Consider the following 120,688-nt stretch of genomic DNA (forward strand, 5'->3'; position numbering starts at 1 on the left):
AAGAAAGACCAGAAGTTGGTGCGTATTCAAAATCAGTGGTTTCTGAAAGTCCTTTTGATGCCTCCTGAGTTAAGATACCAGATATGATCTACCCTCAGGATCTCCTAATACTGTTTCAGCAGTATTAGGAGATACTGTTTTTTTGTCATTGCATAACATATGCTATAGCCACACACCTGAAGTAATCCCACAAATAATTTTATTGCCCCAGTAACATCTACATTATCTTCCTTTTTTATATTTAGAAATCAGTGGAATGAGGTTCCTGACCACAGTTGTAGAAGGCTCCCTTACAATATAGACTTCTGTGCATCTACCCAAGATATCCATTACCTGCTTCAAATAAACAGATGTGCATGTAACTTTGCACTTTGACTTGATCATAGTCAACCCTAAGTAGGAGCTGTAAGAAATAAAAATAAACCTGGGCATCTGTGAACAGATGTAGTGGGTACGGCAGCAATTCCCAAAGCGTGGGTTATGCCCTGCTCAGGAAGAAAAAGGGATTCCCAGGGGAATGGGAACAGACACCTCATTTGTTCTCCAGGGTTTCGGCTGTCATGTTTTACATAAATTAACATAGTTAAATAGGAAAAATACAGCAAAAGCATCTCCAAAAGGCTGTAACAATACCTACGGACAGGAGCTGCTCCGTTCTTCTCTCTGCCATAGCAATCCATGACACAGTCGGGGGGGGGGGGGGGATCTGCACTGTAGCGTGTGTGCTGGGGGCGAAGCTGCTGTGCGCGACTAAGGGCGGGGAGGGAAGGGGATCTGCTCCAGGGAGAGCGGCGAGGGGAAGGACGGAGCACGGCTGGCGGATGCCCGAGGAGGCAGCCAGCAACCGCGGCCGAGCGCTACCGCGCGCAGCCCCGCAGGCCGCGGCCCCGCGTCACCCGGCGGCCCGAGCTGCGCGCGCGGCGGCCTTGGGAAGCCCCGGCGCCTCGCCGGGCCTCGCCGCGCAGCCGCCCCCCGAGGCAGCTCGGAGCCGCGCCGGCGGCGGCCGCAGGTCGGGGAGGGGCAGGGGCGGAGGCCGAGGTCCGGCCCGCGGTACCAGAGCGCCGCGGCCGCCGCAGCGGAGGCGGCGCCAGGTCGCGGCGCTAGGGGGCGCCGTCGCGCCGCGGGGGCCCGCAGCGGGCGGGCGCCGCCCTTGCCCCTGCCCGCGAGCCGCGGCGGCCCGGGGCCCCGGCGCGGTGTGGTGCGGCGCGGCGCGGCGCGGCCGGGGGGCGCCGGCGGCGGGGTGGGGGATGGTGGGGGATGGCGGAGGCCCGAGACCCGGGGCCGCCCCGGTGCCCCCGCGGCTCGGGGCCAGCAGGCCTTCAGCAGAGGGCGGGGACGGCCGCAGAGGCTCTGCCGGCTCCGCGCTGTGGCTGTGGGCAGCTCTGGCTGCTCAGCCGGCAGCAGACGAGCCTCCTCCTTCCCCGAGGTGGAAAAACATGTTTACAGTGGGCCGCCTCGCTGTTCCTCAGGCCCCGAAGCAAGGCTCGTTTTGTTTCTAAAACCGGATTATTCTATTCCCGAAGAGCCCCCACTGGATCCTAGGGCAGGTCTTGATATTCGCAGCCCCTCGACACTGGGGCCCAAGTTTGAAAACTTAAGCGAGGAGCCTCGTCTCAGAGCAGTGCAGGGAAATGCAGCCGCTTCCGAATCCGTGCGCCTGTCCCTGACAGCCCTCTGAGACAGTTGGCTCTATCACTGTGGTTCTCTTTGCCAGGCTCACATTTATCTTTACCTTCCTTTAGGTTTCTCCTGTCTTCCCTTATGCTGTGGGTTTTGTGCTCTTGCCTCCAAATACCTTTCAGATATCCCATGTTTCTCTATCCTCTGCAGTTACCAGGATCCGCATGTTAGGATGGGATATTCTGCACCTGCGTTGTCCAGCACAGGTCTTTATTGAGCTGCTCATCGTTTTCCATATACAGAGACTGAGTGAAAAAAAGACATCATTTCTCAAAAGCAAAAATGTGCAGGAGCCAATTTACAGCTTTGGATTTTTCATTTTAAAATGTCTTGATGTTCGCTCTAAATAGGAGCCAGATTTTGCCAGGTGGTCATGATCAGCTGGGTGATGATGTCTCAGTGACTGTCAGTGGTTCTGATCATTGTTGGCTGTTTCTTTTTGGTCTTCAGAAACTAGTGCTGCTGTCACCATGCATCAGCTGGTCTCCACTGTCATGTTTCCTGCCTTCTCTCATTTAGATTCAGTACTTAGCAGCCTGCTGTTCTCTTCTCCTTTATGGCTTCTTCCTTCCATGTCTTTCCTTTCTTTTGTGTATTCATCAGTGGCAATTGTTTTGATTTCTTTCATCCTTCTGCTGTGTTTTATACCCTATCATCACTGTTGGCTGTAGCCCATTTACCTCCTGACTGGTCATTCTTCCAGTTGCCTTCAGGATCCTTTGTGCCAGTCATAGCTCTCTGATGTGTTGTCTACTAATGCCTCATCAGATGACCATCTGTGATCACTGCCTGTCAGACTGACCAAAATGATCTTATTGTTTCCTTTCCCCTGTTCCATGGCTACCTGCCATCATTGGCTTTAGCTTCTAAGTTTGTCAGTGTGGGATTTTCCATTGTTGGACGTAGATATGGACAGCCCAGTCACAAACACAACAGTCTGTGACTTGGACTGTCATCATGTCCAACCCCCCCTCAACTGACTGGTCCTGCCTACACTCCCACATGACATGATACTGTTGTCATTGCACAGCTGTGTGCATTAGAACCACGTCTGCCCCAGTCAGCTGTGATAAGCACAATGCTGGCAGACAAATCAGTAGATTAGCAGGGTTTGTCCTTTTGTTAAGTACGAACCTGTATTCATACTTCATGTTTGTATATGAAGGGAAAAAAAGGGAAAGAGAAAGAGAAACAGATTCTGTGCAAGAGTTTTGTTCTGCAGGATTGATTTTCAAGGCTAGTTTTTCTTTAAGCAGGATGAGGGCTGCAAACTCATTTATAAAGCTGAAAGAAAAGTCTGTCTGAAAATTTCTTTGCACTTCCAGAGGCTTCTAGATGTAGTTTATAGTTTGTCATGAGATCTGTAGAGCATCATGAGTCCTCCCAATATACGAGGAAGAGAGAGTTAATGGAATGAGCAGACATGGGTATTACCTATGAGCCAGCACTGGCTTATTCTTGGCATGCCAACTGTAAGTAAGTAGGATCATTTTGTGTGTTCAGCTGTCTCTATGCAGCTCTCAGTATTTCAGCAAAACAGCCAGTTAGGTGTTTATGCTATATATTAGCATCAGCAATCAGAAGAGCTTCACTGGTTTCTTTTTGCAGCCACTGAATATGTCACCTTGCTCACCCCAGACAGCTTTCAGAGAGAGGCAGAAGGGACAGGATGAAGTTGGCTAAAGAATTGGTCGAAATCTCTACTACTTGTCACCTCTGAACAGAGGCAGAGTGCACTGTTCAAGCTGATGGTTTGGACAATGCTCAGGACAAGGGCTTGAAATGCTCTTAGACTGAGGAAAAAACCTAGGTCACACCTTTAACTTAGCTAGAAATGCAAAAAATAATAGAAAACACACAAGCCACTTCTTCTTCCAAAGTTGCTCACTGTTCAGCTAAGTACCTCCACAAAGAGAGAGACTGAGAAAAGGCAGAGGCACTGAGCCCCGAGAGACTGGCAAGAATTTGAACACGGGTCTGTGCCTAGCGATTTCAGTGAGCAACTCTAAGCTATTCCCAGCTCAGAGTTTTCTGCATTTCTGTGTCTCTGTGCCTAGCTGTTGCTACTAAATTTATAAATGTGGGTTTATATTAGCATTCTGAATAGACGCAGACAGTTTCTGGAAAACAGGAGAGAGAGTAAGGGGGACAAAACCCAGAAAGCTAGAGGGAAATTGAAAATTGTTACTAGGTTTCCAAAATAAACTTTATTCACTTCTTTAAGAACAAGAAACATACTACTGTCATTTAGTTGAACCAGACATAGTGGGAGATAGGAAGTAAATAAGGACAGACTGTTTTAGAATAGCAACAGATATGCATAGTAAGACAATTCGAGCTTTGGCATAACTCAGGATATACTAACTATAATTCTTACTTGTTTGTATATCTGTAAAGTAAGGGAGGGAGGATTAAAATTTAAAAACACCCCATGCACTCAAAAAAACCACACCATGCACTCAAAAAGCCCATCCCTTCTAGGCATGGTGCCTGCTCCTCGTTTGAGGTCCTGGGGGAATTGATGGAAGCGGGATTTGCTCCAGTGGCCTACAAGATTCTCTTTCAAGGCCCTGCAGGCTGGGCCTTTTGCTAGTTAAAAGGTAAATCATCCTAAGAACTACACCTCCTTGTTTGTGTCTGTGACCCACAACAGACCTTATACAGCTCTAAAAACGTATTGCAGAAAACTGGGATTTCTCACATGTATTAGTCGACTGACTTAGCACAAGAGGACCGAGGGACTGACCTCTCACCTGATACATTTGTTACCTTTGTTTGATGAAGTCGAGTATTCCTTTTAGACATTAATTTTGTGCAGTTTTACCATCTTATGCCTGCAGGTGATCCTTTTCTCCCTTCCCCAGCTCTACTTCTGGGGCTCCCTAAAGAAATCTTTAAGGGAATTCAGTTTATGACCAAGTTGCATGCTTCTGTGGCTATAAGTTTGAGAGGTGTTTGTAACAAGCCTGAGATTTTAGGCTGACAGACTGCTTCTCCTCAGGAAGGAGGCGTACCTCATACATTTGTACTAATTCTCTGAAATAATAAATCTTCTTACAAAATCTGTCTGGGACATAACAACTCCTTGCACCACTTCAGGCAGGAGACTGACTGGCTAGGGAGTAGCTCTGCAGAAAAGACATGGGAGTCCTGGTAGAAAACAAGCCAGACATGGGTCAGCTTTGCACCCCTGCAATAATAAAGGCTAACCACTCATTGGATTGCATTAGTAAATAGCCAGTGAATAGCCAGCAGGTTGAGGGGTTGCCCTCTACTTGGCACTGGTGAGGCTGCATCTCGAATAGTGTGTTCAATATTGCGCTCCCTCCCCCATTGCAAGAGAGATGTTGACGTAATGGCGAGAATTCAGGAAAAACCACTAGGATGATCAAGGGGCTGGAAGCATATGAGGAGATGCTAAGGGAATTAGGCTTGTTTATCTGGAGAAGAGAAGTCTTGAGGGGATCTAATTGAAGTCTAACACTGCTGAAAAGGGGGTTGCAAATTAGATGAATCCAAGGTCTTCCTGCAAGGGCACAGTGAAAGGACAAGAGGCAATGGTCTCAGATTGCAACCAAGGGAAATTCTTTTTGGACAGAAGGAAAAATTCTTCACCATGAGAGTGGTGCAGTCCTGGGACAGGTTGCCCAGAGAGGTGGTGGAATCTCCATCCTTGGAGATTCTCAGAATTTGTGTGGACAAGACCCCAAGCAATTTTATCTAGCTTTGAAGTTAGCTCTGCTTTCAGTGGGAGGTTGGATGAAAGACCTTCTGATATCCCTTCCAATCTATGTTTTCTACATTTTCTACATTCAGTGAACTCACTAACCCAGCAGGAAGAGGACAGCTTTCTGCTGTTTGAAGACTGATGAATTCAGTGAAAAGGCAGAGGAACACAGGACTGGTACCAATCAGAGGAGGGTCAGGACCATACAGCTAGGAGGAAGGATGGTGGAGTATTTGGAGAAGGACAGCATGAAAATGAGGCCTCTCTTTCAGCCACAATGAGCAATCAAATCACCTTCTTCAGCATGTGACTCCCCAAAGTGATGATTCCATGTATAAAGTGCAAATCTCTTTTTCCCACACTTCCTATAGGGTAGATTTTATCTATTGATTTTAACACCCAGTCTAGCTCCAGACACCAAACTTCACTCAGCCACAAGAGCACGTTTCCTTTCATGTATTAGCACCTCTGACCCTTGCTTATCACATAACATCCTAGAGATAATTTTAAAATCTGAGATTTAAATTTTTAATTAAAATTCTAGTCCAGTTGAAAATTTGAATTTATCATATGCGTGTTTCTTGGGTATGGTCTGCATTTCTGGTGTGCTGTCACGATTACATTATTAAGATATGTCACCATTTGCTTTAAACCTTATCATCTTAATCTGGAGACCATGAGAATCCTGTAGCCTTTTCTCTTCACAGTGTCTGATGAGGTGCCACAAAGCAGAATCTTCACCCCTTGCCAGAGAAGCTCACTCAACTTTCAAAAACTCTTCTGTCCTCACTCATTCTAGGCACAGGAGACTTTCTAAGAAAATTTTCTGGATATTTCCTTTCTTTCAGTTATTTCCTAAGTCCCAAAACTTTGCTAGATATGTGAAATGAAGACTTACATGATTTATTGATACCAGTAGGGATCACTGCCCCAGACAGTCTGTATGACCAACTTCCCAATCTTCTGGCCAGTGCCAGGTCCAGATGTAGCTTGCAGGGCACAGGAAACAGGGACCCTGCTTTTCATCACCCCTTCACTACTGATGACAGAGATGGAGATGATCCTGGAGAGAATATAGGGGAAAGGGCTGGCATGATTCATTCACAGGAGCTGAAAAAAATGAAGGGCATGGAAGAGTTACTAGGTGGATCCTCACTGGCAAATGGAGTGAGGAGAAGGCTGGGCACAGTTAGCAGTGCTGCACTGTGTCTTTGTCAGAAGGTTGCATTAGGAGGGTAAGGGATGGACTTGCAGGGGCAATTTGCAGTTTACTTTTTATTTGCAGTTTAAGAGGCAATTTACTGCCAACCTGCTGTTTGTAAATGTGTGTCAGCAACAGCAGATTTTAAAGATTAAAGTTGTCAAGGGAAAACTAATGCTGAGTTTCCAAGAGTTTATGAGATTGAAGCCTCATCTTCAATATTACTCAGGATGAACATAGTTTTTGCCTAGTTCTTAGAGACTTTCCTGTATGAGTCATTGTTCGTGAGAGAATAGCAGCTTTATACACAGATGGTTGCAGAACAGAGACACCATTGAGAGGAAAACACTGAGACTTCTATGTCCTGCAGATACAGGCACACACATATACACAGATCAACAACTTTATCCACAAAAAGCAGACAGACAGTCCTGCTTAGTGTGTTTAAGCAGAATCTCTGCTCCTTCATGACATAAGAAATCCCTTATGGAATTCAAGTAATGAGCAATTCATGCCGAAAAGGGAAGCTTAGTGTCAGTGAAATATGAATGTCTGATCTAGCACACCCAGGGGGAGTTTGGCTGGAGGACTACCTAGCTGGATTGCTCTTCTTAGCTGGCCAGAAGCCCAGTTCTCTGTAGGATCAAAACAAAAGATCAGATGATCCGAGACCCGGCAGGTTGTTGTAGGTGATATGGCAAGTCCAGATCACTCTACTAAGGCTGATATTAAACCAGAAAGAAGGTGGGTTGAAAGAAAGTTTAGATGCTGTCTTTGATTAGAGACTTTTGGGTGTGGGTTTGTGCTTTTCCAGTGCTTCACCATGTGGTTGTGGACAAGTCTCTTAAGACCCTTAAAGGAGGTGACTGCAGCTCTTGTCCACAGCTCATGTATGCCAAAAGTTTTCGTGTGCTCAAAGAAGAACTGCCCAAAATAATGGAAATAAGCTGTTAAATACAGGATACCACCTCTAACTGGGGAAGACCTGAGCTGTCATTTGCTGGAAACCAAGAGGATATTCTGCAGAAGTATCTCTCTGCACCTACCCTATTTTTATACTCTTTCCGTATTTTTATACTCTTTCCTAGATATCTGCTATTAGGCATTACTGAAAACAGGATACTAAGCCAGACCCACCTTTGGTCAGACCCAGATCTTCTCATCTTATGTTCTCATATAACGCTTGCAAGCTGAGACCCAAATGGCCACAGCTTGCCTGTTGCTGACACTGAAGCAATACAGTTTATAGATAATGCCTGTCTCCCTTTCAATGGGCTTTCCATTTTACATGGACTAGTTAAACATTCAATAAATAAATGCTTAGTTTTTTGATCTGGTGGTTAGAGAACTCAACTGGAAGAAGGGAAGACAAGGTTATAGTATCTACTTTAATGAATATAAATGCTTAGGAATTACTGAGGTGGTCTAGACTCAGGTCTGTCCTCTTCTTTATGAGTATCTTGACCACCATCTTGCCCAAATGATTAGTTTGCACCAAAAGGGACAGCAGCAAGATGAAGGACTGGTAGAAGCTCTCTCCTGAAACTGCATAGCCAGCTGATTAGAGTGCTTTTTTGTGACTTAAGCTTTCCAGCGCCCCAGGAAGAGAGAGATGAACTTGGATTGCTGGACAGAAAGCACAACATCACCATTTCAAGCAAAGGGTTTTGAGACAACAGGCTGCTGTTGACATCTAAATCTAAGGCAAAGAGTCAGGGTTATGAGTCACATTCATATGATCAAATATGTGCCTACCATGTAACAGGGTGGGACCTGCCCTGCGTCTCCACAGGCAGTATGTTGACTGGAAGCAGGCTGATGTTATCGGAACAGTTTGTTATTCTCAGCTTGCTTCCAAGAAAGGAAGTGAATGGAAGCAGTCAGCTCTCCAGGTAAATTATCCTGGCAAGCAAGCCCAGCTTAGTGTCAGGTGAATCACCACAAGCTGTTCATTCATGTAATATCACTGTCCCTTTATAGACAGTGACTATGTTTGTTTATGTCTGACTCTAACATAGTAGATACAGCTCTGCACGCTGTAAAGTCAAAATGACTAAACCTGCCCTGGAACACCACTAAGCTTTACAATGGCCAGAACCAGGCAGGGCCCTGAAGGACCCTCAACTTCTGATCTTATTTTCAGATTTGACCTTGCACAAGGGGAGTTGCAAGTCAGCAGAACTACATGAAGAAGGGCTAAAGACAGAAATGCAAGGATTAATCCATTCTGTATCATTAAATGCAAAATTTTTATTGTGTTTACATCACATATTTGGTCATATGAACGTGACTCATAACTCTGAGTTCTCTCCTTGGAATGTCTGAATTCCTGGATGCCTAAATTTCCAAGTGTAATACTCCAGAATATCTGGTTTAGGAAGTCCAAAAACTGCAATTTGGTAGATGATGGGAGAATTGTATTCGAGGGAAGAACTGCAATATGTTATCCTGCTCTTTAACCTATGCATATATACATGCCTTGCTGTCAGAAAGAAGACTGTACACTAGACAGCTTTTTGTTCTGAGCTCATGTATTTGTTCATATGCCTTGGCTATTCCAGGCATTGAGAATGGTTCCTTCCGATCAAAAACTATAGCATTTAAGTATTTTAACAACTAGCAGTATTTTTTATGAGCAGACTCAAAACATTTCCTCTACAACAACAGAGGTGAATAATTTCTGCTAATCATTTAGACTTAGAAGTCTAAGGTCTTTAAAAGGTCCAGTGCTATATGTGGCTTCTTTTGTAGTCTCTTTCTTTGCTGATTCTTGGCCTCAGGAGATCTCCTGGTGTTACTGCGTCTTGCAAACGGGTAAGGCCAGTCAATTGCTCATGTAAATCCACAGTCCATCCTGACTAAAAAGGTCTCCCATGCACCTATGCAGCCCTTTGTCATTTTTGAGCTTTGCAAGATCTTTTCAGTGAGGACAGCAGGGATAATTTAGCTCTTTTCTATGGGTTAGACAGATTGTCAGATTTTGCTTTAAACAAACAAAATATTGACCATGCTGCTTCTACAACTGTCAAATGTGAACTTGCTTTCCCTTACACCCAAGATTTTCTTAGGTCCCCCTTCACGGGATCTGCCCATTTGTGTAGAGCTTTTTTTAGTGGTGTCATTTTAAGCTAGTCTTCCATATGATATTCTCCAGGTACAATCTGTAAAGTCATCCCAATAAGGATTCAGTTCTGTCTGACTGGATAACCATGGCTGAGGCTGTCTGCAGTGTTATACAAAGATGTCTTTCTCATTCACAGATACTGCCAATTCAGTAATAGCAAAGTTTGTTAAGAAGTTAGGTATCAGAGGTCTTTGCTCTAGACTCTCTGATAGTTGGTGGGGAGGAGCAGGTTCTTCCAAGGTGAGATTCATCTCATCCTAAGACAGAATGTCTTCATGTGACGCTAATTTTAAAATGGGCTTCTCAGTGCTAAGCGGGATACCCTCACAGATGACATGACAGAGCGAGTGTGACAGTTGTGATGGCTCAGGAAAGAAATTCAGAGACCTCTTACAGCCAGAGAGTTTGTTTTGATCATTTAGTCAGACCTGCTGAGCATTGGCCAGCACACACCTGCATCCAGCCAAGATGCTTTAGCATCTGAGCATTAGGTGCAGCTAAACTGGAACAAATGTTAGAAAACAAGCTTGAAATTAAAAGCTAACTGATTTGTTCCAATGCTTTGCTGCCCTTGCTGTTACAAATCTGCAAGTTTCTGGGCTGGCTCCTTCCATCCAGTGACTCAATCTCTGATAACTTATGCTAGGTGAAAATGCTTTCTATGCTCAGAAATCATTTTCCTTATAGACAGTGGTAAGGAAACATTTAACATCCTCCTTTAACATCCTCCCTGGTAAAGACAGCACATGATGCAGAAGCAAACAGAGACCTAAGCCTATGATCAGAACTGCTGTCTGTGCAAGAAGAGCCATTTTGTAAGCTGTGGAGAAGGACCAGACATATCTAAAGAGAAAATAACTACAGAATTATCTACACAATGAAAAGAGAATTACCTCTGGGACCTGTTCAAGAGACATGTACCTCCAGTGATTGAAATGACGCCTCTGACATGAATGGAGCCCTTCTGTTTATAAACTGGACATTTTGTACACTAGTCAAAGTGCTATCTGAAGTTGTAGTAACAGGTTTAGTGAGAAAATGTAAAAGAAGTATGAAGTTAGCATTTACATTTGGGCTTGTCTGCTACTAGATGTAAAGTCCTGAAAAGTTGAAATCTGAGACTGTTTCAGGAAATGGACAGCCATTTCTAGGACTAAAAACCTACTAGGGGCTTTCTCACTGAGAAATTTTACTTGGAGAAGAACAGGAGCCCCTAAAAATATCAGGGAGATAAAGCAGAACAAGCACAGGAATAGCAAAGGAAGAAAAGAAAACCCAGAGATTAAACAAAAGAAAAAATATTTGAGTATTCTGGCAGCATTAAACATGAGAAAGAAAAGTAGAATTAAACATGAAAAGAAAAATCCATTGTGCATGAAAGCTCTAAACTATTTGGATCTGTGTTGCAAGGTGGGCAAAGGTTGGTTTGTATATGCTGAAGAACAATGTTTTCAGTTCTTGTCATCCAGAAATGGCATTGTTAGAGAATACCACTGATAGATGTAAATGCCCACAGCAAATTCCAGAAATTCCAAAAAAACTACCATGACTCACAGAAACACCTGTGTCCATTCTGCTGGAGCAGAAGTTGATGCATGCATCTTAAACATTTACAGTGGGCTATTTCACTGGAATGAATGATGCATACACAGAGAGCTCAGTCTTACACATGTACTTGAGTGTGTATTCTGGAGTCAGTCACACACACCTCATACTGCAGTAAACCTCTCTGATGGGCTAAAGAGGTTCACAAACACATACACACACTGAGTTCAACACTCACACTTACACATACCTAAGAATCTCACAAATGCTCTGGAAGTAGTCACGTGTTTTGCTGTTCTCACACAGGCACACAGTGCCTGGGAGGTGAACAACAGAGTGAGCAGCTAAGGAGACAAGGATATGTGAGCTAGACACCTCTGGCTCCCGTTAGTGGAGAGAAGGACCCCAGGGCTCCCAGCATCTCATCTCACTGGTGTCCAAATACAGGAGAAGGATTGTGCCCTCCTTTCTTCTCTCCACTAACTACAAAAAGATGACGGGTGGCAGGCTTGGATATGGCTGTGTGAAGTTTGTGAAGCGGATCCTACTCTTTCCTTTGCTTCCCACCTTCACATGCTAGAATGAATCTTGCCCATACAGAAGTGAGACTCTCCTTCTCATCCACATGTCACACATGCTAGCTGGATATCACACACACATGACAATGCAGGGAGTTGTACAAACACAGATGAGATAGTCTTGTACACTGAACTGTGCAGAAACACAGGGAGTTGCAGGTGCACACTGCAGCAAGTCTTGCATGCAGATATCTGAGTGAGTCTCTCACCCACACTCCTACACACCTGTGGTGCAGTAAGTCACACCAGTCATTGATGCTTACAGGCACTCTGGAGTGAGTCTCTCTCATGCACAGATGTACACAGTTACACACATAGGCAACTCACACACAAACACACAGTCACACATCTGCAGCTGAGTCTCACGCTGTTGTCTCATAAACACAGAGATCAGTCTCATACACGAGTGAGTCTCACACTCTTGAGTCATACACACAAACACACAGATGAGACTCAGCACATACAGCTTAGCCTGAGATACATGCTCACGTACACACATAAGTGAGTCACACTCACAAGTGAGTCTCTCACATGCACACAGGTGTCTCCTACACAAGCATACATACATGCACCTTCATACAAGGTTGAGTTTCTCATACATAGTTGCGGGACAGTTTCATATACAATCACATGCATACGGGTGTCTCATAAACACACACACAAGACATATTGTACAGTCACTCAGCCACGCATACCCTGAAATTTTGGATAGACGCATATACACATGGGACATCTCATACACATATGCGGTGCGTTCCCTACCTGTGCGTGCACATACAGACACACATACACACACACACACACACACACACACACACACACACACACAGTGGGTCAGGCAACATACCCTGGGACAAGTTGTACATATGTGTACACATGGGTTTCATACACATACATCCACACAAATGTTCAAACACATACAGACGGTTATGTATTACACTTGTGAGTCGTATGTATTGCCAAGTGAGTCAGGTGTGCGTACCTGGAAAGAGCTGCACACACAAATGTTTGTACACAGATGGGGGGTGCTTACACAGGCACATTTGGGTGTCTCATACACACACACACAGCATTTAGGCACACACAGATGTCACACATGGTGTTTCACACATGGGTCTCATGACACACGGCATCTCTCAGACACGGTGTTTCACACACGGGTCCCTCATGACACACGGTGTCTCACGGTGCCTCTCGGACACACGATGTCTCTCACACACGGTGTTTCACACACGGGTCCCTCATGACACATGGTGTCTCACGGCACCTCTCGGACACAACCTCTCTCACACACACGGTGTTTCACACACGGGTCCCTCATGACACACGGTGTCTCACGGCACCTCTCGGACACAACCTCTCTCACACACGGTGTTTCACACACGGGTCCCTCATGACACACGGCGTCTCATGGCACCTCTCGGACACAACCTTTCTCACACACGGTGTTTCACACACGGGTCCCTCATGACGCACGGTGTCTTGCAGCGTCTCTTGGACACACGACGTCTCTCACACAGAGTGTTTCACACACGGATCTCTCACGACACATGGTGTCTCGCAGCGCCTCTCGGACACAACCTCACACACACGGTGTTTCACACACGGGTCCCTCATGACACACCGTGTCTCACGGCACCTCTCGGACACACGACGTCTCTCTCACACATGGTGTTTCACACACGGGTCCCTCATGACACACAGTGTCTCACGGCATCTCTTGGACACACGATGTCTCTCTCACACGCGGTGTTTCACACACGGGTCCCTCATGACACACGGTGTTTCACAGTGCCTCTCAGACACATGACGTCTCACACACACGGTGTTTCACACACGGGTGCCTCATGACACACGGTGTCTCTCGGCGCCTCTCGGACACGCACCCGCGGCGCCTCACGCGAGGTGCCTCACACACCCGCCGCGGCGCGCGCAGGCGGAGCGGGTCGCGCCGCGCCCCCGGAGCGGAGTGGAGCGGAGCGGAGCGGGGCGGGCGAGGGGCGCGGCCAGCGCGGGCCCTCCCGCAGCCCGGCGCGCCGCGGGGCGGGCAGCGGCGCCCCGGGCGGGCGCTGAGCGGCTCCCGAGGCCGGGGCTCACGGCGGGCTGCGGGCGGCCGGGCCGGAGGCGCCCGCGTCCCTTCGCAGCATGTCGGGCGCGCGCTGCCAGACGCTGTACCCCTTCTCCGGGGAGCGGCACCGCCAGGGGCTCCGCTTCGCCGCGGGGGAGCTGATCACGGTGCTGCAGGTGCCGGACGGCGGCTGGTGGGAAGGGCAGAAGGAGGACGGGCTGCGCGGCTGGTTCCCGGCGAGCTACGTGCAGCTGCTGGAGGTAGGAGCGGGGCGGCGCGGCGCGGGGGGGCGGCGGGCCGGGGCTGGAGGCCGCGCCGGGGAAGGCGCCCCGCGCTGTCCGCCGGGCCGGGGCGGTTGGTCCCGCTGCCGCGCGCCCTGCTCACCTGGCTCTGCCCGGCGCTGACCCGCCGGCCGGGAGCGGAGGGCTGAGCCCAAGCGCCAGCTCTGCTCGGCGGTGAGCGCCGGCCCTGCTCGGCGCCAGTTCGCGCAGCTGCACGCCGCGACGGCGGCGTTGCTGGCCGGGGCTCACCTGGGCATTAGCGTAGCCTGTACCCGGGGCAGGACGAGTGCCATCGCCACACCGGGGAGACGTGCACTTGGGGCTCGTAAAGAGCGTGCAGCACTCAGAGAAGGAGCAGCCCATCAGGCTCTGCTCCGGCAGCAGAGCCTTTGGGACCCGCAGTTGTAGCCCCGGAGTGGCTGAGTTCAGGCTGCACGTCCAGCTGTGGACACTTGTGTTTGTTCGCAGTTGCTAAATAGCAGCAGAAGTCAGTGCTTGATGTGATACAGCTCCTGTCATTTGTATGTGTGGGCCAGATGATGGGCAAATTCTCCTCTCCTCTCCTCTCCTCTCCTCTCCTCTCCTCTCCTCTCCTCTCCTCTCCTCTCCTCTCCTCTCCTCTCTCCTCCCCGAGACTCTGAACACCTCTTGGATTTATGGTGTGGAAGAAGTGAATCAGATACATTTATTCTGTTGCAACTGTTCCCCAGCTGGCTGGAGATACCCTGCTGTCCGTATGCATTACCCCAGAGAGCCCCAGCAGAGTTAGAGTGGGTTGCCCAGACCCCCAGGTTGCAGTCTTTCCACCAGGATGCAGAGAGGCTCTCTGCTAGCCTCAGTTGTCTTTACGGCCCTGACAGCTAGAGCAACAGCTGTATTCCCACATAAGGAGTGCTTGCACATGAGCCTGTTTATTACTTTCTTTCTGATACAAACAAGACCCTGTGTGAGTGTAAAATATATCATGAAGAGCACCTTTCACAATCTTTGTACTTCTAAAGCTGAAACCTGAAACTTCTTGCACCAGAGCAAGAATCTGCCATGAGCCCCTAGGCCCTTCCCTCGCTGACCATACCCTGTTGTCATTTCTTCATCTTGGATGTAGGTAAGGAAATGATCTCCTAAAACATAGTGTCCCTGTAGTAACTGAGCTGAAGTGGTTAGCAATCACAAGGCTTATCAGGTCGGCTTCTGTTTGTCCTCCAAGTTTCTACAGGGAATCAGACAGCCTGCTTTCATCCAAGGAAAGCACTATTCCCCAGGCTTTTAGTTCACACCCTCTGGGAAATCCAGAGTAGCAGGAAGCATTGTGTGCCACCCTGAGTGGAACCAGGTCTGCCCAATGAATGCAGGTCATTGTGAGCAAAAGGCTTTGAGCAGATGGGGGATGTTTTGCCTATAGACCTGGCATTGCCTTTTGGTTTCTCCCATCTCAATGAATAAAAAATTCTGGGGACTTTACGTGGAGTTTCTGCTGTTCATTCTTACCTGGAAAAACAGGAAGGTAGAGGCAGCATTTCCCTGCTCAGTGCTACAACAGTGAGGCCAGGGGCTTTTCTGTGCCCCTGAAGCACTTGGGATTTTTTTGCAGTTCAAGAGTGTGGGAGTCCTTGTGTCTGTCAGTTTTACCACCTACAAGATCATTTAGTGAGATATGTGCATGTTTGTGGTTTTACATATTGCTAAATAATTACACATTTGACCAGGGCTTTAGGAATTGTTTGAGGCAAAATGTATCACGAGATGAGACAAACTCTGTTTAGCTGTGGGAAACCACTTCTGCATACACGATAACTTTGTTTTTATATCATCTCCACCTTGCAAACTACTCTCTTCCTGTTTAAGTCAGAGCATACCTGTGCTGTGCTCAGAATGACGACTGCAGCCCCTGTGGATGTACCCTTCTGACTCTTAAGCTAGCAGGCTCATGTACCACTGAAAACATTACTGCAGACCAGTGGTCCAAAAAGCCCAGCATCCTGTCTCTTGAGTGAACCTTAAGAAGGAGGTTGAGAAAGAAGAGAAGTATGGAGTGTGTTCACCAGAAGTGTTTTCTTTTTGTTCAGAGGTGGTCCTCTGATGTCAAATGAGTCGTATAAGTCGTTAAATATGTCAAATAAGAGCTAATTAAATGAATTTGTGGGACTGTAGGTAGCTAGCACACATTAAGTAGAGTGGATGTGAGAGAATGAGAAAGATTTGTTTGTGTGCATGCATGTAACCTCTCCCTTGTGCATGTGGGTATAGCAGTGAAGTTAGTGTGCTCAGGGACCTGTTCTAGCTGAAAGACACCATGACAGAAATATACTCCTTTTCCATTCCCTGATCCAAGTCCTTGTGCAACCGCATAGACACTGAAGCTGGCATCAGGGAGGTGCTGAAAATATATAACCAGATGGGGCCAAGAACGCAATCTGCCTTTCAGTACCAACCTGTACTCGTTTTGGTTTAAAGCAGCCCTGGCCCTGCAGCTTTAGGTAAGGTTCAGTGAGACGTTGTGAGCTGAATGTAACCACTCACTGTCACTGAAAGAGGAAGTTCATATTCCCCCTCTCCCCTTACTTCCCCATTCCCAGTTGTTCACTCCAACAGTCACCTGTGCTCATGCTTTTCACATGTCTCTGTAGCTGCTTAACTCATTATTCTAGAAGACAGCTGGCTACATTTTCTGCCACAGCAGTGAATTAAAGTGACCCAGGGAATTGTCCAAGGCTGGCGCATGTCAGCGCTGGCAGGGTTTGCTCTGCGCAGCACGCACCCTTTCGCCTCACAGCAAAGTCCGTCAGGTGGTTGGGTGCTATCAAAAGCAGAGGTGCTGCTTCTGAGGCATTTGTAACTTTGAGCCTGCCTTTCTGTATAGACAGTCAGGTTGGATTTTCTCACTTACAGTACTTCATGTTTACCAACACTGAATTTCACTGCCAGTGCTGCTGTAAAGTCTGCTGAGTTTTGTTCCTGCGGTGAGAGAGGAAAGTGAGCAAGGTGTGATGAACAGCAGTTGAGAGGAGGGAATCTCTTCTATCCTTGACTGATAGTCTACACTGTGCACTGTGTCTACACAGTCTACACTGTGCAGGTTCCTTTTGCACAAAAGAGGAGCAATGATCGTTCCAGATATTATCTCCAACTGTGCTGCGCAAGCAATATGTGCAGTTCCTCGTGGGCAGCTGTGTTGTGGAGCTGCCAATGCAGCTCCCACTCCCCTGCAGCTCCCCAGGAGCATCTGCATGATCCTGTTTAGCTCTAGCTGTCTTAGCCAGGATCTGAGGAAAGGGTATGCACTTCCTCCTCATACGTTTACTGGAACTGACTGGTAGCTCTGACTACTGCAAAGAAAAATAGGTATCCTTGGCTGTTGGTTAGGCAGGGCTGGTTTTAATGGTAGATCTGGAGTTTAACATCTCTGAGAAAACCATGAAGGTGGCCTGTGGAAAATGAATTTCAGTGCTGGAGATGGATGTTTCTGAGGGATTGTTGCCTTTCCCCCCTGAGTTCTCTTGCCAGCAAAAATGTGTTTTCAATGTATTCATCACAGATCAAGGAAAGGACCAAAGCTGTAGCAAATGTGGGGCAAGAGAGACACATGGAGGTAAATACGTCTGACGTTCTTTGGTTACTGCTCCCATGGTTGCTGCAAGCCTGCAGTGGTGGGTTAGAGGGAAACAGTGATGGCTAGAAAGAGCTGGAGGATGATGGGACAAGTATCGGGGGGAACCTGGAAACAAGATGTCTCTGTGAGTTCTAGAGAGGATACAGTTGTCAGGAGCAAATGGGATCACACAAACCAAGACTATCAGAAGGAGCAAGCACAGTGAGCAAGGGAAAGTACCAGCTGCATGATGGGACTCCAGGTGAACTCCCCTAGGGCCAGGCTGGATGGCAGCAGTCAGGGAAGCTGCTCTAGTCCTGTTCACAGAGTCTTTGAAGTTGAAAGGGACCTCTGGAGAGGTCTGGTCCAACCTCCCTCACCACATCCAGTTGTGTTTTAAATAGCTCCACGAATGGAGACTCCACAGTTTCTCTGAGCAACCTGTTCCCGTGTTTGACCATCCTCACAGTGAAAAAGCTTTTTCTTATGTTTGAAAGGTATTTCCTGTATTTCAGTCTGTGCCCATTGCCTCTTGTCCTTTCACTGGATACCACTGAGAAGAGTCTGTCTCTGTCTTCTTTACTCCCATCCACAGGTATTATACACATTGATAAGATCCGCCCAGAGCCTTCTCTTGAGGCTAAAATGTCTCAGCTCCCTCCTTTCCTCATATGTCAGATGCTCTAGTCCCTTAGTCATCTTCATGGCCCTTTGTTGGATGTGGTGCGGTATGCCCATGCCTTTCTTGTACTGGAGAGTCCAGTACTATTTCTTGTACTGTCAGGGTCTTGGAGATAACTGGTTAATGGAGAAACAGGGCCCAACTGTATTGCCTGAGAATTAGAATTCATTGACACCAGAAGAGCCTGACAAGGTGCTGCCAAATTCATATGTAGTTGCTTTGACTGAGTTTTGATCTGTGAGCAGGCAACACCCTTCTTCTCACAGCTGCAAACTCAGGGGCTTGGGGAAGTAGGGATGTTGTCCCTGATCCATATCCTGTGGAGTAGAGTAAATTACACCATCTGCTTCAATCTTCATCTTTCCTGTGGTGACTTACAGCTATGTCAGCCATGAGACCTGACAGTTGAGGGACTAACAGCTGCATCTTCTAACCGTTCCCTCCTCATGGATACGTTTTTTTTGGTCTGACTTGACCATTTGAGCAGAGCTATGTTGGGACCCTCTATACCAGACACTCTGCAGTCACAGAACGATTATGCTTCCCAGCCCGGTGGAAAGAGAAATCTGGGCAGCTACGAGTGAAGAGCAGTGCTTTAAGCCAGCACCGTCACAGTGAACACAAGTTTGGGGCACTGAAATGTGGTATGTAATATGGTGAGTGAGAATTCTGGTGATTTCTTAACAGCTGAAGGCAACAAAAAGTTTCCTACTCAGAGGCTGACTGCCTCCTCATCCCATCTGCATCAGAGATGTTTGGGATGATGTGTGTAGACAGGCTTCTGAACAGCCCTAGAACTGAAAGTAAACAAGGACAAGTCTCAGACGTGTCCTGGTTTATGTCATGGCCCATATTGGGGCAGGACAGCGTAAATGTCAGAGGGTGAAGGTGATGTTAGATCTCCGGGGCGTGTATTCCAGGAGGTGCTTTGCATGATGGTCCTTTCGGGAGACACTGGCTGTTGCACCTGCCTTTTCTAGAGATGAGGCATCCAGAGAGGTGGAAAGATGTGTCATTCAGTCACATTTGTACAGTGGCAAGCAGCTTGTTTTAAAATCTATTTCAGGCATTGCTTTTTGTATTTGCAGTTAGCTAGAAATCACTTATATACGCAGCAGCAGCAGCAGCAGCAGCAGCAGCAGCAGCAGCAGCAGCAGCAGCAACATATGCAAATTTGCTGAAAATTGTCAGCACTTTTTTTAGCTTCAGTCATCCCACAGATGCAAGTCTTTGTATGAAGTACAGTGTGTGCTTCCAGCATGGATGGAGGTGGCTCTGGAATCTGACTGACTGACTGACTCTGAGTTGGTGAGCACCACACAGGACTGAGAGCTGCATTCTCCCTGCTGCATGGTGCCCGTGCAGGCCTCACACAATATTGTACATTACTTCCTTGCTATGTAATCATGGGAGGTGGGGAGAAGGGGCTCATATCTCACCTAACCTGTGACATCTGCCATAGAGACATTGAAAAATGCAAACAGTTGAGCCTGGAAGCTGTGACACCCCCAGCTGCAGGAGGAATGGCATGGTAGAAAATGGCTTGTCCTTTGCACCCAAATGATCATAGAGAAAAAGGATGAAGGGAATTTATAGAAATGGTAATGCCTCTAATTTATTTCATAAAGGCAAAGAATATGCAGAGGATTTCTGTGCCAAGCTGTATCTTTGTTGTAAGCTGATATGATCCAAGGAGACAGTGTGCTTAAGGAGGAACTAGAATCTGCAAGCTGGTTAGCAAGGAGAATTCTGTTTCATAACAAAATTCAAGATTTTTGCCCTGGAAGAGAAATCAAGATTTCCAAATATTTCCATGAAACAGAATTCTGATGCAATGTTTATTTTCAGAGAGAAAAGGTTAAGTTTTTGATTTCTTCATCTCTCTTTCTTCACTTTGATGATAGAGCATATTTTGACCAATAAATTCCCAAAACATTTTGTCAGAAAATATCCAGCCAGTTCTAGAAATGAGCATTACAGCAGTCAGTGTTACAGCACGAAGGCTCTGTCATGTGTTGCAACAGTGAAGGCTGGCTTTAGCAGCTGCTGGAGCTGCTCTCTGCTGTAATGGAAGTTATATAATTTTTGTGTTGTTACATTTAGAAGAAAGGCGATGTTGACACCTATTGCAAAGGAGTTTCCTTGATGACTGTAGAAACAAGAATAAGGTTGTATATGGAAGGTACTTGGCTGGCTCTGAGTATCTGAAACCTGCCTCTATTACATATGGTGTTTGTATCTCCTGCCTGCAGCAGTGGTGCTTTTCTCTTTTAACAGATCCTTCTAAATTCTGGGAGTTAGTTACTTCACACTCTCTCATTCTTCCATCCCCCCACTCAAAAATCAAGTCAACTTATAAAGTCATGGCGATCAACAAAGACAGCGGGGGTTGTGTGACGATCTCAGTTACATTGGACAAATATGGCTCCTACCACTATTTTTCTCTAAGGATACGCCATGAAACAAGTGACGCTTCCATATGTGCAGTCTTGTGCGATCAGAGAGGAAGAGTGGTCTGTGCTGTAGCAAGATGAGGGTGTAAAACTGCTGAGTCTTACAGTGGTTATTAAGTAGCTAGAGGGTATAGCTCTCAGGAAATCCCCACAGTGTTTATCTTCTGATGCTGAAAGCTTAACAGTTAAGTGGTTGAGCAGTGGTCAGATACTCCTCCATGCTTATATGCGTAGAAGCAGTCTACTGATTCCTTCTCCCTATTCTGAGAACACAGAAGGACGATTTTGGTTCTTCTGGGGAAGGAATGACTCTGGGGATGACTGAGGGGAGAAAGGGAAAGGGGAGATTCATAAGGTTGTAGATCAAGGCTCCTGCAGGTGTTGTGGGAGGGTTTTGAAAATTCATATCCCACAGCTGTTGAGGCTGGTTTGCTGTGTGTGACTCAACAGCAAAACTTCGTCTGAAGTGGGGTCTTAAAAATATTTGTAAGATAGCAGTGATAATGTGTATCATGTGATAACGCTTCAAATTCTGAGAAGGCGGTTGTAACAGGCAGATATAGAGCACCCAAACTCCTCTGAAATGCACAGCAATTTAGACAGTATGTTTCTGTAGTCAGTGGTGCCTACAGCTATGATTGCACAGGCTGTTTAGTTTCAAAATGTCATTTTTGATATCTGTGACTTTCTGCAACTGCAACTTTTCAAACTTGAAACTTCTGGCCATCTGACCATTGGCATATCAGAAAAATGTGAACAAAACTAAATCATCTATTTTCTCATGTAAAAAGAGAGAGGAAATTATGTTTTTCTACCAGAAGAATGCTTTTTGATCAAGGTTTTTGAGGGATTTTAAAGCCCCATGAAAATGTGAAGAAGATGTGACATTACAGGGTCACATAGGATTGTCTACCATGTGTCTGGTGAAAATAGTCTTGGATTTTGGAAGTTATATGCAGAATTTTAAAAATGATTAGTACCATAAATATCTAACAGTATGTGAAAGAAGTCTTCATGATGGGAGTGGGTTTTTTTGTGAGCTCTTCTGCCCTTTTCACAAGGTAGGGTGTTGCAGAAGCTAGATTCATGCATGTTGTGTCTGTTAGCAGGTAAGAACAGTCAAATTTATTGCCTTGCAGTAATCTCACAGGACAATTTTATTATTATTATTATTTTTCCATATCCTAAGCTAGAAGATGAAAGCGGGTCATAGGAGGCTTATTCTGGAAGGACCTCTTTCTGTCTGTGGACTACAAAGGGAGTCTAAAAACTATTTCACTGCAGATGTCTACCTTGTAGATGGCTAAGATTAAATGAGTTGCCGTTCAACTGTACTTTAGGGGGTGGATATATGGTAAAGATGAAAAATGTAGACACTTATTTAAAGACTGCTTAATTCCCTAAAGAATTCCCAGTTCATTCTGTACTCTGAATGGGGCACAGGCCCTAGAGAAAAATACACAAGTCATTTCTATAGTGATAGGCACAGGGTTGCCAAGGTACTCTGAATATTCTCATTTTCTAATTTGGGTGCAATTGCACTTTCAATATCTGAGTGTTGCACTGCAAGTAACATTCGCTGAATGTGTTGCATGTAATTTTATACTGACTGTAGTTTAAAAAGGCCCGTTAAGAGTGATGAGAAGATGCTGGATACTCAGTATTTTCTAAAAACTGCTTTATTGTGGTGTCCAAAATGGAAAATTTGGCCCTGAAACCAGGACTGGAAGATTCTGGCAGATTTGGTGAGGTTTGGTTTTCTCTACTCATTTCAGTTTTACCTGTGTGATAATAAATGACCGGGTAGAATTAACTGGGCATTTAAATAACAGATTAAATCTTTGTTTTATATTCCATGGTTGCTTATCTCATGGAACACATTATTATCATTATTTCATCCTGTCCTGTGTTACCAGTCTTAAATGCCTAGGTACGCACTCAGGACTTTTTCATTATTTCACTGACTGCTGGTACTAAGTGTAACCACAAAGATACAGTGATCTTTTATTTGAGAGAAGTCCCATAATAGTGGCAGCAAGTAGGTGTTACTGCAGCACGACAGATAATATCTGTCTTTGGAAATATTTGGGACTATTGCAGTTGTTCTCACTGTGGCCACACTATAATTCAGGGCAGCAAGAATGGTAACACTCAAGTTAAACAAGTTCATCCTGTTTGCTGCCATCAGTGGAACATGGAGAGCCAGACTGCTGAGCGTGGCAGTCAGTCAGCATTGCTAATTTGTGTCTTAGAATATTTGACATAAGGCAGCGATATTTCTATCCTCAAATTCTGGCACTTCCAGGAAGCACTTGTTCTGTACAGCTTTTTCACAATCCAGCACTTTTGGGATGTGTCACACTTACTGTGCATACATGGTACGTTTACTGGAAGCCTCCCAAAAGCCTGAGCCTTGTTGCCTTGGCTGCTCCCTACCACGCACATTTGCAATAATGATGCGGGGCTCAGTATACATCTGGACAGAATTTACAGACAGGAAAAGACGATCTGTTGCAAAAATCTGAAAAGTAGCATAATGACCTTGATGGTCCTCATTCTCTGCTCTGCACAGTCATCAGTTTACATCAGTTAAAGTGTCTTGGGCCATATTTGGTTACATGTTGCACTCCCTTTTATTGGTATGATCCACTTAGAGTGCAGAGCAATGTAAAATTAGAGCCAATGACCTGTTCACTTGCTGCTGTTTGAAGGCAGGGTGCTTCAACAACAAGTGTTTGTCTTGAAAAATATATGAATGATTTAATGAAGCTGGAATTTTTATGTCATGCCACTGTGTAAAATATTACCGATTAAGAGGACCTCATGTAAAGAGTTGGTATGTGGCAGGAGACCTGGGATATTAGCTGCTAGGCTGTACGGATGTGTATTGTATCTGCAGTGCAGGCAGATATGCCGCATGCCACTGCAGGCAGAGCATGGTGGTTAGGCATGAAGAAGGCCTGTCCCAGCAAGAGCCCCTCACATATCTGCAGTGACACCAGCAAAAGTGCGTTTTTGGCTGGTAAAGTCAAATTAGGGGGACAGGACAGGCTATACTCCATGGGATGCAGGCTTGCTAGTGATACTGTATCTGCAGTAGGAGAATTTGTCTCTGTATTTACTGAAGTAACTATCCTGGTGAAGTATTCCTTGTATAGGTGTAGATGACAGAAGGGAAAGTTTTTGCTCGTGCTAGTGAGCCAGGTTTCCAAGTTATGTTTGGAAAGCTATCGAAATAGCTTTTATATTCATCTGGTACATTTGTAGTTAGCCTTTTTGCTGGCAAATTATGTGCGTCTTGAATGAGGATGCCATGGATTACTCAGGAACTACTGCTCTGTATCTTGTAGAAAAGCACGTTTAGCATTGGCATTTAGCATGCCAGTGAATTTTAACATGTCTTCTTTAACTTCTGTGAACAGTCCCTCTAATTCTCACTTGCTAGTATGGACCACTTTTGAGTGAATTTAGACTGACTGCCAGGTGACTTTAACAGACCCTTGATCACTCGTCTTTGGACTGCAAGTCAGGTACAGACCCAAAAGCTGAAAATCTTTCTTTGACATAGTGTGGGAAGCTTTCTAGCGCTTCTTCCTAGCTTCATAGTTGGTAAGGGTAGATTCTGTGTAGACTGTTCTTGAGCCACAGATATTTGCTGGCAACAAAAGCAGATTGGTTTTTGAGCATTGGTCTGAGCACGAATTTGTTTACTGCACAGATCTCTCAGGGCTTTCTCAGTTCCCTGGCCTTTGCAAGACCTTATTGCAATAGCAGAGGCAAAAGCAATAGGTTATTGACTTTGCTATTGAAATACCCAGGGTATATGTTAGAAATGAAAAAAACTTCAACATGAACTGGTTTTGTCTTGTATCATTTTGTGTACCCCTGCTGATCAGTTCTGTGCTTCTCTCTTCTGCCCTGTCACGTGGTCTTCCATGAAGGAAAATAATCACAGAATCACAGAACAGTGGGGTTGGAAGGGATCTGGTCCAACTCCCCTGCTTAAGCAGGATCACTTAGAGCAGGTTGCCCAGGATGATGAAAGAAAGAAAACTCAGTAAGAGGTAACTAAAACTAAAAAGTCTTGTGGAGACCTGGGTTGATTATATCACAAGATGGATCAGGTCAAAATTGTGTGTAAGGAAGACGTGTGTGAGCTTTCAGCAGCTGTGCCACAGAATGCTCCAATGCAAGGAAAACACATAGCTGACATGATAGCCTCAGGGGACTTCAGTCTAGATGCAACTTCACTTGCAACTGTGACTTCAATTACAGAGCTGGGCAGCACGGCTGATAGAGCGATGCCAGAACACAGGTAACGCTGGACAGTGTTGAGATATTGACTGGAGAGAAAGCAGAAGCTGTCTCTTGGGCTGAATACATAGCATGCCATTGTCAGGAAAGTTGTTCCATTAGCACTGCACCTTAGTCTTTGAAATGTTCTCTCACACTCAGCAAGTCCAGGAATGGATAAAAGGGAGGATGGATTAAGAGTGAGGAGAGAGCAGAAGCACATTATGACATAATTAAGAGTCCCAAGCCGCTCATATTATCTTCCCATTTTTGCCCCTATCCTTTATTTGAAACCCTTGTAAAACTTCATGCATTACCTTTCAGAGACAGATCTGTTAGCTCAGAGTTAAATCTGATCTGTAACTGAACCGATACTGTGCTTTCTGGCATTATATATATATATATGTTTTTTTCTGACTGCAGCCACAGTCAGCAGAAGTCTTCAGGATGCCCTATACCAATTTGTATCAAAGGGAAGGAGTGAGAAAGGGAAAGAAATGAGACTGATTGGCTCAGAGACATAGTTAAGCAGCCCTATAACTCCTGAGGAAAAAAAAGTAATCAAATATGAAGCAAGAAAAAGGACAAAATGAGGCTTTTCCTCTCACCTAAGAGTTCTCTGGGCTGCCAAAGGACCAGAATTTGTGGAAGAGAGAGGGAAAGAGCAAGGATCTTTAAGATGATGGACATTTTCTGGGACATGAAAGATGATAGGTGTAAGATTCCAATTATCCCCCCACCCCCACACCATAGTATTTACTACTTTGCATTTATCACTAGTGTAATTTGTTTGCTGTGATGTTACCTGTTCATTGAAGACTTACTGAAGTTCTTGGTATCAACTGGATTTGCCTCATGTAAATAGTTACATACATCAGTCGCAAATATTTACAAACATTTCTCACCCTCTTTTTGAATTACTTGAGAAACGAGCTGCACCATCAGGCTTTTGTGGTTGCATTGCTATCCTTTTGACTTGATAAAGGCTAACTTTTTCTGTTTGTGCTCCTCAGTTTTGATTCTGCACAGTACTTTTCTCACTCCTCGACTGTTTCATTTCTTCCAAAAGTCTTTACAAAAAGAAGGAGTTTATATTCTCAAAATCACACTTGTGGTTGTTGGTCTAACACAGGGTATCAGCTCCCCCAAGAGTACCTCACTTAGATCCTTATCCCATCAGAGCTATAACACTACTGCTGAATATATTCCGTCATTCTGCTCTTTTTCTTCTGGTAATGTATAGATATTTTCAGAATGTTCTTTCAAATTGGCTAGTTGGAGCTGCTTTGTCTCCCCGATACTTTATAATTCACTTTTTTAGCAATTTATTCAGGTTGCCAAAACAAAACCGTGTAGTTTCTATGTGCCCACATTTGTTCCTCTTTGAGCCATGTGTCACAGAGCCAGATGATCGACAATGACAAGCTGGTGCATAACAAGAACAGTTTCAAAGGGAACTTCCTTCAGTTTCTACAGAGGTGAGGCTTGGCTGTAGAGGAGGCAGCATCAAGATCTGGCAAGATTCTGGTAGTGGGGGATAAGGAGTGGGGGAGTTTGCGGGGGAAATGGATATTTAGGGTAATAGAAGTTGCAAGGAGTGGTGGAGAATGAAGGAATAAACTGATATAAATTTAATAGTGATTTTTCAAAGTGCTATGCAGTGCAATTTGCACAGAAGAGGAATTACATTTCTAAGGGGTGAGCAAATGCTTAACTCAGAATGGAATGGCCAGAAACTGGATTGATGCATGTAGTGTATTTTGCAGTCCCAGAGAAATCTACGTAGTGTCTCCAGAATGCAGTTTAAAAATCCTGCTGAAGGCTGTGTGTGTAGCACATGGCTGAGTGGTTCCATCCCTGCCCTTGCAATGTGCTGCCTGAGCAGCAGATTTGCTTCCCCTGTGCCAGCTGCTGTATAATAGGACTAATTCAGTACCCAAGGCCAAGCAATCACTCTCAATAGCAAGATTTAGAGGACAGCCTATGACTTGTTTCACTGCACTGTGATCTGCTGATAATCACAGTGATGACTAGCACCAAGTGAAGATTGGAATTCAACCTCAGTGTGTTACGGGATGAAGAATGGAACTTTGGGTATTTCCGGAGAGAAATGATGTTTAAATTATCTATAGGTCTTTGGTGGGTTGCCTTGCTCCTACGGCCTCTTCTGCTCTTGGCCAGCACAATTTACCAAGTCTGAAAGTGAATGTATGGTGAGGGACAAAGCCCTCCCTCAGTGCTGGCCGCAGACATGATCATGGGCTCTAATTCAGTGCAGGGATGGGGCTATGGCAAACTGGATTCTTCTGAAGTACATCTTGCTGACTGTGTTAGAAGTGGAGAGGAGCAGGGCTGGTGCAAGTCACCATTCCCACTTCTGCTTTGATCACTGAGGCCTGTACTCTGTGCTGTCCAATGTGCACCAAGCAGGATGCTGCATGCTTTGTCACTGTAGGATGTAGGAGGGAACATGGCCTCTTCTGACATATCTCCAATTTCTGCTCTCCAGTTCTGTCATCTTGCCAGCTCTGAGGTGGAAACAGCCACATCTCCTAGGTGGGGATCTCTGCTGGAGCAGGACAGGAAGTCTTCTGGCCGTATCTGAGCCCAGCAGACAGGGAACCCACAGCAAAATACCACCCTCCAGCCCCAAGCAGCCCATGAAAGGGGAAAGCAGAAGCTGAGACCCAACAGGCAGCTTCAGGCTGCCCTCACTATTGATCAGCGAAAAATATGTAAAATGGGTACCAAATCGAATGCTGCAACTGTTAGCTGCACTGCTTCCTCTAGTAGACTAGAGAACTTGATCCACTTTGTGAATGCCCAGCAAGTTCTTTATATGACGGGTCTTATGGGCTTCTACCTGTGTGTGTGTCCTTCTGGGTGTCCAAGGGAGGACCCTTCCAATCTGATTTGGGGAGCCTGGAGACCACCACCTCCCCCATGACTGTGACCCATTGGCACAGTGTTCCCCAGTCTCTCTTCTACAGGACAAGAACTGCTCCACACACATCTTCTGGGCTGAGAGGTTGGGAGTTTGTAACCAAGTGTAGATCATTTCAGATATGCAGATCACCTCACCAAATCATTTGCATGGATGTCACACAGGAAGCTGCCCACATCCTGGCATTCCTGGGCAGGCAGGCTGCTGGTTTGCCTGGAGACTAGGGCTGTGTGGTGAGCTGGGCTGGCCAAGGCAAGCAGCACAGGATGCTGCCACGGACTGAATCCCACAGGGCTCGTCTTGAGGAAGGCTCTTCTGCTTCACCCTTTTTCTTTCTCTAGGTTGACCTCAGTGGACTTTGCATTAGGCTTAGAGTCTCTGAAGCCAATGGGTCTTATTCCTGCCTCCAAGCTGGCTATGAATAGGCTTGTTCTTACCCTCTTTCAGTCTCAAAGGACATTGTTCAGGCAGGAGTGGGGGAGGGTGCCTGTGCTGACAAGCAGGGCTCATTAGTGGGGGCTAAGCTAAGTGCCATACACTGTGTCCTGTGCAAAGCAGCAGCTCTGTGGACCCCGCTCTTACAGCTGAAAGGCAATGATTTTTGTAACACAGGGAATGAAGCTGGCCGCGCTGAATGAAGTGGCTTTTTGCTGGACAAGACGCGGAGCTCTGAAAATGGCTCTTTTGTGACTCTAGGATCAGAAATAGGCAAACAGGAATGCCTGCAGTCCCCTGTGTTAGCGCTGATTAGTGCAGTGTGTGTGTGTGTGTGTGTGTGTGTGTGAGAGAGATTTATGCAATGCCGTTACAGCCACATGGCTGAGCCTCCTCCTCCCTTCCCCCTTCTGCTGCCTTCTGGGGGCACGGCTGCTTCTGAGTTCTGCAGCCCCGATGTTACTGCTGGATGCAAGGTATGCGTCCTGGCAGCCTGTTGAAAAACCAGTTCCAGGAACTCCAGTCTGTTTCAGCCCCCAGTGTCAGCCCACGGAGGGAATGAAGCTCAGACATCTCTGCCATGGTAGAGAAATTGCTTTGCTTTCAGTGGTGCAGGATACAATGTTTATGACTAGAGGGAAGGGGGCCTGAAAGCCCCTTTTCCGCTCCCCATGGGAGAGAAGTGCTGTGGGGCAGCTGATTTTAATTGCTAGGCTCAGGCCCTTCCCTGTCTTGTGTGCTGGGATAGGCTTCCTCCTCACCACCGGGGTGAGACTCATTTCTTTTCCTGCTATTTTTTCTCCTCTTGGAGACCACATGCCTTCTATGCACCTTCATCCTCCAGTGTTGGAAAAGATTCAGGAGAAGTGGTTCCCAGAGTGTAAAGCCCTCAGCCCCAAAGATGGCTATGTGTAGCTCCTGATGTGAGCCCTCTGAAGCCAGTTTCCCTGGCCACTTGCTAGTACTCACAGCAGCTACAAAGTGCTGCTTCTTCTGGCAATGTTTTCAAGGCCTGCACCTTCTTTGCTGTTTAGGTGAGCCAGCTGGCTCTGAAGCAGGTGGTATTGGCAGAAAACTGTCTTCAGTCAAGTAGAGGCCGGTGAGTAGTGGAGGACATGTAGCTGAGGCCACTGCATCCCAAGAGCAGATTTCTGCATAGAAAGTTAAATTGGCTAATCTTGCCCCATCCCCATACATCAATACAGAGTTACGTGCGCTGCATCTGCTTTGCTGCCTGCCGTGATCTGGCAGGGTTTTTGTTAGCTGCTTTTGGTTGTTTGAAAGTAAACAAATTGCGAGTCCTGAGTCAGTGCAAATGTTCCAGCAGCAGCACTACATCTGTCCCCTAGTCCTTTTAGACCTCTGATAATCCAGACCATTGTATCTCTTGTGTGTTATCTGAATAGGAGAGTGATCATCCCATTGTCCTCAGCTGCCTATTGAATATGGGGCTGTTCCCAGCCACAGCCTTATTATGCGGCACACAGAGCTACTGGTGGAAAAATTTAACTCAGGAGAGATTTCCAGTCCAAACAGGTTTCTTCTCTTTCATTCTGCAGGGACAAATGTATAATTTTATTTTTGTGATAGCATGCCATTGTCCTAAGCTGTAACGTTCTGTCTGGAGAGCCTGATCCCACCCTGTACTTGGAATAACCATGCATTTCATTCCCACAACAGATCACATTTGCAAAATCAGTTCAAGTCATTAGTCCTTTTTTGGAGATAGAGATGATGCTGGCTAATAACCTTTGCCTTGTTCTGTGTGATGGATGCCTACTGGGTTCTTGCATTACTATAGTAGTGCTGTTCCCTCCACCTCTTGGTGATAACCCTCCGGGGTACACAGTACCCTCCATGGAGAGATGGAGCGTAAGTACCATCAGGACTGTTTGGCTTGTATGTGACAGACAAAAATGCTCATTAGCAGCTCTGCCTGCCAGGTAGGGCACCTAAACAATGTATTTTAGGACATGGTTTGTCATTGTCATCTCCTCTTCGTTCAAATGGCATACAATTTGAAGGGCAGACTTCTTCCAGCTTCTTATAGCTTGAAATGCTGTGCAGCAAAAATCCTTAAAATATTTCCTTATTTTATTTTAATAAATATGATTACAGCGTAAGCAATGGGGGACTCCGACAGATCCTGGATATCCAAGCTGTGTTACTCTGCTTCTTTAGAACCAGCCGTTTTCTCTCTATGTCATGTAACTTATAGCGGTCTCGATTGCCTTGATCAAGTTGTTTCCAAGGAGTAGAATTAAATCACTGATCATTACAAGGTATCCTTAGGGCATAATTTTCCTTCTGCTGTAAGCTTTTTCCTTTATTTATGACTTCCTCTTATTTTGGCAGCTTCCACAATTTAGTCGTAAGGTGAGAAATTTATTTATCAATGTGCAAGTCCCCTTTCTTCTGTAGTGTTTGCTTATTTTCTCTGCTGTCTGCTAACCTCCAGCTCCAGCAGTAGGAAGGCAACTCCTTTAATGGAAGGAGTTAAATATATCACCCCAGAAAAGAGCAAGCCAGATCTGAGAGCTGTTCTTGTAAAAGTAATTTTGGTCTCAGCCTTGTTTCCTGTCTAAAGACTTTTCTCTTTCAGTGGAGATCATGAAATGTCACATTCATTATTTTTGCTCAGAGCATGCTGAGAAAACGGCTTTCAGTTTTAGAGATTCCCTCTTTACGGAACACAGTTTGAGGAATGAGAATCACAAGTTACAGGGAAGTTGCAGTTCTCTATATTTTTAAACAATATTATTTTGGAGAACAATAATATTAAATGTGTTGCTATGCTGTTAGAAGGGTGTGATTAATTAGACACAGATTAAGTATGTTTAAGTGTGCAAGACAACTGCTAGAGTCAGGCCAAAAACAGGATAACCTCCCAGATTTCCCTCATATAATGCATTTTTTGTTTTTCTTCACACAGTGAGATCCTGCAGCTGTGCAGGATTCACCAGGGGAAACCTTTCTATAATCAGGCTAACTTTTCTCCCTTAGTTCAGTCAGTTACCTGAAACTTGGGACAGATAACACAGGCCGCCTGTGCTAAGAGCACCACTGCACTACTTACTCTCTCTGAAACATTGGTGAAGGTGGGGAGAGAGAGAGGCTTATTTATGGGGGCTGCACAGGAAGGTGGCATGTACAGAAATGTGCACAAGGAACACAGATGCTGCTGAACCTGCATTGTCCATAAGCTTTTACTGTTTCAATTCAACAACAGGCCCTGGAATATCTGGGTCAGTCCAATATGAAGGATGGTTAGGTTAAGATATTCACTCTTCTGTTGACCCCTGGTTTCCTAGTTCGCAGGAGTGGTGAAGGTGTGAAGAGGTGACCTAGTCTGGCCTTCCCTTCATTCTTTTTCTGCTTCTTTAACTCTAGTCTTGCAGTTCTGCACCACCCCTTATACAACTCTGGATAGACCCCCCCCTCCATGAACTAATCCAATTCTCTCAGCAGAATGTGATTCGCTTTTTTCCCAGGGATACTTTTCTGCTGGGTTAGCTCATGGGAACACTGAGCATCAGAGCCAGTTCAAAGCAAATGCTGAGAGTGGGTATGGGGAGCAGAGCAAGACACTGCTGTGAGGTAGCTCAAGGCCTCCCCCGGCATTTTATCCTGTGATTGCAGCAGCCTGGTTTCCAAGGATGCTGAGCAACTCCATTGCCCCCTTAGAATGGGGAGGGTCAGGGATGAATCCGTTTGAGCACATAACTTGCATAGTGTTGTAGATAGCACCAGAGTCAGACCATCTGCTTCAGTCCCCTCCCTAATCACGTAAAACATAGGTGTCCTGCCCAAGCAGGATAATCTAGATTGTCCAAGGAGGCATCTAGCCTTTCTGTGTAGATGATACAAAAAGACTTCCGTTCCTCCAAAGGGGATTGAGCATTGATTCATGCTTAGCAGGAAACTGTCTAAAATTGACCAGTGGGAATGCCAGGTCCCGGGATGGTCTGAAGTAATGCCCCTCCTTGAAACTGTAGTGCCTGATGGATGGCTCCAAAGGAGGGCTATATTCATTTGATGTCCACTGCTGAGGAGGCCCCACTGTTTGTTAACCACTGCAGGGAGAGGAGGTTGTTACCACCACCACCTGCAGAACACTTGCAGTTAGAATACAGGAAGTGGGAGATGTGGCCTCAGTTTCCTCTTGTTCTGAGCAGATTCAAGCTCACACTTCTCAGTTCCTAGAGGAGTATTTTAGCTGCCAGGCTGTACAATAAAGAAGCCTTCTGACTTTCTGGGTAAGGGTGGGCCTTTGTGCAGCTAGCAGGGCAAGAGCTGGGGAGCCACAAGGAGACCAAGCAAGGGGAATCAAGAGGGAAAGCAGATTTCTTATCTGCTGCAAGAATTGCTTCTGCTGTGATGTTCAGATGTGGATGCATGCACAGTCTTGGAGCAGAGACTTTGCAGTCCAAAGTGAAGACAGTGAAGAAGAAATTCGTCTTACTTTACTTTAGACTGACACGACAGACAGAGTCACCCAAACGCCTTTATAACCAACTGAGAAAAAGATGTACTTTCGAGGCCGAACTCTCCTGATGTTTTTCCAGACATCCAGTCTGGAAGGAGCTGAATGTTCTGCTTCCCTCTGTTGATTAAAGGGCACCAGCCTGGCTGGCTCAGCTGTAGGCACCTGCGTTCACTCATATGAACTCTGCACTGCTAAACTGAGGCAGGGGTTTTGAATGGCTCTGAATACTGATGTGCCTGCACTCAAAAGAGGCTCTCTGACTCTCTCCACTAGGGGCTACATTAAAATGTAGTTTTTTCAGTGTCTTGCCAAACTCTTCTTCCTATTGCTAACGCAGAGAGCAGGAGCCTGGGGGAGTTGCTATCCATCTGTAGTTTGAATTTAGCATCTGTTCTGTGTCTTCCTGCTTCTTTCCTTGGCAGGGGGCCAAAATTGGTGCTTGGTGTCCAGGAAGAAGTGGAACCTGCCTTTAAATGCATGGCTATATTAGTGCTCCTGATTCCTTTCTCCATATACAAGGCTGTTGCAGCAGAACACAAAGGGGAGTGTTGAGGAGAGAAGTGGTGGAGACCCCAAGGTACCCAAGCAGGACGTTCTGCTGATAGAGGTGACCTGTTAGGAGTTTGTTTTTCAGATGTTTTCAAGAGGGTATTTCCTTGACTCTTGGATTAGCTGTACTTATGCTGGAAGACTCCTCTGTATTTTGTTTTTCACAGGGTACTTACTTGTTACCAGCAAACATCTGACCCTCTATTTTACATCAGTTGTAGATTTTAATTCAAAATATGATTTTATCTGTTTCACCAAAACACATGAATTCAGGCCTAAACAAGCCCCTCTAAAGCAGTGGGATATAATTGCCAAACTCAACTGCAAATACTACTACAGTACATGTGCGAAAGATCTTAGGGGTTCTTGTGTAAAGGGTGTATAGTCTTAGAATTATTTCTGTGTCTCTTTGAGGTAATGATGTCCAGATAATTATACGTGAGAGCAGAAATAGTGCCGTATGCTGAGAGGAGAATAAGGTGAGGTGAAAGAGCAGGGCTGGAGGGTTGGTGTCCTTTGCAGGGGTGTTGAGCCGGGAGAGGAGTCAGCCCTGTATTTCAGCCTCTTGCAGAAACCCTCAGATGTTGCAAGCATGCGTGTGCTGCAGTGCCTATGGGCTTTGGCAGAGACCACTCTGCCCAATGTACTTTTTGCAAATCCAAGGTCATTGATCTGCCAAATCCTTTGAATAATATAGCACAGGCTTGGATCTGGGGCCTTATCAACCTCACTTTGAGTTTTAACCAGGTCTCTTTGAGAACAAGGACCCTGTATCTATGTCATTTAAGTGCAGTCATTTTTTACTGAAGTTTTTTAAAGCCTTTACTTAAGTGGGCTGGTGGAAGGTCCCCTTGGTCACTCCAGAAGCTTGGCTGCCTCATGACTCAGAGTGGGTTGAAAAAGTCCTCTTGCATTTGGCTTATAGATGGAGCATTTTCTGAATGCAAGTGAAACATGACTGATCTCAGAAGTGACTGATTAATAAACATGAACCTAGGCCTTCTACATCTGTCTGTTTGGGGTCTGAACAGGGAGATACTACTGGTTTGGCTGGTGGTAGTTAATTGACTCATATTTATTCTTAAATATCGGACCAAGGAGAGGTAAAACCCATGTCACTGTGGTCTCCAGAGTCTTATTCCCAATTCCTGGCAGTCTAAATGGTTGCTCTTACAGCTGAGTTCATTACCCTCCTAATAAATTAACACCCAGAGGATGGAAATGTGGTACAGTTAAGCAGTTTCTTAGTAATCACGTAACTCAAGCATCAGAAGCCTGTGGAAGAAAATTATTCTGGGATAATGTTATTAAAGATTGCACTATGCACATGGTAAAAAAAGATTGCATAGCCCCCACATCATTCTTTCTTAACTTTCAGCTCCAAGTGTTGGCCTTTTCTAAGTAGCATTTTCTTACCTTAGATTTTGTTTTCTTTTTAATACAGCTTTTTAAGGATGTCATACTTTAAGTATTTCCATTTTCATAGCAAGTCCATCTATTACAAGCTGCTTCAGTGAACATCAGCATAGTCTGGACTTTGCAAAGAACTGCTCAGGGTACATAGGATTAGCTCATATTATACTTGTAGGCCATCTCCTCTGCTCCAAGGAAGGCTCAATAATACCTACATTATTTCTGATAAACAGTTGTCTAGTCTTTTCTTAAGGAAGCCCAAGCTTCTGGAGTGACTGTCCTGTCCAGTATCTGAAGACACACCCCTCTCACTGCTTTCTTCTCTGTATTAAACAATCTTTGGTCTTTCCTTTCATGTCATTTTTTCCAGATCTCTGATCCTTACTCTCCTCTGGACTCTCCAGTTTGCTCTTGTCCTAAAGCATGAAGCTCAAAACTTGACACACAGCTCCAACTGAGGCTTTAGCAGTTCTATTGTTTTCTCTCCCAGTAAGGTTTTTGTCTCTCTAGCAGAGTGTACTGTTGCTGACACCTCTAAGACCTCTCTTCTACCTTGGTGCTAGTGTTCTGTCACAGCCAGAAAATGACTGGTTTAAAAGTCTTAGGATGAATTTATCAGTTGCAGTATTCTCTAACTCCTTCCTTCCCCACTGTAGGCCGAGAGCTTACCCCTTTGTTGCTAGTATTAATTTTGACAGCCCCTTGATCACAGATAACTGTTTTATTAACAGATGACTTTTTCCTGAAAAGACTGAACATGATCATCAATGGGTAACTCCTCTCTGCTGAGCAGCAAATGGTTCCTTTACTTGGTCTTCCTCTTAATGCTAATATATTTATAGAACATTTCCTGTTACTGTTAATGCTTTTTGCTGATTGTATCTAGTTTTGCGCCTACACTTTTGTACTTGTCATAAGACTAACTGGTGGCTTTTTTTTTTCACTTAAATGCTGTGAAAAAGGTTCCTCTCCTTACGTGCACAGCACCAGGCACAAAAAGTTCCTAATCTCAGTGGCTTCTGATGCTATCATATAATAATTATTAAAATTCACTGCAGTAGTAAGAAGCAATTATATCCTGTGGTCCACCTAACAAAGAGGAAGATGTATGTTGAAATACTGAATTCCTTAAACAAGACTAACTTGCTGGATGTAGCACAACCAATAGTTTGATGTATCTGTTCTGAGAGACAGTTTGGCTCGGTGATGGGTCTTGAGTAAGCAGCAAGTCGTAGTGTCTGGACTCTGTTGGAAATGTATCCTTCCTGCAGGATAGTCCCAGGGGTAAGAGGCCAGTCTTCCTCCAAAGGAGGACATTCAGTTCTCAGCCCTTCAATGAGCTTTATGTATAATGGCAAGTCAGTCATATAGGCTTGGTGCCTTGGGCTCTCTCTGTACAGTTCGAATAACACAAAGCTCAAAATACATTTAAGCTTTGATATTGCGGTAATAATGGGCAATTTCTGTGCTTGCTTATTCTGTACGTAAGATGGTGGGCTGAAGCTTACTTCTCTCGGAATAGCCAAAGCTGTTATTTGCACAGAATTAATCATATTAGGAGGTGAATTCAGACCCAAACTCCTGTACTGCTCTGTCTCCTCCCCCCACGTAGTAGGGGTGGTCACATATTTCATCAATGGTGCTTGTCACTGACTAGCAGTCCAAGTTCACCCACAGAATAGTTGGACTTAAGAAAGAAAGGGAACCTCTAATGATGTGTGCAACATTGCAGTTTATAACCTAGCTAGACCTGGCCAGCTGCTCGCAGGGTCCATGAAAGTCTTGCCAGCAGCAAGCATCATTTCCTAGCAAAATTTCCTTTTTGTTTCCTGCACACTCCGCTCAGATACTGGTTGACTTCAGCAAAACCATGTTGTAACACCAGCCTTTTTTTCTAAGAAGTTCCTGCATCATTTTTGCTGCATAAAGGAACTTGAGATGAAGCCAAAATGCAGTCTCACAGGCTTCAGATTTGAGGCTTAAAGTCTGGTAATATCTAGAAGAGAAAGGAGAGCCTAGAAGGCAAATATATCAGTTTTAAAATGGCAAGGGGGGATTACTAATTTTCTCTAAATCAGTCTTAGTGGGACAGGGAGTAACAGGAGAGTGAGGGAGTGACTGGGCATAAAGAGAGGGAGAGGAAGTGGGCTGAGATGAACCTGGTTGCCCAGTAACGTACAATCTCTAAGGAGGAAAATGGTTGACTGGGGCCAGTCAGTAATCAGGGAGTGGCAAAGCTAAAGGATGCAGCAGGTCCTGAAAGGCCTACCCCTGTCCCTATCCCTATCCTATCCCCTTTAAACACAGAAAATGCATTGAGGTCTGGACCAGAGAGAGGTGAGACCCAGAGACACACATACATCTTTCCTGGAAAGGTTCCCAGTCAAACTCTTTAGAGGGTGAAGTTAGCACTGATATGCTAGATGTCTTTCTTCTGTCCACCAGTCATAAATGTGATTCAGTCCTCAAGTGGTGAATCAGCTCCTACAGCCTGACCCAGTGCCCACAGAAGCCAAAGTGAGGGAAGGCTCCAGACTTGGGGCAGCGTCACTCCTGTCTTAGTGGTGAATAAGATGATGCTCTCTCCACTCAAGCTAAAGCAATTAGGAGCAATCAGACAGACAATGTCTGAAAACCCAAGGTGTGGCGTAACAGGAGCAGAGGGCTCCCAAGAACTGTGGTGAAACACAGCCAGTCCCTTACATTTCAGGGGCAAAGGCAGGAACACGGTAGTGCAGGTCTGTAGGGTCCTATGAGCACCCAAAGACAGCAAAGAGCTTTGTGCCTGTGGTGCCAGGGAATGTTGTGGGATTGAATGGGGCTCAAAAGAGAAGAGAAATGACAGGCTTGCACTGGTACCCTCTGTCACTAGCCAGATGTGCTTTCCTCCTTTTCCACCCATAAGATAACCACTCAGGAGTGGAGTCTAGAAAACAGGATTTATCAATGGCAGCTCAGGCCATCGAGGTTTGCTGAGCACATGACTGTGGGAGCTCTTAGGAGAGCATGTGGTGCCTGATCACTTTAGCTGTGAGACCAGGCTTATCACTCTGATCTACGTCTGCTGGTCTTCGTCTGCCTCAGCTCAGCAGGGCCATGGTGCAGAGCTTGCCTGTTGCTCTGGATGTGCTCCTGTCTGCTGGTGTCCCTGGTGTGGATCCAGTGACACTCATTGTTTTCTTCTGAGGATGCTGTCAGTTGCAGGGTGGGGCTGAATTAAAATTCATCAATGATTATTTCAAGGGATTTCCCTCCTATCGGCTGTTTTTTGGGCTGTTTTCTCATACTTGCATTTTTCTAAGCTGAATCTTGCCTTGTTGTTTCCTGTCCGATTTTCTGCTGCTTCACTTTGCTGCATGGAATGTCTGTCCTGGCTGGAGCTAATGATCCTCAGACTGAATGGTGTCCCAATTCTGAATCTTTGCTGTGTACTTTCCTTTAGGTCTGCCTTTATCATCCCTTCTATGTGCAGTCTTTCAGGCAGTTTGCAGTGTGCTGGGTTAAATGTTATTCTCGTATATGGGCCATGGCAGGACTAAATGAGTTTGTCTGTACAAGCATGGTGACCTGGATGTTCTTCTTCTCAGATGAAATGCTTGTACTGCTGAATTTCATTAAAAAGAAATAAACTCTGCAAATGAGATCTGAGCTCCCTTTAGTGAGCAGAGAGCCTGGAGCAGTAGCTCTGAGGACAAAAAGCTTCCAGGTTTCTCATATGCTCAAGGGGATGCTGATTAGAAAGTAAACATGAACAAACTCTTTCATGTCAGTAGTGGTATGTCAGAGATGAGAAGCATCCACATTACTAGGAACTGCCCAGTCTACTGAAATGATGGCTCATTTTACAGCCCTGAGTAGGTGACATGTAAAAGAGAGACCCTAGTGTCCTTTTCCAAATCAGAAAGGCCAAAGAGATGCGTGGAGCCTGTGTGCATGGGAAGCAGAGAAGGAGAAGCCAGCTACAGAGAACAATTCAAGCTGCCAAGATCTCTGTGTATCAGCTCAGTCTTTCCTGGGAACAGTGAAAGCTGAGTCTGCTCTCCAAAGGGTGGGAGGCCACATGGCTCTTGTCCGACTGCTAAGATTCCTGCGTTGCTCTTTGCACAAAAGAAGCAGTCTTCAGAATCGGCTGATGTTGCTGCATTACTTGCACATGATATTTTTACTTTTCCATGACTGTGATGGGAAGAAACTTTTAAATGAACAAAGCATATTTTGCTGCCGGCAGGTGACTCTGAGAGCCCACCACATGTTAAAGAGCTGAGCCCTGACTGAGGTCTATCTAGACCTCTCTGTGGGAGCTGTGTCAGGGCAGCCAAGCAGAGTGTTTGTGATCGTGCTCAGCACATCTTGCTGTGAGAGACCTCTGAAGTTGTCAGTCTGGCAGAGAAGGAGGGCTTTGTTTTAATGATGTCTCTGTCCTTTGTTTGGATAGATAGACAGTCCCAAACTTTCCATTTTTAGAGAAGGGACTCCTGGAAAAATATTGCAAGCACTGGCAGCTCTCATGTCAGCAGGGTGTCCCTGCAGGAAGCGCCCTCTCAGATTCTGACCAGATACCTATGATCCAACTGCAAGAGAGAGCCAAGCGTTTACCACTTCACCACAAAACCCCAGAAGCCCCCAGTCCTCTCTCCTGCCCTTGCCTTCCCCCACCAGATAGGGATGGGCACTTGTAGGGGCTTCTGACTGTTGAAATTGTGAACTCCCCTTCAGATGGAGACTGTTGCAGATGCTGCAAACAGAGCCTTTCGAAGGCCTGTCACACCGGCACTGATCTGTGACCAGCTCCCCATTGAGAACAGCACAGCTTTGCTGAGGTTTTCACTGCTGACTGGTTACTGCCTGTCCATCTGCCTTATTGCAGCTTCTCAGGTGGCATAGACAGGGTTAACGGAGAGCCACGGCTCTCTCACTCGGCTGTTTGAACAGGGTGTTCGGATTTAGAGCTGCTGCAGCCTCACTCTGCCATTGGCAAGTTCTGGAAATGGCCTTCTCCTCATGTTTGTTGTTTGCTTGCTTATTTTTAAGAATTGTATCTCTTGATAGCAGCAAAAATAAAAACTAAATATCCTGTTTCTGTTCGAATGAGCTTTGCTTGTAGTGTTACAGGCAACAACAGTTACATTCCCTGTGCCTGAGAGAGATTATGAGGGAGTGAGCAGGAATGTGCATCTGGCAGCACTTTGTATCTTGGCCATTACATTGTTTTCTCTACATCAGAGGTTCCCGAAGTTTTGGTCATGGAGGGCCATTTTAATACGAGGAATAACAGGTCGGGGCTGCATAACAGATTTCCTCTGCAGGAAAGCACCATTCAGGAAAAGTTGAGGATGATTGTAAATAAAACCTCCCTATCCAAGCTGCCTGCAAAGATAACTAGAGACTGTATGTGGGAATCCTGAATTACCACAGCAACAGAGGAAAGCAAATTTCATTTTAAAGTGCAGGAAAATGTAGTTGCAATATGCCAAAATGTTAGTAGCCTTGCTGAAGGCTTAGGGCCAGAAATGGAGAACCTGAATTAACTATTCCCATTTTATTTTAATTGCATTGATTTCAAGATAATATTTATAATAAAAGGTATCTTATTAAACATGCAAATCATCAACATATGGTCCTCTGGGGCCACTTCTCAACATTCTTTCTAAAAGGGAGAGGGTATTTAAAGTCTTTAAAAAACTAATTAAAGAAAAATATAGACAACTGACTCGCATTATCCTTTGGACAATCTCAGAATATCCTTTCATTAACTACTTTTGAGAAAGAGAACACACCAGCTCTCGAGCTGACGCTAGAAACTGTTTTTGTAAATAGCCATTTTTGACAGGCGACTGCAGCAGAAATGGACCGTGCAATGCCTTTAGTTTGGTGTGCATTCTGTGTGTGCACACGGGAGAGAGAGATGTATGTATAATTTTAGGGAGAATCCATTCCTTCATAAAAGAATAGATACTAATTAGTAGTAGTTGTGAAATAATTTTATTGTGTGTAGGAATCTGCAAAGCATAGCAGTAGCATGATGCTTGTTAAAAAATATAGTGATGTATGAGAAATGAAGCAGGTAAAGCATGCCCTTGACACAGCCCCCTTGTAAGTGGTGTGTGGTTATGTAGGTACATCCTGCCCTTCAGAGAACGATTTTCCTGTATAGTGATTTGTAGCTTTTTCAGATTGGCTCATTATTATTTTATTTTTACTCATAAGTGCTTCGCCAAGTGCATTGCTGGAGTGGAACAGTAGAGTGTCCCAGCTTTGTGCAAACAATGAAAGCAAATGATTCCTTGTCACTAGTAGCTCCTTCGGTGGCACCACTTTAATTTCTAAGTCCAATGAAATACTGAATGACTGTAATCGGAATGGCATGTGTGACTTGGAACATGAATATTTTGTTGCTAGGAGAAATTCTTTTCTTGCATTAGCATGAGGGTTGATACCTGTTTTTGTGTACCTGGCTGCTGTGCTCTGGGTCAGGTAGAGCTCTGGAGGAAGGGTCGATTGTTCTAATTCTTGGGAGCTGCAGAGCACACTTGAGGAAGGCGAGCTTCCTGGCTGCTGGTGCGGCAGAGCTGATAGAGAAAGAGGTCAGCAAACAGCCAGCCACCTAGCTAGGAGCCTGCCGAAAGGAAAAGGGGAAGACTTCCAGCTAGACTTCTGGTGAAAAAAGAGAGACTTTTTCTAAGAGCCCAATAGGATAGTACAAGTTTGGTGCAATGCAGAAAGTCACTATACTAGATTAAGAGCAAACCTGAAAGACCAGCACAGGGGCAAGGCAGAGATTTGTTTATAACTTCTTCCGTTTAAGTTTTCTTATATTTAAAAAGTTACTTCTTCTCATTTATGTTCAGGTAAAACCAGGCCTCTGTTTTCAAAAGCCCCGTGGGATTGTTTGGGGATGGTCATTGCAAGGAGAAGGTATGGGCACACCTCTATCAAGGCCTGCATGGTTTGGGGTCCCCTTCCAGTTTTCATGCCCATATTTTGCAGCTCACCACAAAGTCTTGTGAAATAGCCAACCCTGAAACTGAATATAATCCCATGAAGCATGTCAGTGCTTCTTGGCATTGGCTGGGACAGACTGGGGCACATTCCTGTGCTCAGGTGAGCATGTGTAGGCTTGGAGTTCCAGCCTGACGTCTGTTACAGGGTCGTTAAGAGGGTGTTATGCTAATGCATATAGAGGATAGAGATTCTTAGTCAGGCTGAACTTTCCTGTAACATAAGGACTGGAGGCCCTGCATAAAAATATTTGGCATTATTCCCAGATGTTTCATTTCTTCAAACCCAGCTGTACTCATAAAACTGTAGGAGCACAGAAAATGGTCATGCTGCCCAGCTCTTTGCCTTTCGTCCAGCCTCCTGCTGATTACTCCTCTGCCCACTTTTCCATGCTGTAGCTGTAAGTATTGTTGATGCTAGAACTTTTCAGTTCTATGATAGTCACTGCTGGTGGCACAGCTACCTGCATCCTGGCACACTAAGTTAAACAGCAGAGGGAGAGGGGATAGACCTTGAATGTAGATGGTTGGGGGAAGTTTCAATTTTTATCTGCATTCAGTTACTCCCCCAAAGCAGAGCACTGGGAGCAAGCAGTGTGGAGCAGTTCCCTGGCTGCCTGTTTGACATCTGAATATCTTCCTGTGCCATGTACTACAAACGTCGCTCAGAGGGGGATCTGTCCCTGGCAGCATGTCACTTCAAACCAGAGACAAGCAGTAACTCTGCAGCTGGCCTGACCAGGCCTTGTGACTCTCTAGGCATATGAAGCTTGACTCTTACAGTACAAGGTTTGCTCAACAGTAGGCCTATTATCCTTGGCTGCTCAGGACAACAAAGCCCCTCAGAGAGCTGTGGCTGTAGTGCTCTGCCTTGTACCAAGTGATGATGTCAGAGATGGAGCTGGAACATCTTTCTTGAGTTGAGTGAGTGGTGGAGGGCCAAGCCATGCTGGGTTCCTGGCTCCTCCCAGGCAGTCCTAGCCCAAGTCACATCCAGCCCAGGGCTCATGAAGTGGTGGCGATGCCGTATCCCCAGGCTTTTACCTTTTCCTACCCATTCTCACCCTGTCAAGCTGTGGTCTGATAACTCCTTCCCAAGGAGGTCCCAGGGAGGTCTTAGGATCTGGCTGAGCCAGCGCATACAACTGTCCAAGGACAAGACTATGGTAGATCTCAGTAGGTCTAAACTCCTATTGAAGATCTGGCACATCTTAGCTCTCTCCCTAACTAGAGGAGATGGGGCTGTGTCTCAGTTAGCTGATGTCAAACCTTGTCATATCACAGCAAGCCAACGGTATGAGGTAGCGTGCAGAGCTTGGGCACAGAAACGTGAAACTATGCTACTGTCAGCTCAGAATCTCTTGGTCAATCAGCTTTGTCCCAGCAGGCTACATCCTGTTATTTTGAAGCAGCACAGTGGGAAGACACTATGGCTTCACTTCCTAATAACAGGAAGGTAACAGTGCAATGCACTCAGTGCGCTTCTTGTTGCTGACCTGAGCTGGCTGTATACCAACAGATGAACTGTTCACAGACCTCTGCAGTCTGCATCAGCTCTGCTAGTGTACAAGTTAGGTGCCAAATATTGACCTTCTGAACAGCAAGAAACAATGGTGCTGAAAGGAAGACATGAGGAATGGGAGAATATTAGCATTTTTGTTTCTCTTTGGGAAGAAAAAAAAGGACTACAGATATTTCAGAGAAACTCCTTCACTACTACAGGAAAAATGGATTGCTAGGAGGGATTTCTCCAAGTCTGAGAGAGGAAGTTAGACACTGTTGTGTTTTGGAAGGAATGAGTTATAGATCAGCTTTGTCTTCCTGGCATCCTTGCACTTGCCGATACAGTGCCTTTTGTCTTCTGTGTGGTATGCATGTGTGCTATCTTCCCATGAGTGTCTCCAAGGCTGCATGGAGATGCTGAGATCCATCTGCTTTCTCTTCAGTACCTGGTGCCCTCCAGTTCAGCTGATCAATAATGTGTGAAGGCTTTTTTAAAACTGATGCTTCAGAGCTGAGCTTCTGCACAATGGAATGAATACAGGGTGATGTTGCCATGCTCTCCCATTTCCCCTGGCGATATAATACTGGGCACGCACATATGCGAGCTATCTCTTGTCTTCATTGCTCAGCTGTTTTTTAGACTGGCATTATTCTACCTTAACTAACTGTCCTTTACAACAGCAGCTGGAAAGATGAATGCTATGGGCTGGAAAGCACAAGTGATCTATATTAGGGATTGCCAAATCCAGTAGCCCAATAGAGGCAGGGCTTCTACAGCTCTGTGTCACCAGGTCCAGCCAATAGTGAGGCCGAGCATGTATTTCCAGTAGGCACATGCACAAACACACATATACAGTGCGTATATACATATACATATACATATACACACGGCCAACCACACACATCAACGCAGACAGCACTCACACAAACAGCACCCACAGCCTCGTTCTGTTCCAGTTTCTGGCTGAACATATGTAAGGTCCATTAGTGGGAAATAGAAACATACATACGAAGTGGAGCCCTCCAGTAACCAACTTTAGACGTTCAGTTTATCCAGGATCTGGCCCTGGATCCTGGGTTTCTCCAGTTGCTGATACCTGGACATATGAGCCCCTGAGGCCCAGAGTCCCACTCCAGTTGTTTGTACACCAGCCTCCTCGAACATACCAATGCACACACAGACACACACTGTGGATCCCTCCAGTAATTGGCCTTAGACAGTCTACCCAGTAGCTGGCCCTTGGATCCTCTCATCTTCGGTTGCCTCACACAGAGACACACACATGAAAAATGGGTCTCACAGTCAACCTTCAGACCTTACTGCCTCTCCAGTAGTTGGCTCAGATCTCCTGGCCCCTCCAGTAGCCAAATCGCAGACCCTCTGGTCCCTCCAGTACCTGGCCCAGACTTATGCCCACTTTGATACCTGGCTCTCAGGCCTCTTATCCTACTTATTGGCTAGTCCAGATTGATACTCACTAGTGACCACACACTGACATATGCACCCACACGGTATGCATGCTTTCTGGTCTCTTCAGTTACTGGCACCACAGACACATGGGCAGTTATAACCCATGGCTGATTCCAGTTGCTGGCACTTAGATCTCCATATACACACGTGCTCAGAATAGAGAGCCCCTCACTCAGGAAATAATTAGAAATGGAGTTTATTAAGAAAACAGGACAGACTGCACTGATCAGGCACAGGGCATGACTGGACAATCCTACTGACTAGCTGCCTGTTTACATGGGACTGGTCCTTTTTATGCCCTTATCCCTCTGTTTTCCCATGATGTTCCTCTCCAAACTACCTTGATCCCTCCCTTCCCCCACCTTTGTTTCCTCCCTTAAACATCCTGCGTCCCATAATAAATTGCATACTCCCTCCCAAACCCTGTTTGCAGTAAGCCCCCTCAGTCTGTAAGATGATCCAGAGAGCCTTTCCATTGACTCATCCTCATGGGTTTCAGCCCAGACAATGGGGCTGATGGCTCTCCTGAGACAGCCCTGGGAGGAGCTGGGGCAGGGTGCCTTGTTTCTCTGATTAGGTCTTGGGGCTCCCGCCTGCCATTGTTCCTCTGTGCTGCTGTCATTGTTCCTCTGTGCCCCTTTGTGTGGGGGGCGGAGCCTTTTATCACACAACCTAACAATCTGCTTGTGTTGACCGTCCTTGGCGTCTGTGTGCGTGTGGAGCGCTGCCTTTGTCCTCCCAGGTCCCACTCAAGAAGCTCCACGTAGCAGTGCCAGCTCCCTGCTGCTACCTGGTATGACCACCCTGAAGCTCTTTCCCATTCTGTATTTATGTTTCACAGTAGCCATCGTCTTTCCATGCATAGCTCAGCTCGATAACACTAGCCTGGAGGGAGGAAGACTTATTCCAAAGCTGTTCGAAAGAAACAGGGGGACAGATTTGTCCATAAAATGAGTTTCTGTTTGTTAGCACAGGAAGGAAAAACAAAAGGCCATGTATTATCCTAGAGGGTGATTCTTGAGCTCTCAGTGGATATATTCATTATACTTACAGGAATACATTGTATCCATAGCTACCATATTCTAGACAGCCTTTCTTCAGAGCAGATAGCACTCCCATCTGCCAGTTCCGGGTCTTTGGTGCCTGCTAGGAGAATGATACTTTTTTTTTCTCTTTCTTGGTTGCTAATTCAGTGCCAGAACTCTACACCCTTGTCACATAGTGCTAAATACTGTCACAGGATAGAACATTGGTTGTGAGCAAACTGAAAAGGGAGCATAGGAAAGTGATAAATGTGCTTGGGAGCATGCTGAGAGCTCAGGCAGAACAAAAAATAAGGGAGCTAGCAGCCAAGCTTCTTCCTTTGTGCACTGCACTTGCCCTTCTGCCACAGTGGCTGCTCCCCAGATCAGCAGCCAGCCACAAGCCTGTTATCCTCTTCCTAACCATTCTCCCCAAATCAGGGCCCCATTCCCATGCTCTTCCCAAAACTGAATCTCCCCAACACCCCATCTTTCTTATCTGCCCTACTTCTTACACCTGCCAGCTTCCCCATCCTCAGCCAAGAAGATCTATAGCCACTGCCAAGTACATCCTTGAACTGCTGCTTTGCCTGGAGAGAGGATGCGGTGCCTCTCCAGAGCCACTTCCTGCCTGATTGCATGGGTCCCCTGAGACCTACTGCAGGGCGCAGGCGTCAGGTGCAGGCACTGCCGTAGCGTCTCCCTCCGTATGCTCAATTTGGCCCCCTCATGTGGCCTCGTGCACCAGACATGTTGGGAAGGAAGAGAGAGGATGAAGCAGCACTTGAGTTACTTGGATTTGTCAACTCTGGCTTGACAGCGCCTATTTTGAAGAGGTTTAGGAGGAATTAATGGAGCAAAGAGTTTCTCCTCTCATCCAATCTGTTCTCCCAAATGGCATTGAGCCAGAAAACATCACCCAGCCCATATTTCTGGATTGAGCTAGTGCGTATCTTTCAGAAACAATTTACTTTTCCCAAGTTCGGGGTTCTGGCAGATGCAAGCATACCAATCCCAGAAGGCTAATTCTCTGCAAACACAGGGCTATTCAGTGGATATTACCTTGAAACAAAGTCCTGGGCACATGTCTGCACCACACCTGGGACTTGGGTGGGAGATGAGTGAGGATTTTGTCAACTGTGAGTCTGGCTGGGGGAGCAGGCCTACACTGGGGGTGGGAATATGGAGCAGGCAGCTTGGAAGGGGAGCATGAATGTGAATGCTGCATTTCAGACCAAAACAGAAAATACGGGTGTGCAGAGCTGCAGGAGAGTTCGCCCCAGGGTAGAGATCTGTGGACAGGGGGCTACTTGGTCCTCCAGTAGAGTGTCACAACTGTGGTTGTGCAGTGACAGACTGGTAGGAAGGTGGCAGATGTAGCATCAAAGGGAAGAAGTGTTTGGGGTGGCAAGGAGTAGAGTTATCAGGGCAGGGGCATTTCTGAGGCTGGGAAAAATGACAACTGTCCTCTTAGGCTGGCTTTGGAGGGGGGTGCAGCAGGGAGTCCTGTGCTGGGCATACGTCAGCCCATGGCTCCAGCCTGCTGGTGCAAGCAGGACTTGGAGACACCCAAACATTTGGCACGGGTGTGAGGACTGTTTCCAGTACCCATAGGGCCACCCAGGGAGGGCAACTTAGCCCGAACCGCCATGTGCCATCACATTCAGCTGAACCAGGAGTTGTGTTGGTTGCCATAACAACTGGGAGAGGTCATATGACTCGCTCCACTTTCTAAATATAAATCTGTTTCACACAGTGTATGTGACACCATGGAAACCAAATGTTGAGCAAGAAAGATTGCATAAAAACGGAGAAAATACAGAATGACTCAAAGTACTAGAGAGAGGGACTGCTGGTAATGCTGGAGGGGTTCAGAGACTGCTGGGCATTCCCCTTTGCCAGGGTCTGGATATTGGGCTCCCGGGTAGGTAAGGGCATGAGATAATACTGGGATGCCAGTGTCCAGGTTGGGGAGGGTGTGTGGGGTGCTGCTCAGTGCTGGGATCTTCATGGCAAGCTCAGGATGGATGCAGGAGTCAGTGCTGGCATCCCGTCTCCTAGGGTTTTCTGTAGACTTCTGTTGCTAGCAAATCCAGTTTCCAGCATCTGCTGCATTCAGACACAGACCCTGGTTTTCTGACTGCATCATTTCTGTCCTATTTCTGTTTCACACTCCTGAGTAACCACATACCCAGTTCCACAGACTCTGGGTAGCCTTTGCCAAGTTAAGTATTTATTTATGAAAACTCCAGATAGGGGGAAAACATCAACCCACTAATGTCAGTACAGAGCAGACTTTTCCCTTCAGGACAGGGTTGTTCTAGTGCTTCACTTCACGACATTTTTTCCCTTCTGTGTCCTCACATTGCCCCTTGCAGGGAGTTTCCCTGTGCTTTTGTCTATTTTTCACTGTTACTAGTGATCCTCTTGTGCTGGGTAGGATACTGCAGGGGAGCCACTTAGCTGGACTTCGCAACCTTTCTTTGTGCTATTAGATCTGGCAGTGGTAGTCCACATGTGACTGAGCAAGTGGCAACAGCGGGTAAGTGTGTATGGAGACTGTGTTTAAATCAGATCTTTCTCACAGCTAGACACATCCTATTAATTTGCCCCACGCAGGGTGCTTTGTTGAAATAGGATCATAAAATCATAGAACAATTTAAAGTGGAAGCGGTTTTTGGAAGTCTCTGATCCAACCTCCTGCTCAAGGTTAGATTAGGTTGCTCATGGCCTGTATTTGTGGTTTGGGGATTGTTTTGCTTTACCTTGGGCTGTGTATCTGGGACAGCTCCTGGGCTGCACACTGCCAGAGTGCGATGTGAGCTAACACATCTTCAGGGAGCTCAGGCTTTTAAGTGCACAGATGTTTCCTCCCCAGAATCTCTCTTTGAAGGGGAAGGGGGATTTCCTGCAGTTTGAAAATGGGAAGTGATTTTTCTCTATTGAGCAAGGCTGAACTCATCTAACCAGGTCAGCAAGCATGGGATGGAGTGATGTCTGCGGGCTCTTCACTCTTGTCACCCTTTGCTGCATAAAACCTCTTTTGCCTTTATTTTTTTCTCATGTTGGGAGGAGATCAAATTGCAAGGTGGTCTGCAAAGAAACAGTGAGCTGGGCTGCTGCTAACCTGATCAAGAAGAGAGAGAGAAAGAGAAAAACAATATAGACAGAAAGTCATAAGAGCTAGGGTGGGAGAGAAAGCCCCAGTGCCAGTGTGCTAGTGTCTTGACATGCATGCCCTGCTCTGAGGTGGCTCAGCCTAACAGCAAGTGGCCAGGACTGTGGCATGCAGGCCATCACTTTTTTGCACGGAGTGGGGTGTCTGGCCCAGTTGTCATTCTCTTTAGAAATGTTTCTAGATAATCTGTGTGAAACAGCTGAGAACATCACGAGAGGCTGATCTCTGGTCAGGAGTGTGGCCTCTGGATAGGTTATGATGCTGGGGTGCAGCTGCCCTGACAACAATGATTGTCTTCCCGTTCCTGACATCCTTAATCCAATGACTCTGGATGCGGAGGTAACGGGTCACGAACAGTAGTCAGGTTCGTGTGCACTGCCCTAAACAGCACATCCTTCTGCTTCTGTCAGTGCTGGAGCCCTGGGCTAGGTGGGTTGACCCCATAGATCTGCTTTTTTTTTTTTTTCTTGTCTTTGCTAGCTCTCTCGTGCATGGTTGGGTGTTCAAGAACTCCAGTGTCCACTCCTCCTTGAGATTCCTTATGCATTTGCTGCTTGTTTGTAGCTCCTTTCTGCTGTGCATATATGGGGAGACTCCTGCCTATATCTCTCTACAGACAGCAAAGTAAAACCATTGCTTGACATGGAGAAGGAGACCCGTCGGGCTGTTGGCTCTTGTGTATCCCTTTAGGTATTCTTGCTATGTGGACTTTTGATCTCAAGAAATCTCATAGAAAGGAGGTGCTTGTGTTCTTGATTTTGGAAGTTTTGAGAGATATTTTGGTCCCTTTTCCAGGCAGCAAATACAGATGTAGGCACCAGGGTTTCACATTCTCTTCTCTGCTTACATTGTTCAAATTTCCTGTTTCCTCAACAGCGAGTTGCAGATGTCCTTTTCAGGTCCACATTTTGTCTGCCTAGCACTCTGCAGAGCCTGGTGACACTCCCAGAAATGACAGCAAGGGGAGTGGCGTGTTTCTCCCAGCTCAAAGGCACTACCAGTGTTTCAAAGTTTGAAAAACAGAAAGGATTACTAGCCCACCCACTCTGAGCTTCTGTGCAGTGCAGGTCAAAGAATTTCAAGGTCCCATCTTTTTCTCTGTTTGGAATATAGCAGATCTTTTAGAAAGAAGCACTTAATCTCGATGGAGACACTCCAAGAAGTGAAGAGCCCCTCGGTAAGCCATTCCAGTCATTAATTATCCTCATGATTAACAGATGAGACTTTCTTTTCAGTCTGAGTCTCTCTGTTTTCAACTTCCAGTCATTGTCTGCTGTTCTGTCTTTGTCTACTGGTTTGTAAGACTCTCTGCTAATGAAACCTCCTTTCCATGTAGACAGTCCTCAGTTGTGATTTACAGTTCTCATAAACTGTCCTGTCAATTATTCTTCTAAAAATAGGAACAACAGATGAAAGTAATAACACAGTCTTTTCAAGCCATCTCAGGAAGATGTGAGTAAGCAGAAGTGCCTCTCTCTTCTTGTGACATGCAGCAGGGGAACAGGGTATAAGAGCTGGGTTTGGGGAGAGGATTTGAAGCCTGTCTGAACTGTGCAGTGCCAGCTTTGGAGCTGTGCTCTTACACACCATCTGCCAGTTGCTTCCTATCTCTGTGCTGTCTCCTGGCCTCCTTCTCTGTCTTGTCTTTCTGGACTGTGAGCAAGATTGCCTCTCACTGAATGCCAGGTTAGCCTGAATTCTTCCCATATGAGTGTCCAGATATGGTTCAAGTTTAACTTTGCTGATGCTAGAAGAAGTGACTGCAGAGTGTCTGGCTGGGACAGGATTGTATCTGCCTAGCAAAACAGAGCGAGAAACTGTCTCCAGACCCCTGTGCTTCAGAATCTCTTGTTTTGGCAGAGTAGAGATGATATGCTGCTCCCCATGGCCTCCATGGCAGTCATACTTCTGAAAGGATGTGCTACTGAATGTGCCAGAACTATAAGGCACTTAATCTGTGATGTGTTATAGCCCAGCCTCATATGCCACTGCCCACATCATCTCCTACCCCAGTGTCTCATGGTATCTCTGCTTCAGTTTGTGTGGGGAAGATGAGTAGAGAATGAAGCCAAGCTTTGTTTCCTCCTTGATTCCTCCCCTGGGCCATTCCTAGTTCCTCTTTCTCCCCACCGAGTGCCAGACTGGAGCAGAGCTGCTATGAAAGTCGGAGTACAAGTGCATATAGAAATGGATTGCATTGGGAACAATGAGAGTCCGTATCCCACAGGAGTAGTCCCAGCATCCAGAGGATCTTTCTGTGCAGTCCTCATGGTAGGGTAAAGTCCTGCCCAATAGGGAGCTGCTGTTTAGGATCAGATTCCTCTCTAAAGCAAAAGAGAGAGATCCACATGTTCCCAGCCCATGGAGATCCAAGCAAACCCTTGTCCCACTGTTTACTAGAACTGTTGCATTTGGCGGTGGTGTGGTTTTCTTTATGAACAGTCTTCTTGACCATCATTCATAGGGACTGTTGTGCTCTCTGCACTTCATTACTGGCAGAATTAGAAGCAAAAACAGAAATATTATTAACTCCAAAATAAAATCCTTGTGTGCTTTTCTGAAGTGATATATGTCTTGACAGGGGCGTTAGCTAAACACTGACTTAAATTTGGCCTCTATGCCATTTCCACCACTCTTGCTGGTGTGCACAGTAATGTCTACTCTATACTATCTACATCCTTCTCTTGGCATAGCTTTGTGTAAGTGTACCTCTCCAGAACCTGTCTGTAACAGACCTCTGCTTTTCTTGTGGTCCATCAGCGAAACCTGAAGCAACTCTGAAAAGATGACTCAAAGGATGTTTGGGCAATTGCAGAGCTTCTCTTAAGCAAACCAGCTGATATCTGTCCTTGCAGGGTATTGATGCTGATAGTGTGAAATGAAGTCATCTGGGTCCCCAAAATCAGCTAAACTTAGTCTTGACTGAAATGCATTATATATTTGCTACATGGGATCACTATAGGACCATATTAAAAATGATGGTGAGCAGGGACAGGGGTGATTCCAGCTCTGGAAGGAAAGAAGGTGTTAAAGACAGAACGGGTGAGTGTGTAGTAAGCATGTGAAATTCTGTAACTTCTAGATTCTGGAACAGAACCCAAGATTTGAAAATGCAGATTCCCCTTTATGGGGTCATTTTGCACAGAATATATAGTCTGCTGTAACTATCAGTTACTTTGTTACCTTCAAGACCAGAGATGTATGCAATGGATCTAAAGGTCCCAACCTACTGCTAAATGCTTTAGGAGTTGGTATACCCCTGCATGGTGGAATTTTTATTTTCTTCAGTATGCGTTTGCAAACAATAATGGGTGCCATTAACTGCGATAGAAGTGGCATTACACAGTGAAACAAGACACTTCTGTAAACACCATCATGTTGGGGAAGAACTCAAATAATCCAGGGAGAAAACTGGGATAACTTAATTTTCCTGTCATATTCTATGAGTTTTAGGTTTTCGTTAGTAGGAATTAGATTTTTCAGGGAAAGGTGTACTAGCCAGAGAGGTGTTTCAATGGCATGTATGGGGGGATCCTGCTCCTGTGATCACAGAAGAATAGGTGAGGCTGTGCCAGCTTCAGTAAGAAAAGAATTTGATTTAGTACATTTCTAAGCAGTAGCAATGATGGAAGAATTTGCCTTGAAGCAGACTAATTTGTAAGAAAAGTTTTACCTAGTATCCTAACCCAAGATCAGCAAAAATTAAATGTTGAGTAGCAACATAAACTGTGAAAGCTTCTGAGGTCTCACGTGTATAGCAGAGTGACTGTGACTATAAACTAATTTGATTAAACCTTAGAGAGCAGAAACACAGGGGAAATGAATAGATTGGGAAGATCCTACTGATTAGTTGTGCATACCACGCTGCTAGCCATCGGCACACAAAATACAGATTTGACTCATACACACTACAGTATTCCATATACAGTACCTGATTTTCTCCCTAACTTGTCAAATTTATGTTGGCCCAGCTGAGTCTCCCAGGCTGTGTGTCTCTGCTCAAGGAGAGGAGCTAAAATCTGAATTGGAACAGGCTCTATCTGTTCTGCACTAGCGAGGTAATATTCATCTCCCACTGGCCTTGGGTACGTATGACTGCCTTGCAGAGAACCTGTAAGCTGCCTGTGCAAGCACGCCGGATGAGGCACTAATGTAGGATTATTGTTGAGTTCACTGCCTCGTAAGAGTCACTATGATCAAAGTTTTCTCAAGCCAGAGAAATATAAAATAGACTTGTGGTTCCAAAACCATTAAATGACCCTTTTATTCAGGGAACACAAGGAACAAAGATTTGGAATCTGACTTGGACAAGGATACATCAAAGGCAGCTATCTGACAGTACTGTTCATATGTCTGTCAATGTTTGAAGATTATATGCAGCCAGATACTGAAACTCTGCCTGTCAACTGGATGTGGCTGTTTATGAATTCAGTACGGTCACTTGAAACCTGTCCCCTGCAGTGTCTGAAGGCATTTCCTGGATAGAGATTTGCTTCCATGGAATAAATAATTCCATTTCACACATTTTTCCTTGTTCTTTTGTACTACCTCCTTTGAAGGCAATGCTAATAAACAAACAAACAAACAAAAAAATCAGTAAAATGCATACCCAGCCCTCCAAGGGAAGGATGCTAGGAGGTAAATCATGTTCTGCATGAAGGCAGAACACTCCTTGTAGCGGGAAGATAGGGGGAGAAAAGAACTGAAAGTCTTTGGTTGTGTTACAGTCTCCAGAATGCCAAACCACACGGTCCTTTTCCAGATATGAGACTGGCTAGACTTTACGTTATCTGGATGCTGATCTAATAGGTCTCTGTTATTTTTTCCCCCACAGAAACCCAGAAAGGCAACTCCTCAGCCAGGAGAAGATGCTTTGAACTGCCATCTTCCCCCTGGCTGGCAGAGCTATATGTCTCCCCAAGGCCGCAGGTACTATGTGAACACCTTCACGAATGGTAAGTGTGAGTGGGGGTCCAGTAAATGCATCTTCCTAGCAGTCCAAATATGCTGCAATAAATTGTGTCTCAAGTTAATTTTGATGGTAAGAGGGCCCAAAGAGTCAAAGGAATTAACATGATACTGCCATCGCATAAAAGAAGATAATTTAACAAGATTTAATCTTCAGATCCTCTGCTCTCTTCATCCTGACCATTAAAAGATATTTGTTGCTTTTATAAAAGATAAAGAATAAAAAGAGGAAACAACCCCCCGATAAAGCATTTCCAGTATAAAACACTATAAGGATTTGATTTTAACCACATTCTTTATTTCTTTTTCCTTTAGCTGGAGATACTTATGTTTATATATGTACCCATATGTAAAGTTGTTTGATAGACTGTCAGGTATTACTAATGCACCTTTATGGGAAAACAAAAATAGTTAATTGTAAAGAATCAAATTTGTTGATCAAGTCAAAGTCACCTTGCTCCTGGAGAAAAATATAAGAAAAGCTTGTGTAATAGGACATCAAAGATAGACAGTGTATATTTGTCTTTTATTCACTGTCTTGCTAATAGAGAAGCAGGCCTAACTCACAGCCTTATCAGCTGCTCAAGACCTGCCAAACTTGTATCACTTTCGTCTTACTTAAGACATTGTGTCTACCTGTTTTCCTGGTCATGAGATTACAACAATGTTGCAAAACAGACCTGTGACCTGCAAAACCAGATTTCTTAAGCAGAAAGAATGACAGAAATGGGGACAAGGGAGGAAAGGACTGCAAGAACTTCACTGTATTCACAATGTAGTCAAAGCTGTCAGAAATTACCACTAGCATTGCCCTTTCTGACTCGCTGTGAGGGCAAGGAGAGCCATGGAATGTCACTACAGACCTCACGGAATACTCAGGGACTATTTTTCTTCAGGATCCTTTGGCCAAGAATCTCTCCCCATGAATTCTGGCAAGTCATTATTTACCTAGGTGTTATGCACTGAGGTCTTGTAGGACCCTGCAGAAGGCACAGTGTCGTTAAACACAGCCTTCATTTTGAAGCACAGTGTACCTTGGCTCATTGGCAGCATCCCCTGTGCTGGCTGAGAAGATCGGTAGGAGCTGGATACCTTATCCCCAATGCAATTCAGAGATGGATGAAGAGGTGGTTAAACTCAGTCCTGGGCCAGCATGGTGATGGGTCCTTATTTACAGGTATTGGCTTGAGATCAGTTAAAAACACTAAGAGTTAGAGCCTGTTTTTTGTGTGACAAAAGCTCTAGTTAATGAAGTCCTAATCCAGAAAAGGAGATGACCTGCACACAGTTTCTCCATAATCTCAGGCAGTTTATTACCATCCTCACAATAGTAGCAGACAATATAACAAGGAACAATAGCCACATATTGCAGCTTGGGAGGTTCTGGTCAGACAACAGGGAAACAATTTTCACTAGGAAGGAAGAGCAGCATTAGAACAAATTGCCCACGGAGGTTGTGGGATCTCCATCCTTGGAGGTTTTCAGGACTTGGCTAAACAAAGTTTTGCCCAGCGACAGGACGCGAGGCAACGGGCACAAACTGAAACACAGACACTTCCATCTGAACATGAGGAAAAACTTTTTCACTGTGAGGGTGACATAGCACTGGAACAGGTTGCCCCGAGAGGTTGTGGAGTCTCCTTCTCTGGAGATATTCAAAACGCGCCTGGATGCAATCCTGTGCAATGTGCTCTAGGTGACCCTGCTTGAGCAGGGGGGTTGGACTAGATGATCTCCAGAGGTCCCTTCCAGCCTCAGCGATTCTGTGATTCTGTGATACAGGCTTCTCTTACAGCCTCTGTAGGGGCACTCTGGCCCCTCCATGCCCCCAGTTCATCTTTTGTTCCCAGACAGCTCAGTTTTTCTCAGTCTGCTCTGTTAGAATACCCTGCTGCTTGGAAGTTTTCTAGCTGTGTGGTTATTGCTTATTGCTAGTCTATTGGCTTGATGATTTTGCTTAGGAGTTTTGCTGCTGTATTGCACTGTCAGATTCACATCCCAAATGCCTCTGCTTCCTCAAAGTGAGTTATGTGCAAAGGAAGTGTCACCTATGGGTGTCATTTAGACCTCAGACAAAGCAGAAGCTGTATGCAACCTCTAGAGCTTTCTGTTGAAGTGTGTGATAAAGCCTCTTTCAGCCCTGGAGTGAGCAGCTATCTGGACACTGCTTTGATTAAATCTGACTAATTGGCTCTGACCTTTGTCCCTACAAAAACTGCTAGTGCAGAACTATCCATAGGCAGGTTGTCCAGTTTCTTGTTGGATATGCACTTTCTTCCCTGACTGTGCTGCAAGATTGGGCCTTCTGGGCCATGCAGTCACCACAAAGTCACATTTGGCATGTGGGCTTTCACCTTGACACTTGGCAAGTATTCTTTGGCTCCAAGCCATAGGATAAGAAGTCAAAGACAATATGCTGTAAATCTGCAGTCCCCATCTTTCCTCTGGTACAGCTGCACTGGCATGAGTAATGTTTAGCATGTCTCATAGACTGGACAGCTCGCTGACTGCACTTGCTGACTTGTCTTAACTGCTTATTTGTCCTGTCATTGCTGCAGCTGCTGCTGGGAGTATCAAGATAAGCACTGACAGGGTTTGTCACCAGGACATGGTACCAGCATAAATCTCTATCACAGGGTTTCATGTGCCTCCTTCCCGCTTTGCCTCCTCAGCACCATTGTTTCAGCAGCAGGAGCTGAGATCTCCTTTCCATCAAGGTCTTTCCCACGTAGGTGCACTCCTAGGTAGCTCTCTTTTTATCCAAGCTATCATCAGATGATGAATGTGCACTGAAGTGTTTGAGAGAGACATCACTGTTCAGGTGTTGATGCATAAGCACTATAACTCAGAGGTCAGTGGAGGCTAGAGGTGTTCCTGGTTGGCCCTCAGTTTGATCCCTGTAGTTAAAGGTCTTTTGCTCACCATTACCCATCAACAGCAGTTAATGCAAAACTCTTGCCTTGTAAGGTCATAACCATTTCTCAGATCTCCCAGGAGTCAGTCAACTCTGTACTAAAAAGGATGACCAGGAAGTGTTTCAAGACCTCTTTCACACCCTTCACAAATTCTCTCAGGTTTTCCTCTCTACCACAGGGAAGTCCAGGTGTTCAGCAGCTTCCACAAACAGTGACTCACAAAGTGGCTGGCTGGGTGCATGTGGACTTGCTGTAAAAACACGGTAAGGAGGACAGCCATTGCTAGAATGTACATCTGGACTCAGTTGAAAGAGAAGGAGCATTACTAATCCAACCAGGACATAATGTTGTCCATGTGCAGATTGGTTTCCCCTGGTCTTTCCCCTCTGATTCCAGAGCTGAGAGGGTCTGAAATGTTGCTTTGTTTCATCCACCACACGTGGAGCAGAAGACTGGGAGGGGTCAGGGAATACTGCTTTGGTTGTGCATGGTTGGAATAATGGGAATAATGTCTCCCAGGAAGGGAATGAGTTCTCCTCTTGATAGAATGTGCATGTATGCTGCACATCCTGACAAACACTCGGTACTGGTAACTTTTCTTTTCTGTGCTGCACAGAGGTTCACCTTCAGTAGGAGAGATGAAATGTGAGGTCATTTCAGGATATAGAATGGCATGGAAGGTAACAGCTTTGGGTTCTACCCATGCAGCCCAGCAGAGTCTGAGTGTTGTGTGCCTACAGGAGAAAAATGTAAGAGATTATTCACCCAATTACTGTTGTGTCTGGTCTCAGCCAAATGCCAGCAGTGGTCTATGCATATGGATCCCATTAAAATGGGTGCAACAAGTATATTTGTTAATGTAAAAACTGTTACAAAATATAAGGTTCTGTGTAAGATATATTTCGTAGTTAAACGTGCCAGTGAGTCACCGGAGGGAAGAATGGGGAACTTCCTGAGAAAACATAGTGTCAACCAGTCAGTCAAATAGAGGAGTTCCCACCCATATAAGGAAGAAATATTTGCATCTCCTAGGGAGCAAACCAGTCCTTACTTTAATGAAAACAAATGGCCAGACTATCTCCTGGACAAGGAAGGAATACAGTGAGATTCAGGGTGAAAGATTAAATCTGTCTGAACCCCCTTCAAAGGCCTTGGAAAGAGACATGCTGGAGCCAAAAAGCTTGCCAAAGCCAAGAAGTGCATATTCTGCTAGAAGCCTTCTATAGGAAGCTCTTGAATGGATGTGCTTTGTGATGTAGGCTTTCTCATGGAGAGCTCTCATTACTAGATGCGACAAGGTATAAGGTATGCTTAGAGACTAAGAAGTTCTGACTACCACCTTGCCAGGAGAGGATAGCATTTCAGAGCAATGAGGGAGCTAGACAGAACTTTCTGGTTTATTTTTGGCCTAAGTGGTTTAACTGCCCTTTTTTTTTTTTTTTTTTCCCCACCTCTGTATTTTATAAGCATCTGTAACAGCTTTGCTGAAACTGGATGTTGTCAGTAAAGTATTTTATTTGAATTGTACATTAACATAGCTGCACTGGGAGGTGAATTTAAGGCACCTAGATAACAACAAGGCATTCTTCACTGAAGGTTATAGTAGATATTTCAGCTGGGGGACCTCAAATAATAGTACACTGACTCCTCAGCCATCCCAGGGTTAGCAGTGTGCCTCACGTTCTGCTGCATGGAATAGGTGGAGAGCTGGCACCGGAAGGGTAGATCAGAAAACCCTCTGGAATGCAGCTACTGGGACTCATGCTTGGACTGTAAGGGTTTCCAGGGACCTTGTCACACTGGGCTGTACTGCAAAATGAGTTTGTCTTCTCATCCATTTGGAGCCTTCTGTCAGAGAGGATTTTGGTTTTCAGTCACAAAGTAGATGGAGGCTCTGACTTCAGAGCAGTTTAGGTGTATCCCTGTGTATGTCTCACGTTTACTATTATCAGGCTCTACACAGCTTCCTGTTCAGCAGGCAGAAACATAAAATTGCCCTAGAAAGGCCTCTGCAATTTCTATCTGTGATCGAAGAAAAGTAGGTTCACTTTCTAGCTTCTCTGAAATGCCCTGTGGAGTTTCCTTCAGTGTCCAAATGCAGAATCTGGATCTGTGGGATCAGAATCACCTTGCCAAACCAAGGGAATCTTCTTCAGGTGCTGAAGCACCAAGATTGTCTAAAGGGGCTGCACACTTTGGGTTTATTGTGGTGGCTTGCATTTTATGTTGTCTTTCAGATAACAGTTTAATCAGATGGGAAGGTCAGAGCTTTTTGGTTTTGTTTTCCGGAAATCTGCGAATTTCTGAAGGGATTTCTGTATGTCAACCCTGGTCTGAGCCCCACTTGTTGAGAGAGTGAATGGTTTCAGAGAGAATACATATGACAGTCAGGTTATTCTCCTACCTTACAGCAGGTCTCTCTGTGACTGCTGAGGAGACTATTTATTCAGTTTTTCTTTTACTTTAAATAACTCAGATATCTATCTTATCAAAGCCTTTCAATATTAGTTGTTCTGTGCCTCTCCTACTCACTGAGGCTGAACCAGGCAGAGTGGCTGAAGTAGAGGGAAGAAGTTATCTACTTCTATCCAAATATGCAGAAATTTGAGAGGAGAAACTAACAATAATTAGAAAAAGCAAAGAGCTGTCCTGATATTTTGAATTCTACTATCCACTAGACAGTGTAGTGTTCTTCTTTCACGGGTAGTGATCAGGGGGAAGAAGCAGCCAGAAAGTGAGTGGAAGAAAGGAAGGGCTTCTACACAGAGCTATCCAGGTATCTTCCCTAGCTCTCCTCAGCCTGAGCTGTTCCTTCTAGGTATGCCATGTCCATTGGCCATAAGGACTGCTAGGAGCCTATCCCACTTTTTTCCATCCTGGGATGCAGCTGCTTACCCTCTGGCTACAGCTGGCTACTGCAGAGCTGTCCCTAATCCCATCTTGTCCAGAGTCCAGAGGTACCCAGCCTTGCTCTGCCACTAAACTCAGCTAAATGCTAGAATGTCACACAGGTTTTTTTCTTCAGGGCTGGATGTTAGGTAGCAAATGTAATGCTGCATTTTCAGTTGAACAGCGCTCTGCAGGGTTTCCTGTAGGCTGAAGCCCACAAATCCATGCTATCACTTCATTTTTACACCTGTAACACATCTCTTATGCATTGCTATCAGGCATTCTCCCTTTGGTTGTCCCATTCTATCATGTCTTTCTCGTGCATGAGGTAGAAGATAGTTACTTATTTTAGCTGTACACTAGGCATATGTGCAAGCTTCAGGCATTGCGTTCGTTGTCTATTCCTTTAAAAGCTGTATTTGGACATCCCCTGAGTGGCAGCCCTTCCCTTGCAGTATTCTAGCCATCCTATGTGGACCTTCATTAGTTCTTTGATGTGGGATATTGTTCTTGTTAGGCTGTTAGCTGCAGGACAGTCATGCTCTCAAGCTCCCAGTCGTTGTGTTGAAAAGCTTCTGTAATTAGGCTTTAATTAGGCTTTGTATTTTTCAGGCTTTTCTAGCATTGTTTAGTTTACAGAAATGAAATGATTACTCTCTCAGCAGTGCTTTTCTCCTCACACCAGAGAAAGGCACAGAGCTGTTCTGGTCTCTCATTATTTCTGAGCTGCTGTTATCCATTGTCTGCCACAGCTTCCAAGGCCATGGCGTGGGGTCTGCCAGAGGGTCTTTTCCGCCTAGGACATGTTTCTCACTGTGTCCCATCAATTATCCTGTCTGTCAGTGGAAGGTACATATTAATGTCCCAGAATGGGGACTTTAAGCTCAGGACTGTAACTAAGCCCTGGAGTGGGTGAGAACCCAACAAAGCTTCCTCTCCCCAGTGACAGGAGGATGTAGGGGGAAGCACTAGTTCATTGAAGGTGGGCACTGGTGAGAGCTGGCTTCCTTGGGAAGGTTATGGCAGTTTTAGTACTTCCATCATTGACAAGCAATGGTCTGATGAGGTGTGGTCCCTCCCAGATGGCAGGATTGTGACTAAACATTTATGTAGCCTCCAGTCAGACCAGGGCAGTGGACAAAGACCTCATGTGAAGGAAGGCAGCTCTTTTACAGGAAGGCAGGTCTGAGAAGCAGCAAAGGTGATCTGAGAGCTGGCTAGCAGGAAAGCAAACTAGAGGGAAAGGGGCCATAGTTAAATTACTGTAAAGATGATGCAAAACTGTTTGGCAGACCATATTCAGAGTAGTTATCAATGGTCCATTGTCAAATGGAAATTTGCACTGAAGGAAATTCTGCAGGGATCTGCCCTAGGCTTGGTTCTGTTCAGTATTTCCAGTAATGAATGGCATGCTGAAATTGAGAGTACTTATTTAAATGTTAACTTTAAATGAAACTGGAAGAGAACGTAATGTACTTCATAGGACAAGCTTAGAATTCAAAGTCATCTCAAAACTGAAGAAATATCCTGAAGAAGTAGGATGCTGTTCAGTAAAGATGTGCTTAAGATTGGAGATTTCATCAGAAATAATTAAGGGACAAAGACAGGCAATGGAGCAGTTTACAGAAAAAGATGTAGGGGCTCTAGAGCATCTGAAATTGAGTGTGAGCCAGCAGCGTCGCGCTGTTACGAAAACAGACAGCATTTTCCGTTGTATAAATAGGAGTGTTGTCTGTGAGGCATGAAGTAATCCTTCAACTTTACAAGGAAATTATAAAGCCTCAGCTGGAATATTTTATCTTGTTTGGGCTCCGCACTTCGGGAAAGATGTGAGGCAGTTGGAGGCAGTCCAGAAGAGAGTAGCAAGAATGATGGGAGATGTGGAAAACATGGCCTGTGGGGAAAGGTTAGGAGATTGGGGCTGTCTGCCCTAAGAAAGGGAAGACTTGAGTGGGGATGTAGGCTTCAAGTGCATAAAATGCTGTTGCAGAGAAGACTGTTTGCAATGCCAGTCCTGAACAGAAGACACAGTAACATACTTCAGTTGCACTGACGAGAATTCTAATTCTTTCTAACTTTCTAAGATAAAGGTAGTGAAGTGCAGGAATAGATTGCCAGGGACTTTTTATCACTGGAGGTCCATAAGAGCAGGTTACACAAATCTATGTGAAGAATCATGTTGGGCTTGTTTTGGGGTACAGCACGGACCAAATGACTTCCTGGAGTCCCTGTCAGGCCTGTTTTTTCAGTCTGTGGAATCTAACCTATATGAAAAATGTTTTTCAACTCAGAGGATGATAAATGCCAGGGACTCACATGGGAGTTGTTCTTTATTCAATATTTTTGGGTTTCCCAATTTTTACCTACACTATGTCACATCTAATTAGACTGTCATTAGTCAACTGCTCTTTTGCTTTTCCTGCTCCTCTAAGTCAAAAAGAACATGAAGTAATCTTAATATGATTTCAGAAGAGCATTTACCATGCTTCATTTCACATGCATGCACATGCATCTGTGTAGAATATTCTCACTTGTGCACACACATGTATGCACACACATGCATTTTGAGGCAAGTACATACCATGAACAAACCCTAGATGCTGAAAGAAATCAATGACTTATGACAGATTCTGTTCTTTCATGGGCATTCCTGCCTTCCTGCTCTGTCTTCCCCAGACTGTGAGGAAGGTAGGAGGCTGGGAGCAAAAGGATCAGCCAGCAGTGCCCTCCAGTGTGTGGGACAGAAGCAGCTGGTTGGTTACAACTCAAGAGGCTCCGCACAGTCCAGTAGATGTGCATGCTGGAAGCGGGTGCACAGGCAGGAGCATGAAGGGGACACAACCATAGAAGGCCAGCAAATCCACACGAGCGTTCATCTAATGGCGTTCCGTGCTGCTTTTCAGCCTTAACTCTTTGGGTAGTTCTTCTTCTTCCACCTGAAAAGAGGAGGCGTTTGGTGGCCAGTCCAGTTTGGCAAATTGCCTCTGTGAACATGACTGGCACGGCATCATTTTTGCTGTTAGTGGTCTGCTGCACTAAGCAGCGTTCATCAATTGCTTGTCTCCTCACACAGTACAGAGACTTTTTTTTAGATTAAATGGGCTCTTTGCTCTTGGTGTTTGAGCTTGTCAGAAATGGGAACTCAGAGTATGTTTTCACATTCATGGGGAGGGAAACTGTGATTTTAGGGGCAAATAACAGTGTGATCCTTCTAAGCCTTCAAAACACAGGAAAACCTGCCACTTGTGAGACATCAGTTTTATTCTGGCAGCTGTTTCCCATGCTTGGTGTCCTGCCCACATTGTGATTGTCTACCTGTGCTATCCATATGTCTTATCAGACTATACTAGTATTTCCACTGTGCATTTTGCTGTGTGATCTAATTTTCATTGTCTTTACATGATAAACACAAGGAGATTGGTGCTGAACTGGAAATAAATACAATTTATGAGACAATGTTCACAGTTGGAAAAAGCTGTTAGAAAAATCTCTAATTATATGAAAGAATTGCGGTGACTCTATGAAATAAACAGACCTGCACAGGTAAATGAGCCAGCCAACAAAGCACATTCTTGTCTATCTCTACTTGATGACCAAATCAGATAAACACTCCACATTTACAATCATTTGAAACTGGTTGGGCTTAATCCTATAGCTATGTTTAAGGCTTCTGACCTGTAAAAAGTCTAGAAAAATAGGCCCAAGAGAATTTCAGTATACCTAAAATTTTTGATGGTATGATCTGCTCTAGAAAGGTTGAGTCTACACTAATTATATTACACTCAGGACACTTGCATCTATCTTGTACAACATTTAGACACATCAGGGTTTGTTATGTCGAAACATAAGGAAGGGGAGAGAGATGGCTAGCTACTCTAAAGCTCCTGTAAGGCCTTTTCTGTGGCAAACATGGCCTTTCTTTTGCATCATTGACTCTGCAAGGAGTCCCGTGCTTTCTGGAAGGATGCTCAGGGATTTGGAAGGTTAGGTCCATATTCCAGCTCTACATTTATAACCAGGACACAGGTGAGCAAGAATGATAAACTGAACAGAACTATATGCAAAGGTGTGTGTGTCTGGCAGGCTGCTGAACTTCAAAGTCCACAGAATTGACTGGGCTCAAAGAGTGCTCACTTCTGTTGTCCTAGATAGGCTTCACCATCCCCTGAGCAGGTCAGAGGTTTGATTTGCTTAACCAAATACACCATCTGCAGTGTGGACATCTCCTTTTGAACCAGATGCTCCAGTGTCCCCATTTATCAATGGAAAGAAACAACTACCTTCACCTCACAATTCTCTTCCTGATATAGGTGTCTAAAATAGATAACATGAGCTGCACCCTAAAAGGCTAGTCTCTCCTCATTGATTCTAAGGACAGCCCCGAACAATTAGCTTGGATGACAATACCTTCTCTACAGACATCTAAAGTTGGCTATAATGAATCCCACCTAAAAGCTGAGTTGAGAGCCTGGAAGTGAAGAGGAATTTAAAAAATGCCCTCAGTTTCCCTGCATGGGATTACTACCCCTTATCATTTCCAGAGCAGAACACAGTGAGAGCAGGAACAGAGCGGGCTGCCCAGTGATGAAGTCTCATCCAGTCAAGTCATATGGTATGCACACCTTTCTCCACACCCAAAATATTTTCCTCACAGTGCGTAGGATGCATAGGACATATGGAAAATGCCACGCCTCATTTCTACACTGGGATACTACAGCTGTTGTAAATACTCAGTCTTGTTCACACATGCACACACACACATCTACATGTGTACTCACATTTCAGTGGAAAAGCACTTTGGGAAGATTCAGCAATTGAAAAGCAGCAGTATTCCTGGGGGTTAATTGAATAATATGAGCTGGAAGGACAGACAAACAGGTCTGCAAATCAGACTAGAACAAAAATATTTATCTGGGGGCAGTAAGCCTTGACAAGTTTAGGGGATTAAAGTAGCTAAGTGTGACCAGTTGGTATAAGCAGTTGTTCAGGAAAGAACTCTCTCGGTGGATATTTTCATTGTGTAAGTACTAAGAAGAACCTAGGAGGCCACATAGAGACTAGAAGGAAGGCAGTGGAAAGAAAATGCAGGCTGGTAACTACGGGTTCAGGGACATCACAAGGAAAAGAACACCTTTCCCATAGCACACTATGCCTTCCTTCAAGGTAATGGCAGCATATGATGAGATGGTAGGTATAGAACAGAACTAGCTAGAAAACAAGGAAACATAGACTGATAGGTAGAGGCCTGGGGTTTTGAGGACTGTTCAATGCAAATGACTCAGAGCAGTCCAGAGCAGCAGCACAGCGTTCCTCTAAAGAGCTGTGAGTCCCGCAGAGACTCTTACCACTTTCTACATGCTAGAAACCACTAGGACCGAGTTGGAAAAAAAAAAAAAAGTATTTATGTGTGTAGGACTCATAGGTTTGATTCAGTAGGAGATGTAGGAGAAGTAGTTTTCTCTTCTGCTGTAGGAGCAGTGAATGGGAAAGCAGTAATTACTCTGAGGAGTAACTCACTCTAAGGGTGAGAAGGTCCTTCCCAGATCTAATGCAGTGACTGTTCCTTACCTCTCTGTCCTTGTGCCCTTGAACAATGCTACTCAGCCTTGGATTTTTACCCATCAAGCTTTTTCCTTTTAAATCTCCTTCTTGCCAGTGTTTGGCTATCCCCATGCTCACAGTTCTCCAGTTTTTCCAGCCTTAGACTTACTAGCCACAGCCACACAGCCAGCTCTCTCCCTTTGCCCCCATTGTAAGCCCTCTGTGACTTGTTCAGTCAGTGTTGTCCCACACTCACTTTGCCTGTGCCAAGGTAAGAGGAACTGGATGTTTGAATTGTGTAAGCAGGCCAAACATCTCATCCCTGTCTCTAGAAGTTACTGCAGTCTTGAAGGGAAAGTCTGGGCTGTGTCAATGGTGCTTGTGACTCTGAATGGGGAGGGCAGGGGATGCAACCCATCCCTCAACATCAGCTGGCTTAGTCCTTCCCAGCAGTCTACTAGGGTTTGTAGGCACTGCTTCTTGGGCAAGAGGGAGGGGGTGGCAGCTGGGAGGGGGGTTGGTGGCAGCTGATGTGCTGAGGGAGAAGGGGGTCTGTACATCCCAGAAGGGTGGTTTTAGGGGTCCTGTTTGCAGTCAAGGGGAGAATAAAAGGTAGGAAGACTAGGAGACAGAAGAAAAAGGCCCTTTTGCACAGCTCCCAAACTCTTCTTGAACCAGTCTGCCTTCCCCCATCCAGTTCCCTTATTGGCTTTAAGAAAAAAATTGGAAAGCAGGTTTGTCATTTCTTCCTCATCAGAACGGAAAACATAAGTGCTGCCCTTTGCATTGGTTTTAATTTACCAAACAGTGGTGAGCTTTGTCCCTGGGAGCCCAACTCTCCATCTATACTTCCCTTGAGCTTAAAGCTCAGTTCCAGAGTTGACCTGCTTGGACATACATGAAATAAGGCCTCCATAAACTACCAGTTATCTTGTGAGCTTCATATATTAAATGAGCTGACTCAACTTGCAGCTTGATAAAGATCCCAGTGCCTTATGCACACTGTTTTATCCCTGTTTGTCACTCAGGTGGTGAGGCATTGTGTGTGGTCCTACTGAAGAAATCCCAGTAGATGTTTAACTGATGTGTTGCAGGAACCTGCTGGCTCCTCAGTGCATGTGTCCATTTTACTATTTAGCTGAGATCACTAATTGCTCCTGTGTCCCATCTGTTCTCTTCCTAAGTCAACCAGAAGCTCTCTTGTTCTGCTGGAATTTCAGGAAATAAACATCCCCAGACTAGTCTGGGTTGCAAAATCACTATGTTGTGATGCTTTCAAAACCTTTCATGTATATGAGCTGATGGGAGGACTGTGCATAGGAAGAACTCCTCTGTCTGGGACAGAGGGCAAATAGACAGGGTGCTGACATTTACGTTCAACCCTGGGTACATCTCAGCATCCCGTGGGTCATTTGGAGGCAGGTGCAGGTAAAGTGAAATCATTTATGCCCTGGGTATCTCTTACTTGACAGCCACTGGGAAATAACAAGCTTTATTTACTTGCTGTTCTCTCTGGGGAGCTGGCAGCAGCCTTCTAGCTGGCAGTTTTAGAGCGCAAAGCAAGGAAATAGCGCTGCTCTCCACTGGCTGCATTTATTTACAATGCTCAGAATTTTGCCCTTGTTTCGGGCAATGTCAAGACTATTGGCACCTCCACTCAGCTTACTAGGGCTGAGTTTCCCCCCTACATCGACATCATCTGAAATGAACAGGTACTTCTGAAGTAATTCCTTGCTATCACTTGCTATGAATATTTGCTATAGCTGTGTGTTGTGATTGCAAATGAGAGGAGATAAGGGTCCAGGCACAGGGAGACAAGCAATGATTTCCTTAAATAGGTAAATGAAGGAGCAGGGAAGGTAAGTAGCAGTCAGGGTGGAAAGGTGATGTTATCCAGTCTCTGAACAGCGTAAGGAATTGTGTGCTTTACATAGCCTCTTAAAACCATCTTATTTGCATAGACAATATATATCTGTTTTTCAGAAAACTGGAGTGAGCAGCTCCTCTGCTTTGACATCAGATTAATTTTCTTTTTGTATATGAGGCTGTTGTAAGCCAGTGACTGAATGGTGCTGTCAGAGCAGAAGATGAGACTGCACATAACATGAACAGTAAGAGAAAGTGGAAAAGTTTCCTATCTGCATGGCAGTGGTGGCCTTGGTGTTTTCATGAATGGGGAGCCCTGGGACTGTACTGCCATGCCAAGTTCAAATGTACCCTGTGCCCGGAATGCACAGCTACTATGAGGTTAATCATGTGGCTGCTCAGTGTCTTTGGGAGTGGTTTACAACTGTGTGGGTGGTAGATTCAGCTGGAAAATATTTGGTCGTGTTAAAAGACTTCTCTGATGTGCCGCAGCTGTCATACTTCTTGCATTAGTCAAACAATAGCACTCCAGCTACCCTGTCTATCACATAAAAGATGACTTATATTCTTATGACACAAGTGCGAGTGTGGCTTGCTACCACCTTGTATTCTGGACTGAGGTCAAGCTTACATGGTGTGTCCTTGTTTCCAGGCTTTTCTTGTCTGTGGCATTATGTCCTTCCCATTTACTAAACAGCTTTCTCTGGAAAAGGAATTCTGCTTTCACATTGTCTTAATCCTAATTAAGGTCCATATAGTCTCAGCGTTACAAACATCACTGCTAAAAATGCCACCTACAACAACCAAGATCTGGGGAATGGACTTTTAGGCAGTCCTGAAATGTGTAGTTACAAATGTCCATTTCCTTGAAAAGAATTTCCAGAAGTCCAGCACTTTAGAGTTTTAAGAAAATTGTCTTGATCTGCCTGAAAAAATATATATTACTTAGTATCACCCTGGTACCACCAGCCAGCTTTCCTGCCTCTGTCTTCCTGGGCACCCTTTCTTTCCTGTTCATCTTGATTTACCATTGACCTTCCTTTCACTCAGGTCCCTATTCCCAGCAAGTCTCTGATTCAGCTGTGCAGCCACTGCAACCTGTAGCCTGCCTGCTCACCCCAGGAAGAGCAGAAACCATAGATTTTGTCTTGTCAGCTCCGAAAAATGATATAAAAAATCAGTGCTGTAAAGGTATCACATTTCCTTTGTGAATCTACTGCTTAGGGACTTTAAACATCCTATGGCAAGTGAACAGTTCTGTGTGTGTGTGTGTGTGTGTGTGTGTGTTCAAGGTTTTAATTTTGGGCAATATTGCATAAATATCACTGGACTGTATCCTCAGGTGCTAGAATCCAAAAGTTAAGTACTCCAAAAGTCAAGTACATCCAACATGGTGGTGTGTTTGTTTTGCAAGTCAGTTTTCCAGAGCACCAGACCTGTACCTGTATAAAACATCTCAGTCTGAGTGGTTAAGCGCTGCCATTTCTAAGCCCCTCTGGAATCCACAGCTGGAAACTATACTGCTCTGCTTTCTTCTTGGACCCTATCCGTAGGTTGTCGTTATGAATAGTTCCTTGGCATAATACCCCCAGATAAGAGATAATAACAGTGGTTGTGGTCATCCATCCTTTCATCCTTTGCCATAAGGAAACTCGCCCAGGTTAGAGAATACCCATGGAAACAAAAAAGAAACTTTTGTTTGCTTTGAGCTCCTCCATTCTAAAATATATCATTCATTACATTTATGGGTCATGCTTATTTTCTATGCAATGTCAGAGATGAGAGCGCTGTAACATTAGTATGTCACAAGCAGAACTATTCTTTCCTAAGATACATAATTTTAAAGTATTGTAAGTATGTAAAAAGGATTAAATTAAGAAGCACTAGGTGTGAAGAAAACTTCTCTACTGCACCATCATAAGGTAGACCTTAATCAAAAACACGAAAGCAATTTTAATAGTTCTACATTTCACTGGGTAATTGGAGGATGACAATTAAGTAGAATTTTCCACCCTGCAATCACAAAGTGGTATTTGCATTTTCATTGATGCTGTTGTGAGAGGGCAAGAGAGCTGAGTAAATCCAGGAAGTGGTCAGTTCTCCAAAGGGAATGCATACTAGATCTATCCTGACGGCCCAAGCACAGCTTGGAGAGAATCTGACTGTGGGTAGCACTAACGCTGTTACTAATACAGTTTGTCATTTTGTAATTTTACCTCTAACCTTTACCAATCTTAAATTCTGTATTTTGAGAGAATAAACAAGACTTACTTTATCCTTGTTTTGGTTACAAAGCAACCTCAAAGTAAGCTGAAAGCACAGAGTGCACCATTCCTCTGGAAGAGATGACCTGGTAATTTAACTGGACTGGGATGTTCTTGGAGTTCCTGCCCAACATACTTTGTAGTGTCCCTGAGAGCCAGGGTGTGCGCATCAGACTGGAATCCAATGAGGACAGATGCCATGTATCAGAGAGCGATCTTTCTTGGAAGATAATTAGTCATACAACTTTGGAAAGCAGTGAGCTGAAAAGGGATGTTTTATACATGAGGATGTTCACCACTTACAGAGAGTGCTTATTCCTTCTGAAGTACCAGTTGCTAAATCCAAAGTAAGAAATTAGTGGGTGGAAGGAACCTAACCATGACCTACTATAGTACTTCCTTTGCCTAATATTTTTGCATCTCTTTGAGTCAGTTAGGGAAAGACAGGTAGGTTTGTTAGGGAGTTTGGAAGGATTTAGTCTGTGGGTTGAGGTTTTTCTTTCATATCTCACCAACTACAGTCAACACCTACTCCAACTAAACCTACAAACTGCAGATGAGACAGTAAGTTATCTACACAGAAACCTAAGAGTTGTCAAGGCATTTTTATTTCATGTCTTCTTCCTTATAGGTAAAACTTTTAGTGACAGTTTCCCTCTGATATTAGAAAGCCTTAGCAAAGGCAGAGCACTATAGTAACCTGCCCTGGTAAAGTGACCCAAAACCTAGAAAAATAAAGTGCATGTGTCAGAAAGTGCTGGAAATAGTGTTACTGTCAGCACCAAGCCTGCAGTGAAGGCCCACTTTTGTCTGGCATGATGTTTGCAAAAAGAGGTGCATGATACAGGTCCCAGTGGTCATTTTGAAAGATAAACTGAAAGGTAAAATAAGAACTATTGTCAGCAGTAGTTTTCCCCATGTTGTTGAGGCAGTGACAGGCATGTTTGCCCTCAAGACATGGAGAGAGAATCCCAAGAGCTCTTGGATGGTACCTGTGTTCATGTCAGTGTTTAGGGCCTGAGAATAAAAGCTTTATTCTAGCCTCAGTTTCTTCTTTTATTGAACTGCCTCTGGGATAGAGCTGGATTTTAGTTCTGACACTGCAGCTCCTGCTGATCTAGTTCATACACTACACGGTGTTCTGCTTTCAGCGCTCATGAGACTGAATCGCATGTTTCCTGCAGGAGCAGAGAGATTTGCATCTGTCACTTCTGCCTGCTTTTCCTATCTCTTTTAATTAGGTCTGAAAGGTCAGGACCTTGGGTGGTCCACGGCAGAGAGTTACCTCGCAGCCCAGTGAGAGGAGACTGTGTAGGACAGTGCTGCAGCTGGAATCTTACACTTCAGATGCTCGTGCACAGGCTGGTTGCTGGGCCTCTTGGGCTGATGTTACCAGAACCATATAGAGTTTTGTAGTGCAAGGCTCACCAGGCCAATACATTGGAGCACAAAGAAGAAACCGCTGCTGTGCTGAGTCAGGCAACTCCTTATACTCTGTGGTCTTCAAAAGGTCACAAATGGAGAGCCAGAATGGCTCTTGCTGACCTGGAGTCAGTTCTGTGAACTGACTCATAGGTTAGACCTCCTCAATCATACTAAGCAAGATTTCCCCATGCTATATTTCCTCTATGGAATAGGAAGGAAATATTTTAATTTTACTCTCATTCACCCACTTCTTCTGTTTCTACAGTTTTGAATGTTTTAATCTAATCTTAGGGCATTGCAAGTGATTTCTCTTGTAATTTCCCCTCCTTACATACATATACCCACACACTCCTCCTGCCTTTCCTTAGGGCTGTTTTCTCCCACCCACAATCTCAAGGTATGAAGTGCCATGAAGCCATTTCTGGTTCATCACAAATGCGGGGCATATCTCAGCAAGAAAGGGGAGTGAAGGTGAGGGAGAACACTGACAGCACTTTATTTCTGGTTGGTTAGATGAGGTGTGTTTAAAACAAAGCCGACTGGAGTGTGGCAGCTTTGGCAGCCTGGAGATTTGGACTGAGGAGTGCATTGTTGTACAGTTAAAAGAAAATCTTTTTTAGCAGAAGTAGGTCTGTTTGCGCTCCCTTTGACTCAGAGGTCCAACCAGACTTTGCTGTTTGGGGAGGCCATGGACAGGCAGCATGCTTTGCTACAAGTCCAGGAAGATGCAATGGAGCAGTGAAAGGAGGGTAAAGAAGTTTGCAAACTGTGTCTGTACATATGAGCAATTCCCACATGCCACTGGCGAGAGCATAGTGAATCTAAAACAGACGAGTGGGGCTGTGGGGCATGCTCTACCTTACTGCAAATATCACTTCTAATTCTGCATGTTATCAGGTGCAGTTCAGAGGACCTTGCAGGATCTCTTCCTGTGGCATTCAGAAGGGACAGGAGAGAATTTCAGTTCCTGTTCTTCATTCGTGTCAGAGTGACCTGTGCAGCCTGCATAGCTTCTCATTATCCAGAAACTGGATTTGGAGCTGCTTGCTCAGCATGACACATTTATTGCTGTAAAAAACAAAAGAAATTCAAAACCTATTTATAAAAGTGTGAGCTAGCACTGGAAGCTGGGTCACACCTTGTAGCTGCAACAGATCCTTAAGACTGGGAGAAAGGGAAAGGTTTCTGCACAGCAAACAAACCTGGAGCGCTTCTGGCTTGCCCTTCCATTCTCATAGTTTGGCCAATAAAATAATGGAGCGTGTAGCTCATAACATAACACTAAACATGACACTATGCAGACGTACTAACTCCATTCCAGAAAGCAATATAAATATACTCAGGAGGGATTATGCTAGACCTTAAATCCCTGATATTCGGCTGATGTTATATTGTCAAACTGTAAAGCAGCTGTTTTGGAACCTCAGAACAGTGCTACTGGATTCACGCAGTGGTGACACAAAATTCCTTCTTCAAGTGCTACACTTTGATCACTAAAATAATCTACACTGGGACCTCTTCAGAAGCTGTCTTTCTCGAGTAACATGAAGTCCCAGAAAGTGTAGCTCTGTGAAGGCCTGACACATCATTTCTTTTCCTATTTTGCCAAACAGATGCACAGTGAACTTTCTCCCCCTAAACACCACAGGTTTCCGCTTTCCTTTGGGAGGAAATGTTTAACCACATCTGTGAAAACCCCCTTTCGTTTTGTTGGCATGTATACCTTGGCTCTTGAGGCTATTTTGCTTTGCATTGCATTGTTTCAAACTGAACAAGCGCCTTTCTACTGCCTCGCTGTTTAGTAACTAATTTCCAAACATCTCCCATGCTTGATTCTTACAGCTCTAGTTCTTTCTGTTCACAGCTCTTCCCTTCATAGTCCAGAGGATGACAAGGAAAGTACTAATTATTTCTTCCACTCATTGGCTAAATAGAATAATTAATACGTGACCAGTGAAGGAGGACAGAACTTTGTCGGAGTTGGTCTGCTAGTACTAAATTACAGTTTGTGGCAGAGTAAGAGTTTTTAGCTTGTAGCTAACATCCTGTTTGTAAAATTGGATGGGATGTAAAATCTTTTCTGATATTTAATCTGTTCCTGATAGCAATGATCATTGTTTTATCACAGTGGTATAGCTAGTCTAAAGATTTTCCAAGCATCAGTATCAAAAGCTGCATTTCGTACTCAAAGATGAGTGGCTGCCTTGGCTATATCAAACATGATGTTATCTCTCACCAAACCTTTTTGTACAGTTGTAGTAAAAAAATCATTTTTCCCCCAAACATTCATTCCTAATCATGACTAAACTGCAGAGAAATTTGTAATGTTATGGTATTATCTTGTTAAATTCAGTTGCTTCCAGTAGATGGCCTTATAACAGTACAGTCTTGCTTAAGATTAGTTTCCTCTTTGCTTAGGCTGCCTGAATAATTAGTCTATTACTCTGTGGACAAAGTGATTTTTTTTTTTCTCCCAGAATTCAAAACAAATGAGGTTTAAGACATTCTTCTTGTTATTTTCATTTCCTAGCCAATAAAAGATGTCATTTCTTTCCATTTTATGTATTTTTGTAGCTTTTTCCTTTTCCTTATCTATTACTCCACAATCACTTTATTTCTGTATTTTTGAAAATCTGTCAAGATACAGACTGTTTGGGGCTGTACTCACAAATAAGCTAACCACTGGCCACTGCTCTTGTATACATGAGATTTCTACACCCAATTTATATATCTAGACTTTTCGTGGGGCAGAGGGGAAGAATCAGGCACTTCAGACTAGCTCCACAGGGGCCAGCAGGCAAAGTAGAGAACCAGTTACAGGAAGAAGCTGAGAATTTTAACTGTTCAGTTACATTTCAGATGTATTTGTTAGTTTTGTTAGGCCCATCCCTCTGAACAGTCTCAAAAATGCAAAAACACTGTAGAGAGCTATGCTTGTATTAAAAAGAAACAACAAAAAAAAAATGAAGGTAGGTGTTTTTACAGCTAATGTCATGTTGTCCCACTGACTGCGCTTGGGTATAGCAGAAATGGACATCGCAACCTCTTCTCACAGAAGAACTCCAAAAGCCATTCCTTAAAGCACATATCTTCAAGACAACTAATTTACATATTCATTAATCACCTATCTACATTATAAACAAAGCCACTGTAAACTTGGACAGCATATTCTTTTGCTTCAGTTTGCATCACAATAGCATTAAATCAGAATTTATCTTTATTTAATCATGCACACATGTATTTTAAGCCAAGACAAGCTGACTCATAGAAGACAACTCTTATCAGTTGTTTCTTTCTCTGTTTATTTAGAACACATTCCAATCCTGCTTCATTAACAAGGCATGGAATTTATTAACTTACTACCCAATTCACAAAAAGCTGTCTGTAAAATTTAAATGTCTCCTCATGATTCATCAAAGCTTCTAGTCCACCAGACTTTACCCTTTCAAAAAAAAAAAAATAATAATAATATTTTTCTTTGCAACCAACAGAGGGCTGAAGTTTGGGAAGAAGGGGGAGGGAGGGAGAAGCAGGAATCGGGGAGCATGTCTTAGACCCAGCTACCTTCAAGGATTTAGGCATCACAGTGTTGTGGCATGGCACCTTACCCTATTTGCGATCCCCAGTTTGGTGCCCTTTCCTGAAATGAGGAACCTAAGGCAACCCTTGTGTATCCAAATGTAATGCAGAGATAAACCAGCACCTCCTTCTTTATTCAATAGCCCTATTAGAGATCTTGAAATGTAATATTACCATCATTTTTGTTACTCAGACAGGGTAGGGAGGCCTTATGTGTCCCACATGGGCATTCTGACTACCAGCCCCTAAGCTATTATTCATGGGGGCTCTCTTAGTCTCTCCTGCTTCATTTCAGCTAGCCCCTTTTCATCTAGAATATTTAGACAGATGTAGGTTTTCAGGTTTTGACAGGGCTAGATGTCTGCTGGTTGGGGGTTTTGAGAAACACAGTTTTGAAAAGAAGTGGTCCTTTGACTTGATTACACCAATTTGCTTATTTTCTTATTTGATACTGAAAAGTAGTCAGTATTATTTACTTGGCTTGCTACTAATACATTTATTCTAAAGGAATGCTGGCTTGGCTTTCTAGCTGGACTTTTACAGAAATTATGGTTTTAATCGCACTGTTTCTGCCATTTGTAATTTTTAGGAAGTTTAGCAATTAAATCTTCTCTGTTTACCGTGTGGTCAAAGATAGCTTCTTATTTGCTGAGAAAATGAGCAGAATGATTAACTACAGGTAAAAATGAAGGGAAAAAGGAAGAAGCAGCAGCAGCACTTTTTTGAGTATCAAAAGTAGTGTGACATACATTTGCACATCCCAGTGGCTAGAGGATCCCAGTGGAAAAAAGGAGGAAATTTGCCAGGGAAATAGCCTTTCCTGAGGAAAAAAGTGCTATGTTCCATGCATATGTCACTAAAACCATGCCCTTGAGTCATTTGCAGCTGCATTTCATTGCAGTATGGAGAAGCCTCCAAATTTCACAGTGCATAGCCTCTTTGCGCTGTTTAGCAAAGTAGGAAAAGCCCTCTTCCAGGCTAGAGTCTCTGCTGTCCCATTCCAATGTCCCGCTTCACACAAATTCAACATCCAGAATTTCCGGAATTTATTGAACTTACTCAGTTTACAGAATTTACTGAATCACTAAGTCATTTGTCTGGATGGAGGGCAGGGGCAAAAGTACTACCAAAATCCACGATCCTTGTGCCCACAACAAAAACGGTGGCTGACCGTGCTGTGGCTGCTATGGCAGGACATTTCTCCGTGTGAGCAGTGGTCCGCCAGGCTGAGGCTGATTTAACTACACCTGGAAATGCTGTCTGCACAGATCATGGCAGCAGCTCACAGACAGTCATTTCTGCATACAGCTGTACCACTCGTTTTTTCACCAAGCAAGGCCTTGGGGCAGACCTGAACTGGAAGAACCAGTGATGCAACTCTGAATCTATTGTATTCTCAGGCAGCGCAGAGACAGATGACTGATCCCATGCTGGCTGGGAAGGGAGTGGGGGCGGGTATGGGATGAGCTCCTGATGGCTCGGAAGCAGAGGCAGGAAGATGTGGGTGGATATGGGGAACACAAGGAGGTGCAGGCGCCTGCCTCACCGGGTGAGAACCTGGAGTCGGAAAACATTCAGGATCACAACCTGAGTGTCACAGGCGTGTAACTCTGATGTGTGCACAAGGCCTTGATTACACTTAATTGCTGTTTTCCTTGAACAGAGACAACCTGGGAGCGGCCGAGCAGCGTGCCTGGGACTCCAAAGAGCCCTGGGACACAGAAGAGCCCTGCAGGTATCGTTTGCTTGCTGTGTCTGATCACTGCATTGGGTAAATCTATTTTTCTGCCAGTCAGCAGAGCAAAGGAAAATGCTCTGATTTTGTGGGATTTATAGTTAATGTACACGGTCCTGTGAGTGCAGCAACATAAATGTGGTAGGACTTTCCTTCCTGATACATCTTGCCTATTGTTTGCCTACTGATACATCTTCTGGGCTGTTGTCTGGTCTGCTTAGAGCTGAGGTAGCGCATCTTTGGAGTGCATAGGCAGACTGTGGCCCAGTGAGTCAGCTGGCCAACCAGCTAAGGGAGGAAAAGATGAGGTTGTCTTTCCCCATCTGGCTTTCTGCTGAGGCAGGGGAAACAGCAAGGGCAAAGGAATGTGGGCTGGCTCTATGTCTTCTATATAGCTTATACATACAAAAGAAAGTGCTTTAGCATGTGGTAGTTACAGGGTTGGCCACTTCAACTCTGACCTGACCTGAAGTTGCTGGGAATCAAATAACAGAGAATTAGCAGCATAGTCATACTGAAAATTTTCAGGTATTACAGGAAGACAAAGCAAAGCAGAAATTATTGTGCAATAACAGGTGCTTAACTTAAAGGCCATTGCTGTAAATAATGAAGCCTAGATGAATTTTTTTGTAGAAATTTTTAGCACTGATGCCTGTCTTTACTGACAGAGCTGAGTGGGAAGTATGCTTGGAGGTTGTGCATTTTGATGTGGCCAAAGGATTTGTAACATAGTACAGTATCTTTTTCTAACCCAAGTTTGAGCATTATTCTTTACTCAGTATATTCCAAAAAGAAAGTACCTTATAGCTGTGTACATGATTGTTCTCTTTCTGAACCATAAACTTCTAACAAGGCCTGTTTTCTTGACATAAGGAGCCAATCTCCATTAAACTAGTGCTTTTTTTTATACGGAGAGACACTTTATTTCTTCAAACACTTCCTTTTACCAAACAGGGCTATGGGAACTATTTTGAGTTTTTGGGCCTCTTTTTCTTGGCTCTTCTAGCTGTATAATTCCTGTCATAACTCCTGATAACAGTCTGCTTCAGGATGCAGAGGGGAGAATGGGCCTGTGGGCTAAGTTTCAGCAACATACGTTTCTGGGTTCTTTCTGGGTTGGCACTAACACATCAAATTGGAGATTCAACTACAAATCTGTTGGGATTGGGAGAAGCATTCATATGTTTCTTAGATTGGAAGCAAGGAACAGTGGGAACTCAAAAAAGGTACCCTGATTTATACCTTTCTATTCAATTATGTGATCAGTTTTTAGAAGGTATATTTATGTATTTGCTACCTACAGTAAGCCTGCTAACTCTCCATGTGTTCTTACAGTGAATGGCTACCACATCTCTGGAACCCCAGTACATCAGCTGGACTCCAGTCATATGAGCCTCCGAAAAACCAGTGGGGACCCCCAGGTAAGTTCTGGGGAACAATCCAAACAATAGCATACAAGAAGAAATATGTGTCCTTTTAAATAGTTTAGGAGTCTTCCCAGAGCAGGAGGTCAAGATGCATTTTGTTTTAGAAACTGTCAGAGCCAACAGATTCATTGCATCTAGAAAAGTTAGTCTTTGTGTCCAACTGGTAAACTAGTACAAAATTCCAAGATGTTTTTGAGATTTTTGTCATATCACTCCTTTGTGAAAAATCCACTAGGCCAAAAAAAAACCCTCAGAAACAAACCAAGGGGAAAAGGCTTCACAACTGTTTTGTAGTCATTCAATTACCCCGTGTTGAACCCGGACATCACTGCAAAGATGATCATACACTAAACTCCCAAATGTTCAGTACCATTTCCTGTGATACAGAGCTAGGATTTCATCCACATGATCTCTGTAGAGAATAAATATTCTCTAGAAAGCTAGAGAAGATAAAGAGAGAGAGAAGAGAAGAGAGAGGAGAGAGAGAAGAAATACTGAGACTACATGGCCTCAATATTTTGAAATGCGGAATGGTCCAGTGGCATCATGCAGTATGTATATAACTGGCCTATGTGGAACCAGTCCCCTTCCCCTTCAGTCGCTGTGAATAACCCTGCAAATTTTCCTGCCACTCAAGCCTGTCTCCAGGTCAGTCCTGCCCACCTGAACCTGTCTCCAGGTCAGTCCCCTCTCTAGACCTGAACATCTGCTCATGTCTACATCTCATTTATATTTTCTTGCAGCTCCAGCCTTCTCTCCCAAAGACAGTATTCACAAAAAACTTTTCTGAAGCTTTTTATCAATTACTTCATCCATTTCTGTGTGTCCTTTTACTGGCCTCTCTCTGTGCCTTACACAGCCTGTGCCTCACCCACTTCATCATCCCTGGCCATTTTTCAAATCACTGACTCCTACTTCACTTGACAGCTGATTTCCCCAGGCTGTTTGTCCAACTTTTCAGTAAATATCCAAATATCCCTGCACTTCTTGCCCCACCTCATGTCCCTGAGAAACTCTTCCATACAGGTCTCCAAATGCAACACAGCGCCCTCTTCCAGCTCCTCCCTTAAAATTCTTTGCTGCCCTGATGCCTGCCAAAACAGCAATAGTTGAATAGCTGATGGGGCTAGTTTTCCACTGAGTTGTGTTTCCTTGCCTGCTGACTGTTGGGTTTTTTTTTCCCCCTCAGGTGTTAAATGACCTGAGTTCTCTATTTTATTTCTGTGCATTAACTCGTAGGTTCTTCTGCACTGCAACTCCTAAAATAAATATTTGATTTGTGTGCAGTTACCATGCTGAACTGTGTTGCCTGGCATTCCTTACTTCTTGGTCTAAATCATTTTGTGTTGTCTGCAAACTTTCCCTTCTTTGCTTTGACCCTCTTTCTCACCGACTGCCTCCTATCTACTTGCTTTCAGCCTTGCCTTACCACACCATGTGTGCTGTTTCAGCTTAGCCAATATTTCTGGTGTTGCTTCACCAGTTGATTCATAGCATTTCTCTTGATACAGTTCACTGCTTCAGCCTCCCTGCTCCTTCAGCATCCTTGTCAAACATCAGGCACTTAACTCTTCTATACTAGTTCTTCTTTGAGTATTTTACACGGTATTCTGTAGACAGAACATGTGGGAAGCTAAACTAGGTCAAAAAGCTTTTTAGAAACTGAAGTATAGTGCATTACCAGATCACCCCTATCTACACGTTTGTTGTGACTCTCTTGAATAAATTTGCAAGTTGTGACTTCCTTTAAAAAAGCAGTGTTAACCTTTGTGCAAAATAGCTTGTTTCTTAATATATCTGCTTTATAATGTTTTAGCAGTTAGCTTGGCATACCAGTCGATTTACTGAATCCCCCAGAACTATTTTGATAACAACATTTGCCACTTTCCATTTTTGTGGCATTGAGTCTAATTCAAGTTTACAACTGCAGTTTTGGTCAAATTCACATAAGAGATACAGTAGGAGTCCATTTTCCTGCACTGCTTTGCTTTGTTCACTCAACCACATCAGACTGACAAAAATCCCTTTCATAATTTCTCTCCTTCGAGGTACTACCACTGTCTACTTGGCACTTTCTTTTCATTACTCCTGCCATATGGGGTTTTCCAAATTAAAGTCCTGGTTTCATTCCTGCTTTCAACTATAACTAGGTCTATTACTAGTTGCTGGTGCCATTACTTCAAGCAGTGGTTTGTGTTCACACCCATTTGGGAGCCTCCTTTTCCTGGGAGCTGTGGATGCTTTTGCAGAAGAGTCCTTAGGAAGGAAAACACTTGACCATATACTGTTGATTTAAAGTCGGTGTTTTGCTGGAGCTCTCTGTATGGCCTCCTACAGTTTGCCAGTCCCTCTCCTAACTCTGCCACGGGCCATCCCAAGCTGTTTTGCCTTGACTGCCTAATTATCTCTTCGTGGCACAGACTTTCTGCTGCCAGAGAGCAGCTTCCAGGTACTCTCCAGGATGCATTCTTAGACCTGGGTAGCAGCCACCATGCAAACAAACACTGGCTAGATACTTTGGGCAAGCACAGCCACATTTCTTGGAAGCAGGTCAAGGGGGAAAAAGCCACGACTGTGAGCAAAACAGAGTTGCACTGTGCTGGGCACAGGGCCAGGCCTTGTTTACTGCTTCCTAGAGAGCAGCTCAATGCCGCCTGTTCAAGTTGTCACAACTGCCGCGAATGGAGCAGCAGAACAGCCATGCCGGCACGCCGCAGGCCAGCAACGTACCAGCGTGAAACCTGACTATCTTTAACCCTGGTCACTTTGCTGTCGATGTGACTTTAACCGGACATTCGGGTTGTAACTCACGAGGAAATCCCACTGCGCTGGATCTCAGCAGTTCCAGCTGAGGCTCAGCGCAGGCCGGTGCTGGGCAAATTCCCCTCCACTCCCACACAGTTTGGCCAGGCGCATCAGCACACTTCCCGGTGTGGGGGCTGATCCCGTGAGCACAGGGACAAGGGCAGGGGGGCCAGAGCAGCACGGCAGGCGGCAGAGCAGGTTAGTGACTCTTGGGAACGACGCTGGCAGTCCCCCGTGCACCCAAACGGACGGCCTGCAACAGCTTCTGCTGCCGGTGAGCGCCCAGCCCGGCGCCCAGCCCGGCGCGTGCCCTCCCTCTTCGCTGCCTCCCCTTCGGGGCCAGCACCAGCCCGGGGAGCGGAGCGGGGCGAGGGGCAGGCGCGTCCCTCGGGCCGGCCGCGGCGCTCGCTCGCCCCCGCCTGCCCCTGGCCGCGGCGCGGCGGAGCCGAGGGGCGAGGGGCGAGAGGCGAGGGGCGGAGCGGGGCGTCGGCGGCGCCGCCCCGAGGGCTGGGCCGGGGGCGGGGGGCGCGGCGAGCCGCCGGCTGCAGGCTCCGCCGCCCGGCTCGGCCCGGCCCGGCTCGGCGCGGCGCGGCGCGGCCCGGTTCGCCATTGGCCGCGCGGTCTGGCGGCGGCGCGGGGAGGCGGCCGCGGGACGACACCGCCGCCGCCCCCAGCCGCCGTCGAGCGGCGCCGGGCTATGGGGGCCGCGTAGCGGCGGGTCCGCACGGCTCGCTGCCGCCATGCTGGGCTCCGAGAGCGCCCTTGACGATGCGCCGCGCCTGTCTCCACAGAGCCCGGGCTCCCCGGCGGCGCCGCGGAGGCAGAGCAAGGAGAGCAGCCTGACGGTGAGTCCCCGCGGGGCGGCGCGGGGCGGGCGGGGGCGGCCCGAGCGCCTGGGCGAGCCGTCGGGGAGTGCGGGGGGCCTCGCCGGGCTGCGCCGCCGCCCCTGGCAGCGGGACGGGGCAGGCCGAGCCTCGGGGAGCGCGGCGAGGGGGCTCCGCCGGGAGCGCAGCCGTTGTCGGGGGGCCGCGGAACTGGTGCTCGGTGCTGGGGGCCGTGAGCCGGCGACACCCACCCAGCCCTGCGCCGGGGCCGGAGCGCCGGGGCTGGCAGGGGGGCGGCACGCCGGGTGGGAGGCAGGAGCTGGGCCCCGACGGCTCCCGAGGCTGCATCAGCAGGATCAGAGACTGCCCGTCGAGGGAGCGGTGCCTCTCCACTTGGCGCCTGTGAAGCTGCATCTGGAGGGCTGCAACCAGTTTGGCGTTCCCCAGCACACAAGAGACGTTGATGCAAAGGAGAGAGGCTGGTGGAGGCCGGCCAAGACGAGTAGGAGCTGGTGCGAGGGATGCGTGAGGGGAGGCTTGGGAGCTGGGTGTGTTCAGCCCGCAGAGGACAGGCTGAGGGAGGGTCTCGTTGCAGCCTTTTGGGCACGTCGAAGGGGCTCGCGGAGAAGGTAGAACCAGGCTCTTGTCAGAGGTGCGCAGTAAGAAGACAGGAGCGACGGTCGTGTTGTAACAAGGGAAGTTCCAGCTAGACGTAACGAACAAATTCTTCACCATGAGTAATTTTCTTGTGGTTAAGCACTAAGAGTCCCGGAGAGGCTTTGGGATCTCCATCCTTAGAGATTTTCAAAACATAACTCCAATATGATTTTTCTTATGATTCTGAGATGAATAGGAGGTAAGGAAGTAACTGAAAGTGGCAATGTACATTCTCCAAAGCTGCTGGCTCTGGATCAGGTGTCCTGAACACCTACTGAGCTGTTAGCCAATTTCTCTTTGCCCTTGCCCCAGAATGTCCTGAATACTTGCAGGGGTATTGAAAAGTTGAAAAAACAAAAGTTAAGGAGACCAGTCATTCCCTTCCAGACTGGAATTTTTCTCTTTTCTTCAAAGAGGTGTCAAAAGGTATTTTTCTGTGCCAAAGTGTCCAACTGGAGATTTGTGATAGAAAGTGTAGGCAAAGATTTTAGGTGTCAGTATGCAGTTAATCTTGCATTTGCTTTTAATCTTAATAATTAAATATAGCTGATTCAATTAAGGTGTTCTCAATATCGCATTTACAGACATTAATATCTTCTGTATGACTGGGGACCTCATCTGGAACATAGTTTGCAATTCTGGACTCCTCAGTACAGGAAAGATGTTTAAGAACTGGACGGAAATCAAAAGAGATTAACAAAAGTGACTGGAAATAGAATGGTTTATTTAAAAGAGAGTAATAAAGAAGATAAATGAGTAAACAATGATAAAGGAAAGGGAACAAACATGATTACAGCCTGCCAGCATTGGAAGGGTGTAAAATCCAAGGCAACAGAAGGAATAATTTAATGTTATACATTATTGCTTAACTGGATGACTGTTATTACAAGAAGGACTTTGTCTCATCTACATTATCAAGTATAGCTTGTTGCTTTAACCATCAGTGTGCCTAATTCCCTGATTTTTTGATGACGGTAGGTGAGGTTTCAAAAGGAACATGCATAGGTGTCTCAAATGGGACTGGAATGTAAGCCATGTAGATAGTATTTTCTGGAAAAAGAATTAAAATATCTTCAGTAGTTTACTCAGTTATCAAAATCGGTCTTTAGCAATGAAAAATGTGTTGTTACTAAGTTAATTAACGTATAGATAGTTTGGTACAGTTATGAAATAATTATAAGTCAACTGGTTTTGACAGATTTGCAAATGTCCTGGGGAATCAGCTGCAGGATCTTCAGGAATGTGGTAGCTGGGATTGGAAAACTGAACCATCTAGGTGGTTCACAGCCTTCTCCCTATCTGGGTCTGAGAGGCAGGAGCAGACCACAGCCTGAATGTCTTGTCCTGATGGGCTGGACATGGCCTCTGGGTAGAATGTTCTGTGTTTCAGAGCACCGTACAAATGTGAAAGCACTCATATTTCTGCAATACTTGCTGTTTCCAGGGGTAAGGACTCAGGTTGTTCACCGAGGGTGGTTTTCTAATGTTTTATCTGCTGGCCTGTGTGCCATCTGGTAGTGTCTGCAAATCAAGGAAGTGTTGAATGTTATGTAAGGATTGCCGCGCATGCATTTCTCCAGCAGAAGTCCTACGCTTTAAAATATGGTGCATCAGACAGACAAAAACAAGCTAATTTTAACAGCTGTTTGCCCCAAGCCATTGCTTGCATCAAGGAAGTATTGTGAAAGAGGGTATTCTGATACTTAGTATAAATGGCAAAGCAATGTAACTTTTACTTCCAGTAGGAGATTATAGTTGTTCAGCACTGCTCAAGCTGATGTTGGGCTGTTCTGGTTAACAGAGCGGTGGGCTTGTCCCTAGCTTGTGGTTAAATGGCTTTTCAGGTCTTTGAGTGGTCGGGAAGTAGCTTCCCTTCTTGCAAAAGGGAGTTGTGTGATTGATGTGGGGGTTTGAAATCCAGCAAACTTCCTTCCAAACAGCAATTCTGGGCTGTGCAAGCTGCTGAACTCTGTTAATGGCACCACCACCACCAGCCGCAGTCTAGCTGCTCTTTGTCTCGGTGCATTCAGCACAAGAGTAAGAATTTGTTACCACCTTCCTAGGAGTGTAGCTGCCTTTTATAAATTCAAAGAATAGGTTGGGAGCATGGGTTACTCTTGCTTTTGGCAGTCCTGAAAGTAGTTGTAAGCTAGAGTATTTCTTGTGCATATGCACCCAGCAAGAAGAGTAAGATGTTTTCTGTTCAGTAAACAGATGTTTCCAAAGCTGTTCATTTCCCTGCTTCCTTTGGAAAGAAAACTCCCTACTGGGGTTATAGCATAGAACCATTACAAAACCGCCATTTGTGCAAATTACTGATGCTTACTTAGGAAACAGAATTGCAGGCCTGTTGTCTGCATTGATTTTTCAGTGAGTTTCGAGGTGCATGTTGTTAGTTTTAACCTGCATGGTTTGCTATCCGATCTCTGAAGAGTCATTTCTCTGCCCATGTTATGCAGCCCAAATTTTGATTGAGAGACCTGTAAAAGCTGGAGCTCCTGCACCGTAGGTGAGGGAGATTTTACTGATAAAGAGCTTTTGGCAGGCTCTTGGGTATTGAATTCGTTTTTCTGTCCCTGCCCTGGAGAGATTAGGATCTGCTGTTTCTGAACATGCTGCAGAGTTCTTCCTTATTCCTCTAAGACTAGGAAGGAAGGAAAGGTGTTCAGGAATTATTCTTGCTCTAGTTCTGAGTTTAATTTATGGAATGGGCTCCCATGGTGATTTTTGATGTTATTCATAGCAACGCAGTGAAGATGATTTTCTTTCCGTAAGAAACAAAATTGTTTTCTTGGGTAAACTTGTTAATAAAAATGAAAACATTTGCGAATGACCCTTTAGAAACAAAGAAATCTCCGGGTGCTTTTCCTGTGATGCTGGGGGAGAACACCTCTTCCTAGCAACTGAGACGGTGGTGGTGGTGGTGGTGAAGAGCTCTGAGCATTGAACATGGGAGGAGGTGGGTGCAGGAGAGTGGGAAATAGTCTGTGTTTTTTCACAGTGTTAGCATCAAGTGCCTGAGCCAAATCAGGCACATACTCATCCCCAAGCTCCATTCCCTCTGGCTTCCTCCCTCTGTGCTAGGAGTGGTGGATCAGGATCCTTGTTAGCAGTCGTAACTTGTAGGTTGGGTAGCAGGTACCTTGCAAGATGGGCATAAGAAACATCCGCAGGTTTGTGTGAGCCATTGCATCTTTCTGTGGTGGGCAAGATTCAGGCTGCAATTTTGTTAACGGAGTTCACATTTATAATTCACGCGCATCGTTTGTGAGGCTGTGTGTTTCATCTGAAGAGCAGGAAACCTTCCAAATGTATCTGATAATGTTGTATTTCTGCATAATAAATTGCTTATGTGTGGGTTTCTTTCTGAAAAACACTTTAATGCCTTAACAAGGAAAGGCATGATATGGAAAATGCCAACATTTATATTACTTACATTGGACACATAAATGAATGTGTGCTGCAAAGGAGAAGAGAGGGTAGCCTACATGTAATGGCTTAGTATTTTGTGCGGCTTTGCTCTGCATCTCTGATTACCACAATATGAGGGTGCTAGTGATTCAGTTCCATTCTCCATTCCACCCTGGCATTGATAATATGGCTGAAGCTATCAGAAATTCCTTGCTTTGGTGTTAGGGCACTGACCAAATCATCTCTGGACCTTTCTACAGATAAAATAAATAAAGTGTGTTCCTAAACACTTTGGGAAGCAGAATCTAGCCCTCAAAATAGGAACTGTCTGAATTTTCTTTGTTAAAGTTTAAAACTTTGGTTGTTTGTTTTCCATTTCTGTTCTACCTCAGGCACAGTGGCACTCTGCAGGCACCTAAAACCATTTGTAATTTCTTGGTATTAAAGTTACCTAGTTACCTAGCTTCAGTATAGGCATGCCTGGCCTTCCCTGTCTTGATAGAGTTAAAGCTGCTCAAGACTTAGTTTCTGCTTAAGCTTTCCTGAGGTCTCCAGCCTTTGCATTTGTCTGTTTTGCCAGCATGGTTCCATTTTGGTTGGTGACTTTAGAGTACACTCATTGGAGTGAGCTGTTGTACTTCTTGTTTTCAGGTCTCAGTTGAGGTTGTAAAGCAAATGCTAGAGTTAAACCAAACACAGCTTGGCCAGATTGCTTAAGGTGCTGAGATTGTGCAGAGGTCAGGAAAAAGAACTTGCGTTTCTCAGTTGAAGAAATGAATAAATATGTTGCCCCTCTTTAGCGTCTTCGCTTCAGCATGACAAGGTAAGCTTACCTGCTCTCTGCCAATTTATTTATGTGTGTCTTATGTAATAAATACGTAATTGATTATCTAAGCCTTGATCAAATTATCCTTGTTTTATTTATGTTGTTTGGCATTGTCTCATTTACTGGGGAGTGCTGATAGCTACTTCAAAGCCTCCAGTGTACTCAAATCTGTTAAATGCATGCACATGTTCAAACCATCAAGGTTTATTGTTACCAAGCATACTGTTTTGGTACAAATCCTGTACAGTCATCTGAGTCCATGCAACTTTTCTTCTTTTGTCACCCTTTTACAACGCAAACATAAGCAAGAGACACCTACAAAGTAAACGGCTCGTTTTACCATCACTGCAAATACACTCATGTGAAGTATGAGTCGGAATATTTGTGTAGCTGCAAAGTGAAGAATTGCTTTTGCTCCTAATCGGTATAGAGGCAAAAGTATTTTCCTCTATTTCTTGAGTTTGGTACACAACAGAGAAATGCATCAAATAGTGTTGCTTGTCTCCTTTTTTTTTTTTCCCCCCATCAGCTTTGTTGTCACCATATTTTTTGCAGCATGTCTTCTCAGCCTATGTAAATTTTTCTGATCTTGGCAATCCAGCGGCTCTAACAAACGTATTATGGTGTCATTATTGTTCGGTGACAGCTGAAGGTATGGGTTGCTTTCCTTTTGTCAGTTTGCTTAGCATATGCGTGGAGTACTCCTTGCTGTTGTCTTTGAACTGAGGTTGCGTTGTTGCAAGCTGACAACACAATTATTTTTATTAGTGAACAGGTCGATGAGGCCTTAATATCATAATGAGGTTGATTATCGTCTGAGCTGGTCCAAGCAAAATCTGCCTGAACATAATGCAAGTCATAGTGCCTTGTTTTCTCTTAAAGTTCTGTAGCCCTGTCATTAGGTCGAGGTACATATTTTAATTTGCTTGGTTTCTTGCTAGCAATTATAGATGTAAAAATCACTTCCTGCATGATTTTCATTCAGGCCTTGTTGGTTAGTCACCATTGTTGAAAGATATTAGCACTTTTATTGTCTTGCTGTGTGAATTTGGATTTTGCACTTAACCTGATCCACCATCAAGTACAGTACATCTGTTACCTTAGTCAGGATGTGGTTATTTTCTGTGTGGCAGTAATACAGTTAGAAGGACCACTTAAAACACAGAGCATTCTCTGTAAGACCACCGATGACAGGGTAATCTTCTGAGAGGGAAAAACCAGAATGCCTCCCCCTTTCACTGTGCAAAATTGATGTTCCTGATTTTGAGATGTGAATAGTTTGTGGTGTGTCCCCCACCAAAATTTATGGAATCTCTCTGCCTGTTTTACTTTCTACTGCTACTTATTTTTAATTTGCTTTTCTGTTTCCTGAGTTCCTGTAGCTTGGCAGGCATGCCCTCAAGAGACAGCACCTTGTCTCTGAGGTCCATGAGGTGTTGACATGTAAGCACATGCAGTGCCTGTCCACAGGGCAGTGTTTCAGGCTACCTTCAGTTGGAGCTAGAACCAGAGTGGACTATGGTTGTCTACCCAAAATATTCATTGAGTGAGTGGGAGATGGTTAAATCCTCAAAGCCAGAAGCTATTGAAACCTGTGTCTCACATCCCATCCCTACATATGGGTGCATAAAACAACTTATTGCTAACCATAACCATTTCCTTTGTCTTTGCTGTCAGAAGATGACCTACGTTGTTTCTCACTTACACTAAGCAGTTGGCCTTTGTGCTAAATGACAAAGCAGTTGTATGCGGGTTTTGAGGATGCTTTATTTTTTTTAAGGCAAAACTACAATATACTGTATTATTTCAGAAATAGTATGTGACCGTGTCAGTGAAGAAGCACAGTAAGGAACAAGAGCAGCTTGTGATCAGCCATTGCTTTAGTCTTGGTAACTTATGTAATAAAGTACAACCTTTTCTTTACCTGCAAGGTGTGTTGTCATTTCGTGTTGTTTCAACTCTGTTCCGGGTCAGTGCATGTCAGAGGCTGTCTGGTTGTCTGTGCCCTGAAAGTAGCAATTTGGCTTGAAGTTTCTAGCTGGTATTTTTAAAACAGGTAAAGTTGATCAGTTCTAAAACTCACTGCAGGGAGTGAAAAGAGTTAACCTTTTTCAACAGAGTGTTAAACTAATACGTGTTTGCAGCCCCTTATATTTTAACTGCCTAGTACCTGAGAGCTGCTCAAGAAACCTTTCCTTGTTCTGGATGTGCACAAAAGAAAGGTGGCCAACCAAGTCCTTGATCATCTGAGAAGATGCCAGCTTTGGTTGGATCCAGTATCCACTCTTCAAATTGCAACATCTGCTTTTCAATCCCTTTTGATTTGAGAGAACAGAACTCTTTAGTATTGCATGATTATTGCTGGGTCACTTGACAGATTATTGAGAAACACTGATGAAAATTATAGATGTCCTTAGAAAAATTTTTGTTCTTTGTTTTTGGGGTATTCTTTTTTCTTCCTGCTCTTTCTTGTTTTGGAATCACTAGAGGCAATTAATGCAAAATGTGTATTTGATAAAACTAACAAGTGTTAGTCCACCCCAAAGCACCTGTAAAGGCATGTGATTTGAATGGGCATATATAAAGCTTTTCTTGTAAAGATTTGCCAGGGGGGAGGGCAGGAGGGAGGGGATAGTGGGTGCCTCTGTTTCCTGTTTGTGAATTGTGGATGGTGCTCTTTAAATTACAGACAAACTGTGAAACTAGACTTGTTCATGCTCACAAGCCTGAAATAATGCTGTGATGAGTATCAGAAGAAAATTCCTTGAGAAATTTAGGATTTTAGGTGTTAGATCACAGGCGGTAAATAAACACAGATACATCCGCTAAACAGTGAAACTAAAAAAGAAGGAGTTGTGAATGCGTTTTCAGGAGATTCAGGAGATTTCATGTTCTTTATATAGACCTTCTGTCCAGGAGACCCTTTCTCAGCTAGATGATGTAGCAGAGAAGGTATCTTCCACAATTTCCTTCTTAGACATTGATTAAGGTTTATAGTTGAAACTTAGTTTGCATTACTTTCTTTCTAAACACTGGTATCAGAGTAGCGTGTGCTTAGTGTTGCATCTTCTCTATCAGGACTCTCTGTAAAGCAGGCAGGAGCCAGCTCAAGCACTGAGTAGCTGTTCATATATAAAATGGACCCTCCAAAATGAGCAAAATCACATGATATTGCTTTTACAGGTGGGTGGGTGGGTGTCCCATAGTATTGCAGGTTACATTGTGACTGGATGCAAGAGATAGTGAAAGAACATCTGCCTGGGGACTGTTGGACAGGCATTCGTCCCACTCTCCCTTTTCAGAGGTGTCAAAGTAGTTTTCATTTGCTTGTTATTATGGGATGTTTTGAGGTGGATGAGCACTATGGCACCTGCTGCAGTGTATTTCTGATCCATACTTGCCATATACTGCTCCACTGGCTCTGGAACCATGTGGTCAAGTTTCTGAGCACTGTCATTGTTGCAGTGATATCTCCTACTATTGTACGGTAGCTGTCCTCTCATTTAAGTACATCTCTGGGCTTGGCTTGACACAAAGTTCTTTCTGCATCTAGGCAAAGAAGTGGCACACACTCATAGCTGTTTAGATGTACATATTGCTGGCTTTTCTCCTGTGCGTGAGCTTATTCTAGAAGATTATAGGCTCTTTTTGCAGGCTTTTAGGTCTGGTGGTCCCTGAATTGAGAAGGGAAGATAACCTAACCTACTTAACCAGTAAACCAGGGCAAAGATGGGCTTTCAGTGCCATCCTGAGATAATTGAGATGACAAGGAAGAGGCAGGAGAGAAGAAGGTTAGCAGAGACGGAAGGCTGCCTCTGGAAAACCTCCATCATAAGTGGCCTTTGTGCTTGACACTGTGATAGTGATTCAGGTCAGCCTAGGATAATGAAGGTGCCTCTTCACAGAAGTCTAGGCAAGCCTAGCTGAGTATGACTCTTTACTGATGTAGCCCATCATGCCTTAGGAAACCTTGAATGCCTGGACAAGAAGTGCTGTGTGGAAGTGTTAGCAGAAGAGTTTGCAGTCCTGCAACTGTCTCACGCATGTTCGGCTCTGAACTGAGTTGAAGTTTTGTAATTCCTGATATGTTCTGGTGCGGGAGCATGGAAGAGGTGGGAGGTGCTTTCACCAGCACTCGTTGTCCAGAAGGAACTGCTGTTTGCAATGGGTGCCCTGTTGGAGGCTTGACTTTGGCTAGGAGACCCAGTCTTACTGTCGCACAACTGCTGAATGCAAAACTGATGGTGAAGTTGGAGTCACAGTCTCTAAATTCCTCCTGGTCAGATCAAAGTAAGGTGAGAGATGGAAAGGAAGTTCAGTGGGAAAGATCTGTAGCTAAGGGTCTAGCTAAGGTGATTGCCAAAGAAACCACAAAGACAGGGTCTTGAGCCTGCTGTTGAATGGAGTTGGAAAGCTCTGGAAACGATGATCTTTCTGGAGAAGGGGGATGAAGAGTCTGTCAGAAAGCTCTTGCATTACATATAGGACAGCCACTGAAACTTTGGCACGGGCAAACAACAGGGAGCCAGAGCGAGATTGTTGGAACAGCGCTATATCCACTAGTGATTTTATATACATTGATCTGGCATCGTTAGTTTATACTAGGTCAGCACTTCGCAGCATGTTGCTGTGTCTTTTTGATCCTCTCCGAATAGCCTAAAGGCAGATTTACTGCTTGTTAGCAGCACTGCCTGAGGTCTGCCTTGAACATTTAATTAAGCAAAGAAAAAGCATGCAGTTACATTTGTGAGTCTCTTCCATCCCTAATTTATGTTAATCCCTTGATTAATATAAAAGTACCCATCGTGCCTGATGAACCCATTGGCTTGGTAAGAGGGACTGCTTTTAATGTGCCTGCCCCACAGGGATTTTAGGACAGCATTATTTACCGAACACTGACTCTTGCTGATGCTTCCCCTGAAGGGCTTAAGTAAGTCTAGAGTTATTCTGCAGTAGTTGTCACACTCTTCATTTACCCCCTGCTTTTATCAGGCTGCATTTTTTAGTGAGATAACTTAATGAGAGCTTGAATGTTTTTATGCCTTTTTTTAATAACTGTATAATGAGTTCTCACAAGGTGCTGTGTTTTTTGCATACTGAAGCTTAGCTGAATTTAGAGTTTCTGTCCCTTTTTGCAGGAGTATCACCTTCATCTGAAAAGGTCTTTGAGATAGATTGAAGGGCTGTGCACTGAAAAAATAATACCTTTTTTGTAATTCTGTAGGAAACAAAAGTAGTCAAGATTTTCGGATGAGATTTGCCATTAGCAGTGGCTTCAGTGCCGTTTGCTGCTCATGGTACTATTAGGTGTTTCTTTAAAAGCTTGCGTTTCTTTTGTTCCTTTTTTCTACCACAGGTTTGTTAGGGATCTAAGAGGGCTCCTTGTATAGTAGCTTTCAGAACTGAGCAAGTTTTCTTCATGTGAAACTGGTAGTTTGTTTTCCTTGAAGCTGACACTGCAGCTTGCTCTGAGGAGCTTTCTGAGAGTGCTTATCTTCTGTTTCCATGCAACAACTAATTTGTCTTTACTGACATGCATTCACAGTAGATTTTCTGGTTGGAGTGTGCGTATATAACCTTTTATTTGCATATTTCTCATCAACAGTTAAATTTGCACTGCCTTCTAACTGTCTTTTGGGATTTCTTTTTTTTTTTTTTAAGATAAACTGTGTGACCTTCCCCCACCCTGACGTAATGCCGGAGCAGCAGTTGCTGAAGCCTTCAGAATGGAGCTACTGTGATTATTTCTGGGTAAGTAGGCAGCCAGCCACATGCCATATTGCAGCTTTTGAGCTTCAGCAAAAGTGAAACAAATAGCTTGACTTGTATTAAAAGGTACTTAAGAATTTGGGCTGAACTTCAATGCATTAGGGCAGTGTGAGGGAGAATGCAGAAACCCGGTGAAGATCATGTAGAAACCATCTAGCTGGTCTCAGAATGTAGAAAATTGTTAGAAGAGTGCCCAGAAAGGCAGATTGAGCTTGTCCAGCTGGAAGCTTTGGTCACAAAATGGAAAGGATGTGGGAAAAACTAAATATCTCAATATCTCAGCCAGAAAGGCTGTGCAATGGGAGAGAGAGGGGACAGAGAGGTGGATGACAAACGGAATATTTAGTCAGTGTTTCTCAGAAAACAAGAACTAGGGATGTACAATGAAACTAGAGGTATCATTTAAAACAAGCAGTTAGTCATGAACTTTGTGAATGCATCAAATTGTACAGATCATTTCCACAGAATATTGTGGAGGCCAAATGATAAATAGTGGGTTTTTTTGTTTGTTTGTTTGTTTGTTTGTTTGTTTGTTTTAAAGCATGAGATTTGTGAAGGACAGGCCCATTAAATTCAGTAAGTCAGCTCTTAAATCAGTTTGTTCAATGCAGCCTTCAGCACGAGGAATCTACAGTGGCTGTGTATTCTGTGTATGCCCTCATATTTTTAGCTCCACTGCTAGAGGCAGCATCCTGAATTAACCTTTCGTTTGTTATGATACAGTTGTCCTTAAGTGTGGAGTTGATAGAAAAATTCCTCCACTGGAAAAGTCTCCTTTTTTGAGGAAATATTGCCCCAACAATGGAAATTTTATGAATTGCACATGTGTTTTCAATTAATGACTGTTTCAATTTTTAAAAAATCAGTTTCATTTAAAAAAAAAAGTTTGGTTGTTATAGCTTCAACAACACTTCCACTCTTGAATACTCAGCATTTCTGTTTTAGGCCTGCGCAGGAGATTATGACAAATTGCAGTAACTTACTAAAATACACTAACATAATTGTAAATGATTATGTTGCTATGTCAAAGCTGATAGTTTCTTCGGTTGCTTCCAGTCTTACAATCCTAGTAAGCCATAGAATCAGAAATGGCTTGTAGGCTTATTTCTTGCATATATGTCTTTTAGAAGATACTGCTATGCTTGGTTCTTTCCATCTAAAATAAATCACTGTTTGGCTTCTTGACTGTTTTTGGTCATGTCCTGCTCTCAGTGGAACTTGGCTGAAAATTGCCTTTGCTCTGCAAACTTTTATCCTTCCATAGCTCTACTCCCAGGACTTCCTTCTCATTCAGCCCTGTAGTCCGTGACCTGTCTCTGACTCACTCTCCTTCTTTGATCAGCTCATCCAGTTGTCTCAGGCTTGTAATGTCTTGCTGCACAATATCTAGCATGTGGCCTGCATGTGGCCATACATTTTAGAAGTGTCATGCATTGATTAATGTGGCATTTTCTCTGTGTGTATGTATACAGCACCCAAGACATGGGAGCAAATCTGTGCTCCTTAGGGAAGCATTCTCTGAACCTGTATGTTAGAAGTGGGTGGGAAATGGAGTTGTGAATTAATGAAAAGCAGAGAGAGAAGAGAGCAAAAAGAACAGACAGAGGGAAAGAAGACTATTGTTCCTTGTAGCAGTCCTGAAGTCAAGTGGAGCAGGGGGTAAAAAGGGCTGTGTAGCAAACGAATAATGAAAGACTGAATGAATTGCAGTAAAGGAAGCTATTGAACAAGTTGCTGTTTTACTCTGTTTTACAGTAAAGCTGTGCGGTCTGGTTATATTTCTTTGGGTGCAGATCAGTTAGGGTAGAATTTTACAATTTGTTGAAGCTCATTTAAAATTGTGCTGCCACTGGAAGGGGCTGTAGAGTCCTCTCCTCTCCTCCAGCTCTGTGTTCCCGTAAGTTCCCTTGTGTTAGCTCCAGGATCCATTTTTTTTTTTTTTGCAGGGTTGAGTTTTCAGGGCTCATGCTTGCTGGAGCCAGCCCATGGGAGTTATCAGGTATGAAAGGCCATGGGCAGAAGGGAAGGCAAGAATGCTGTTTTGGCCGCAGCACAGTCTTACGCTAGTTTAAGATATCTGTAAAACTTTGTAAAAAAAAAAAATCTGGGAGTAAGAGGAGGGGGAAAGAGAAATTGTTGATATGTTCCTCTGAGAGGGGTTGAGATGTTGCAGTTAGCAGCTTATATCACAGGAGGTGCTTCCTGCAAAATGCTATTTTGACATTGTTGTTGCCTGTTGCTCTATGGAGGGCTCAGACTGCCTTTAAGAACTGCTTGTGTATATTTTTGATCCCCATATCTTTTCGTTGAACTTCCTTTTCCTTCCAGGCTGATAAGAAGGATTCACAAGGGAACAATACAGTATCAGGATTTGAAATTCTTCTTCAAAAGCAACTTAAAGGGAAACAGATGCAGAAAGAAATGGCAGAGTTTGTTCGAGAAAGGTAATTAGCACTTTGCTATCAAATTAAGCATTTCCAGTAATATATTTTTTTCTTAGTTATTTCTTATGTATGTTAATCACTTAGCTTAAATTGTGTAAAAGATATGCTACCAATTCTTAAAGCACACTGAATATTTCTTTAATATCCATCCACACTCTCCAGTTTTCCAGAGGTACAGTTCTCTCTCCTATTTCTTACTGTGCCAACCTCAGTTAGCCTTTTTAGATGGGGGTAACCAAGGAGATTCTAAACTATAGATTCAAGGGAAAAGCATGGGTATGGGAAAAACAGAGTAGAAATGACATTTAGAAAAGAATCTTTTTATCTGAAAAATAGAGAAGCGGTTTGTTGACATGGAGCATAGGTGCAGTTTCTAGGAGAAGATATAAAAAGCTATCACCTGGGACTTAAACTGGTTATGGAGGTGAATGCCATATATAGATATTTAGAGTGAACCTGGAGTGCTATTCATGGTCCATTGCTCTGCTGAAACGGTAAGTGTACTGCACCAAACAAGCAGTTTATAGATGTTCGGTTGAACGTATGTACAGGAGTGATATGGCATTACTCATAAGAAGTGTCACCAGTATTTGAAATCACTTGTCATGTGTCCAAGCAAGTATAAATCATCTTGAGGATGACTCTCAAAACTTGAGAACAACCCATAGGGAACAAACTGTGTTTACTGCTGAGAGAGTGGCAGAGCGATTTGGATTTTCACTTCTGGAGTGTCTGCAACAGTTGATGAAGCTACTGTCCTGAGCTATTGCCTCACTATTGGTGCTTGCTTGTATTACTTTCCTGCTCAGCTGCTGCAGTCACAACTTGGCTATGCTGATTTAAATCAGTAGTGGTGGGAGCCATGAATAGGCCAACAAACAGGAATCTGCACTGGAGTTTATGGGGCAGTTTGATCAGGCAGAACTTATAGGTAGGTGGTTTTTGTTTGTGGTTTGCTTTCTTTCTCCCTCAACTCTCTTTTCTAGTAAGATGGATGTGGCAGCAGTGGAGAAATACGAAGTATAGCACAGCCAGTAAAGACTGATACAGGAGCTGCAGAATGCCGAACATCCACATTTGGTTCCTTATGCCTTTGACATAACAGGATCTAAAAGACAGATGCCTGTATGATTCATGAAGAACTGACCAGAAAAACCAGGGAGAAGAAAGGACTGGTGCTAAACTATAAGATGAGGAGAAAGCAAGCAGAATTGTGTAATAGGAATGGCCAGGAAAAAGAGGGGGAAAGCTGCTCCAAAGAGAGGATTATATAATGAAATTTGACAGTAACTAAAGAAAGGAGCATTCAAGAAGGAGGGAAAATTGGTGTGACATGCAAATAGGCTGGCTAGAGAGAGAAGAAAGCAGTTTTGACACTAGGAAGAGACATGTCTGTGTTGTTACTAGAGGAGTAAATAGGCATGTTATGAAAGAAAAGACAGAAAAGAGTTCAATGGCTGCTGGGAATAGAGAAGGTTTGGAATTGACGTTGAAGAGGATCTAGATGGGAGTTATAAAAAGATTTTTTATTTTTTTTTCCCATTTGGAACAAATGATTCACAGGTGCTCTGTATGGAAAAGAAGGATGATGGTGTCAGGCTGCAGAGATTGCTTAAGGAAATAAGAGCTCAGGCCTTTAGTGGCAGCCTTTGCATCTCTAACTAAAAGGGAAGCAATGGTGATTAGATTTGTATGATGATCATCGGGTGGCTCAGGGAATACTGCTATCAAGATCATTTCAGAATGTTTAACTTGTAGGAATTATTCATGTGCAGAAAACGTCTCTCCATCTATACATCAGCCTTCTGTAATTGAGGCTCAGACAGCTAAGAAAAAAGGCTTTGTATAGGAAGCTGGAAGACTATGAGAATTTTACATTTTCTTCTGCTTGACACACATTCAGGAAGGATAGAAACTAGGTAAATAAAGATACAGCAATCAGAAAAGAAAAAGTAGAGGATGGCAGGTAAGATGATATATTTGGCCAATATTTTGACTTTTCTGACTGTTAATTCTCATATGCCTGTAAAGAAAAAATGGAGTGTTTCTACACAAAGATAAGGAGGCTGGATAATAAAATGGAGGAATTGAAACTCTTGGTACCAGATCATGTAACTGGGCATAAATAGCAATAGCAGACACGTGGTAGAGTAGTACTCATTTGGACATACAGTGACTGAAGAGAGAGGTAAAGACAGAAGAAAGGTTAGAGAGGAGAAGAAGAAAATAATTGCAGACCTAGTAATGAAGATCTGTTAGAAGTCCCCAAGTCTGACTTGAATAAGAGAACAATAATCTTTAAAAGTCTATGGTAAAAATAGTCATGAAGTTTCCTTTATATTTACAGACAACCTTTTTTTTTTTTTTCTGGATTAGAATAAAAGTGCCAACAGTAATAGCAGGGCCTAGGTATTCTCAGACATGGTAATCAGATTTCTTTATCAAATGAAGAACAAGAGGCAATACTTATTTAGAATTAGTTTATTGAGTAGATGCTTTTAGAGAAGCTGCTTGTAAATAGTAATATTAAACTGAACAATTATGTGTTCATTCGGTTCTTGTTGAATTGCAAGGTAGACAAAATTAGGATATAATTAAGGCTTTGAATTTTAATAAGACAGACCTCAAGAAAGGGAGGAAAATAATTAGGAAGTTGGATAAACTGAAAGTTCAAGGGTGGGGGTGTAAAGGATAGAAGGAATTACTTAAGTCAGAAGTGAAAATATGGTCCAGCATTTGCATTCAAGCAAACATTCAAAAACCTGCAGACCTCCCTAAATAGCATGAGTCTATCAGGATATTAGGAGTAAACTGTTTTGTTTTGTTTGTTTGTTTTCAAAGGAACACTGTCATGAACTTTTGGCCATTCACAAGTTTTAGTTGAGCTGGGCTGTGCTTAGAAAACTGAAAATATATAGCAGAAAATTATTTAGCCACCTGAAATGAAAACATAAGATGGAGAACAGCTTTACTGAATCTGATGAAGATCTGTCTAGCCTAGTGACTTTAATCTGACCATGGCAGTACTGAGTGCCTAGGAGGACAAGAGCATGAGAGTCTTTATCCTCCCAGCTTCTAATGATCAGATGTTTGGGGATTTCCACAGCCAGAATCTGCATAAAGTCTGTCATGTTCAGCAAGTACTTGTAAACCTATCTTCCACTGTTTGTCTAATCCTTTTGAGTCTATTTGTATTTTTGACCACTGCAACATTTTATAGCAATGACTTCTGCAGTGCAGTTATTAACTATAGAAAAAAGTACTTCTCCTTTTGTTGTCTGATAATTTCATTGCAGCTTCCTAATCTGGAGAAACAGTGTAAAAATTTTCACAGTCACACAACTGACAGGACTGTAGATGTCTGTCAGATCTCCTCCGCCACATCTTCTCCATGTTCCCCCATGTTGTCTTAATCTATTTAGCTTCTTCTTGCATGACAGTCACATCAGATCATCCGTATCTCCCTTTTCTGTATCTCTCTAGTTTTGCTAAAGCCATTGTAGGATAGCGTGACTGGAAAAAATGATTTAGGTATGGGCACACTATGTACTCTATTTAAAAAAAAAAAAAGGTGTAAGAGAGCAGGGAATAAACATCTGAAGAACAGCTAGAACTAATAAAGTTAAAGGATAACAGTGTCACAAAATCTAATGGACAGTATTGGTCAAAACACACTTAGAAATGCTTCTAACTACACAAGGAGTGAAATTCTGAATGTTTTCAAGCAAGTAAGTGGAAACAAGAAACACAGGTTTTTTTAGTGTGAAGCTGGATATATTTATAGAGTAACAGCATAAAGAACAGGGAAGTTTCTAGAGGTACACTCACTAAGCTTATGAGTCTCTATATATCTGGTGTTTCACAGTAATTATAATCCAGTGTTTGCAGGCTGTTTATATCTGCCAGAGCCAGGAGGGGATTTTTTTCCTCTTTTGAGTATACCTTCATCTCATTTTTTAGCTTCCAATGATAAGTTCAAGATGGTTTGGCCATAGGGTGTGACAGGATGCAAGATTGGGGTGGGGGCCATATGTGTCTTAAAGCTGGGGCTCTGAAACAGGAACTAGTTTACCTTTTTGCAGTTATTTGATGAATGTTTGGCTGCAGCCACTTGTTCCTTACACCTTGCCAATGCATTCTGCAGTCTTAGTCGTGCCAAATGACAAATTATGTTTGTTTCTGCCCTGAGATTTCTGTCCTGCATTTAGTTGGCCACACAATCAGATTTTTAGTTTTTTTACAAATGATTTGCTGTTTGTGCTTGGAAGAAAAAATGAGTGCTTTACGGTTTAAGTAATTTAGGTGCTTGTTGAGTATGTATGTCTCTTGTTCACGTTTAGTGCTAAATAATTGCCAGGCTTGAGGTTCAGAAGGTATTTTCCCCTGAGTCAGACTGATGGGACTTCTGAACTCTTTTGCTTCTCTCTCTGTTATGGCCTATAATCCTTTTCTAGGCTCCTCTAGCAATATTATCTAGAAACTCCCTGCTTTTGCAGGGAGCTAGATATAGGTGAAGCCCTTGATCTCTCTTGCTGTTTTTCTCTGGCACATTATAACTGTAGTGTTGGTCTTGTTATAGCAGGCATGGGAAGCAGCACTTGTGGTATGGGAGTGAGGAGCAAAGGTAAGCTGCACACTGTGAATATGGGCAGTTGGAGACGAGGCAGGGCCCCAGGGATCAACCAGCAGGTTGGCTTGGGAACAGAGAAAGTCATTCTTAGAGAGAGGAGCTATTTGATGAGAAATTAGTCAAAATCAGTGTATTTTCTTTTTTGAGATGCTCTAAATGGATGAATTTGTGAGAAAAGCACTGCAAGATAGTGATGTAGATATTAGAAAACAAGTGATGTTGGTAGGAAACCTGGTTAGGCATAGTGCTGCTGGTGTACCCTGCTCACTCTGCCGGTTCTGTGCCCAGGCTGATGAGGTGGCAAATGTGGAGTAAGGTGCTGGCAGTCAACTCCTTGGTCACAGCCAGAGACTATGATTTGGAGCCTTTGAGTAATGGAGGCAATTTCTGAGTTGTGTTGCTGTAGATTTAGTATTGGGCCAGCTGTTTTCGTTCTCATGGGAGGGAGAGGATGATCCCATGTGCTGGGTGAGGCCTCTAGTTCTGCAACTTAACCTCTGCAGAGAGCTGAGTATAGCCATGGGGCTCAACCAGCTGCATCTCATTGAATGACATCCTGTTCAGCTAGACTATGCTTTCAGCAGCCCAGAGTACCAGACCAGTCTTAGCTGGCTGGAGGGACCCCTTTAGTCCTGAATATGCCACACTTAGCAGCATTTTTCCAAACAGCTACTGCAAACTGTTATGCTGAAAATTTCCCACTTTCTGTCTTCTCGCAGGAGGAAATAGTTTTGAAAACAGCCTCCTCTTCTGCCTGTACGTAGCTCAGCACAGGATCAGGAGATAGTCTGGTGCATCATGGTTCTCTTTCCAAGATGCTATACTGAGCAAGCCCATTGGAAAACCTGCAGGTAGCCAATTGTCCTCCCTAGGAACTCTCATGTACACCTTGCAAATATTTGACTAGGAAAAGAACCCCAGGGGCTGATTTAGGTTTTAGGGATGATACATGTCACCTCTGAACCTTTTCTTTCCCGTGCTGCGCAATAAAACCTACTCTTGTTACCTTGCTCAACAGCTACTCTCATTCTTCTCCCTGCAGCCATTCCCACAGTACCAACAGCTCTTCTCTTGTACCAACAGCTTCCCTCTTCCTCTCACCCCCTCCAAAGACAGCTCAGCTTCTGTTACTGACATAGTGCTGCTGAATGAATGGAGAGAGAAGGGCTGGGGTCCTGCTGCTGCTATAGGTAGAACAGGCGAAGAGCAGGGACTGCAGTCCTACACATCTGTCACAGCAGCCCCTGCCACATCTTTGCCAGCTCTGCAATCTGCAAGGGAGCAGGAAGCATTCAGTGTCCCTAGGAAAGGTGCAGATTAGCACCCCAGATACAGGGATCAAGGGGAACATGTAGTAGCTATTTATGTATTGGGTGTTTGTTATCACTTTTCCACTCAGTTTCTTCTTCCTTAATCAGATGAAGCTGATATCTCTCGCTCCCTGCTGGGTTATTTTCTAAACATTTGATCATCCTCATTCTCCTCGGGACGTATCTTTCTTGCTGTGGGAGACCAGGCTCCAGTAATTGATGGTAGCTCCATTAACAATGATGTGGTATTGCTTACTTTCATTCAGATCTCTTCTGTATCACTTCATTCCTTCGTCTTTGCTTCAAGGATGTGTGACCTCACATTTAGCAGCATACTGAAACACATGGTTCTCAAGTGAGAGCAGTTTTATAGATAATCCATATTGCACACAAAAAAGAGTTTGTCCTCATTCTTTATGCTCCAGGACTCTAGCTTTTTCTTCTAATTTTATCACACATGCTCTCCTGCATATATTCCTGCTCTCGCCACTGCATTGTGGAGGTGAGAGATGGATCCTAAAATGAGTGCCAAGCACTGAAGAGTGAAAGGAAGATTTCTGTGGCAGGATCCCTTATAATGCAAAAATGTTCTTTAAATTATGTGTTTGGGGAGGGATTCTGCCTTAATGCTTACTTATTGCTCTTTTTATTTTCTGTGTGTGTGTGTGTGTATGTAGAATAAAGATTGAGGAAGAGTATGCTAAGAACCTGTCCAAACTTTCTCAAAACTCCTTGGCTGCTCAAGAAGAAGGGTAAGTTTGTCTCTGTGCGTCTTGTAGAACACAAGGATTTCAACACAAAAGACATTCCTCCTACACAGGTACACATATTTTTCTTCAGATCTCCCATTCAGAACTGCTCTGAATATGGAAGAATATATACATCTGTACTGCTGAAAGTAGATCCATGAGGTCAGGCCGGTAGAGTTGGAGTAGCATATGCAAAGGGATGAAGAAACAGTCGCTTCTCATCTTAGGTCTGGACCTCCAAGAAAAGCATCAGGCTGTCCCTGATTTGCAGCATGTTCACTGCAGAAAAGGAAAGGGTGAAAAAGGCATTGTTGAGGAATGCAGTGGATGTTCTTTGTCTTCCCAGCAGTAGGACATCTCCAGCTCCTTTGCTTCTTCCACTAACAAAGGCTGTAGAACATACCAAAGTAGAAACGCTTTGTAAGTTACTAAGATAATAGGCAAAGGGCTTCAGACTAGATTGCAATCTTTGGTAATAATTTAATGAAAAGACACCACCACAGAAGGATTACAAATAGTTAGTTGTAGCTGTTCCAATGTAGTTGTTCCAATGTAAACCCTCTAAGCAACAAAAGCCAAAGTTTGAAATGACTTTCACCCTAATTCTCACACAGTGTGTTTCTACTGGAAACTGTGGACTGAGACTCCGCAATTTAGAAGATGTTTTCTCTGCTTCCAGGAATTGCAAGAGGGCAAGCACACTGTTGCTTGTGTTGTTCTCTAGACATCTTCTTTGACTGTGGTTTCTGTTGTTCTTTCCCCATTAGGTATAGGCATCAACCTGCTCCTAACAAAACTAAAAGTCACCTTCTTTCATGTCCTGTCCTCCTTTCACTTTCTCCAACCCCTAATAGAAAGAGAAGAGAAAGCCTGAAAAAACAAACAGGCAGCAAACTGGGGAACAGTAGGTGAAAGAGAGCGGGAATAAGGATTGAAGCATTAAAAATTTTAAAAATAGGGAACTGAAAGGGACACTTAGCAAAGTACTCCAGCAGTGCTCAGAGGTTGTCTTTAGATGTCCAAGGAACCAGGGACGCTTCACAGTGGTGCTCAGCATAGAGACATGGCAAGATGAGGTAATGGAAAGAGGTCCTGGCGGCCCTGGAGTTTCTTGTCCTCCTGGTGCTGTGGTGACCAACCTGACCAGGACCAGGAAGAGGCTAATGAGAAGGTCCTGTGAATTGGTGAGGCCCAGGAAGAAGAAAGTTTCTATTTAAAAAAAGTGAGGGAGGAAGGGCAGCCAGCAGGACAATTTGAAGCCAGAAGTGGGACTACAGCCTGGCATGCTCAAAGTACACATTTGCCAGTGTCTTCTACTCATTCGTGAGAAGGTGTGAGGGGGCCCATGACCTGCACTGTGAACATATCAGTTGCTGCTGCTGGTAATCCTCCATGGAGGATTTTCCAGCTTTGCTGCCCAGTGGGCTGTGGAATTGACTTAAAGTATGAGCTGTTCCTCTGGAGTCCTTTGCCCTCTTCTGGTGATAAGATGACCCACCAGTGTGTATGTGAATGGGATGTGAGGGCAAGGCGATGGAGCTAATTTGTGATATTGGGATGGTTCTAGCCACATTGCTGTGGTTATGGTGCTGTTGCATATGTATGGAAGATGATATAGTCTATGATCATTTAAGTCACAGTAGTTGAATAAAATATGTATAAGATGCTTAGGAGGCTGAAATGCCTTTTTCACTGAAAAGGTCAACTACAATCATGCGACTAAAATAACTAGTACCAGTGAGAAATGGACAGTGGGAGGGGACCTCAGGGTGGAACTAGGGAAGGAAAGGAGCTGAGAACACTTACATAGACTAAGCATTCTCAGGTTGTGTAGCTGTGAGGAACACTATACTTGGGGACTCATCTTACTGGAGCAATGTTGGAGACTACAGATTTTTTTTTTTGAAATCGCAGGTGATGGACAATGTTTCAGGCTACCAGGAAGGGGCAAATGTGGCTATCTTTGAAGAGTGTGGGGGGAGAGGGGAAAGGATTCAGGATATTGTAGATCCATCAGCTTTATATAACCTCCTGGATAAGTGGTGGAATAAACTATCAAACTTTCTAGAAGCACTTAGCAGAAAACAAGGTGATGAGTAATTATTGTGAATGTATACAGAACAAATTATGTTGATGGAATAACAGGCCATGTGGAAGAAGGAGTCAGCATCATACCTCTTAATTTAGTGTAGCTTTTGACAATGGGAGATTTCTTGTAGGCAGGCAAGAGAAATGTGGCCTAAATAAAAACTGAGGTGCAAACCTATTTGAGAAGGCATACTATTTACTAACAGAAAGTAGCTATGGAATGAAATTCCGTAAGGTTCGTCCTTAGAGAAATGAACTGAAAAAAAATTAAGATGCCTCTCAGTAAGGAAAAGGACACAGTTTTATACTTTCACAGGATGGGAAAGATAGTTATATAACGGTTTGTGGGAGAAGGATCTGGTTAGAATGAATCACAAGCTTATTCATCAGCAACTTTACGCTGGTGTCTTAAAAAAGCAATCTTACCAAGATATGTAGAAGAAGGAGTCTCTGGCATGATTTAATCCTTGTTGGTTTACCAACTGGAAGACCTCAGTTGGAAGACTGTGTAGTTTTGGTTATGACGTTTATGAAGAATCTAGGCTATTGGAGAGAGTCTAGAGAAGTGTACCTAAACTGATCAGAGTCTGGAAAACAACATCTCTGAAGAAAAGAGAAGGTGGAGAGAAGACCTGATAATTTTCAAATACTAACAGGCTTCTCCAAGGAGAAATAGAATAATCTGTTCACCAAATGTAAGGTGTGAAGTAGAAGAAACAGTGGAAAAAAATGCATAGGTGGAGATTTATTTTAAGTATTAGAAAAAAAACCCAACTTTTTAACAGTGAGGATAAGATGCTGAAATATGTTGCCTAAGGAGACTGTAGAATCTCCATAACTGGAGGCCTTGAAGAACAGCATGGTCACAGGTCTGTTACATACAATATAAATACAATTCTGCCTTAGTTTAGAGAGATGAGTTATCTTATCAGATATTTGCTATCTCTTTTCTGTGATTCTGCTGTGCATGTTATGGTATAAAGCATTGGTATGTCACATGGGGCTGTCTTACAAATCTTACTGAGATGATGTCCAGAAGATAGGGTATTGATCATTGTTGCATTGTTTTTTCAGAACACTGGGAGAGGCTTGGGGTCAACTAAAGAAGAGTCTAGCTGATGAAGCAGAGGTTCATCTCAAATTTTCTTCTAAGGTAAATACTTAGTTCTCCCTTTTTCAAGGATCTTTGCCCTGCAGTTGATGAGAGTCACTCCTTCAGTGGTTATTAATGGGGAAAATACACATGCATATGGTACGTATTTTGAAGAATGAAGAAGCTGTTGAATGAACCTCTGAAGTCGGTGAATGAAACTAACTGTTTTTCCTGCCAAAATCATAGTTTATTTAATCTACCTGATAAGTAGGTTAAAACACATCTAGCCTTAATTTTTTGCATAAGAAGAAGGAAATTGATTCTAGCTATTATTTACCTAGGGGTCTAAATTCTAACCCTTTCAAGTAAATCTACCTATAGCTTGTAGAGATTACTTCTGTAGAAGAAGAAATAAAAAAAGAAAATCATGTCTTCTTGAAAAGAATCTACCGAATCTGTCTGCAAGGAAGAGAACCCAGGGCTCTTACTTTTTAGTATTGTTAAGCTTTCTGAAAAGTGCAGTGGGAGCTTACTTCGTGTTATTTTTGGATCTTCTGTCAAGTGATGCCCAAGGAGATTTCATCTAAAAACTATTGTATTTATCAGTTCTTTTCCAGCACATGTGACATAATCTTACATCCTGTTACATTATGTTAACCTCTGTGGGTGATCACATTCAATATAATTCCAGATATCTAAGCACAACAGTTATGTTCTGAAGGAAAATTATAGCCCTGTACTGTTTATGAGTGATTATGCACAGGTTACTAAGGCAGCCAGCAGTTGCCTTGGTAACCCACTGTTCTTTTTCAAACTTCTACTACTTCAGGGTTCTAATTAGTGAAATACTTTTTGCTCCCTGTTGGCCTCACAAATTGATTTCCAAAAGGAAAAAATGCACCCTGGAGTGGAGCATGCAGGTAGTCAGAAGAACCTATATATGTGGGTTCTTTCATTATTCTACTTCTCCATAAAGCTTCCACAGGAACTCCTGTAGCATCCTCTGACCTCCCTCCACACTGCTGCTTTACTTACTTTGGAAGATAAGCAGTTGCTAGTTGCAGCTTTATTTTATTAACAGGACACTTTAAATTTATTGATTATTTCCATTAGTCTCAGTGAAGTTATTCTTAAATATAGTGATTGAATTTCTTATTGATAGTCGAATGAAACCAGACAGTGCTGTACACAAAGCAAGCAGTACAGTGCAGAAGAAACCAAGAATATTCAAAAGTAAACACTACCTGTGAAGATATTGAACAACTTTCAGGGCGCTCCTTCAAAACACTGCTGCATGGAGAATTATGAAGACATCATAGAAGGTGACAGCACTCTCAGGGCATTTAGAAAATGAGGTGTTACTATACTACTGATATCTGTACAGACTGGAATGGTAGTTGTAGACAAGATATGTGCACACAAGGAATCCTTCAAGAAGGCCATCATCGTATTGAACCCCTTCTCCAGCCATCTAATTATCCATCACTTAACTCCAGTGGGGAGATTCTGTTCTGGAAGAGAAGATATGCATACATTATAGTAGTAGAAGTCATAGTGGGCTGGACTGGACTGAATGTTACCAGCCATTCTGGAAATGGTGCTGATGGAGCAAAGAAGATAAGTACTTGTGCGATCAGAAGAATTTTTGAAGCATGGTTTCTGATAACTCAGCTGCATAGGTTCTCTGTGCCTAGTAATATGATTAATTCTATGCCTCTATCTTTCTGTCTAAGCCTCTCCTATACTGGTGCATATATACACAGAGAAACAGGGCCTCTGTTGTAAACCTGATGATAACTGATTTTAACAAACTTTTTGTGATCTCAAGTCCTTGATAACATCTGGTTGAAACTCAGTCACGGGTAAGTGTCAGTGTTCATATCCACTAATGTTTTGAATTTCAGCTTCTTAGGAAACTAGTCTATGTATTTTTTTGCCTGCTGCATGCATTAGAAAGTCCTTTTCAAAGATCTTTTAGTAAAAAAGGAATAAAAATGGTCAGTTATAATGCAGCACTTAAAACCCTGGGTCATTCACATTTGAATTGTTTGTAAGGTCTATTTTGATAGCTTGTGGTATGTCTTGCAAGATGGAAGTTCAAGCAGGATAATGATGCTAGAAGGAGGATGACTGTCTTCACTGAGAAGTCTGCCTCTTGATTCCCAGCACACAAGACTTGGAGAAAGCAGCTGCCTTGTTAGTATTTTGAGCCTTCTGGTGGTGCATTTGCCATCTTTATGAGAATCTCAGAATTTCTGGTCCCATTATAAACTCTGTGAAATAAGTGAATATCTTTACTCTGTATTGGACAAGTAAAAATACCAGTGAAACATCCTCCTGTTCTATTTCTTCCTGGCCCTGGTGATTTTTATGATGTTTTTTGCAGCAATGCCTGTTTATGTCAGATGAGTCAGGTTGCCATCTCTCACAGAGAGGATGGTTGATTCATGTTGGGTCATTCACCCAGCCTGGCTGATGGAGGGGTCTGAAGGGCACTCGGCATGTTTGACTATTTACAACTCTCCTTGACAGAGATATCTGTATCAATTGTAACATGTTACCTCTAGAGTTCACTTAGCCCATCGTGAACTCTCTGTGCCAGTTCTTATTTTCCTTGATCTCTGAGACTGCTTCTGGCACAGCTACAGATTTGTACCTTTGTTTTTGAGAGCTTGTTTAACCATGTTGGACCACAAAGTTGTGAAAAGCCTTTATTATCTTATCTGGGGCCATCCTCATGAGAGTGTCATAGAAATACTGTCTAGAGGTCTCTAGTCCAACCTCCCACTCAGAGCAGGACTGTTACCAATAGTGGATCAATTCAGCTACATCTTTGTCTAGCCAATTTGTCTTGAATACCTCCAAGGACAGAGATTCCATAACCTCTTTGTTCAACTTGTTCCAATGCTCCACTACCACCATCCTTATGCTATTTTTTTAATGATACTCATCCTGAACCTTGCAACACTCAGTTTGTGGCCATTCTCTGTTGTTATATTGCCTGGCCCTACTAAGAAGAATTTGGCTCCCTTACCCTTGTAACTGACCTTCAGATAGTTGTGGGCTACTATTGGAAAACCCAATATCTCATTCTTCACCTGCCTAAACATGCCCAGCTCTATTAATCTCTCTAAAACATGTGCTCTAGGCCCCGGAGTGTCTTTGTAGTCTCTCTACATTAAAAATCTGGACTTAACTTTGATGAAGTGTCCTTCTCCATTAAAATAGCAGTGGAGAAAGGCTGAAAAGGTCTGGTTACAGTAACTATTTAGTATTGTCCCACAGTGGACTATATGAGGTGATTATGAACCCAACTCACCTGATCTGACAGAGCCCAGCATCCCTGCCTAAAGGACATAAAGGACAAGTATTGGGTTGCTTCTAGGGAGACAAAATATCTGTATTCCTTCAGAGCACTTGTTTTCTGGAGGTCAAAACCATGTATTAGAAGGCTAAAGAGCAATGTGATACAAATCTTAATAGAGTTTAGTATTATGGACTCTCAGGTCCTGCTTGTAAGAGATAAGTAGCTGTATTTGCCATCACATTATGCAATCTTGATGGCTCTCTCCTGAGTTAATTCCACACTGGTTTCTCGCCACTTTCTAAAGAGGTTCAACTAACTACTCCAACTTCTTTAGGCTCCCTTATACTTGGCAGAAATAAAAACGATGTACCATTGCTAGATATCTTTTTACTATGCAAGAAATCTAGACGTGTAACCTCATGTGCGCCAAATGACCCTACTGGAGTCAGAGTCAGGTGCTTTTATTTATATACTTTTTTTTGGTAAGTTTCATCAGGCTGAAGTCAGAGTATGTAAATCGGTGCTTTGCATATTGCCTACAGTTTGATCTTACGTGTCAGAAAAGATAAATGTCTTAATGGGGGAGAGGAAGAGAAGATTTATCTTTTTGCTTCCTTCAGTAAATTTTCCCTTAACCGAGCTATCTTTTATAGAGGTGAGGGTTGAGGTAACTTTACTCGGAGTTGTCTTGGGGAAAGAAAATGCTCCTATAGCAATGCCTTTGGCTGAGTGTATGTATTGTTGCTTCTTTGTCCTGAGCTCAGCTCAGGAGAAGAGCCAAGCGGTACTAACTGGCTCCTCACTGTTAGCATTTCTTCCTTTTTGTTTTTGTTATCAGCTTCAGAGCGAGGTAGAGAAACCCCTGCTCAACTTTAGAGAGAACTTTAAGAAAGACATGAAAAAGTGTGACCATCATATTGCAGACTTACGGAAGCATCTGGCCAGCCGCTACGCAGCAGTCGAAAAGGTGGGAGCAGAGAACAAAATTGAGATTTTATAGGATATTGTCTGGGACAAGAAAGCAGCTGCCTCTTAAAAAGTTTCTGTTCTACCACAGAGAACTGCAAAGGGTTCTTCTGAGGGCTTTCTGCTGTAAATTACGCATAGTTAGGCTCTGAAAAGTGGTGTTCTGCCTAGCTAAGTTTTGGGAAACTGGGGGCTACAGCCAATGCCAAGACATTATTACTGAATTGCCTTTCTGTTGCATCTCCCCCCTCCCACTTCAGGTTAATGCATTTTGAGTATATTTGATTAAAATATTCCTAGCTCATGTGAGCCTAGAAGTCACGTGTATTGACCTCAAAATTTATTCAACATTGCATTCGAATAGCAACACTGGGTCAGACCAAAGATTCATCTAGCTCAGTATCTGGTCTCTTACAGTGGCCAAAAGCAGGTAGCAAGGAAGGCAGCTCAAACGTATCATGAGAATTTGCAAAAAACTCTCCCAGACTGCAGTTTTCTGTGCATCATAGCAAACCTTGTACTTCAAAAACCCGAACAGTAGCAGCACGCTAGAATCGGGCGCTATTGCAATATAAACATCCAGTAAGCAGCTGAGGTCATGCTCTATGGAGTGTTATATCTATGAAAGGTGCTCTCTTATCAGTAACTGGCAGGAAACTGGATACCTCTGCCTCTGTGATGCTGCCAATACAATTATGCCAAATGATTTGGCTGTTTGCTGTTATATCCTCACTCAGTATTCTCTTGAGGATGAACTGCGAATGAAAATACCTCACCCAGCAAACCATGAGGTTGTTGGGGCTTCCGTTAAACATTTGAATACTCATAAGAAAATTCTCCCAGGGACAGAGTTTATGGTAGGATTCACAAAAAAATTAGGCTATATGTATGCAGGAAAGGCATTTTTCTCCAGCATAATAAGTTCAGTCATATCTGCAAAGAAACACAGTCATCACAAGGATATTGAAAAGAATGAATCAAAAGAAAGAGGTGTATCTGCAGTTATGTCTGAAGGATACAACTTCTCGCCAGATTCTTTTACTGCAGCTCCCTCTTGTGACCTGCCAAGCTAAGCCCATGTCCTTTAAAACTGCAAATTGAAAAGCGTAAGATAAGTGCCTGCAGAGCACTGTAACTCACAAACTGGTGTGACTGTAAAAAACAGCATTGTAACCCAAAAACTGGTGTGACTGTAGAAAACTGCAAAGTGCTAACAAAATATCAGCATCCAAATTAGCTTTAAACGCTCTGAGGAAAGAAAAATGTGACCTATTTTATAACAAATGAAACGGTCTATGCAAAACAAGTGATTTTTAATTTATGTATTTAGGCAACCTCAGCAAATGAGTTGACAGCAAGCGTATGTGGTAATTATGATTATTTATTCAGACACTTCACTCATTTTCCTGTATAATTTCAATAATTATACAGACAAATCTGAATTTAAAAGCCTGAAGAACTTTGAAGTAAGGCAATTTAAATAATCAGTTGTAACCAGATCTTAGGTTCTTGATTTCTAAAATAGGAACTACTGTTGTCTAACTGTTTTCTTTCTACTGTTGTCTTTCATAAATAAGCCTAAAACTTTATGCTGTTAGATTCTGATAAATTTGTACTGAAATCCAGAAGGTACTTAAAGAGAAATTCTATAAAATATTTGAAATTCTTTCAACAGTTTAGATCCTAAGAAAAGAAACAAGTGAAAGACATATCTTGGTGATACTAGTTACGCATTTGGAAGAAATTTCAGCTCCTGTTGATTGTTCTAGAAAAAGCAAGAATGTTGCTATGAAACATGGAAGTCTGATGTTGCATTTTGTCCTCTGCCTTTGTAAGGGTAGATGGTTAGAGACCTAGGAGGAGTGCAGATGCTTTCCTAATTTTTTGGCAATAACTTTTTTATGGTGTGGTGGGCCACTGCTTTAACACCACATAGTGTCCTAGGAACTTGAATCATCGCACTCCAAATTAGGGTTCAGTTTTATGTAGAATCCCTGACTTCTTACTGACAGATGTTTGTATGGAAGAATCATAGACGGCAGAAAGCAGTTGGAAACTCTTTTCCTGTAAAACATATGACTCTCTTTTAATTACTCCAAGGCCCGGAAAGCCTTGACAGAGAGACAGAAGGATCTGGAGATGAAAACTCAGCAACTAGAAGTGAAGCTCAGCAACAAGACAGAAGAAGAAATTAAAAAGGCCAGACGGAAGTCTACCCAGGCAGGTGAGTACATGCATCTATGAGCCACCAGGATGTAAACATAGCACCAGTAAGCCAGCAAGGAGGATGTGACAGGAACGAGATGGAATGTAATCAGCCATCTATTCGCCTTTTTTTTTTTTAACGATTGCAACTACAAAGCACCAGGTTACTAGTATGTTTGATGTTAAATACTGTGAAGAAACAAACCCAAGTTTTTCCAAGTCAGGCATCAGAAAATTATGAATGATTTTGATAACTGGGGTGAAAATACTAAAAGGAGAGTGAATTCTCCTTTTGTTTTGTAGAGGCATGCTGAGGTAACAGAATGTTTGTGAAACTTTCAAAGACAGATTTGAAGAAGTCTGAAGTGATTTTTAGTTGAAATTTAGGTTCAGTTCTAGTAAACTTACCTAGCCTGCTTAAATGCTGTAGTTTTCAGGCGGAAACATCAGTATTGTGCCTTGATCTTGACCTTGCTGAGTTAGTGAGATGCCTGTCTTCTATTTGAGGCCTCTGCTTCTAAGTGCCTTTGGGATCCTAGTTTCCCAAATACACTTGTAATTTACTCAGGTTGCATTTAGTTCAGATGAAAATCTGCCTGTTGAAGACTATTACCTCTACACAATAGACTGGTACTTGCCCAGGATGTAACAGATCTATGATTTTGGCCCTTCTCGAGTTGAGGGATTTGAACACAGTTCCCCAACCCCATAGAAGTATCAGCAAACTAAGGGATGTTCTGAGATAAGAATGCTCTGCATCGCTCCTGTTGAAGCTGGGTTACTGTGCAACCAGGAAGGCAAGTATTATGGGTCTAGAGGAGGAGCAAGCAACAAGGAGTCAGATCCCAGCCTATCAGCTAGGGCATCCACATGGTAGCAAGGAGTTCAGGGCTTTCCTTGGTGTGATTGTGGATCTGCAAATTCACACTTTCAGGTATGCTCAAATACTCTACCAGAGAACTTTTAGCCCCAGGAGCTCTCAGGGGGGCACGCTATGGTCTTCCTCTCTGCAGATGCCTGCCAGTGTATGGTCCCTTCCATTATTACTGAAAGTGAAATGAGTCTCTGAGTGTCTGCCTCTGTTCTCCCAGAGAAAGGTTCTTGGCATTTTCTGATTCACCTGCAGCTCAGTTCCTGGAGGAATTGGAACCTCTTAGTGGCATTTGGTTCTTGGTTCTTAATTCCCTCATGGGACAATCCTTATCAGTCCTTGAAATTGTGTTCATAGACCTTTCCTCTCTGTAGAAGTCCATCATGTATCCATTGTATCAGCCACAACTATTGGCAAAATAAATGCCCAAATGGCTGATCCTCCTTATACAGTGTTTTGAGGGCAACATTTGAATTTTGGACCTATCTGTTCAAGTTCCTGCCAAGGGTGTTTATTGATTTTTGCTCAGCTGAGAACATTGCTCTTCCTTTTTCCTTCCCTAAATCATAGTCCCCCACAACAGAAGTAGAATTACATATGCTGCTTATTACTGTCTTTTTACTTGGACATGAATTTTTTGTCATTTTTCCTCTGTTACTTAATGATTGAAATGATTTCTGTTCAAGGGACACTGAGTAGTGTGTGTTACACTGTAGTTAAGATGAAGCTACTTGATGCAACTTAAACACGTTTGCAGAGACTCAAACCACTTCTGTAGGATCCATCAGAAACAGTCTTTCTTGAGATCTGCAAAGCCGATACGTGCAGCTCTGTTAGCACCTTTGCTAAAAATATCTTGCAACCAGGGCTTCCCTGTTTCATTCTTTTTTAGGTCCATCCATTGGCAGAGTGGTCCTTCCCTCTCTATTTTTAAGACTCTGAGGCTTTCTCCTAGATAACCTGCCTGGGTTTTGAGGGCACTGATAAGAGTCATTCACAGCGTGACTGTGTGTTTAGACAACCATTTGAAGAAGCTACATAAAAAAGGCTACGTATTAGTGACAGGAGGCTGAGAGATGCTCTTTGCCTATCCATCTGCAGATTTCACAACTTCCCTGTGTTCCCTCTGGGTCCACAGAAATTGTTTGTAAAAGAATATTTACTGAACAAGCAAGGGAGAGCTGCGGATTAGATGGGCATGACTAAAGCTGTGGTGTGAGTCTCCCCATCTCTCCCCCCTGCTTTATGCCACTTTTATGGTGTATGAAAGGGGGAGGACTTGCCTCATGCCCAGAGGTATTGTTACGATAAGCCCTGTCCAGCTAGAATGCTTGGAGTGTGCACAGCAACAGCATTTAGTGATCTAGCTTTGAAATTAGGCCTGATTTAAGTGGGAGGTTGAAATAGAGACCTCCAGAGGCCCCTTCACCAGTTACTGTTAAGTGACATTGCTCTCTACTCTCTGCTTCCATGGACTGTTCACGCATTTCATAATTTCCGTGTTCCTGGCTGTATAGTGGCTCAAATTCACCCAGGTGGATGGAGGTTGTTCCTGGCTAAGATATCCGGTAGTCTGATGGCTGGGGAATTTCTGGAATGTGGGAGTTGTTAGTTCAGACTTTTTATTTTCAGGAGGGCCTGTATTCCAGGCATCCCTCATCTGGGCAGATGTGCTTATTTCTAAGCGTTAAGGTCTGAATCCTGGTTTCATTATAGTCTTTGGTTTCCACCAAATTTCTAAGTCCAGGCGAGAGAGACTTCCAGATGCATCGGCTTCTTTGGCACTTGATTGGCCTGTGTAGTCCTATTTTTAAGCTTGATTCTTCCCCAGTTTATGCATAAAGATCTTTTGCACCTAAAAGAAACTATGAAATTGAGCCCTGGACCTAGGCATGACAGCCATTAGGGAAGGTGTAACTGAGCACCATTTAAAGAAGAATGAGAAGTTATTAGCCAGTAAGCAGCAATCTGTGAGAAGTGCAATCCAGCTTTGCCATCCCTCTTCCCCTTTCTGTCAGAGGTGTAATTCTACAACTGAGAATAAATGAAATGGCGGCAGCTTATTGTGTTACTGGCCTGAACACGAAAGGAAGCCACAGAATTAGGCTGGAATCCATGCATCTTCAGAAGTTGGAGACTGCATGTGTTTACAGCTGGTTTGAGCTTGCAAATAAGCTTCCTTTGATCTCAGACAGCTTGAGCCTCTCCTGTTTTAAAACCATCTTATGGGTTTGTGCAGTTTGAACTACAAAGCTGCTGTGACTTAGCTGCATAATTTATTACTGTTGACTTTGTGTTTTAATTACTCTTTTCTGATATAATTTTCTGTCTATGATAGGTTTTATTTTAACCAAAGTAACTTTCTTTCAGAATTCTAGGCATTTTGTGAAATGTTACTTTGTGTTCATATTTTCCTTTCTAAATCTTGTCTTTCCCTCTCGTTCTTTTTTCACCCAATCACTTGATCTTTTATCAAACATCAAGTGCATTCATTTTGTTGAAATTTGTTTTTGTTGCCCCTAGCAAATACCAGGTAACAGAACTGCATTCAGCTCCACCAGGACTGAACTTCAAAATTTCTGGATCTGTATACAAAAGATGAATGGCAACTTCCTTCTAAGCTCCATAATACATGGCTATAGAAAACTAATGTGTTGCTGTCTTGAACTTTTCAGGAGATGACCTGATGCGCTGTGTGGATCTTTATAATCAAGCCCAGTCCAAGTGGTTTGAGGAAATGGTGACCACCACTCTGGTATGTAACTCTGTCTACCATCTTGCATTTAAAACATTGTGAAGTTGTAATAGCTTATAACTCATAACTAGTCACAGAGCAAAGCAGTGGGAAAAATTAGATGATAAATCTCCTACTGTGTTTCCTGTTTTCAGTTCTAAGGAAAAGTCATATCATTTGGGGAAAGAAGGAAAAACTGTTTTCTTTGCAGAATGCATTAAACCTGGCAGTCATTTAGAACTACTCAGCAGCCAGAATGCTGGAATTAACCTCAGGAGGAATGAAGTAATGAGCAAGGAAGACAAGAAAAGAGACATGATCAATCATTGAATCTATTTATATATTAATGAATCTTTTTATCCCATAATTTTATTATTTCTTCCCAAGTATTGCCAACTCATAACAGGCATGATTTAATTGCCTGTTTTTGTGCTTCTCTGAAGATAACACAGTTCACAGTATTCTCCCTAAGGACTTGTACTTCCAGAGTTAGTCACCAAGATGCCACGATACTCTTCTGACTCTGATGTACTCTCGTTCTCTGAAATATCTGTACTTTGATTTCATGGCATCTGCCCCATGTCATTCCTTAGAGCCCTTCTGGATGGCAGCCAGTTGCTATCAAAACTGGGGAATAAAAATGTCTTTTGCATGCATTTTTTTCACTGGACAAACACAAAACAGGAAACTGCTCCAAATAAGAAGCAGGGTAGAACAGCGCTGAGCATTTGGAAGTGTGTGTCAGTGCAATATTTAAGCCCTCCTAACTAAATAAAGGTAGATGGGTGAGGAAATCCAGGAGATAAATCTCTTTTGAAAAGCAGAATGAGAGAGAAAAAGTTGGCTATCCCTAGGCATAAGGGATCTGATTCTCCTCTCACCTGCACTGGTATTTTCTCACTGACATAAATGATACAGACCATCAGTGCCAGTGATTTAAAGGTGGAATGAGTCCAGATATGGACAGGTATAAGTTAGCTGTATATTAGTTCTTGAAGAATTAGTAAGATTCAGAAGTGCTCCAGTAAATAGCTCAAGAGAAAAATCATGGCCTGCAGGCTGCATAACAGGTTTGTTTGAAATAAAATACAGGCTGAGAAACATCTGAAGATAAATCTCAGTACAAGTGAATATGTCTAAATCTGATTGACTCAGGTACAGGTCAGTTCAGATGAAACAAAATTGAGAGAGGCAGAGTTTAAAGCTTTGTATTTCCTTTGCTTGTCTATCTCCAGGAAGTTTCTGTCACAGATATAATGCACGTTCTTCCTATGGAGTATTTATTAGTGCTGGGACACTGAATTCTGTATTCTGGTTGTGCAGATCTTGTGCCCTAAGTAAGGCAATCTGAATTCAAAGTGATCCATTTTTCTGTAAGGGCCCTACATCAACCAGCAACCTGCCTTTGCAACTAAAGCAATACTGGGGTCTGCTGACTGCTAGCTGAGCTAGAAGGAGACTTATCCCATTTTCTCATCTGGTGAACACTTAAAGCTGCTCTTACGGTGTCTGATTAGACCCAGTGTAGTCAGGCCTGAGCTGTGCACCACAACACTGTCTCCTCCTTCCCCATGAAATCACTATCTGGAATTAGCAACAAAACATACAAAGCTTCCATCAGGAAACACGTCCCTCTTGCTTGCAGTATGCCTTAAGGCACTAGCTCCTGTTTCTCCCTTGGCGGTCTCACTTTTAGCAAGCTTTAGATATTCTTTTCTGTCCTTTGGCTCGGGTTGAAATGACTTCTCTTGTTTGCTGCCATCTCTTCTCTGCAAATAAGAGATGTGTAACTGTAGAGTTCAACTCTAAAGCATGACCCTGCGGCAGCATCACACTAACTGGCGAATTTTTCTTTGTCAGCTTTCCTCTAGGCCTTCAAGCTCAGCTTTCAAGAAAAATGTGGATTTTTTTTTTCTTTTCAGGAGCTTGAGAGACTAGAAGTAGAAAGGGTGGAGATGATTCGGCAGCATCTTTGCCAATATACACAGCTGCGGCATGAGACAGACATGTTCAACCAAAGTGTAAGTCTGCTTTCTACTCAGCCCTTTTGGTCTTTACTGCACCTCATCTGAGCAGAACAGTGCATGTTCTAATCTGACTGGTTTTGTAATAAAAGGAAGATGGTAAATAGACAGTTTTACTGTTGGGGGAAGAAGTATAATCTTTAAAAAAAAAAAAGGGGCTAGTTTTCAAATATTTAAATACAGGGGATGTATGCTGATCTGTAGTATATGGTTGGGCTTGATGTAAGGTGTATATTGCAGTACAGGAGCCAAAGGCTGACTGGCCAATGCCTGGTATAGGAACCCTGTCTCTGTTTAATGTTATAAGCCTGCCTTTTCTCTGCTTACCACCACTAGGCTTCCCATTCAGACCAGGCTTTTGTCCACCCGCCCTTGAGTACATGCAATTCTCACTCATCTGCAAATGCAATGTAGGCATGCCCATAGCTGCTTAAAACTGCAGAATAATGACCATCTCTGCCTGAAATGTGTCTTTGACATTTTGATTCTTGTTTTGTTCGTTTTAGACAGTAGAGCTTGTGGATCAGTTGCTTCGGAAAGTGGATCCTGCCAAAGACAGAGAACTGTGGGTAAAAGAACACAAAACTGGAGATATCCGACCTGTGGACATGGAAATATAGACTGATCTATAGTTATATGTGATGGGTCCACTGAATTAACCAGGCTAATTTTTTTTTCTTAAGAGTCAGAAGAGCACAGAGAGAAGGTTTTTCCACTACCAGACACCTTGTAATTTATGCCTGCACGGGCTATCTCTGTTACATTTAGTCATTAAAATGGTCCTCATTGTGGTAAGCCTTAAGCACCGAACATTCCAGGGTTAAGAAACCAGATGTGTACTTCCCACCGGAGGTTCCCAATTGCACGCAGCTTCTAGAAGAAATCTGCTTTCTGGTACAGAGAGCTCTGTTCTTCAGTGACTTTGTGCTACAACCCTTGCATGACTCTCTTTATATAGTATGTTAGAACAACCATGCAATGAGCCTCTGGCTAGCAAGTAGATAACTATTTGAAAGTGATGCAGGAAGCAAGGAAGTCATGAATCCCAGGTCTGTCGCTGACTGCTTACATGGCCATAGGCACGTCAATTAACTTTTCTGGCTCCCCATCTGTAATAAATACACTTCTCACATCAATGTTGCGAGGATATATTTATTTCATATAACACAATTTCCCACCATGACAGTGAAAGGACGACCCTTTTCCCAAAATAGGAAATAAGGCAAAAGGCAACAGAGAACACTCATGTCCTTCCAGTTTTATACTCCCTCTCAGGGATACATAAACCTATTAGTATCATCATTTCTGTTCTAGGCCAATAGATAATAAGATTGAAAGTGTTATCACCATTATTTATGAGGAAAGACTTGGTTGTGCTATACCTACCTCATTAGCTGTCTGAGTGCCCTCAATGGCAGGAAGAGGTTATTTACCATGGAATAAATGAGATGTTCAAAACCTTTCCTGCTTATGCAGGATGTTTTCCCACAGTATCTCCTTAAAGACAGTTTTCTTACGTTTTGTTTGGGATCAAGGTTTAAATTGGCCTTTGTTGGTTCCTTCAGGTGAATAATCGCAGCCTTTAGATGCCCTTAATTACAAATTCACTGCCAGGTTCTTGTCTAGCCAGACTGTGAGCTTTAATCTTTTTAGAGCTTGATTTTCAAAGGTGCCATGTATCCATGATTCTAGATTGTTTCAAATGTAGATACAGGTGCCTTCTGCACAATCAGATTCTTAACCTCGGAGTTTTCCTTTGTTACCCTTGCTACGAACTACCAAATATTCACCACTGCTCTTGGCACATAATGTTGTGTAGTTTGGAGACTGGTTTTGCAAAGCCGTTTGTTTTCTTCTCCCACTGTTATTTGTTATTTATTGTTGAGTGTTGCTGTTAATATATTTTCAGCATTTCAGACGGTGGCAAGATTCTTGCTTTAGAATTAGCAGAAACCTTGATTCTCACCGCTGTGGCCTTTACTCAGTGCTTACTGTTTTGTCTACAGTTTCCCAAATTGTATTATTTGATTTGATCCACAATCATGCTGCACTTCATCTCATTATTAATATATATATATTTTTTCTCTTGGCACTGAATTACTGCTTTCTTTTATTCTACACCTATTCTATGTTTTTATTCACAAATCTCAAAGTGCTGTGATCAGATGATTCAGCATTAATCCCCTTTACAAATACAAACTGAGACACAAAGAAGCATTATCTGAAACATTCTAGATACCGCTGCAGTGATTATTTTTCTGGCTTGTCATTTCAAACTGAATTTCATTGCATTCTCCTCTTGTTCCCTCTTACGCAACCGTTTCTTTGCCAATATAGATTCATGGAAAAAAAACTCTCTAAAAATCTCTGATGTTCCAAATCATTCCCTTCCTGCAAGTGTCTCCTCAGCCCCCTTCTCTGCTGTGTTGCAAACCTTTATCCGACATTGGCAGGTGCAGTATTATGATCACTGCATGTTCAGGACTGTGTCACTATGACCTGGTGTTCCTGATTTTTTTGACCTAACACCTACCACACTGCACTTCAGTTGCATATTTTTGAATTTGTGAGTATAATTTTATTCTCTGTGTGGGAAGCATCCGGCACACTAGAACCTGAATCTCTCCTAAGCACCTGCAAAGACCTTTGCCAAACAAATGAAATATGATTTGTCTAAGCACCGCTGAGTCTTTGAGCTCTGTTAGACTAAAAAATGTTTCCTAGACTCCTCTTCTGCTTCTCAAACAGGGAAATTTTGTGCCGATCTGCCTTTCTCAGTCTTATTATTCAGTCACTCTCTGTCCTTAATACTACAAATAAATGTTTTGGCATACTGATGTGTATTTTTGCTATCTCTACCATGCACTTTGGAGGACAGGCATTCTTTCCCCCGCCCCACCCCACCCCAGCCAAAAAAACCCCCAAACCTTCAACATCCAAAAGCTACTGGAGTACTTAAGAGCTGAAGTCTTACGTGTCCCCTGTATTCTCAGATGTATTGTAATTGAAATGAGCATTCCTGAGAACACCTCACCACATTTTTTAACTCTTGATTGCAGAACCAAGCCAGTTGTGCACTTTATACAGTATTCTACTTAATAGATATCTGAAATACTCTGTCATCAATTACATTTTTTCCCTCTTTTTTCATAGATATTTGTTATTTTATCTATTTTGAACTGAAAATACTCTCCATTAGCACAGATATCTCTCAGGACTGTTTTTAAGCTGCTTTCAATTCTCATTTGTAGTTTCTGGTGGTTTGGATTTTTTCTACTTGTTTCCAGACAGTTTTGCTCCAACTACTTCCAGTTTTTGGTTCATTTGAAATGTTACAGGAATGTGTGAGTTGCATAGAATTATCTTGACAGGAGCTATATCTTTCTTCATATCAATAATCTAAGGAGATCACTTGTACCTAACTTTTGTTTACTGATGGTTAATCTTTACCAGGCAGAGCAAATTCTCACATGGAACTACTGTACAGCAGGTAAAATACTTCTTATATTACAAGACTTTAATCTGTAATTGGTGGAAGTGTTGGAAGTTTTGTTGTTGGTATTAGACAGTTTCCAGCTTACTTCTGGCAAATGGAAACTCCTTGCGATATCACACTACAGTTACTTGGGATCAGTGTTACTTGGCCTGTTCCCTTCTCTAATGGATCCTCTTAATGGATTGTGAACACTACGATGTCTTATAAATTAGGGAAGGCTCAAGACCCTGTGCTTCTGAATGGACAGCAACTTTAAAGTAGGTAGTGGCATCTTTGAAGCGGAGCATGGACCCCTACCCTCTTTTTATTCATTCTTTAAAAAGTGACGCTAAGAATTTTAACATTCATACATTCATCGTCCATTGAGTTGCAAAAATACAGTCATACCCAGTCTTTCCTCATACATTAACTCATCCTAAATAGCTTCTCTCCCACACCAAGATCAAGCTTCATATGATATTACAATAGCTAACATCTAAAAAACATGATGATGTTTTAATGTAAATAATTAATAGGAATTACAAAATAAAGGACTGAATAGGTATTGAGCTCAGGGATCACCTTGTTTTGTCCAGCAGATGGTCCACATGCTTGGTGGTAGTTTTTAATGTTTTAGACATCTACTGGTATCAGTCTTTCTTTGTTGTTTG

The 120,688-nt window shown here is 43.8% G+C and overlaps 1 protein-coding gene across 1 annotated transcript; it reads left to right on the top strand.

The window, feature by feature from the left end:
• The first annotated feature begins 50,338 nt into the window (after positions 1-50,338).
• Positions 50,339-118,655, top strand: GAS7 (growth arrest specific 7). The gene is made up of 14 exons (XM_067308104.1): positions 50,339-50,397; positions 54,055-54,175; positions 76,331-76,402; positions 77,738-77,823; positions 81,426-81,479; positions 92,014-92,103; positions 94,450-94,565; positions 101,183-101,257; positions 104,417-104,495; positions 108,581-108,709; positions 110,809-110,932; positions 114,460-114,539; positions 116,441-116,539; positions 117,049-118,655. Exons 1-14 carry the CDS (start codon positions 50,365-50,367, stop codon positions 117,160-117,162), a joined length of 1,272 nt encoding a protein of 423 aa, XP_067164205.1. The 5' UTR covers positions 50,339-50,364; the 3' UTR covers positions 117,163-118,655.
• Positions 118,656-120,688: the final 2,033 nt, after the last annotated feature.

This window comes from Apteryx mantelli, chromosome 19, assembly GCF_036417845.1.
Source record: "Apteryx mantelli isolate bAptMan1 chromosome 19, bAptMan1.hap1, whole genome shotgun sequence".
Classification (NCBI taxonomy): domain Eukaryota; kingdom Metazoa; phylum Chordata; class Aves; order Apterygiformes; family Apterygidae; genus Apteryx; species Apteryx mantelli.

Bases quoted from the DNA above. Each gene is read 5' to 3' on its own strand.
- GAS7 (XM_067308104.1), top strand. From the start codon at position 50,365: ATGGAGACACTCCAAGAAGTGAAGAGCCCCTCG. The intron at 54,176-76,330 runs GTAAGTGTGAGT...TTCCTTGAACAG, and splicing joins TGTGAACACCTTCACGAATG to AGACAACCTGGGAGCGGCCG. The intron at 108,710-110,808 runs GTGGGAGCAGAG...AATTACTCCAAG, and splicing joins GCTACGCAGCAGTCGAAAAG to GCCCGGAAAGCCTTGACAGA.